Source organism: Macaca mulatta, chromosome 7, assembly GCF_049350105.2.
Source record: "Macaca mulatta isolate MMU2019108-1 chromosome 7, T2T-MMU8v2.0, whole genome shotgun sequence".
Taxonomy (NCBI): Eukaryota; Metazoa; Chordata; class Mammalia; order Primates; family Cercopithecidae; genus Macaca; species Macaca mulatta.
This window is the reverse complement of record NC_133412.1, coordinates 33926935-34071113: the sequence shown is the minus strand read 5'-3', so window position 1 is coordinate 34071113 and position 144179 is coordinate 33926935. Positions and strand designations below refer to the sequence as shown.

The window sequence follows — 144179 nt, the reverse complement described above, 5'->3', positions numbered from 1 at the left end:
GATCTTTCCGTATGTGCACGCAGGGATGAGAGGAACATCACCCACTTTATCTCATCCTGACGGAGTTAAATTTTAAGGACAATGATTAGTAATGCTTTTTTTTTTTTGGAGACGGAGTTTCGCTCTTGTTGCCCAGGCTGGAGTGCAAAGGTGTGATCTTGGCTCATTGCAACTTCCACCTCCCAGGTTCAAGTGATTCTCCTGCCTCAGACTCCCATGTAGCTGGGATTACAGGTGTGCACCACCATACCCAGCTAATTTTTGTATTTTTAGTAGAGATGGGGTTTCGCCATGTTGGTTAGGCTGGTGGCAAACTCCTGACCTCAGGTGATCCCTCCGCCTCAGCCTGCCAAAGTACTGGGATTACAGATGTGAGCCACCGCGTCCGGCCGTAACTTTTTTTTTGGTAAACAAAATGCATACATGGACATGAAAGGACAATGGCACTAAATCAAGGTGGACAACAATATGACTCAATGAACAGACCACAGTGTAGAGAACATAATCAGACCTTAAGTAATGTAATCAGAAAACCTAAGATGGCTACAGGCCAGTGAAATAGAGGGCATTTAATAAGGTTACACTATTAAACATAGCCTTCCTCAAATTAAAATTTTAAATTTATTAATTAAATTTGAGCTAGAAGTTACTCTTTTAGCCAGAAGGTAAGATGAATGGGAAAAGTGCCAGAGAAGAGGTGTGAAATGCACAGAGCAGAAACTTGCCACACAGAGGCAAAGAAACCATTCCACTTACAAAGTTCCAAGTGGCATTTGAGAGAAAGGATATTGGAGGGTATTAAGAGGGAATAACTGTGAAAATCCCCAAACGGGGACTGAAATTACTCTGGCAGCAATCATGGAAAGAGGAATACTAATGTTATAACCATTGTTTTAAAGCCTAGTAGGCCGAAGTTCACTAAGCAATATCTGCATGTTTACATGGGGCACGAATGAAGAGCATTTACAAATTCCATGTCTAAAGTTCCCTTGTTTAGAAATCTGACTTGCTTGATTTATGTCTCCTTAATCTGCTTAGGCAAAGACCTTTCCTTGTGTTTTAATATCAAATAGGCTTTAGCATAGACCAGTCTAATGGGACTTTGCCGTTGGTGGAGGCTTAATAGGGCATCAGGAGATTGTAAGTAAATTTCATTGCGAAGCTACAATCTCTACCTCAAGAAAGATTACATAGATATACGTGTGTATATATATACATGTATATGTGTGTGTATATAAATATGTAAAAAAGTCAAACATATATACTTTGTAAGGGGTCAGGATATCCCCATCTTTGCTAGAGCAATATTCTAGAAATACCCTACAGGAATTACCTGAAGGTGTCTTATATTCCATCTACTGTTCACCTCCAGTTATGAACAAGCTACATAAACTCAGGGCCCAGGATTGCTTGGACAATTGAAGTTTTCCCCTTTCAAGCAAACAGCTGAAAAGATCATGGCTAAAATATAATTATTGTTTGGACATTGAATTTGATAGAAAATAAAAGAGCATATTAATCACATTTGACTGGTAGGTAATATTAGTTGCTAGTAAGGAGGGGAATTAGGTGGCTGTATTGTAGTTGCTTTCTGTTTTTTAGAATCCTGAATTTCTGTCTAATTGTTACCAAAGAAGTAAACTATGAGTTATTGCAGAGAAGGGAAGTTTTCCTAATTTGGCAGACTCTAAAACAAATAAAAGAAATCCTCCTTAAGATTAATGCAATTAAAAAACAAATATAGTCAGAGGGTTATGAAGATTTCTGTTCATAAACTTATAGGTATTTGCATGTGAATAACCATGAGAATTATTTGAAATTTGTCTTAAAAGCCTTGCTGCTAAGAAGCACCATTCTGAGTCAGGTGATCAGGGAACTATGAATAGGGTAGGACTCCAAAGAGGGTGGGAGATAGCCCAGAAATGGGTTGATAAAAGAAGAGGCAGCCTAGGATAAGGGCGTTTCCCTTAGCCACTACTGGCTAAGGGAATTCACAAATTCCACAGAAAAGATATTACATGTAAATAACAGAATCACACATTGCTTGCTTATTTATTTACTTATGAATAGGTAATGAATTAAGATTTCAAAATTCTGATTGCTCAAGAGTATACAGCAATAAATTCTCTTTAATTCCAATACAGCCACCTACTTCTCCTCCTCACAGGCAGCTAATATTACCAAAATCTTATACATCCTTCAATGCCATATGAGCAAATATAAACATACAGTTTTGCCTTTTACACAAGTGATAACATTCTATATACTCTGAAGCTTTTTTTTTTTTTTCACTAACCTATACTTGGAACTTACTACGTATCCGTAAAACATTTACCCTTCTTTCTTCAGCAGCATCATATTCCATAGAATGGATGCCTTATAATTTATTTGATCAACTTCATCTTGATGGATATTTATTTGCAGTCTTTTGCTATTACAAAGAATGCTTCAAAGACTTTTCTAGAACATATGTCATTTTGCACATATGTAACTAATCTGCAGGATAAATTCCTAGAGGTAGAATTACTGATTCAAAGAGTGTATGTGTTTGTAATTTTGACAAATGTTGCCAAATTATCCTACATAGAGGTTGTACCAATTTATGTTTCTAACAGCAATATATGAAAATGCCTCTTTCACACTCATATTTATGCAGTGTTACCACGCTTTGTTATATTTTCCAATTTGATGGGCTAACTATAATCTTTCAGTTTATTTTATTTTAATTTTTATTTTTTGAGATGGAGTCTTACTCTGTCTCCCAGGCTGGAGTGCAATGGCATGATCTTGGCTCACTGCAACCTCCTCCTCCCAGGTTCAAGTGATTCTCCTGCCTCAGCCTCCTGAGTAGCTGGGATTACAGGTGCCCGCCATCACACCTGGCTAATTTTTGTATTTTTAGTACAGACAGGTTTTCACCATGTTGTCCATGCTGGTCTCAAACTCCTGACCTCAGGTGATCTACCCTCCTGGGCCTCCCAAAGTGCTGGGATTACAAATGTGAGACACCGCATCTGGCCAGTTTAATTTTAATTTGCATTTCTCACTATGAATGTGATTCAGCATCTTTTCATATATATTTTAGAGTCCTTTTTATTTCCTTTCATGTAAACCATTCACATTCTTTGCTCATTTGTCTTCCGGGTTATTGGTCTGTCTATAGTTTTATTTTCTTTTAATTCTTGTAGATAAAAAAGTTGGGACTTTGTGATATGAATTGCAAATGTTTTCCAACTGTTTCCATAGAGTTCATGGATATTAAAAATTTCTTTGCCTTTATCATTTGAATAATAATTTGGATGATATAAAATTTTGGGGTCATGCTTTTTTTTTAATGAAGATTTCAGGGGCATTTCCCTACTGTCTTCTAGAATTGAATATTATTGTAGAGACAGCTTATGTCAGCTTGTTTTGTTTTTACCCTGCATAGATGACTCATTGTTTTTGTCTGATTGTTCAAAGGATTCTTTTTTTATCTTCAAAGTTCAGCAGTTGTATTAGGATATGTCTCAGTGTTGGCCATTATGCGTCAATTTTTCCTGAGACCTGACATTCCCTTTCGAAATGAACATTTTCTTCCACAGTATTTCAGATACTTTTTCTAATTCATTACATAGAGATTTTGAATAACTGTATATTGCATTTCCTTTGCCTGTCTTCCCTACTTATTTACATTTTATCTATCTCTAATTGTTTTAAATTCTATTTATTTTCATTCATTTTGCTTGCTTTTCTCATTGCTAACTTCTGTGTTTCTTTTCTGTATTCTCATCAGTATCTAATCTCCACGGTGCTACTTCTGATTTTGACTCCATTTCTATTTTTAAGCTTTCCTGGTCTCTCCATTTTCCTGAGTCTTTTTTTTTGAGAGACAGAGTCTCGTTCTGTCATCCAGGCTGCAATGCAGTGGCACAATCATAGCTCGCTGTAGTCTCAAACTTCTAGGCTAAACTGATCCTCCTGCCTCAGCCTCCAGAGTAGCTGGGACCACAGGCATGTGCCACCACACCTGGCTACTTCCTGAGTCTTGCATATCTGCTGTATGTTCTTGTCTTTTTTAAAAAATTGGTAAAATATACATAGCATAAAACTTACCATTTTAACCATTTTAAAGTGTACAGTTATGTGGCATTATGCACATTCACCCTGCTGTGCAACTATCATTGCCATCCATGCTCAAAACTTTTTGGTCTCCTCCTGTTGAAACTGTACCCGTTAAATGCTAATTCTCATTCTTCCTTCCCCAAAGCCCCTGGTAACCACAAATTTACTTTCGGTCTCTATGAATTTGACCACTCTAGATATCTCATGTAAGTGGAATCATATAGTATTTGTATTTCTTGTGACTGGTTTATTTCACACAGCACAATGTTTTCAAGATTCATCCACGTTGTAGCATGCGTCAGAGTTTCCTTCCTTTTTAAAGCTGAATAATACTCCATTGTATGTACCTATGAGCTCTTATTTTATACATAGATTTCTCATTAACTGTTAAATCCATGGCAAAATATTTGGTCAAAATTATCATCTGTTCCATGGAAATACTTCTGTGACCAGATTTCACCTGCATTTGCTTTTTTCTGTTCCTTTTCTCCGTGTGTGTGTGTATGTGTGTAGTGTATTCTCATCATACTTTTATATATATATAGTATATATACACACATATAACGAATATATATAATGTGCATATATATACACACATTATGTATATAATGAATATATGTATATTCATTCATTCTGGATGGTTTATTCTTGATTTCTCATTTTGGATGAAACGGCTTTTCTTGACTAGCTACTTGTAAATGCTTCATATGATGGAGATGGTGGAGCTGTGTCCAAGGCTAGCAGCTCTCCTTAGGGTCCCCAGCTAAGTGTGAGAGTCCATTTAACCTCTCCCCAGCTGACAGAGATAGGCAGCTCTACGATATACACCAGGCTCTTTTTTTCAATCCTCTGCCTCATCAACAGATTGTTTCTTAAAATACGGCTTTATCACATGAGTCTGTTCAGTCCTACCACCTCTACTTCTCAGAATCAAATGGTCATGGATGCTTCTGTCACCACCCCGCCGTCCCTGTTAGGACACATGAGGATTAGAGCTCTGCAACATGGGAGTACTCTGCATCTTGGGGTAGTGCCAGTTGTCTCAGGGATTTGCATTCACAGGCATCTCCTTCTGCTTCCTCCCACATCCTGTTTGTTCTTCATTGCTTTTGGCAGCCCTTCTACCTATTTGTGGCTTAAAGTTTCATATGCATCCTAGCTTGTGTTTCTGTTTCTCATTCTTCTTTTGGGTGATTTCCTAGAGCAAAAGGGGGAAATGCCAATTTTACTTCATTATATTCAAACTGGAAATCTGTATTTAATTCTTCTTCCATAGCTTAGGATAAGTGATTCTCAAATAAATGTACTATTGTTTTTATAAACCTTCAAGTTAGAGAACCTTTCAGGTAAGATTATTTATATTTGAACCAAGAAGACCCAGCTGACAATTGCAATCACAAGCATGATGATGAGAGGGCAGAGAAAAAGCAGCAGCCTCACAAAAGGAGGCTGGCACTGGCTTATTTCTAGTTGTGTATGTTGCATGCGACACCTTTATGTCCTCTGAGTCTATGGTCATAACCATCGATATATTTTCTATCACTCTATCTTTCCTACAAGTTTCAGATTTGAAGGAAAACAGCTGTTACTAGCCAATACTGTGATTGTGATCTAAGAATAGCCCTTGCAGCTGGGCATGGTGGCGCATACCTGCAGTCCCAGGGAATCTAGAGGCTGAGATAGGAGGATTGCTTGAGTCCAGGAGTTTGAGACTAGCTTGAGCAACATAGCAAGAACCCCATCTCTCAAAGAAAACAAAAATGACCCTCAACTTTCTTCCAACTAAACATATTTATGTATGAAAAACTTGACTTTAGATGGGCACGGTGGCTCACACCTATATTCCAGCTCTTTGGGAGGCTGAGGCGGGTGGATCACCTGAGGTCAGGAGTTCGAGACTGGCCTGGCCAACATAAAGAAACCCTGCCTCTACCAAAAATACAAAAATTAGCCAGGTGTAGTGGCGCAAGCCTGTAATCCCAGCTACTCAGAAGGCTGAGGCAGGAGAATTGCTTAAACTTGGGAGGCAGAGGTCATAGTGAGCCAAGATCATGCCACTGCATTCCAGCCTGGGTGACAGAGTGAGACTCGGTATAAAAACAAACAACAACAACAACAAACAAACAAAAACCCCCACAAAAACCAAAACAACAACAACAACAACAAAAATTTGACTTAAGTCAAGTTTTTACGTCTATGAGTGTATAGCAGGGGCTTGCTCTACTGTGAAGATAGTGTAGTTTCAAGAAGGCCCTGAAATTGTACCTCTGATCTATGTACAATATGTGAAATCTCATCAGTAATAATTTACTGTTTTGTGTTATTAGGATCTCTTTTAAAATGCCTATATTTCTTTGAAAATAAGCAAGTTGTCATTGACATCTTTATGGAAATTACTTTTAAAACCTGTTTCTAGAGGAAGGAACATTGAGAAAGGAAACAGAGGAAATGGAAATTAAGAAACATCCAAGATAAACATTACCCTCTTAACAATTTGATCTAGCTTGCAAGTCAAGTTGCTACCTCACAGTATAATCATACCTGTGGGGAAACCACATGTAAAATTTGGTAGGTGAGTACTTCTGGGGAGAAGGCAAAAACTTTTAAAATGCCTATAAGTAATGCCTGCATTCTTTCCTTATATTATGGAATTTTTAAGCCTTTCATTCCGCACTAAGTCCAGTTGATTTTATTGTTCTTCCTAGAGCATACCTCTGCTCTATGGAAGCTTAGCTACTGTTCTGTTTATATCCTGTGAAGCAATACTGGCCAGACCAGCTAGTTTAAGGGAAATTAAAAGAAGCTCCACCCTGGGATTTTGCAATATCAACAGCTCTTATTTTATATGAAGAGTGATGTTAGGATTAGAATTAAGCTTTCCTGTACCAGGCTGGCATGGATAGTTGTTGCTCAAAGTCATAATTATCCAGTCATTTCATTTTTAGAAATGAATTTTTAAAAATAAAGTGACAGAGAAATGTAGACGTTCAATATGATCTGAATCCAGCAAGGATTCTAATGTGAAAAATAAGTTTTGTGAATTGGAAACTATCATCTGACAGAAATGCTGTTTTGATTGACAGCCTCATATGGGTATAATATAATCATCCATACATTATGTATAAATTTACCATCATTTCCAAAGCCAAGCAGAACACATTGTTACTCCTTCTCAAAAGTACTGTTAATCCTTTGGCTTATACAACTGGAGTGATACTGCCAAGACAGCTATTTGAATTTCTTGTCCCATAAACAGAAGCACTTAGGCACAAATACTTGCAATAAGAACATATTTTGCAAGGCATTTTATTAATAGTTATGGTTTTGGAAATGATTAGTTAATAAGCATTGCACCTATAATAAATATTGTGTTCTGATAACTTATTTATTCAGTGATCATTCACTTAATTGAGAATTTTTCCAGGATCTACTACTTTCTTTTTCTGCCCTTTTATTCATTTCACATTTTAGTACTAAGATCAAGAAAAAGGAAAATGATAATAGCCAAAAAGGTAGAAACAATCCAAGTGTCCATCAACTGGAGTGGATAAATAACATATGTATATCCATAAATGAAATATTATTTAGCAAGAAAGAGAAATGTAATACCAATACATGCTATGACATGAATGAACCCTGAAAACATTATGTGAAGTGAAAGAAGCCAGTCATAAAAGACTACTTACTGAACTGTATGCTTCCATTTATATAAAATATCAGAATAGGCAAATCTAGAGAGACAGAAAGTAGCTTAGTGGTTACCTAGGGCTGGGCAGAGGGGAGCACGATGGGAGTGACTGCTAAAGGATATGAGATTTCTTGTTGGAGTGATAAAAATGTTCTAAAATTGATTGTGGTGATGGCTGTACAACTCTGTGAATACACTAAAAATCATTGAATTATATACTTTAAATGGGTGACCTATATGGTTATGTGAATTATGTCTAGCTTAATCCATTAAAAAATGAAAAAAGGAAAGTGAGATTCTTATATCAGTCACATTTCTGAGATAACGAGTCATAGGGAACAAAATCTGGTGGCATTTTGATATGGAGTGTCAATGAAAACTGAACAATACAACGGGAATTCTTACAAGCTCTAAAAATGTTTTATCTAGCAAAATATTTTGGCTACTTTAATGCCCAGTTATTGGTCTCGATATCGATATAGATGTACACACCCCCACAACCCCCCCACACCTATTAAGACCAATATCAATATAGATATACAAAGACTGAGAGAGAGGGAGAGAGAGAGAGAGAGAGAGAGAAATTTATTTTAAGGAATTGGCTGACGTAGTTGTTGGGGCCAGCAAGTCTGAAATCTGCAGGGCAGGCTGCAGGCTGGAGACCCAGGGAAGGGTTGATGTTGCAGCTTGAGTCCAAAGGCAGACTGAAGGCAGAATTCCCTCTTCCTTGGGATCCTTTTCTCTCTGAAGGCCTTCGACTGACTGGATGAGGCCAACCCACATTATGAAAGGTAATGTGCTTTACTCAAAGTCTGTTGATTTAAATGCCATCTTAAAAATACATTCAAAGTGGCACCTAGACTGGTGTTTGACCCCCCCCCCCCAGTTTAGATGTCCAAATATGTGTATATCCAAATATATGGATTGCGTGGTCTAGCCAAGTTGACATATAAAATTAACAATTATACCCACTTATGTGGGGAAGTAACTACAGTAATTTTATTTTTTTATTCCAATTTGGCTATAAACTGTTGAGAGCAGAGAAAGAGCAGGCCAACTGTTGAGCAGAGAGAATTTAAAGTAATCAATACAAGCACTATGGTATTTTGGAACTTAATTTCTTTTCAGAAGAAAAATTAAAATGCCTGTTTATTATTACACATTTTTTAAATGTCAAAAAATAGAATAAATAAAACAAAACTCACTCTGTCCTCGTAATCCTGAGTTATATTTTTCAATTAGACTTTGTCTAGGATTGCTTCATAAATTGGGAGTTTAAATAAGGAGTATTTTAAAATCAAGTTTACAAAATGTATTAAGAATACTTATTATGAAGCAATTAAATACAAACTGCCTACAGTATGCAATTGGTCATTGCCACTTTTTAATACAAACAAGGAAGTGAAGAGAATCAAACAGCAGTGTTCATGGAAGAGGAGCTTTTTATGAGGCCCTGGTCCTTACATTTGCAACTGCTAATCTTGCATTTAACACAAATAATGACAATGTTTTGCCTTTCTTACCAAAACTTTTGCACCCTACTCTATTACCCACAAACATTTTCTCCACAAACTTAAATAAGCTGGCTATGAACTTCTGTAGTGAAAACATTTTATCTTAATTATGAATCAAACCACAGCCTACATTTGCTCTGGGGACCACATGTGTAGAAGATCAATAGTTATTAACTGAGAGTATACTAAGTCACAGCAAGTTATAGTTAATTTATTCTACAACGTTATCCACATGGGAGAAGAGGAAGGGAAGAACAGAAAAATGAATATGAATGTACGCTATGCACCATGTTTGCAGGCCTATCACATGATTTAATACAACAATCCTGCAAGGTAGGTCATGCTTTTCCTGTTTCTAATAGAGTAGCAAACTAAAGCCTGGATAGGTTAACCACATTGTTCTAGGTCACACAGCTAATAAACTGGGAAGCCTTTCTTCTTCCCAGAGATTATCTTTGTCTTCAGTAGTCTCAAATAAAAGAAAACAGACGTTTTCTGAGCCTCAGGCCTTGTAACTGGTAATCACTTTCCACTTTCTTAGGATCCTTCAAGCATGTTTGAGCTCCCATGTTTCAACTTACCTAAAAATGCTCTGGTTTCCCAATTGATGTAGTAAAACTTGGATTGTTGTACTTCCCCCACACCCCCTGAAGCTGTCTTGGCAATGGTCCAGTGGCCAGCCTGTCTAGCCTACATACAGAATCTGGTTTCTTTCTCAAAGCATAGTCTTTGTGAAATTCACTGGAGTTTTTGAAACTAGCAGGAGTGTCTGAATTTGGCTCTGTTTCCAGTCTGAGCTTTTTGATAAGGTATGATAAGGTGTACCTGGATTCTTATAATTCCAGACAAGTTCCCACATATCCCAAAAGTTGGGATCAAGCTTTATAATGGATTTGATGAAGAATACAATGAATAAAGTCTGAGCCTCAGATTTTCATTTTGAGGTACTAGGTAAATGATGGTGCAATCAGAGACTGGTAAGACCGAGAAGCACTTTATTGGGGAAGTTGCAAGAAAATGGGCTGTTCTGAACTTTAAGCACTTTCCTCATGCCACATATCCAATCCTTCATCAATTCTGTCTTTTCCACCTTCAAAATATGCCCTTATTCCAAGATTTCTCACTAATCCATTACCTCCTCTGTACCAGTCCAGGCTAACCCAAGAATACAGAAACCATTTAAAACAGGAGATTTAGTGCACAGAATTAGTTGCACAATGATGAAAGAAGTGAGAAGCCAGAGGGGATGGTAAGATTACCTAGAGATTAACCACAGTGGGAATAGCAGAAGCTAGAGCCCTTGGGTTCCTGCCAGAGATGCTGCTTGATTGGGACACACGAGAGAGAGAGAGAGAGAGAGAGAGAGAGAGAGAGAGAGAGAGAGAGAGAGACAGAGACAGAGACAGAGAGAGAGAAGAAGGAAGAGGAGGAGGAGGAGGAGGAGGAGAAAGAGAGAGGGAAAGAAAGAAATGAACTTTCTTCTCCTTATTCCATCTCCAAACAGTGCCTAAAACCAGCCAGAAGCCAGATGAAATGGACTCTGGAAAATGCAGAATGCAGGGACCAGCTAGCTAGGCAGAGCAAAGGAAGGGAGAAGAATGGGTCTGAGAGCAAATAGGCCCAGCTGGCACAGAACCTAATTCAAGCCACCATCATCTCTCGATGCATTTATTACAATGGTCTCTTAAGTCATCTCCCTGCCTTTACTCTAACCTCTCCTGCTGTTAGGGTAAGATTAGGCTATGGTAACAGAGACCTAATGATACGACAGCTTGTTGCTTAAATACATTGCTTTCTCTCTCACAGGTTGATAGGTTGATGGGAGCTCTGCTCTTCAAAACCCCAAGACCAGGGCTGCTTCTGAGTCCTTGCTTCTGGTCTCCTTGTGTATTGTTATCATTTGCATATCAACACTAGGTCTCTACTGTGTCTGAGTTGTGGCTTTCAGGAAGGGAAAAGACATTCAGGGCAAGGAATTTATTCTTTATCCAGTGACTCAGAAATTTCACAAATCATTTTACTCACACTTCATTCCAGTAGGGCCTATACTTAGACACATACCCACATGCAACTGCAAGGAAGGCTAAGAAATGTAGCTTTAGCTGAGCAGCTAATTGCACACAAGAAGAAGGAGAGATTGAACTTGGAGGGTACAATCATATCCCCTATAATCTATACTCTGGTTAGCAACCAGGATATTCCTTTTATAACAGGAGTCAGATAATGTTTCTCCTTTGCTCACTACTCTTCAAAGGCTTCCCATTATCCTTATACTTAAATCCACATTCCTCATTATAGAATACAAGACTTCCTTGAGAGCTTGTTTGGAGGTTCTAGCAGGGGAGCGCAGCTACTCGTATACCCTTGACCAAAGACCGGCCCTCCTCTAGCAGGGATGGTGGTCCTCTTCGAGCGAGCACGCAGCTTCAGGAGGGACATACATGGAGTGGTGAGGGAGGAAGGGGACACCCACCTAGCCAGCCAGATCAGCCGAATCAACTCTGGCGATCAATGGGGTGACAGATGTCGCAGCCAGATCGCCCACATGGCACATGTACATATGTAACAAACCTGCATGTTGTGCACATGTACCCTAGAACTTAAAGTATAATAAAATAATAATAATAATAATAATAATAATAATAATAAACAACGTTGAAGGGCCCATAAAAAAAAAAGAATACAAGACTTCCAATTCTGGCATCTCCCTACTTCTTTGACCTCATCCCTACCACCAGCAGCAGGATCCTTGATTTGTAGCATTTGTCCATTTCCAAAGTATTAGTATTCCTACCATGCCTGATATCAGCTACCAAGGTAACATCACTGATTGCAAGATTGGAAAGAGATGTAAAATTTCAGCTCTTGTGAGCTAGTATAAGCTGCCTTCAGTACACTACTGCCTACCATTGTCTCAGTTACTCAAATTTAGCCACATTAGTTTTTCTCTTGTTCCTCTAAGATAGTACTCCTCAAAGCGTGGTCCCCCAGACCATCAGGATCAGCATTACCTTGCTAGAAATGCAAATTCTTGGGCACCATCCCAGACCTACTGATTCAGATGCTCTGTGTGTGGAGCCAGCAATCTGTTTTAACAAGCCCTCCAGTTGATGCTGGTGTGAGCTCAAGTTGGAGAACCACTGCTCTAATATTTACTCAGCTTCCTCCCAACTTGGGGCCTTTATTCTTTGGTATTCTCTTCTACCTGATATTCTCTTCCTCCAGAGCTTTCATATTATCCAGGTCTCTGTGCAAATATCGCTTTCTCAAAGTGGACTTCCCTTCTGCCAGTTCCACTCTAGTCCCCTCACTAGAATATAAGCTGACATCAGGGAGTTTGTTCTAACTTCTGCATGTCCAGTACCAAAAACAGGGCATGACACATGACAGGTAGAAAGAAATATATGTCAGATAAATTATTATATAACCAGTGTTAAAGTTAGTTTTATATTCTAAAGTTAGTTTTATGATTGCCTCAAGTACCTTGAGAAATGACTAGAAAATAAATATAAGAAAGAGAAAGGAATTATATTCATACTGTTAGAGACCATTTATCCTCCTTCTCTTACTTGTTAACCTGAAATTCAACATAGTAGTTCAGGTGTAAGTGATCTAAAATACTTTAAGGGGTAAAAATCACAAAACTAATCCTTCCTTCTTTTTTTTTTATTTTTTTTTATTTTATTTTTTTTATTTGACAGAGTCTCTCTGTGTCACCCAGGCTGGAGTGTATTGGTACATTCTCAGTTCATTGCAATTTCCACCTCCTGGGTTCCAGCGATTCTTGTGCCTCAGCCTCCCGAGTAGCTGGGAATACAGGCACCTGCCACCACACCTGGCTAATTTTTGTATTTTTGGTAGGGATGGAGTTTTACCATGCTGGCCAGGCTGCTCTCAAACTCCTGGCCTCAAGTGATTTGCCCCCTTTGGCCTCCCAAAGTGCTGGGATTATAGGCTTGAGCCGCCATGCCAGGCCCACACATTACTATTTATCAACTGTTACTGGTCCCTTTTTTGGTAAAATCCTTACTGATACAGAACATACACCACACAATTCACCTGTTTATAATGTTCAATTCTGTAGTGTTTAGTATATTCACGAAGTTATGCATCTGTAACCCCATCAGGTTTAGAATATTTCATTATTCCACCAAGAAAGTCCATATCCTTTAGCAGTCAACTGCTCTTGCCCCATTTTTCTCCACTCTCCCAGCTCCTAAGTAAGCAACAGTTAATCTACTTTCTGGCTCTATGGGTTTGCCTCTTCTAGACATTTCATGTAAATGGAATCATAAAATATGTGTTATTCTGTGACTGGCTTCATTTACTTGGCATAATGTTTTCAAGGTTCATTCATGTTATAGCATCTATCAGTATAGAGGGCCTACAATATCCATGGTTCCACATGTATGAATTAAAACAATAGGAGATTGAAAATAGTTGGAAAAATAACAACAAAGATACTAAAAATAAAAAATACAGTATAATTATTTATGTAGCATTTACATTGTATTACAAGTAATCTAGAGATGATTTAAAGTATGAGAGGATGTGCGTAGCTTATGTGCAAATACTACACTATTTTATATAAAGAACTTGAGCATCCATGGATTTTGGTATCCTCAGGGGGTACTGGAACCAATCGCTTGCAGATATCGAGGGACAATGGTACTTTGTTTCTTTTTATTGCCAAATAATATTCCATTGTATGGATCTATCACATTTTATTTATCCATTCATCAGTTGATGGGCATTTGGGTCTTTCCACATTTGGCTATAATAAATAATGCTGCTATGTACATTCTATATAAGTGTTTGTGTAGACATGTGTTTACATTTATCTTGGTTATATACAGTACCCAGTGGTGGAATTGATGGTACCTATAGTAATTGTATGTTTAAACTTTGAGGAATAACCAAATTGTTTTTCAAAGAAGCTGCACCATTTTGCATTGCTACAAGCAGTGCATGAAAGTTTTAATGTACCTATACCTTTGTCAACACTTGTTATTGTCTGCATTTTTTATTATCAGCATCCTAGTAGTAATGAAGAGGTATCTCATTGTGGTTTTTTAAATTTTTATTTATTTTAATTTTTTTATCATTTAAAAAAATGTTTTATTTTTAATTTTTATAGGTACAAAGTATCTTATGGTTTTGATTTGCAATTCCCTGATGACTAATGACATCAATTTCCTTTTTATGTTCTATTAGCCATTAGTATATCTTCTTCATAGAAACGTCTATTCAAATCCGGTGCTCATTTTTAAGTTGGGTTATTTGTCTTTTTATTATTGAGTTGTAATAGTTCTTTATATATTTTAGATAGAAGTCCCTTATCAGAAATATGATTTGCAAACTTTTCCCCCATTCTATGGATTGTCTTTTCACTTTCTAGATGATATGCTTTGAAGCACAAAGTAGTAGGTCTACATTATTTTTTTCTTTTGTTGCTTGTGCTTTTGGCATCAAATCTCAGAGCTATTGCTAAATTACAGGTCATGCAGATGCCTGTGTTTTCTTCTACTTCTAAGAGTTTTATAGTTTAGCTTTGATTCATTTGAGTTGGTCTTTGATTCATTTAGATCTTTGATCCATTTTTACTTAAAGTTTGTATGTGGCATAAGGTAGGGGTCCAACTTTATTCTTTTACATGTAGATATCCAATTGTCCCAATACCATTTTTTTTTTTAAAGACTGTTCTTTCCCCATTGAATTGTCTTGTCACGCTTGTTAAAAATCAATTGACTGTAAATGTGAGGGTTTATTTCTGATTGTCAATTCTAGTTCATTAATCTGTATGTCTATTCTTCTGCCAGTGCTCTGGTCCTTTTAATCAATGTCTGTTTGGTCATATCTTAGGGCCCATTTCACCGCACAAACATATGTTTTATTCCAAAGCAATTTTATCTGCATGTTTTCTTTCACAAATGCAGTTAGTTTCCACAAATGTAGTTTGTACATTTAACAAAATGTAGTCAGTTTTACCATCTGAGGGGAGAGAAGGACGGCAAATAATAAAAGACAATGTCTCCTACTTCAAATCAGTGGAAACTCTTCTGAATACCAGAAGAAGGAATTGGATGATTCCAACCAGAAGAACAGTAATATTAAAATTATGATTGCCTCATCTGGATCCCAGATGTGGTAGCTGTCTCCTTCTTATAAAAACAGAGAGAGAGCTAGAGAGAGAAAGAGAGAGAGAGAGAGGAAATCATAGGCACAGTGTATCTAAAATATTTGGAGACACGTATTACTTGGCAATGTTAGTGAAAAGCTTTAATATGTTGATGAAAATTTAGCTGATTAGTTCTCCTGCCTTTCTGACAGAATAAATTATTCTTCCTGGGAAATTGTGGTGCTACATTTCCCCAATACTTCTCCACTCATTCCTACTCCAATACTCTAATGTCTGAGGTCCTAGGGTTACTTCCATGTGAACATTTTATGTTAATGAACACAATTGCTTTCTCTTTTGTCCAGGAAAAAAAAGATTAATTCTACCCCCTGTGAAAATGGAAATACCTAAAAAGTCTCATCAGATGGAGCCTTGGACACTATCCTAAAGCAATCTTATCTCAAAATCAAACACATAAGATATGCTGTGATCTCTCCAAGAGAACTTCAACCCATAGCACTCTAGAATTTAAATGAAGCTTGCCTCATTTTGGGGAGCACCATTTTTAAAGAGTTTTGATTTAATAATACACAGGACACATTTTTTTCCCAAGTATGTTTTCAGTTTCAAAACCATGTGTTATTTACAGAAAATAGAATTCGTGTGTTTTTGATTCATTTACACTTAACTCATTAAAAAATTCCTGTTAAACTACTTGGTATTCAAGGACTTTCAGTTTTCTAAATAAGTTTCCAAAAGCCTTCTTAAAGATATGAAATGGTGTTAAATAAATATGTACATGAGTTTCCAAACCATGTTCATAATTTTTCTTTGGAATTTTTTGCCTTTAATTAGTAAAATGTGCTTTTCTCCTAGCCAGAAAGAGATTAACGTGTGAAAATTTATCATTTGTCAATGCAAGAAAGCCTAAATCTACAAATAAGAAGTTTTAAATATCACCAATCAACAAATAATTTGATTCACATATATGCCACAAAATAAATGTCAGATAAACGTCAGAGATTTAGGAGGAAGAAAGTGGATTAACAATTATTGAACACTTCTTGGGTGCTATGTACTTAGCACTTTATGTATGTAGAATTTAATTCATAGGAGATGGGTATTTTCATCACACTTTAGCAGATGAGAAAATTGAGGCTCAGACAAGCTAAATAATCTTCTCAAAGCCACATGGTTAATAAGACAGAGCCAGGATTCAAAGGTCTGTATGAATCTTCAGTTCATGTTATTTCAATTTCAGCTACCCATTTTTGAACCCCACTGGATTTGAAATTAAGAGATCTGGTTTTTAATTACTGCACTTTTACCTAATACAAATGTGAATAAGTCTTAGCTTCCTTGACTATAGATTAGGGACAGTAATATCCACCTTATAAAGCTGTTGTTAGAGGAAATGAAATAATGCATATATAAGTGCACCTAGATTGAATTGAGTTGGTTCTCTTAACAACAGAGAACCTGTTCTCTTCAGCCTTGTCCCTTGTCATAACCTGTGTCGTATGAGACTTCTATACATTTTTTATGCAGCACAGGTTAACACTTTGAAATTGTAGATTGCATGTCTATTCCACCTTGCAAAATTGTCAGATTCTCCTAGACTGTAGAATATAATTAAAAGTTCATACTGATTTTATCCTAAATTTACATATTCATCTCCTTTTGTTTCCCCAATAAAACTTTAATCAGAATAATTTACTCCTACACCCGAAACCCACCATATACACTATACTTTTTAGAAAATTGTGGTAAAATACACATAATGAAATTTATCATTTTAACGGTTTTTAAGTTTATAATTCAGTGTAATAACTTAATAGTACATTCCCATTGTTGTAACCATCACCACTATCCCACACTATGCTTTTCCAAGTAGCATTTCATCATTCCCTACGTTGAAAGTTTCTTTCTACTTCTATTTATCAACTCTTAGTCTTCATCCAAGATCTGACTCAAGCCCCCTCATTTATGACTCTTCCTTTAGTGTGCTTGTCTGATTTGTATCAAATGTTGGAAGTCAGTTTTGCATAGTGGTTAAGTGTATAAACTCTGGGTCAGGTTGTTCAAGTTCAAGTTCTTTCTGTGTTACTCCATAATTATATGGCCTTGTGCAAGTAAATCAACCTCTAAGTGCCCTAGGTATTTATCCAAATGATTTAAAAACTTGTGTCCACACAAAAACCCACATATGAATGTTTATAGCAGCTTTCTTCATAATTGCAAAAAACTGGAAGCAACCAAGATGTCCTTCAGTAGGTGAATAAATAAATTTTGGTACATCCATGCAATGAAATATTCAGTAATAAGAAGAAATGAGCTGTCAAGCCATGAAAAGACATGGAAAAACCTCAAATGCATGTGGCTAAGTAAAACAAGCCAGTATGAAAAGGCTACATACTGTACAATTCCAACTATATGACACTCTGTAAAAAGGCAAAACCATCAATATGATAAAAAGATCAGTGGTCCAGGGGTTTGGGGCGAGTGGTGGGGGTAGGCGAGTGGAGGAGGAATGAATAGGTGGAGCTCAGGGAATTTTAGGGCAGTGAAACTATTCTTTATGATACTATAATGGTAGATACATGACATTGTGCTTTTGTCAAAACCCATATTACTGTACCCTAATGTAAACTATGGAGAATCACAACAAAGGTACTACATTAATGCAATATGTTAACAACAGGGAAAACTGGGGTGGGGAAGGCGAGGGGATGTATGGGAATTCTCTGTAATTTCTGCTCAATTTTTCTGTAAGCCTAAAACTGATCTATATATATATAAATTTAAAAAGCAAACTAAAAAATTAACAATCAATAACAAAAATGTATCTGGGAAATCGTCAAATATTGGAAAATATATATCATACTTCTAAATAATCTATATGGCAAAGAAAAAATTAAAGGATTTTGAAGTGAATGAAAGTATATAAAAACACAACAAATTAAAATGTATGAGATGCAGCTAAAGCTGTACTTAGAAATTATGGCACTCAATGTTTGTGTTAGAAAATAAGAAAGTCCTCAGGTTTTCTACCTTAAGGAACTAGAGAAAGAAGAAAAAACAAAAACTCAAAATAAGCAGAAGAAAGAAAATGCTACATACCAGAGTAGAAATCAATGAAATAGAAAACAGAAGAACTAGAGAAAATCGGTGAAAACCTAAATCTTTGAGAAGGTTGAATAAATAATTAAGTAAATAAATCTCTAGCCAGACTGATCTAGAAAAAAATGAGAATACACTAATAACAATATCTGAAATGAGAGCAATAACATAATACAGGTTATGGTTCAGATGTTAAAAGGATAAAAAGAATATTATGAACAACCTTATGCCAATAAATCTGACAACTTAGATGAAATGGACAGATTCATTGAAAGATACAATTACCAAAGCTTATCCAAGAAGAAATAGATAACATAAATATCTATATATCTATTAAAAGATTTAATTTGTATTTAAAAACTTACCCACAAAAAATCCAGGCCCAGATGCTTTCATTGGTGAATTCTACCAAACATTTGGGGAAGAAAATAATACCAATTCCACATAAACACTTCTAAAAAATTAAAGAGGAGGAAATACTTCCAACTCATTCTGTGAGGCCAGAATTACTGTGATCCCCAAAAGCAGTCAAATAGATTATAAGACAGGAAAACCACAGACAAATCCCCCTCATAAAGTTTGATGTAAACATATTTTTAAAAATTTAACAAATTGAATCCAACAGTATGTAAAAAGAACCAAAAAAGGTCTAGGAATACCAGGCTGACTTAACATTTGAAAATCAGTCAATATAATTCACTATTTTGATGGACTAAAAAAGAAAAAATGATAATCTCAATAGTTTCAATAAAAGCATTTGACAAAATCTAGCATCCACTCATGATAAAAACTCTCAGCAAATGAGAAATAGAAGGAAATCTACTCACCTTGATAAAGGACATTGACAAAAAAAACCCTATTGATAAAAAATTAAATGTTTTGTTTCTACCTTCTGAGATCAGAAGCCACAGAAAAATGTACACTGTTGCTGGGCAAGGTGGCTCACACCTGTAATCCCAGCACTTTGGGAGGCCAAGGCGGGTGAATCACGAGGTCAGGATTTCAAGACCATCCTGGCCAACGAGGTGAAATCCCGTCTGTACTAAAAAAATGCAAAAAATTAGCTGGGCATGGTGGCATGCACCTGTAATCCAAGCTACTGGGGAGGCTGAGGCAGGAGAATTGCTTGAACCCAGGAGGCAGAGGTTGCAGTGAGCCAAGATTGCACCACTACACTACAGCCTGGGCGACAGTGCGAGACTCCATGTCAAAAGAAAAAGAAAAAGAAAAATGTACACTGTCACTGCTTCTATTCAACATTAGTACAATAATGTAAGGAAATGAAAGAAGGGCATCCAGATTGGGAAGGAAAAACTAAAACTGTATTTGCAGACCATGCGATCATGTATGTAGAGTATCCCGTGGACTCTACAAAAAAGCTGGTAGAGCTAGTAAGGGACTTTAGCAAGGTTACAGGTTACAAGGTAAATTTTTAAAAAACTACAATTTTATTTCTACATATTAGCAACAAACAATTGAAACAGAAATTTAAGAAATTACTATTTACAGTGGCATCAAAAACATGAAACACATAGAAAAAAATCTGACAATGCATGGGTAAGACCTGTCCACTAAAAAGACTAAAATATTGCTACTAGAAATTAATGACCCAAATAAATGAAAAAATAAACCACATTTATGGAAATGAAAGCTCAATATTGTTAAGATGCCAATTATCTCCCAAACTGATCTATAGATTCCATGTAATCTCATTCAAAATCCCAGCAGGCTTTTATTGAATAAATTAACAGTCTGATTTTTTCATTCATATGAAAATACACAGGACCTAGAAGGGCTAAAACAACTTTGCCAAAAAGAAAAAAATTGGAAGACCAACACTCTCTGATTTCAAAACTTTTAGTAAAACTATTTTAATCAAGAGATTATGATAAATAAAGCTATTTTAATCAGGAGAGTATGATATTGGTAAAAATATAGACAAATCAACCACACAGATTAGAGAATCCACAAATAGACCTACACATATATGATCAATTGATTTTTTGACAAAGATACAAAGGCATTGCAATGGAGAAAGGTTTTCAGCAAATGATTCTGGAATAATTGGATATCCATATTCAATAAGTATATAAATAAATAAGTATCCTCAATTCATACCTTGCACCATATACAAACATATTCAAAAATTCATCCAAAATAGATCATAGACTTATGTCTAAAACCTAAAACTATAACACTTCTAGAATAAAACAGGAGAAAATATTTGTGATTTTGGCTTAGGTAAAGACACATCATCACTCAAAGCATGAGTCATTACAAAATGTGACAAATTATACCACAGAATTAAGGACTTTTGCTCTTTGGAAGACACTGTTCTGAGAAAGAAAAGACAAGCCACAGACCAGAAAAAATAATTTCAAGCCATATATTAGATAAAGGACTTGTATTCATAATATATAGAGATTTCACAAAATCTAAATATTTAAAAATATCCAATAAAAATGGGTAAAACACTTGAACACACACTTTACCAAAGAAGATATATGGATGGCAAATAAACACATGAAAAAATGCTCAGTATCATTAGTCATTAGGAACATGCAAAATTTTAAGCCATATATGCATTTATTAGAATGTCTAAAATTAAAAAAGATTGATCATACTAAGTATTGGTAAGGATGCAGCAGTTTCTTAAAAAGTTAAACATAACACCTGCCATGTGGGCCAGGACTGGAGTGAGATGACTGAGGAGACTGTCTCCTTTAAATTGCATCCTAGGTGCTTCTCTGGTTTCACCCTAGTCCTGGACTTGCATGTAACTTAGCCATTCTGCTCCTTCTCTTGAACTATTATATTTGCCAAGAGTTTCACAACTTTGTTTTCACAAGTTTGTTTAAAATGGAAAAGTTGAAGTCTGAATCTCCTAGTGCTCTCTTAGCATTTCTCCAGAGCCAATAAAAATTATACAGAACATTCATTCGATTGCTATTTTACTAAGGATGCTTCCCAATTCCCTTAGGGATGGATGTTGAATTTTATCAAATAATTTTGGCATCTACTAAGATGATCATATGACTTTCTCCTTTAAACTTTTAAGACACTGAATTAAGTTTTATTTAACATGTTTTAAATTAGGAAACATTTCAAACATACTGAAAAATACAAACAATAATGTAACAGACACATATGCACCCACTACCAGTATTTATAGACATTAGCATTTTGCCATATTTGCTCAGCTCACTCTCTCTCTCTTTCTTTTTTTTTTCCAACATGGGGTCGCACTCTGTCACCCAGGCTGGAGTGCAGTGGGATGATCACTGCTTGCTGCAGCCTCCATCTCCCAGGTTTAAGCAATCCTCCCACCTCAGCCTCCTGAGTAGCTGGGCTACAGGCACGTGCCACCATGTCCGGCTAATTTTTTGTATTTTTGGTAGAGATGGGGTTTTGCCATGTTGCCCAGGCTGGTTTCGAACTCATGAGCTCAAGTGATCCACCTGCCTCGGCCTCCCAAAATGCTGAGATTACAGGCCTGAGCCACCACACCCAGCCTCACTCTCTCTTTTTAGATAAACAAAATGCATACAATAAAGTTTTCCATTTTCTCCCTTTCATCCTTTCCTTTCTGTTGAACTAGCATTTCTACTGAAGTTGGTATGTGCATTATCATGAATATTTTAATACATTCTATGTGATTTTATTTTATGTTTTAAAAATTTTATATAAATGGTATCATACTGAATGTATCATTGTGCAACTTGGATTAATTTCTATTTTAATTTATGTTTTTTATTTTCCATGCTTTTAGTTTGTGTTTTTTTTGCCTTCTGTGATCAATTTTTCTTCATTCCCTTTTATCTCCTCTCTTCATTTTAAAGTTATGTATTTTATTTCTATTCTGAATCCTCCTGCTGAAAAAACTAAAAAGTTGGAAAAAATACTAATTTTTGTCTCAGAAGCATTGTAGAACTGTCAAAGTAGTAAGGACTTACGGGCCAAAATCTAAGAAAACACTGGAATCTGGAGAAAGAAGCTGAGCATGAGTGTACTGAAGATGCCTTTTCTCTGAGGGAACTTGTTGATCTGAACAGATTTGAACCTTGGTTTTAGCAGATGTACGCAGGGCCTATCCAAGGAGGGGATCCTACAAGATGACCCCTCCGTAACTGAGCTAGTACCCCAAAGGGTGTCACCCTCAGAGTAAAGGAAAATCTGAAATATACTGCTATGATTTCAACTCATGTTGAAACTTAATCGTCAAGGAAACACTTTTAAGAAGTTGGCCTTTAATAGGCAGAGCCCTCATGACTGGATTAGACCATTCATGGATTAATGAGTTAATAGGTTAATAGATTAATAAATTAATGAGTTATCTTGGGAATGAGTTAATTATCACCAGAGTAGATCTGTTATTTAAAAAGGCCAGTAGGGCCACCTATCATAAACCCCTTTACCATGTGATGACCTATACTGCCTGAGGACTCTGCAAAGAGTCCCAACCAGCAAAAAGGCCCTCACCAGACGCAGTCCTTCAATCCTGGACTTCCCAGCCTCCAAAACTAAGAAATACATTTCTGGCAGGGCACGGTGGCTCATGCCTGTAATCCCAGCACTTTGGGAGGCTAAGGAGGGCAGATCATGAGGTCAGGAGTTCAAGACCAGCCTGACCAACGTGGTGAAACCCTGTCTCTACTAAAAATACAAAAATTAGCTGGGCATGGTGGTGTGAGCCTGTAGCCCCAGCTACTTGGGAGGCTGAGGCAGGAGAATCACTTGAACCCAGGAGGTGGAGGTTGCAGTGAGCCGAGATCACACCACCGCACTCCAGCCTGGGTGACAGAGTGAGACTCTCTCAAAAAGAACAAAGAAAAGAAAAGAAAGACATTTATTTCCTTTATAAATTACCCAATCTCAGATATTTAGTTATACTACCCTCCCATACTCCCAGGGGTAGAAGGGAATATTGCCTTAACACTGAGAAGAACAGATGTAAAAAGAAAAGGAGAGAACTCCTCCCTGAAAAGTTGTGCCCCACCAAGAATTACAGAGCTGGGTTTGGATAGTCAGGGAACATGAAACCATGAAGTCGGATAATGTGGTTCTGACTGGTAGAGGAAAATTCTCACTGAAAGAAGGTAACCTTCATCCTAGGCCTCGAAGAATTCCTTTACATAATATTTTAGGGACAATAATCAGTGCACAGTAAAACATACATGTGCACATGCGCATACACACACAAACAGGAGAGGTCTCATGAGAAAAATATAGATATGAAATTTAGCAGATATATGAATTATCAGAGTCTATTTATAATTTAAAACATCAAAATACTCTAAAAAGTGATCATATTTGAAAAGAACCAATGGTATTGTATAGAAATAAATATAAAAAATGAAAAAATTAAAAAATCAGTGGACAGGCTGGGCTTGGTGGTATGTGCCAGTAATCTCAGCTACTTGGGAGGCTGAGGTGGGAGGATTGCCTGAGCCCTAGAGCTTGAGTCCAGTCTGGGCAACATAGTGAGACTCTGTCTCTTAAAAAAATCAGTGGATAAATATAACAGCAAATTAGAAGACATATATGTTAAGAAATTATGCAGAATGCAGCATAGATAGACAAAAAAGGACATATAGAAGAAAAGTTAGAAGACATGGAGGAGACTGGGGGAATCTAACATTTTTAAATCAGAGTTATAAAGGAAGAGGAAGGAGAGAAATAATGACTAGGGATGTTCCAGAACTAATGAAGAAATTCATTTCAGATGACTTGGCCATCTCACTATAGACCTCAAATGTTTGCAACACAGGCTATTCCATTTTAAAAACACTACTCCACTCATCATCTACAAATTAGAAGCTTCATTTATGTGTTGCTTATTTAATATGTCATTTAAAATTCCACTTTTATACCTGATAAATTGCAGCTGTAGCCATCTGGGCCAATATTAAGTTCAAAAAGCAGGCAAGTTTCAGGTGGGCCATTCTATAATAAGAAATTAACACCTTGATGCTCTATGGATATTTTAGTATACAAATTTTATTGTTAAAGGGTGGTGGTGGTATTTAACATTTTCCATACTAAAATTATTGCTGCCATCTTTTATGGTGTGGAACTCTGAAACATCGGCAACTCATTTGTCTGTAATTCAGAGGGGACACAAATTACTTTCTGAAGACAATCTCATCCTTACTCCTAGTACTTTATTTCTTTGGCACAACTCCAAGTACCAGGTGGACTGACTTTCTATCCATGCAGCTTTTTTCATGTTTTAATATTCGCCAGAAAATGTCAATGCTACCCCCCAGCTCTGCTGATTATTAAAACATAAGGCTCTGTACTTAATTAGTGACAATGAATAGATGTTTTCTAGGTATTTCTCAGGAGAGTTAATCTCAAATTCAGAGCTGTTCACTGTATTTTAAAAGCTCAGTTGAAAGAAACACTAAGGAGGGCCATTGGAAGGATTTGCAATTCATTCATTTTTCTGGATACAAGAAAATCTACCTCTGGATTAAGACATACCATACGTAGAATCTTGCCTACGATGACCCAATAGAGAAATTATTTTCTGGTTTTAATTTAAGCAGTTTTGCTTTTCCAAGAAATTGATTTGCTTTCTGCATTATAGACAACATATCTATTTATGGTCCAGTACCTTACTACTACTGCTTTAGGGCTTAAACTTAGGGAGACAGGATGTACTCATAGCTTTCAATTCTGTTTTTGACATGGTCACTTTGCTGTAGTTACAGACTCATCAAAATGGCCATGGTTATGACAAAATATAAATTCATTTTTATTGTTTATACCTCATTCCTTATACTCACTTCATTCCTAAGCCTCATCACATTTCTGATCTTCACCCCAGCTGAGGATGTCAGTAATTGCAGGAGGCTCAGGAATGGGCTGAAAACAGTCATTTTGCACAATGTGTCAAAATGAGAAAAAAAAATGTATAAGAGTTTCTATTTTAGTCTGTACCAAAATGTACCCTAGTCAAAATGATTGCATCAAAATTTTAATTACTCAGGAGACTATTAATATAACAAATGCCAAATTCATTTAACAAACTTTTATTGTGTCTCAGCTATGGGTTAGGCATTTGGTACATGAAAGTGATAATGAGATACTACAAGATAAACCCAAATTGATAGCAAAGAAATTAATCTAATATTTGAGAGTGGAACTAGCAGAATCCGTACATAATAGAAGTAACCAACTACCTATAAAGAAGTAGAAGGGTCTGTGTGTAAATCAGTAACTAAGGAATTCTGGAAAGAAAGTTAAAATGAAATTCATTGAGCATATTTATTAGGAGCTGGTCCTGTGTTTTTCCCTGAGTGAGGAGTGCCCAAAACTTCAAACAAGATAAAAAGAGAATAGTCTCAGGAAAAGATGAATGTATTGCTATGCTATAATTCAATCCAGCTCAATCTAATCAATTTTACCATACTTTGGTAGAAGAAATATTTTAATAAAGACATACTATTCTACATGGCTCCTGTAGTGGTGCAATAGACCAAAAAATGCAAAGAATGCTTGCCATTTCTTCCTTTATGTGTTTATGCATTGTCAAACATTCACAGAGGCTTGGTGTAGGTTTTGTGATAAGCACTGAAAATGTAAAGACCAATAAGACACAGTCTCCACTCACAACAAACTTACAGTCTAGTAGAGAGCAACAGACCAGAAAACCAATCATTATATTATAGGCTGACTATGACTGTAACTATTAATAATAATTACATGCTGTATTAGTCAGCTATGGACACAATACTGCATAAGAATGCAGTGATTTAAAATAGCAGTTGTATTCTCTAGGTCTGTGGGCTAGATAGGTAAGACTCCAACCCCTGGGTTTTGGGCTCTCGGATACAGGTTGGGTTTAGGTCAGCTCCATATGCTCCTCATCTTTGGACCAGAAGCTGCCTGGGGTATGTGGTCTGTTCCATGTGTCTCACTCAGGGACTAGGCTGAATAATCAGCAGCAACCTGGGAAATACTCTTCACGTAACTGGAACAGGAGGGCGAGCTCAAGCACACAGCATATGTCAAACCTCTGAATTACAGATGCTGACATCCCATTGGCCAAAACCCAAAACATATAACCAAGACTAATGTCAATAGGATAGGAAAGAAACTATAATTGGAGTCTACAGGAGCAAATATTTGCTGAACAATAATCCAAACTCACACATACACAGTGCAACTGGAAAAAATAGAGAAGGATTATATAAGTCAAAGTTCTTGATTATAACCAGTAGAAACAGACTCTGGAATATTTAAGCAGAAAAGGCATTTACTAAGGAGCCCTATTGATTAGTACATAAAGTCTCTTGAAAGGTCTGAAAACCAGTCCCAGAGACTATGCAACCAGGTACAACTTCCAAAATCATACAAAAGTAGGCTGGAGAAGACACCACTGTTATTGCCAGTAGCACAGACACTCCCACTATAACTGCCCACACTACTAATACAATACTGTTGCTAGAACTACTGGCACTATTGCCTCTAAAAATTGATTTTAGCTGCCTTTTTTGTTGCTATACATTGTCAGAGTTCTGAAAAAGATGCTCTTTTTCATGCCATTAGCTTCTAATTCAAAATCTGGAACATACGTATTTGATTGGCAGATCCTAGATCACATGCACATGCTCTGATTACAGGGGATGTGGGAAAGCAAGCATGTGGCTTTTTCCGTTTTTAAAGAGGGGGAGCCTCCATCTCATAATGGCAACATCTCAAACACAGGGAGGGGACTCAGATGCTGTGTGGCAAGAAAGAAGAATGAGGAATTTCCATTATAAGCACACAGATGGAGGCAGAGGCATCAGGAAAGTCTTCCCAGAGTAGATCAGGTTCAAGTTGAATCTTAAAGAATAAACAGGAGCTAGAGAGTTCAGAAGAAGTAGTAACAATGTAGCTAGAGAGTTCAGAAAGAAGTAGTAACAATGTAGCTAGAGAGTTCAGAAAGAAGTAGTAACAATGTAGCTAGAGAGTTCAGAAGAAGTAGTGACAATGTAGCTAGAGAGTTCAGAAGAAGTAGTAACAATGGCCTTTGAAATAGAAAGAGTCATGAGAAAATGGCACACTTGTGGATGTGCAATAGTTTAGTACAGCTTAAGTACAACGTATGGGGATGGATGTGTATGGAGCAGTCATGGAAGAGTGTCATGACATTGTTGGTGAAAGAAATAGGAGATACATCATGAAAGCCTCGATTTTTTGTTTGTTTGTTTGTTTTGTTTTTGTTTTTGTTTGAGATGGAGTTTTTGCTCTGTGGCCCAGGCTGGAATGCAACAGTGCAATCTCGGCTCACTGAAACCTCTGCCTCCTGGGTTCAAGTGATTATCCTGCATCAGCCTCCTGAGTAGCTGGGATTACAGGCGCCCACCACCATGCCCGGCTAATTTTTGTATTTTTAGTAGAGACGAGGTTTCACCATGTTGCCCAGGCTGGTCTCGAACTCTTGACCTCAGGTGATCCGCCTGCCTCAGCCTCCCAAAGTGTTAGGATTACAGACATGAGCCATGGTGCCCAGCGAAGCCTTGTGTGTTATGTAATGTTATTTGGTCAGGTTATAATGTAGGAGAAAGAGAAAATCGGTATTTCATATAGAAAGGTATTTAATTCAGGGAAATATAACATTGGCAGAAAAACTGGAAGAATAGAAATCAAGGGGCTGCTATAATTTCATAGCTGAGATCTAGGGTTCAGGAAGCTGCTGCTGCTGTTGCCATTGTGGCTGCATCAGTTGCCTCTCACATCCGTGAAACTGGTGAATAGATATCAGGACTCCAAGTTTAACTACTGCAATTGTCTCTTAACACCAGCATCTTCATAACTTTGCTTGCCAGTATCAACAACAACAGAATATCGCCTGTACCTCATTTTTGTCTTCCAAATCTGGTGGTAGTGCATCAAATTGGCAGAATCTACTACATCTAGAGCTCCGTGGCACTATTGTATGGGGAATATAGGGTTTTTTTGTTTGTTTATTTATTATTTATTTATTTATTTATTTTTAGATTTCCATCATCTCTGATTAGGAGAATGGAGAGAAATTAAAGTAGTCAATCCATAGTGTCTAACACACCATGTATGTCATTTTATGTATGAAGTTTATCTCAAGGACTATGAAAACAGTTAATATATATCTAAAGTATGGATATTACACACTTAGATTTGCTTTCTGAAAAGTTGTTTCTGCGACACTGGAAGTAATTAATTACAAGAGTATACAATAAAATATTTTTGTAATAACTCAAGTGAGATAGGGTAGAATAACTAGGAATTGAGAGTAAAGTAAGTGCTGGGGAAATACAGAGAAGGTAGAATCTTCAGAACATGGTACAGGGTCAATTAGTTATACTGGGTTGGAGAAAGAGAAGATGAGGTTTACTCTCAGTTTTCAGAGTTGGATAACTGAAGAAGTGGTGATATGATTCAACAAAATGGAATAGAGAAAGAAAAAGAGAAAGAAGCATAATTAGTTCTAGAAATGTTGAGCTTTTAAGTCCTGTAGGACAGTTAAAAGGAGCTTTCAAGTTTGTGATAAGATATATGGCTCTGATGCTTTGGAGAGGGATGTGCTTTGAAGGTATAAATTCAGAAATTATGGGCATATATATAAAAGTCAGTATCACAGGAAAATTCAATGACATTGTAGTTGGATAACTAACACTAGCTACTAAAACAAATTACCAAAAATTCTTGGTGGCTTAAGATAATAAGGTTTATTTTCTACGCACCTCATGGTTCAGAGTAATCCTATGATTTTGGTGGGGGAGATATTTCTGTTCCATCAACCATTCAGAAACCCCAGGTTACTTCTTTGCAGTAGCTCCCATGTCTTCTAGAGCTCAAAATACATTGGTTGATCCTCTGCATCTGACTGACCCAAGAACCAAAAAAGCCTGGGAGAATGTTAACAAGTTTTAGGGGCCAGGCTAGAAGTAATGTTAGAATGGAGCTTCTCCAGCTGGGTGCAGTGGCTCATGCCTGTAATCCCAGCACTTTGGGAGACCAAACCGGGTGGATCACCTGAGATCAGGAGTTTGAGACCAGCCTGGCAAACATGGTGAAACCCCCATCTCTACTAAAAATACAAAAGTTAACCAGGTGTGGTGGTACACACCTGTAATCCCAGGTACTTGGGAGGCTGAGGCAGAAGAATTGCTTGAACCTGGGAGGCAGAGGTTGCAGTGAGCCAAGATTGCACCACTGCACTCCAGCCGCGGTGACAACAGCGAAACAATATCTCAAAAAAAAAAAAAAAGAAAAAAATGGAGCTTCTCAAACTATCCGTAGGAAAGGACCAATTAAAAAAAATTCCAATCTGCTGCAGACCATTACTTTTGTAAAAGACAATAAAAATGTTGTGATGTTGTGAGCATAGAGGGAACATATCTCAAAATAATAAAAGCCACATATGAAAACTCACAGCCAACATTTTACTGAAAAGTTAAAAGCATTCCTCTTAAGAACTGGAACACATGAGGATGCCCACTTTCACCACGCCTATTCAATATAGTACTGAAAATGCTAGCTAGTCCAATCAGGCAAGAGAAAGAAATAAAAGGCATCTGAATTGGAAAAGAGAAAGTCAAATTATCTCTGTTTGCTGATAACATGACCTTATATTTAGAAACTCCTAAAGACTCCTCCAAAAGACTGCTAGATTTGATAAATGACTTCAGTAAAGTTTCAAGATACAAAATCAACATATGAAAATCAGTAGCATTTCTATACTCCAATAACAGTCAAGCTGAGAACTGGATCAAGAACTCAATTCCATTTACAATGGCTGCAAAAGGAAAAAAGAAATAAGATACCTAGGAATACATTTAACCATGGAGGTGATATATCTCCACAAGAAGAATTTGAAAACACTGATGAAGGAAATTGTGTATGACACAAATAGAAAAACAACCCATGGATTGGAAGAAACAGTATCACTAAAATGACCATACTGCCTAAAGCAATCTATGAATTCAGTGCAATTCCCATCAAATTACCAATGTCATTTTTCACAGAATTAGAAAAAACAATCTTCAAATTCTTTTTTATTTTTTTTATTTTTTTTTGAGACGGAGTCTCGCGCTGTGTCACCCAGGCTGGAGTGCAGTGGCGCGATCTCGGCTCACTGCAAGCTCCGCCTCCCAGGTTCACGCCATTCTCCTGCCTCAGCCTCCGAGTAGCTGGGACTACAGGCGCCCGCCACCACGCCCGGCTAGTTTTTTTTTTTGTATTTTTAGTAGAGACGGGGTTTCACCATGTTAGCCAGGATGGTCTCGATCTCCTGACCTCATGATCCACCCGCCTTGGCCTCCCAAAGTGCTGGGATTACAGGCTTGAGCCACCGCGCCCAATTCTTATAGAACCAATGCCGGGCATGGTGGCTCACGCCTATAATCCCAACAGTTTGGGAGGTGGAGGTGCACATTGCTTGATCCCAGGAGTTTGAGAACAGCCTGGGCAATATAGCAAGACCCCACCTCTACAAAGAATTTAAGAAAACTTAGCGGGGTGTGGTGGCATGTGTCTGTAGTTCAGCTACTTGGGAAGCTGAGGTGGGAGGATCACTTGAGTCCTGGAGGTTAGGTTGCAGTGAGCTGTGATTGTGCCACTGCACTCCACCTGAGACTGTCTCAAGAAAAAAAACATCTTATGGAATTTTAAAAAAAAAAAAAAAAAAAAAAACCTGAAGAGCCAAAGCAATCCTAAGCAAAAAGAGCAAGGCTGGAGGCACACATTATCTGATGTCAAAATATACTATGAGGTTACAGTAACCAAAACAACAAGGTACTACTATAAAAACAGACACATAGATCCATGGAACAGTATAGAGAGCCCAGCAATAAAGCCACATACCTACCACCAATTGACCTTTGACAAAGTCAACAAAAGTACACACTAAGGAAAAGACACCCTATTCAATATATGGTGCTGGGAGCCTCTGTTACAGGATTGAATTGTCACTGCTGGAGTGATGAAAAGTTGCTGGATTCATCATGACAGGAAGATAAAGAAAAAACAGGCAAACAGGAAGGAGCAAAGCCCTTCTTCCTCCTCCAGTCTTCCAGTCTTTCTTTAGTTCCCCCTTTTGGCAGAGCCTAACAGCAACTGGAAAAGCACAAAGTTGTTTTGTAGAGTCCTAGCTCCCAGCATCACAAAGCAAGAAGGGTGGCTGTGGAACTGGAATAAATAGTAGTTTAACATGCCCACAAGCCAAGGATACAGCTGTAGGTAAAACCCTAGAGAGGGTATATTCAGCTTGATCCTACAGGGAAATTCTGGAGTGTAAGTTATGTGTCTAAGTTGTTCCTACCCAAGACAGGGGGAGCTAAAGTTTCCATACTCCTGTATTTATCAGTCATTGGTTAAGAACTGCGCTTGAGGAATATAATTTCCCAGGGACTTCTAGTCCTTGTGAAAGAATGCAAAGTAGTTCCAAAAGCCTAAGGACAGTCCTGTGAAAAAGAGTTGCAGATCCCAGCTGTTGAAAATAGAAGCACAGTGAAACTTCAGGTAATGGGAACACTCAAAAAAGGTAGATAAATATCATCTACCTTTAAATACTGAAGCATCAACAGTATTTATTCTGCAGACATAGTTCTAAAAGCTGCCTTATTTTTCTGCTTTTTTGACTAAATTTTTCTCATTTTCAATTTAATGGCCGTTACTTTGAGGCTATCTGAAATAATAGGTGCTATCTGAAACACGTGTAATCTGATCTTTTCCTAAGTGCAAGTCATTTTTTTCAAATTCTACTGGTGCTTCCTTGCTCAAAGTCTTTTAAAGTCACATCTCTGTTTGGAATGTAGAAGAAGTAGTGTTTTCCAACCCTGCAAAGTCCCCCATTGGTGGACTCTCTCTATTCCCTTTCATTTCTGTTCGTAATGTCAGGGCTCAGAGAACAACACCTCAAAGTATGGTGCTTTGGGGTGTGCTGAGCACTTCTGAATTAAAGAAAATTGGAAAGGCTTAGAAGTTGCCCCAGAACAAAGGACTTTCTAACATTCTTCTGTCCCCCCAACCCCCAAACACAGGGAGAGGCTCTCCCTGGAAGTTCCCTAATCTTACAGAAGAAAAGTTTTTTCAAAAGAAATGCAATTGTTCTAAAGCCTCCTCCCTAGGAATCTCATCAAATAACCAGCCAAGATTAACCATAAGAAGAGAAAAGACTAAAAGTCATCATCATGCCCAGACAGACTGTTCCTCTATTCTTCTCAGGGCAACTGAGATTACCTGGGAGACTTTATCTGCATAAGAAGACCATCTTTGTTCATTTCTGTTGCTCAAGCTGGAATGTAGTGGCAGGATCATGGCCCACTGTAGCCTTGAACTCCTGAACTGAAGGAATCCTCCTGCCTCAGCCTCCTCAGTAGCTGGGACTACAGGTACACACCACACCTGGCTGCTGCTGTTCTTACAATAGTAACCTGGAGTAACCTGATATTAACCAATCAGTTTTCTTTCTATTATTCTGTCTCACTGCCCCACCTTACAAGGAAAGTAACTTTGAAATGACCAACTTGCTTTTTGTTGTTTCTTCTTTCTTCAGCCCTTTTTCTGTCTATAAAGCCAACCACATCTGCTCCATTCATGGGAACACCTATTGTATCCGTGTTCTATTGCCCCTCACCTTCCTTCAACTTTTTGCCACCTCCCCCAGAGCTCGGAGGAACTTTGTCCCAGACCATTGTCTGTTCTTTGAGCTCATTCATGTCTTCTGAAAATAATTTGCTACCCCTCAAAATTGCTTACGTCCTCTATTTTCTTCTCCCCTACGAAGCGAGTACTTGAGTGTCAACTGTCTGGCCCTTCTTTGAGTCTTATGTTTTGTATGACTCTTGTGCACAGTATCACGTTAATACCTTTGTATGCCTTTTCTCCTGTTATTCTCTCTATTGTTGGTAATTTCATCAGACTCAAACCTTCAGATGTGAAAAATTTCCTTTGCCCCCAACAATAAACTGGTTAATTCTGTTCTATGCTAATCTCCTTCTGATAATGTCTTGCTAAAAACATAAAAAATCACCAACATCTACCATTAATATTGCTTTCTGAACTCCTCCCTTAGCTTTACAAGTTATGTAGATACTAATCTGCCTTGTGAGATATTGTAAGCAAGAGTTTAGCCACCGCCTAATGTGAACCTTCAGCTGTCCACCCTCCTACATCTATTTCCTCAATTCCCACCTGATTACTGTGCTAAGCTAATGACACATATTTTAGTTTTTTGTTATTGTAGGCCATCGCTATTGTTAATCAGAGTTAGTGATTTTAGCTATTGCAACAAACCACCCTCAAATCTCAGGGTCATAACCCAATAAAGATTTATTTTTTGCTCCAATCAGTCCAATGAGGATAAGTGTGTTGATACAATTATTAAGAAACCCAGAGTCCTTCTATTTAATGTTTCTGCCATCCCCCAGCTTCTCAGAGTTTTCTGTATCTGGCTGACTGGTGTGTGAAAAACAAACAGGAACCATAAATTACTGGAAGTTTTAAGGTCAGGCTTACATGGGAGGGTCACTGCTTCTGTTTACATTCCACTGTCCAGAATTAGTCACACAGCCCAATATAAAGGTAAGATAGCTGGGAAACATAGGTTTCCTGGGTGCAAAGAGGAAAATAAGATGGTGAATATGTATCATTATCTCTGTCACACTTAACGATGATTTCAGTTGCAGGTAACAGAAAATTCAACTCAAATTGGCTTTGTTGGGGAGGAAAAACTTTTCCTTCTACCTTTTGAGGTTCTATAATTGGGGGCCTGTGAATTAAACTGACAAAGGACAAGAGAAGACAGATTTTAATCACATATATGTAAGGGAGATCACAAAGAAGTGTGACTCCAGAGGCTGGTTAGAATTTGGGGCTTATAGACTGATACTTCCCTGAAGGGGAGGGGGAGAAAAGCACTTATGGGAAAACAAATGACTTCTTAGAAGGGGAAGGAGTGGAAAGGGCACTTATGGAAACGACTTTCGGGAAAGATAAATGGGCCCTTTGGAGAATAGATGGGAGATATCATAGTTTTTTGACAATGTCTGTTTAGATGTGGTGACAATTCTCACAGTCTCTGACGGTGACTCAATCTTCCTTGGTTGCTCCCTGGAGGGAATTTATAACAATTGAGTTCTTTTGGGTTCTTTTGAAAGGCTCTGCTTTTAGGTAGATAAGGGATTTCAGGAACTTAAACATATTCAGCTCAAAATAATTTTTATGCCACAATGGCTTATTCTGGATCCCTTCAGCTTAAACAACAAAGGGAATTTATTGGCTCATAAACCAGAGAAGTCTAGAGGTAGTATGGGTTCCAGTGATGTTTTATTTGAAGGTTTATGATTCTCTCAGGGATTGGCTTCCTTTCCCTATGATTGATTCTCCCAACCATTCCTCCTCCACGTGTTGGCTTTATTTTCAGTTGGCTCTACTTAGTAGCAAAGGAAAAAAAAAAAAGAGAGAGAGAGAGAGAATGTAGCTCTTCCAGTATTTACATTTGAATGCTATACTATTCAGAGAAAAAAAATAATTTCTCTGTTCTTTGCTATAAAACAAAAATCCTAGGCTTCCCTCTGATTGGCCTCTGAAACAAAACTAGTTCAAAGGGTGAGGATAACTCTGATAACTTTTGGCCAGTTGGACAATTCTTGGACCTGTTATGGGGTGTATTACGTCTGTCCAAATTGCATAGATGAACACAAAGTACTTGTGGAATGAGAGCTGGGAGATCACCCATATTCATTGCAGTAATTCAGGTAGGGATATGGAGCATAATCTCACTTAAGGAGAATGAGTACTGTGAGGATATCTATAGCAAGTGTGTAACATGTAAAATAGGCTGAGAACGTAAGTCAGAGAAGCTCGTAAAAAACGATGGGAAAGTTCAGACAGTAAGTCAGGAGAACCAAAAGAATGGCGTTCTAGAGGCCAAGGGCGTATGATGTCAGAAGTTTGAAGTATGATGTCAGAATCATCCAAATAACTTCCTGTGTGCTGATTCTATACTCACGATTCATCTTTTGTAATTTGGCTTCTCATGTAAATGTTCCTTTGAATGAAAATGTTAACCAGCTTTCTGGTCTCCATGGCAGTTGTGTTTTTCATGAACAACAACAAAAAACAATTGCAATTCTCATTTACACATCAGTCTCAGTAAGTTTGGTTGGTATGAATCATCCCGCAGGATTCAAATTAGTTCTGGAAACTGGCAACATTGAGCTTTTGTCTCTACAAAGTGAGGACTAGACTCTAGAATACAGAGTGCAATCTTCTCTTTCATCCTGTTACAAATAAAAATAATAGGATGCCATCATTTTGTTTTATTTTTTATTTTTATGTTTTATTTTCATAGGTTTTTGGGGAACAGGTGGTGTCTGGTTACATGAATACGTTCTTTAATGGTGATTTCTGAGATTATGGCGCACCCATCACCCGAGCAGTATACACTCTACCCAATGTATGGTCTTTCATGCCTCACTCCCCTCCCACGCTCTCCGCGGAGTCCCCAAAGTCCACTGTATCATTACTATGCCTTTGCATCCCTACAACTTAGTTCCCACTTATGAGAACATACAATGTTTGGTTTTCCATTCCTGAGTTACTTCACTTAAAACAATGGTCTCCAATTCCATCCAGGTTGCTGCGACTGCCATTATTTCATTCCTTTTTATGAGGATGCCATTGTTTTGGACCAAACTCCTGCACTAAGCCCCAACAGACTAGACTAAAAATCAACATGGAGTTACCCATGCTTACAAAACTGAAACTGAGTTGTTATGTGGCCTTCTGAGAAATCAGGAGAGAGGTAACAGCCTAATTTCCCAAACAGGCCAGTTTAAACCTTCAATCCCCATAATAATGAAGTTCCCTGTTTTAACTCTTGTTTGTTTTTGAGACAGAGTCTTGATCTGTTGCTCAGGCTGGACTGCAGCGGCAGGATCATGGCTCACTGCAGCCTTGAACTCCTAAACTGAAGGAATCCTCCTGCCTCAGCCTCCTCAGTAGCTGGGACTACCGGTACACACCACCACACCCGGCTGCTATTGTTCTTACAATAGTAACCTGGAGCAACCTGATATTAACCAATCAGTTTTCTTTCTATTATTCTGTCTCACTGCCCCACCTTACAAGGAAAGTAACTTTGAAATGACCAACTTGTTTTTTGTTGTTTCTTCTTTCTTCAGCCCTTTTTCTGTCTATAAAGCCAACCACATCTGCTCCATTCAAGGGAACACCTATTCTGTTTTATGAAGTGGTGCCTGAATCTAGAATTGCAATAAAGCCAAGTGAGATCTTTAAATTCGTTGTAATTTTGCCTGACACTGTAGCATGCTTTGCTAACCTGTAGGGACTGTATTTGAAAAACGACGTCTTAAGAATATTTCAAGATTTTGGAATTTTTAAACTTTCCATGTTTGCTGTTTTGACTATTTTCTGTCTTTTCCTGTAAAGTTTATTTTCAGGGCCAGCAGGAAAGGGAAAGCTGGGTAGATGATCCCAGGCCCATTTGGGAGAAGGCTAGGTCATGGTTACCTCCAAGTACACAAGATCTGTAGGAGTGATCCAGGTGGCCTTTGGGGAAGATTAATTTGGGGGCAGTAATCAACATGGAGACTACAATAATGATAAACACTTGAGGAAAGCTAGGGAAAGCTGGATGAGAGAGAAGAAACTGAATTCAAATAGGAAGACGAATTAGCAAGATTCAGTGATTGAACAGGGTGTCTGTTAAGGATCCTACCAGGCAAGATTTCAAGTCTTGGTCACTCACAAGCTGCACCAGTAATGCCATTGCTCTTGAGAAGACAATCAGTTTAGGAAACTTTCCTTACAGATCAGAATACAACTTTTAGCAAGTATTTATGCAAGCAGTATCTTGGCAAGTGTTCTTCTTGTAAATTCTTATACTTCTCGTTGTCATAACTTTTGAAAATGCTATTACAGGTTAATATCCAGATGGCAGAATTAGGAATTAGAGTGTGAAAGTTAATCATTCGAATTGGGTCACTCTTGTCATAGCCAACTAAAAGAGTGGAGAAGCCAGTGGTGGGGGAAGCAGGGCACATAACATTGCTCCAAGAATAGAATTCTCTGCAAGCCTGGCTGCTGAAACCACCTGCTGTTACCTGAAGTAAGTTTCATCTTCAGGTTTTAGCTTCTGAAAGAACCTGCTGCAGCTGTAGGGCAAGTTTTACCAACCCCCTTCACTCACCAATCAGAACTAACCAGCTGCCCAAAACTTTACTGTCAATGAACTTTCTGGAAAAACAATAGATAACTTTTTTTTTTTTTAATAAAACCCTCCAACTCCTCTTTGTTCTTCTCACATACTGAAGACCACCCTGTATTTGTAATAACCTGAACTTGCAATTACTGTGTCCCAAATGAAACGCTAAATGTAGAGATTCGTCTCTTCGTATTTGACTTCGACAGGGTCGCAAGCAAAACCACACATTTAAAACAGACTTGGTAAAATCAGCCAATTATGAAAAGAAACGGACGATTCCTTTTTCTCTTCTGATTTAGTCTTCGCCCCGCAGCCTCCACGATTCTTTCGAACGGCGGTTCTACCCCGTGACCTTTTCACTTTCCAAGTCAACGGACTGGGGGTCGTTACACACGCGGAGGACCCGGAACGCACGGCTCCTCGCCTGCAAATTCCGAGCAGTCCGGATTTTGGGGCTGCCGCCCGGCCACACCAACGAGCAGCTCGCACCCACATGGTGACCGGGCCCTGGCCCTCGCCCCCGACCGGCGCGTGGGTCTTCGAGGGCCCGCGACGCGGCGCACATGTCGGTGCCCGCCTCCCGCGTCGGCGACAAGACAGGGAGCTCGGACACGGGGAGTCTGACCCGGAGCCTACCCATGAGGCAGCGCGCCGGCTGCACGAGAGCCCCCCCTTTCCACGGCTCGGCTGCCAGCTCCGCAATGGGAGCCGCCGCCGTCGCCGCAGTGTAGTTTTTCGTGCTCCTCCTTTTCCTCCTCCTCTTTCTCCTCCTCCTCAGGGCTCCAGTCAGGCCGATCCGCTCCGCTCACGGTAAGCGCCCCCCGCCCCCGCCCGCCCTGCGCTGCAGCAGGCAGAGGCCCTCCCGCGCGGCCTGCGCCGCCTCACTCCGGGGGCGCTGGACTGGGGGTCTTGAGGCCGGCGCGGGTCGTCGGGAGCGCCCAGGGCGCGGGGGAGGAGACCGGCTGCGCGGCGGCGGCCGGACCGCCATCTTGCGTCGGCCCAGGCGGGGGAGGAGGGATCCCGGCGCGACGCGGCAGCCGCCTCGGCTGCTGCAGGCCTGGGCCGCGCGGGCCGCCGCCTTCTGCTCCTCCACCACCTCCCCTCTCAGGCCTGTGCGCCTGTAATGCCCCAGCCTGGTTTTGGCTTTTCTCTCTGGAGGCAACTCCCTTTGGTACATTTTGTGCCGATGTTTGGCCAAGACCCATGCTTCTCACACCACAGCCCACCCCCGTGTCTCTTCAGTCGTAGGAAAGGAGACCAAAAGGGGGTTCGGGATTTGCAGGCACAGGGCCCCTCATTTGGCCCAGATGACCGGTCGTTCCACGTTTGCACCCTCATTTTTGTCAAAGGGACCTCCCCTGCTCTGCCATAGAATTCCCGTTATTGTCTACAGAAGAAGGGCCCTGAGGAGAAACGTGGAGTTGGAGACACAATTTTCTGAGCTTTGCAAGGTTCACTTACTGAGACGGAAAGAATGATCTCACTCTGAGGTTTTAGCCTGCTCCAGCGGTGGAAGGAGTTCCTCCCAACTTATCTCAAGTTTTAACGCTTTTAAGGAGAAATCTGCTGGAGAGGAAAAACGTCAAGGTGAACCCGCTTCTGCAAGCACGGGAGACCTTTGGCCAAGAGTCTTTGTTTGCGAAGATTCGTTAGTTTAAAAAAAAAAAACTGTCATCTTAAATATTTGGCTTTATTGTTTTCAGGTTTGGACAGAATTTGTCTTTTTTAGTGCCATGAAACATAAAATGGAACGCTGGAAGGAGAGTTTTAAAGCACAAAAGCTGCCTCTTAGCATCTGTAAGGTGTCCTGCTTTGGGGGACTACTGTGCCAACTCCAGCTGTCTCCACGCAGAAACTTAACCAGGGAAGGCACTGGTTTGCTTATACCATTGTTAGGGCTGTGCGCCTCTGATGTTTTAACATCATTACAAATACCGTTGTAATTGTGTCTTGCTTTTGTTTCTTTCTTTGATAACCCCTGATTTGTATCTCTTAGCAAACCCTTTTGAAGTGGTCTAGGTTGCGGGAATCATTTTGCAGGCAAGGAAACAGCCTCAGGGAGAGGACTTGAATGAGGTCACTAACTAGGAAGAGCCAAGGCCAATTATATTAATAGAACCGTAGGTCTTCTGACTCCTTCTCCAGTGCTCAATGCTAGTATATACCATTTTTGTGGGAACGAAGTAGATGAGAATAGGCAAGGAGGCTCACCTAAAGATTTTAAGAAATACTACTCAATTGCCCTTTCGTTGATATTTTTATGTTTTACTTCTGAAATGCGGGTGTTATGTTGCCCAGGCTGGTCTCAGACTCCGTAGCTGGGATTACAGGTGTGCATCATCTAGCCTGGCTTTTATATTTTTATTTTCGAATGAATTTATTAACTTTGCAACTTGTTATTTTTTCCGAAAATATTGAAAAGTTAAATAGCCCATTTGAACACCATACCTACCACCTAGTTTTAACGCTACCTTTTTGCCATATTTGCGTTTTCCACTTCCCTCACATTCTGTTTTCCGAACATTTTCAAAGTGCGTTACGGATATGACAGTTCAGCCCTAAATGCTGTATGTGTGTCAGTATGTATTTTGTAAGAGATCAAGGCCATTTTTCTGTGTAACAGTACCACAATCACACTTAAGAAAGTGAAGAATATTCCTTACACTCTAACATGTGGTGTAGTATGTATTCACATTTCCCCCCATTTCTTCGAAATTCCTTTTCAATCGTTTGTTGTTGTTGTTGTTGTTGTTGTTGTTGAGATAGGTACTTGCTCTGTGTCCCAGGATGGAGTGCTGTGGAGCAGTCTTGGCTCGCTGCATCCTTGACCTTCTTCCTGGGCTCAAGCCATCCTTCCACCTCAGCCTCCTGAGTGGCTGGGAACCCAGGAGCACACCACCACACCCAGCTAATTTTTGTATTTTTTGTAGAGATGGGGTTTTGCAGTGTTGCCTAGGCTGGTCTCAAACTCCTGGGTTCAAGTGATCCACCTGCCCCGGCCTCCCAAAGTGCTGGGATTGCAGATGTGAGCCACAGCACTGGGTGACATTGATCTTTTGGAGAGACCAGGTCTGTAGTCTTATAGAATAACCCATATTCCATGTTTTAGTGATAGTTCCTCCTCATAGTGTTTAAATTTGTTCCCTCTATCCTGTTTTCTGTAAACTTGGAATTGGGTCTAAAGGCTTGAATATATTCAGGTTTAATATTTTTTTTGATAGGAATACTTTGTAAGTCATGCAGTATACTTCATTGCATACAACATCCAAAGGCACATAAAGTAGGCTTGTCTTACTAATAATCCTAAATTTGACAGGCTATCTTTCCATTGTAAGCATTTCCTTCTGCAATTAGCAAGTAATTTGTGGTGTGATATTTTGGCATTAGGGTAAGAATTTACCTGCAGTAATCTGATAAACACAGTTGGGAGCAGTCCTTTAGGTATGGGTTTGGAAGTTAGGAAGAAGGAGGAGTGGAGACAATTCTGGAGGAAATGCTAACCTATCTACTTAGGGAACTTGGAATGCTACTGTGTGTTGGCATCAGAGCCTAGGGAGACTAGGAGAGAGGAGGCAGAAAGTAGATGTCAGAAAGACTTTGCCTTCTTTGAAAGTTTGCTTAGGACCATTTTAGCAGTAGTAAGCTATGGTAAATAGAAAAGTTCTGAAGTAGTTTGATGTTGAAGGATTGCAAGTGCTTCAACTGGAACATCTGTCCAGTTAGGCTACTAATCCAGTCTTTTTTCATTCCAGTGTTTTATTAATCAGCATTGGCTCACTGAAATAGCAATTTTCACAAATGAAAAGTCAACTGTAGTTTTAGGTGACAGGAAATTGGAAATTTCTATTGACAACATATTTTGTTATTCCAAAAGCAAGTTTTGGAAGATGAGGAATGTTTTTGATATATTCACTAATTAAATATATAAATCCTGAATAGTTTTTTTCTTGCTTTAGAGAAGAATTAAAAAACTGTTTGAATTTTCAGTCAGATTTCTTTAAATAGTGATTTAAATAATGACTTGATTTACTTAGTGCCTTGTATCAAAAATTGTATGTTTAGAATTTTAATTCATTTCTCCAAAGCAATTTTAAGGATTCTCTTAACCCTCAGTATAGGAGGAAAAGTATACAATTATCATTATCATCTGGGTCAAAAGGGACTGTTACTTTTTTGCATTTTAAGTTATGTATAATTTATAGGAGTAAAAATATATCATAATTGGAGCTTTTAATAAGAATTTAAATATAGCAATTCTCTTTTTATATACTTAGAAAAATAAAAAACAAAATATCTATTTCATGCATTTAATTACATGACACCCCTACAACAAATATACATCACATTTGAACGCTTTATGTAAACATTCTTATTATTTAATAACACCCATTTTTTTCCTTTTTGAGTTTTTGTATCTATACAAAGAACATCTTCCTTTCTTCCCATTTTCAGATATGTGCAAAAATCATTCTGGTTAGAGGATAAGACAGCATTCCCTTCCTAGTTTCTGCAAGTTATTTTCCTAGTTGCATGAGGAATTTCTTCTTGGTAACTTACAGTTTTGTAACTGAAGCTTTTCCCATACAATGAAAGTATACTCTGAACTAATACCAGTCATAAGCCATCTTCAAGTCATTCTCTTCCAAGTATTGTTTCTGACCCACTTTTTGAATGTATCACTCCTGTAGTCTTTTTGTAATACAGATCACTTCAGGTTAATTTATGTAAGGATTTAAAATTCATTGATGGTTGAGATGAATTGAGCTGAGAATTCTGGGTAGGTATAGTTTTCCTTAGGACAATAAGAATCATGAAGTATATTCGAAATCCAGATTTTGTGCGATTGACTTCTTTTGCTTTTCCATTTGTGAAAATTCATAGAAGTTCAATGCTATTCTTCATAAGAGTGCCAACAAGGAGAGTTTGATGCTGTATGATATTCAGCCAAGTCTAAATTTGTAAAAAATTTGTCACAAGTTATATGTCTGACAGAGTTTTGAAATTTTTCTGGCATTTCCTTTTTTTTTTTTTTTTTTTTTTTTTTTTTTGAGACGGAGTCTCGCTCTGTCGCCCGGGCTGGAGTGCAGTGGCCGGATCTCAGCTCACTGCAAGCTCCGCCTCCCGGGTTTACGCCATTCTCCTGCCTCAGCCTCCCAAGTAACTGGGACTACAGGCGCCCGCCATCTCGCCCGGCTAGTTTTTGTATTTTTTAGTAGAGACGGGGTTTCACCGTGTTCGCCAGGATGGTCTTGATCTTCTGACCTCGTGATCCACCCGTCTCGGCCTCCCAAAGTGCTGGGATTACAGGCTTGAGCCACCGCGCCCGGCCACCTGGCATTTCTTATATATCAATCTTGATTCTGCTCTCATACCTTTTCCAAATCTCTGTGTAGATCTACATTGTCCAAGCTTATCATATTTCATTGTCACCTGTTGCTCAGATTTTCATTTCCTGTTTTTTACCTTTGAAGGTATTTCTACCTGAAATGGGCAACATCATCTGAATGGAATTAATTATAGATGCTCCTTGAATTACGATAGGTTACATCCTTGATAAACCCATCATTAGTTGAAAGTATCATGAGTTGAAAATGCATTTAATGCACCTAACATACTGAACATCATACCTTGGTTTAGCCTACCTCAAATATGCACAGAACATTCACAGTAGTCTACAGTTGGGCGACATCATCTAACTTAAAACTTATAATAATAAAGTGTTGAATATCTCATGTAATTTATTGAGTACTGTACTGAAAGTGAAAAACAGAATGGTTGTATGAGTACTTGAAGTAATGAATGCACTTTGACACCATGATAGAGTTGAAAAATTGTTTTAAGTTGAACTATCTTAAGTTGGAGACTGTCTGTACTTAGCACCTTTCATACATGACCCTGGAACTATTTGTCTTATGAATACTGATTCTAAATTTCAAATGCTTCCCTAATAGGTTCTTGCTTGTCATTCCTTCTGGGTTGCCTTTTTGCGTGTACATCATCAAAATGCGATACTGGAAGAGTTTTTGAAACCTTTGATAGTTCACAATTTTGTTGAAGACAGTACATCTATCTTCTTTGCTCCACAATTGCAAGATATTTTCAATTTCAGATTTGTAAATAATTAGAATGATCAATCCGATGAATTTTTAAAAATGTCTTCATTTTCTGTTTCCTTCCAGTCACCTTTGCATACACCTGCATTCAATACTTGTGCACTTAAGCGTTGTATCAAGGCTGGGTGTGGTGACTTATGCCTATAATCCCAGCACTTTGGGAGGCCAAGGCGGGATTACTTGAGCCTAGGAGTTTAAGACCAGCCAGGGCAACATAAGGAGACCTTGTCTCTACAAAAAATAAAAACTTAGCTGGGTGTAGTGGCGTATGCCTGTTGGCCCAGATACTTGGGAGGCTAAGGTGGGAGGATCACTTGAGCCTGGAAGGTCTGGGCCGCAGTGAGCTGCGATTGTGCCACTGCATTGCAGCCTGGGTGACAGAGTGAGACCCTGTCTCTTAAAAACAAAATTGTCTTAAGTAAAATTTTAGCACACACTTGTAAGGGATCAAAGACTGTCACATTTTCTTTGAGCAGAACAGCATGGTCCATATTCTTAATGTAAAAATACTGTGTGATGAAGTTCTTCCCGCTGAATGAGAATGCCATATTTCCTTTTCGTTTTTAGAAATACGATGTTCTCTTATCGATTAAGTTTGAGAGAATTTGTCTAGAATAACTCATCTGAGGGCTCAGTCTGAGATTTCCCTTACAAACTCATTTTCACTACCATCATTAAGAGTCTAAAGTGTGCTATCCATCTTTGTGTTAATCTTCTGGTTCATCTAATAGTTGTGAAGTGCCTTCCTCTGTTAATTTTCTTCTCCCATTTTGGTCAGAAAATGAAGTCTGAGTTCTTAACTGTATTCAGTGAAAACTAAAAACAGATGAAGGGGATCAGAATATGCCACTCAAGCATAAGGATTATTTTGAGTTGAAGGGAAGTGAGAATCAATAGATGCAGGAAGAGTTCTGTGCCCTCCCCTTATTTGCCTAGTAGTAGCAGAGCATTAATTTCTATCTTTTTTCTTTCCTTTTTTTTTTTTTGAGACGGTGTCTTGCTCTTGGTGTCCAGGCTGGAGTGCAGTGGCATGATCTTGGCTCTCTGCAACCTCCATCTCCCGGGTTCAAGTGATTCTCCTGCCTCAGCCTCCCGAGTAGCTGGAACTACAGGCGTGCATCACCATGCCTGGCTAATTTTGTATTTTTAGTAGAGGAGATTTTGCCATGTTGGCCAGGCTGGTCCCAAGCTCCTGACCTCAGGTGATCTGCCCACCTCGGCCTCCCAAAGTGCTGGGATTACAGGCATGAGCCACCACGCCCAGCCAATTTCCTTCTTGCAACAGGGAGGAAAGAGCAATTCTTTTCCCTTGAGATGGAGAGTCAAGGCAGAGATGAGTTTGTATAAACAAACTTTACTGAAATAACTGTTATCTTCCATTAGTTCTCCCATCTTTTTCTAGCCACTTTCCCATGGTTTATTGTCCCTGATATTCCAAGTTCCCTTTTTTGGGGGAATTAAAACAGTATAAAAGCCCCTACGTCTAACTACTTGTTTGAGTTTCACTTCTTTTTTGTGAACTCCTGTGCATGTAAATACTAATAAAAATTGTATGTTTCTTCTCTTGTGAATCTGTCTTTTCATAGTTTAATTCACAGGCCATGAGGTACTGAACCAAAGATGATAGAGGAATTGTTTTCCCTCCCTGACATAGACTACAAAAATGTCTTCAGTTTTCCATATGTCTTTGAAAGTTGATGCAGTATTTTTGCAAAACTGTAAGAAAACTGGAAAATAAATGAGAAAAATGAAGGCTAATGCATTAGTGATGATTTATTTCACTATTATTCTTTTAGGCAGTCCCATTTTCTTATTTTTTTAGCGTAGTTGGGATTAATTGATGAACAATGGTGAAATAATACCTAGAATGATGGAGTTAACAAAATATTTCAAGATGTAGGAAGAATAAAGTCACTAACATCCCATAACGTATTTTAGATTGATAAAAGGATTCTGTTATAGACCCACATAATAATTATAAGATATAAAGAGTTTTAATCTATTTAAAAGTAGTAAGTAAATTTTCCCCTCTTTGTTTAAAGATCTCTAGGAAACAATGTGAATAATAAAATGTCAGTCTTTCTAAGTAGTAACTGCTGAAGAAAGAAAGTAAAAAGCTAAAATAGCTTCCTTTGGACTCTGATAGTACACTGAACTTCAATGGTTAATTTGGACAGTTAGAGTTCCACCCCTCTCCAAGACACACATTAAACCTACCTGCCTCTTCTACTTCCATAATAGATTTTTTTAGCCTGTTGTACTTTAATACATCTCTAATGAATATAGGCAGTACCTAGAAAGTTATTCCTTGAGGTTTCTTTCTAAAGTTTTTTTGTTGTTACCAGCTTGTTGTTGTTTTTTTTAAACCTTTCTTCCAAGCTTTACCTTCAGAGACCTTTCATAATAAAAAATTATTAATTGGAACCCTGGCACATCAGGTGTTGTATTTAGACTTTTTGGTTAAATGGATTACACCAAAAGTGTATTTCATTTCAGTCATTTTCTTTGCAAACATTCCTGTTTTTCTGGTTTTGTATAACAGGATGAAGACAAAGTGATTTTTGGGATGATGTATGCTTTGCTTCTTTGTATTTGTAAATACAATGCCTTACATGTAATTAATGTTCAATAAATACTTTTTCTTAGTGTTTTTTTTTTTTTAAATCACCTGAATATTCCCCAACAGTTTAAAATTACTGCTTTACTTTTTGGGTTGTTATGTAACTTACACATTTTTGACCAGCCAATATAGTAATTTAGCTTTCTTTTTTAAAAGGGCTTTGACTTGTGTTTCTCTAGTACAGTAGTTCTTTAAATGTGGTCTTGGGCTTGAGACACTTTGAAGGATTCTACCGGGTCCTCCCTTTACCACATACTTTTCTTGTGAAGCTGTATTTTCTTCACTTCAATGGAAGAGTGTAGTGCAACAGGTTGAATGCAGAAGGTTGTAAGAGAATCCAGCTGTCTTTATTAAGACATATTAATGAGGTATGCAAAAATGTAGCAAAAATGTAAAACAATACCACTCTTCTCCAAATTTTTTGTTTTGAGAAATACACTTTTTTTTTGTAAAAATATGTAATGCTTTCATTATTATCATCTTTAAGTAAATGAATGCATATTGAAAAAAATTTCTTAGGTTTGGGGTTTGTGGACTCCCAGGCAAAGATTCCATCCGTAAAGGTTAGTCAACCACACATCTTTTTTTGCTCAGATTTGGGATTTTTTTTTTTTTAACGTTATTAACTGAATGCTGTTCAGTTGATATGCATTTTGACTAGGGCTAGTCACCAAAGCAAAGATGATTAGTCTATGAACTAATTTGCCTCTTGCTTCTAGGCTTCACTCCTGTGCATTCCTTATTTTGTGGGTTACCTTTGGCAAGTCTAAGCTAAGCCTGGAGGGGCTTGGGAGAGGTCTGGGGGTTTTAGGTATAATCCTAATCTCTGTTGTATCTCTTGCTTTGTTTTTTTACTTGCTCTGCTTTTCCTATTCAAGGTTTAAGATTATCTGACTCTCAGCTATACAGGATTGCTGACTGCTGCTAGAAAGGCCCTCATAACCAAAATGCAACACGGAAATAGCTTTCTTACATTCCATGAGAAAAAAAATAGACCTGACAACTTTATTGAATAGAAAAAGGTCAATAAGAAAACTGGCACTACTTTGGTGACACTACATTGTAGTGTCTGTTCATTTGAGAAGTTATACGCGAGAGATGTCTTTCTGTTCTTTGATTTCTTTTTTTTAGTGTTTAAGAGATTATAAAGTATGCTCACAGTTACCATATTCCATCATCAGAACAAATACTTCTTTGGAAAAGGTGGCGTTATCATCATCCATCCTTTACAGATGAAGAAATCAAGTCTTAGAAAAAGTTCATTTTATTCATTGGAATAATACTGGGTGCCAGATACCGTGTATTCATTTTATAAGATATGGTGCCTTGGTTTTCCCTCACTTCACCCTCAGCCTTTTTATCTCAGAATTACATGTTCTCTTCTATTTGGGCTAGACAGTGCAGGCTAGCCTTCCAGGCTGGCAGTGACAACAACTGTTAGAAGTGCTGGCTCCTAAAGCATTTGACCTATTCTGCACCTCACTGCACCTAGAAGCTTTTAGCAGTAGGATAACCTAACCCAGCTCTGTATAGGTTGATGGGAAGTTATTAAAGAATTTGGAATTGGTAAATGACAGAATGAAAGCATTATTTTAGTAAATTGTTAATTTGGGGGCTCTTTATTGAAGAGATGAAAGCAAAAATCTGGATGCGGAGAGACCAAGTACAGATAGTCCCCACCTTAAGATGGTTCAACTTAAGGTTTTTTGACTTTATGATGGTGTGACAGTGGTATACGTTTAGTAGAAACTGTACTTCAAGTTTTGAATTTTTATCTTTTTCTGGGCCAGTGATATGTGGTATGATAGCATATTGTGATACTAGGCAGCAACAGCAAGCTGCAGCTACCAGTCACTCACATGATCATGAGGGTAAACAACTGATAACATACGGTATACTATGTTGTCAGATGATTTTGCCCAACCGCAGGCTAATGTAAAGGTTCTGAGCACGTTTAAGGTAAGTTAGACTAAGCTGTGATGTTCGGTATTTTAGGTGTATTGAATGCATTTTCAACTTACGATATTTTCAACTTACGATGGGTTTAATCAGGACATTACCCCATCATAAGCTAAGGAGCAACTGCATAAAGTGAATCTTATAAAGTAAATCTGTTTCACTTTAGGTGTGAGGTTCTATGGGCATGGCCAAGTATTGAGTGGATGGAGAGGCAAGGGTGGTGTGGGAAATATTTTGAAGGAAGTCTATAGGACTGGGGAATTGACTAGATATAATTAAAAGAGGGAGACATTGAAAGAAAACCTCCAGGGATTCAAGATCGGAAGGATGCCGGGCGCGGTGGCTCAAGCCTGTAATCCCAGCACTTTGGGAGGCCGAGGCGGGCGGATCACAAGGTCAGGAGATCGAGACCACAGTGAAACCCCGTCTCTACTAAAAATACAAAAAATTAGCCGGGCGCGGTGGCGGGCGCCTGTAGTCCCAGCTACTCAGGAGGCTGAGGCAGGAGAATGGCGGGAACCCGGGAGGCGGAGCTTGCAGTGAGCCGAGATCGCGCCACTGCACTCCAGCCTGGGCAACAGCGTGAGACTCCGTCTCAAAAAAAAAAAAAAAAAAAAAAGATCGGAAGGATGGCAGTTTCATTAGTAGAAAAAGGGAAATGCAAAAGTAAAACTAACTTTTATAATTTAAGGTAAGACTCATATAACATAATTTCACCATTTAAAAATGTACAATTCAGTGGCATTTAGTACATTGATAGTGTTGTACAACTGTCAACACTATCTAATTCCATAATATTTTCAGCTCCTCAAAAGGAAACCTATTACCCATTATTCTGGATATTAGATATAAATAGAATCAAACAATGTGTGACTGACTTCTTTTACTTTCAAGGCTTCATGTTGTAGCATGTATCAGTGCTTCATTTTAAAAAATTGCTAAATAATGCTACATTGTATTAATATACCACATTTTATTTACTAGTTGAACATTTGGGTTGTTTCTGCTTTTTTTGGCTTTTATGAATAATGCTGTAGAAATAATTTCTATTTTAAGATATTGCCACAGCTACCCCAACCTTCAGCCAAGCAATACCCTGATTAGTCAGCAGCCATCAACATGGAGGCAGGACCTTCCTCCAGCAGAAAGATTATGACTCACTGAAGGCTCAAATGAGCTTTATCTTTTTTTTAGTAATAAAGTAGTTTTTATTAAGGTATATATGTTGTTTTTTAGAGACAATGCTATTGCACATTTAGACTATACTATAGTTGTAAACCTAACTTTTATATTCACTGAGAAACCAAACAATGCGTGTGACTTGCTTTATTGCAATATTCACTTTATTGTGGTGGTGGTGGTCTGGGACAGAGCCCTCAATATCTCCAAGGTGTGCATGTACTGAATTTGAGGTGTTTTTATTATTTTTAAATATCTAGATAGCAGTTTTCGGTAGTAAAAGAGGAAGGACTGTGACTTAGATGAGATGTCAGGTTGTCTTTCTCCGTCTGTGTTCTTATAAATAAATAAATCCCTGAGGTTGGGCATTTTATAAAGAAAAAAGGCTTATTTGGCTCATGGTTCTGCAAGCTGTACAAGTAGCGTGGTACCAGCATCTGCTTGGCTTCTGGTGAGGGCCTCAGGCTGCATCCATTCGTGGAAAAACAAAGGGGAAGCTGTGTGGGTAGCAATTTATAAGGTGAGAGAGAAGCGAGAGAAAGAGGAGGGAGGTCTCTCAGGCTTTTTTTTTTTTTTTTTTTTTTTTTTTTAAACAACCATTTCTTGTGGGAACTAATAGACTGAGAACTCACTCATTACCGTGAGGACAGCACCAAGCCATTCATGAGGGATTTGTCTCTTCCATCCAAACACGTCTCATTACCCTACCTGCAACATTGGAGATCAAATTTCAACATGAGATTTGAGAGACAAACATTGAAACTATAGCAGAGGTGATTATTTTCTGATCATATAGGCTGCTGTTGAGAATTGATAGGTGAGACTATGGAATTTATTAGATCTGCTGTGGGGAACAGTTTATGTAGGACTGAGGTCTAAACTTTGTGGAAAACCTGTTTTTACATTATTTAAGGAGGAAGTAATCTGGAGAATCTGTAAAGAGTTAAAAAGGAGTAGGTGAGTACACAGGACTGTTGGTGTATAGAAAATTACTGAGCATGATATTTCAAGAAATGGGGTTAAAATAGCTGCGAGATAAACAAGGAAAATGCAAATGAAGAAAAGGTAATTTGATTTGGCTATTGGGAGGGTTTTTGGGATCTTCAGGTGGATACTTGCTTTTAGTAAAGTACTGTAGAGTAGATAATGCTATAGCTGCCCTGCTGTGCTCAGCTCAGTTTTGACTGACAAAGTGGGTAGCAGTAACTAGAGCAGGTGGTTTGCAACCTGGATCAGGTTTGCAGAAGGTTATAGTTGGGTGAAGAGGAAGTGATGAAGAGATTCCCTGTACCCTGTGTGAAAAAGTTTTCGTTCATAGCAAAGCTTTTAATAACTGTACTGATTTAGATTCGTTTGTAGATTTAAGTAGTCTGTTGAAGCATAGCCTTTCTATGTATTAATATTGTATTAAAAGAACTTTGTGTTTACAAAAATGTTAAAATTCTAAAAGGTTGAGTTATCATGATGCTATAATATTTGAGATGTTTGATCTGAATCGGTGTCTGTGAAGCAGGTGATTTCATTGAGAGTTTTGATTTAAGCCATCAAACATCTTTATTAAAATGAAATTAATTTAAGATTATTGGATGTTACTTTTTTAAAAGAATTTACTTGTTTTGAATAAACTCAAGACTTTTATTCTCAGTGTTGAGCTTCAACCTAACTGCTTCATTCATTATATTGTACTTGCAAGGTCCTAGAAAATATTTGGATGTAGCAGGTTGATTACCAAATATTTTATTGCCAATTCAAAAATGAAGTTTTATAATTCAACATGTCTAATTAGAATAATTTTTTTTAGTGAAATAATTAAAAATCTTCCATATCTTTCAGTCTAGGCAGAAATTTACATACCTCTACTAGATGGAAATATTTTCGGTGTTAGGGTTGGAAGGGTTCTTGAAGGGATCTTGAAAGTGAACATTTTCAATCACATAATGCTTAAATTTTTCATATTTTTCTTTGGTGAGCTTTCTCACCTAGAGTTCGTCTTAGTTTTTGATATTTTAACTGCTAATTGTTTTGTTCTTGTATTGAGATGAAGTTTGCCTCCCTGTAATTTGGTATTCCAAATATTCCAGTATTCCTGGTGGAGGCAAATAGTGTCATATCTGAAATATTCAGCCTTAGAAGTGCCTGGGTTTGAATCCTTGCTCCTTTACTAAGTTTTGTTACTTTGGACAAGGTACTTACCCTGTGTAACTAAATTTCCACAGCTGTAAACAGGGGATGATGATAGTGTCTACCTCATAGGAGTTTTTGAGGATTAGATGAAATAATATATGCATTTAATGTTAGCTAATGTTAATAATTGTGTACTAATTACAATTATTTTATAATTATATATTTATCATTATATTGTATAATTTATAGTGATATTTTATATATATAAAATATAGTATATAATATTCTATTATAACATAGTAGAATGTAAGGAATGAAGTAATGTTAAAGCTCAATACTAGCAATTCTCTAGTTTGCTCAAAACAAGTAGATATTACTATTGTTGTTATTGTTACTTGAGCCACACAAAGATCAAGTCACCTTCTTTCCTTCTTTCTCATGACAAACTTTAAAATTTCCGTAAATAGCTTTTACTTCTCCCACCCTATAGTCTCATGTTTTTTAGGACTTTAGTCCTTTCAACTTGACCTAGACAAAGCTCTAGTTCTGAATTCCTTGTAGTGGACATCTGTTATTTTTGCCACCCAGCATCTATTTACCCTTACTTGGTTTTCCTTTGGAAAACCATTCTTTCCTCCAATCTTTATTCTTGTGCTTTTTGATTAAGACTCTCCCTCTGGTACCAGGGAGAGCATGTGATGTAAGCCCAAACCTATCACAATGCCTTAGCATTCCCTTAGTGATTGGCTTAGTGAAGGGCATGTAATTTTAGCCAAGCAAACCAACTCCAATAATAGCTGGGTCTCTTATTGTCCTGGATTTCAGTTTTGAAGAGTGTTAGACTGGAGCTGTTACAGTCATCCTCAATGGATATTATGAGGATAGAATCAATACAGAGGAAGCGAAGCCCAGGAATGGAGAAAGAAACCAGATTCACATGATATTGTTTGAATTATGTCTAGTTATTTTTACAAATGAGCCAATAAATATCCTTTTGCATAAACCAGTTTGAGTTGGGTTTTTGTTACTTATAGTTGAAAGAATCATGACCAATATGTAGTATTTCAAGTGGGGGTGTTGATTAGTATAGAATAGGGTAAAGTGACCTTCTCTCTGATTTAATACTCAAATTCTGTTATTTTGACACTGTGTCACAAATCTGGTATCAGTCCCCACTTAAAATCCCTCAATGGTTTTTCATTGTTCTTAGGATAAGGACAGAATTTCTTAACACAGTCCATAGGTGCTTCATTGTTTAACTCTTAACTCTTGTCTATCTCTGTTGTCTTATCTCTTCCCATGTAACTCCTTGCTTTTTTTTTTTTTTGTCACAGTGGTTTCTTTGCAGCTTTTCATATTTGCTGGCCTGCCTTTTGCCATAGGTCTTTTGCACATGCAGTTCTTTCTTCATGGAATCCTCCCTTCCTTCTCCTGTTTGCCTAGTTAACTCCAACCCTTTCTTCAAATAACAGCTTAATCATCACTTTTTTTTTTTTTTTTTTTTAGCAAAACCAATTTTGATTATACTGGCTATAATTCCAGATTCATAACCTTCATAGCACTTACCATTGTCATTTTACATCCCTTTGTATGAGTGTTTGTCCCTATCTCTAGACTACAGGTTTCATGAATGCAATAACTATGTATTAATTTTTGTTCATTGTTGTATTCCTACCCGACACACAGTACATGTTCAATCAGTACAGCTGTCCCTTAGTATTCATGAGAGATTGGTTCCAGGACCCCAGTGGATAGCAGAATCTGAGGATGCTCAAGTCCCTTATATAACATGGTGTAGTACTTGGATATAACCTATACACACGCTCTCATATACTTTAAATCATCTCTAGATTACTTATGATACCTAATACAAAGTAAATGCTATGTAAATTGTTGTTACATGTTTTTAAATTTGCATTTTTTATTCTGTTGTTACTGTTTATTGGTTTTGTTTCTGAATATTTCAGTCCGTGGTTGGTTGAATCTGTGGATGTGGAACCACGGATAGGGAGGGCCAATTGTATACTTTTGGAATAAATGACCTTCCGTCTTATAGATCTTCTGGTACATCTTCAACAGTACATCTTCAATTTGTATTTTTGTTAATTTTTTTGGAGGGGGGCAAATACAAAACTGTTACTACCATTCGTTCTCTTATTGAGATCTTTTAAAACTTCATTCCATTTATTTATTTATTTAACATATTCCTTCATTTGTTTTTCGATCCAGGGACAGACTGGGTAAAGCCTCATTCTGCTTGTTTACATGTATTACACTCTCTACTCATGTATAAATTTAATCTGCACACAGGATAGGCTTTTTTCAAATTATTGCTGTAAATACTGCCCTTAGTTAAGTCATTCAAGGCATTAGAATACCCTTTTTACCCCTTAACCACAACTCTGTCTTCAATCACTATTATCTGTTGCATCACACACACAGCAAACTACTGAGTGGGATTGGGAATAGGGCAGGAGAGGGAATAGATTCTTACTTTGTACTCTATATACTTCTGTATGTTTGAACCATTTTCAGTAAACATGTTTTATTTTTTTAAAAACAGTGCTAATGAAAATATTTTTACTTTAAGGATTAATGTATATGTTTCTTCCATGATAGGGTATTTCCTAACCCCTGGCTAGTGTGATTGCTTTTATTCAAACTCCTAACCTAGAAACTCTTAACTTTTTGGTTCATAGGCTGCTATGAGAATTTGATGCACTGTCTTATCTTTCCAGAAATTGAGTATTCACAAAATTTTGCTAACTTTTATATTTCTGTGGTGCCCCAAACCTTATCAAGAACCTCTGCTGTACCACTTTTAGTTTTTGTAATTATAGCAACCATATCCTCTTTTATAAGATATTTATGTATTCATCATAATCCCCCTAATAGGTAGCTTTTTGAGATAGGGTCCTTTTCATATCCTATGAAAAAAGTGTTGCGATTTGCACCTTGCATTAGAAAGAAAACAATTAAGGATATTATTTTTCAAATTCTTAATCATTAATATTATTAAGTATTTTATTGTCCTTTCAAAGTCTGATTGAGCTCACTAACTTGGAGAATTGTTTTGGCTTTAAGGAATCCATCTGGATTTATCTTAATTTCAGAGAATTAAAATGCTAATTATTTGATAAGTTACCTTCAGAGAACGAAGTTTTTTGTGTAAGTGAGGAGATGGGCAGGGAAAGCTGGCCTCATTGAGGACCTGGATTTTCCCTGTTCTAGTCCTGATCACCTTGAAGGCCACTTCTTTCAAGACTGAATTCCAACCTTTTCCCTTCTCTTTGCCTGTTCATTGTTAAGATTCTCAAATATGTAATCTTTTAAAAATAACATTTGATATTTTTGGTTTGTTTTAAAAATAAAAACTATGGTGTATCCATATATTCCCTTTTTAAAGATCTTTTCTTTCTTAGAGTGCTTATTATCAGGAGACAACATTCTTCATAAAAATTAGAATCTTTCAGAAACTGAGTGAGATTTATCTTCTGAAGTCTCTTAAGATTCTATAATCATCTAGTGTTTTGTCTCTAGTGTTTTAACTGCTGATCAGGTGTTTTTAATAATGAAGTTTGTGTGGTCCGAATGTGCCCTTTTCAAGAATAAGACTGGTTTTTAACAGTAACAACTAGACTGATTCTGAAAAAGATACTTAGTTTTCTAACACTAAAACATTTGTAAGAAATGCTTGAGGCACAAAAGAAAGTATTGATTTAAATTTCATCTGCTTAAAGATTGTAAATAAAAAATATAAAAGTTAATTTCTTTATAAAATTTCATAGCTAAATCCCTAAATTTTTAAAAATCATTTTAATCATAGGTCTCTCTTTTAATTATTTTATTATTGCTTATGATTTACATTTTCTATCACACAGATAGTGCCAAAGTAGATATCATCATTCACTGCTTTTCTAATCCTGTTACAGTAATTTCCAATTTTCCATAATGGAATCAACAGGCAATGGATAGTAAGGGGATATACAACAGTAGTTTTAACAATTGCTGTTTTTACTCAAAAGATTTCATATGATTGTAAGGTGATGAACATTAAATAAAAATTAATTTTCAAATACTTTCTTGATAGTTGGAAGTGCTTGAGGGATCACAAAATCAGGGTTTGAAATTTAGATTGGTATTCATAGTTAAGAATTCACTTTGTATCCTTTAAGTTCTATTCATTTGAGATTAGAATTCAAAAATGATAGTCCTCCATTTCAGTATGCCATTGGTGACAGAAAGACTAAAGAATTGCTTATAAAATGAAATAGAATATAAACAAAAGCTGATTTAAGTAGAATTACTTAAATGCCTGATTTCTTGGAAAATTTCTGAGAGTAAAAAATGAAAGATCAAACTTTACTGAACCAATAAGCCAGTGTCATCTAAATGATTCCACCGAAACACTCATTTTAAGTATATAAGTAAATTGTTAGTTTTTTATAGATAGAACATTATCTTGAGCTAACTTTATGAGTTAGTTGAAGTTCATTTTTATGTGCAATACTTATTTTGCATATAAATTTTTGCTATTTGAAATGGTTTTCTTTTTTGTACCTGTTTTTTTGTTAAGTTGATCATATCTTGTTTTTTTTGGCGTTGCCAACTTCTTGGTTAGTAATACAATCCCCAATTAAAATATTTTTACGATGGGGAGACAAAAAGAAAGATTAACTTTATAATGTGATTTTTTTGATTATTTCATTGATTATATATCTTGAATTTATGGGATTGGGGAAGATGTAGAAGTTAACTGTTCTGCCGGGCATGGTGGCTCACACCTGTAATGCCAGCACTTTGGGAGGCCAAGGCGGGCAGATCACTTGAGTTCAGGAGTTTGAGACCAGCCTGGCCAACATGGCGAAACCCTGAATGTACCAAAAATACAAAATTATTCGGGCGTGGTGGTGCGCGCCTACAGTCCCAGCTACTCGGGAGGCTGAGGCAGGAGAATCACTTGAACCTGGGAGGCTGAGGTTGCAGTGAGCTGAGATGGTGCCACTGCACTCCAGCCTGATCAACAGAGCAAGACTCCATCTCAGAAAAAAAAGCTAACCATTCACCATGTTCCTCATAATCTCTTTTGTGTTTTAATTACTAGCTATTTATTTATTTATTTATTTATTTATTTATTAGAAAATAAAATACTAAGATACATGTAGAATGAGTGCTTTTTCTTACCTTTGCTTTCTTTTTTTTTGGAGTGAGGGTCTCACTCTGTCACCCAGGCTGGAGTGCAGTGGCCCAGTCTCGGCCTATTGCTGCCTTGACCTCTTGCAGCTGGGACCATGGGCATGTGCCACCACTCCCGGTAATTTTCGTGTATTTTTTGTGGAGATGGGGTTTTGCCACGTTGCCCAGGCTGGTCTTGAACTCCTGAACTCAAGCCATCCTCCCACCTTGGCCTCCCAAAGTGCTGGGATTATAGGCATGAGCCACTATGCCCAGCCTGAATGTTTTTTCTTAATAGAAATGTCATAAAGATACCTTATCTAAATGTTAATTTTTATATGTTGGTACTTTTGAATGGGATACTTATTCTATTAGATTAGTAGTATATAATTTAACAGTGTGTTATGTTTATATGAGGGTAAAATTTTTTTTGGTGTATATTTTAATTAGTTTAGAAATGCTTTTTTTGTATATTTTAATTAGTTTAAGAAATGCTTAGCTGATAGCACATAAATTCCAGTATAATAGAATTGGAATTAGTTCTTTTTTTTTTTTTTTTTTTTGAGACTGAGTCTTGCTCTGTCGCCCAGACTGGAGTGCAGTGGCGCAGTCTCAGCTCACTGCTGCAACCTCTGCCTCCTGGTTAAAGCCATTCTTCTGCTTCAGCCTCCCGAGTAGCTTGGATTGCAGGCACGCTCCAACATGCCCGGCTAATGTTTTAATTTTTAATAGAGACCGGGTTTCAGCATGTTGGCCAGGCTGTTCTTGAACTCCTGACCTCAAGTGATCCTCCTGCCTCGGCCTCCCAAAGTGCTGGAATTATAGGCGTGAGCCACCGTGCCCGGCCTAGAGTTTTTTAAAATGGGATTTATCCCAGAGTTAAAAATAGTTAAACATTATTAAGTGGTTTCTATGTGCCAGGCACTGAGATGTGTTTTATATATATTATCTCATTTAATCTTCATTATAATCCAATGACATAAGTCTATTTTTATTTTATATGTATATGTAAATGGTAAATGTATATATAAAAAGCAGTAAACAAGGCACTAGGTTAACTAACTTGTCCAACATCATATGGGTAGTAAGTGATTGAGTCAGAATTTGAATTTGGCATTCATTCTTCACCATGTTTTACTCTTCATGGTTACTGAATGTTTAAGGTATACAATAGATTTTGAGCTGAATTAAGCCAGAATCTTTTCAGTTGAAATATAGTATAGCCTGAGAGCTAGAATTGAAGATGACTTGGCAGAAAGTTGTGGCCATGCTGGTACTATGACTTGGTTCTCCTGATTTCTAGTGTGGTATTCTTTTTTCAAATGTGCATACACTGTAGTTGTAGTTTGTGAAATTACTTAATTTTTTTCTTATCAGAGAGTAAAGAGGACTATGTCTAGTATATAGCACACCTGTGTTCGTAGTATGTGCTCAGTACTAGATCACATACAGTATTAATATTATTTAATACAGCAACATTACATCAGGTGATATCTATCAATGGATGAAAGTGAAAATTTCAGTTAGTGAAAATACTTAGACCCACATTTCCATTGATTTCTAATCTTTTATAGAAAAAGATATCGTTTAATTTTAGATAAAAACTGAAATCAAACATTTATAAAATAGGAATTATAATTATTTATGTGGGCAGTATCCATAAATGAACGGATTTTATTTTAAGTCAGTTACTTGGAATTCATTTTTCCCCCATACAAACAGTATATTAAATATGGGCATGTAATCTGTACCTGAGTTAGTAGTTGAACTTGAGAGTCTCCTTTTTTTTTTTTTTTTCCTGGCTATTTTATTTTATTTTATTTTTTTGAGAGTCATAGTCTTGCTCTCTCTCTCAGGCTGGAGTACAGTGGTGCAGTCTCAGCTCACTGTAACCTCTGCCTCCTGGATTCAAGCGATTCTCCTGCCTCAGCTTCCCAAGTAGCTGGGACTACAGGCATGTGCCACCACGCCCAGCTAATTTTTATATTTTTTCATAGAGACGGGGTTTGACTCTGTGTTGGCCAGGCTGGTCTCGAACTCCTGCCTCAGGTGATACGCCTGCCTTGTCCTCCCAAAGTGTTGGGATTACAGGCGTGAGCTGCCACGCCCGACCTTTTCTGGCTATCTTAAAGAGCCAACTCTGAGCTGATGCCTTTGACGTCCCCGTTGCATATCTTTGTTGGATATACCACTTCTCTGGCAGCAGATTTAATGTTTCATAGAATTCTGTGCTTTACCAACAAAATTCTGAAGCCAGTAGATACTTATGTGGTCACTTAAAAACATTATATATGAGTCCATCGGATATGTAATTGTGAATCTTAAAAATATTCTGTGTTCCTGGTATTGGTAAGTCCTTAATGTGAAGCAAGAATTATCATGTATTTATCTGAAATAAGCATTATACTGTTGCTAGTGGGACAAGCTACAGCTATTCAAAAACTGAGTTAAAGAGATTTTTAATAGTACAACTTTAGAACTAGGGGATATTAAGTTAAACACAAGATTCACTAGAGTCTCTTGTGATAGTAACTCTGAATAACTGAATTAATAACAATAACTTCTGGAATTAAAGTAATAATTTTTTCCTTTGTGCTATTTCAGTTTACATAATTTGGAAATTGAAAAGTAGGAAAGCTTGCTTTTGTCAGCCTAAGGATAAAGAGGAAAGTGAAGGTTGAATTAGTTGTGTATTCCAGTGTTTTAGATTTCCATTGTTTAATTTTTGACATTTTTTTGCTTTATAACTCAGTTTTATAAAAGCTTGTTTATTTTGTAAAATTTATGCTATTGCGTGTGCATGGAAATTCAAAAAGCAGATTCTCAGTTTGAATAAAGCAATTCAAATAGTTTTTTATTTTCCAAAAAAAATGTGTATTCTAACAGCATTTTTAAAGCCAAATAAATTATTGACATACTAGATTGTAAACTTCCGAAGTCTAGGAATGTGACTTACTCATTTTTGTTTTCCCCTGACCTTAGCACATTACCTTGCATACAGAAGGCCATGAGTAGTTATTTTTTGAATGAATTAATCTATGATGAAATATTTCCAGTGAATTTTCTGTTCCCATTTAGTTGATAAAAAACCAGAAAGATAAAACTAAAATTTATTTAAAATTGTGTTTTCTTACAGAAATAATTACATGTATTTCTGAAATACAAAGAAAAGATAAACAGTTAAAGATTAATGTCACTCAGCATTTGAAAAGTTCGATTTCCAGTAACAATACATTGTAAGGTGATTACTCATTTTTACTAAATAATACTTTAAAAAATTATTTGTAATTTATGAATCATGACATTTCTTCAAGTATTAAGTGCTGAGTATAATAATCATGTTTTTATTAAATTTGGGTTTATTCAGGAATGAACCAGTTATGTAAAATGAACTATATGTGTATATCAAATATATCAAACATAATTGATCTCTGTATAGGAGAAAAGATTAAATATGTATACGTCTAATTTAATGAAGTCCACGCTAATAGTTGGTATCTTTATTTTATAGGAAGGAAAACAGAAATAACTTGCTGCCTTGTCTGGAGTCACATGGTGAGTTTAGAGATTAAAGTTACATCCAATAATTTGTGAATCCCAAGTTTCATGTTTCAATATTTGGTGTTACTTAAAGTGACTCATAAAATTGACTGATGTCATGTGTCAGTACTTAGGTGACAATTTACAGAAAGTCATCTCTGCAGCTTGATGGGCGACAACCCTTTTCAACCAAAAAGTAAGTGTTGCTGCCACGACTAATACTAGTATATGTGACTTTCGTATCACTTTACTTCAGGAGAAAGGATGAAAGTTGGGAGACATTTAAAAAAAAATGCTTAAAATTGTTAAAGCAACAAATGTTCACATAAAAACAAGTAATATAAATAAAAAAGTGAGTAAAATAGAGGTGTTTTCCCCCATTATCAGAAGAAACTACTTTTACCAATTTGATACATATAATCTTACATGTTTCTTCTGTACACAGAGAAAAAGTAAATTGTTTCTTAAAAAGTTGTAAAGCTATTATGCCTTAAAATATTTTTTTCTCAAAAATATATCCTGGGTATATTAACAATGGCAGTGCCCTGTTAAAAAGAACAAGGAAGACCTTTGTATACTATATGAGTTTGCTAGGACTGCCATAACAAAGTACCGCAGACTGGGTGGCTTACACAGTGGAAATTTTTCTCATAATTCTTGAGTCTAGAAGTCCAAGATTAAGGTGTTGGTAGGATTGATTTCTTCTGAGGGCCATATGGGAGGGGTTTGAGGCCTCTCTTCTTGACTTGTAGATGACCGTCTTCTCCTTTTTTTTTTTTTTTTTAAGACGGATTCTCACTCTGTCACCCAGGCTGGAGTACAGTGGCGCGATCTCGACTTATTGCAATCTCCTCCTCCTGGGCTCAAGTGATTCTCCTGCCTTAGCCTCCTGAGTAGCTGGGACTACAGGTGCTCACCACCAATCCTGGCTAAGTTTTTTTGTATTTTTAGTAGAGACTGGGTTTCACCGTGTTGGCCATGCTGGTATTGAACTCCTGACCTCAGGTGATCCGCCTGCCTCGGCCTCCCAAAGTGTTGTGATTATAGGTGTGAGCCACTGTGTGCATCCTCCATCTTCTTCTTATACCTTCTTGTGATCTCCTTTCCTGCTTGTGTCTGTGTCCTAATCTCCTCTTCTATTAAGGACACCAGTCATACTAGATTAGGGCCCACCCTACTAACCTTATTTTAGTTTAATTACTTCTGCAGACCCAGTCTCCAAATATAGTCACATTCTATGGTGGTGAGGGTTAGCACTTAAACATATGAATTTTGAGAAAATGCAGTTCAGCCTATACATGTAACAACTGGATGTAAATGATACTTTTGTTATTACTATACAACGAGTGTCCCTAATTATTTAAAATTATGCATTTTCTGACTTCGCCTAGTCCATATATTATTATATGCTATGTGCCTACTGCCCCTCTAATGTGTGGGGGGAATGTATTCCTATATGACCTTGAACATATAAAATTAACACACATGAAAAAACAGTTTGAGATCATATATGTTAAATCTTGAACTGCATGATATTGATTATCAGTGTAGTTCAGATTTTGAAGGAAAGTAAAATCTAATGGTTTATTAGGGGAATTATAATTGAACCAAGAGTCAGGAGGGCCAGGGAATTAATATTTTGTTGAATATTCACTTGATGTTAGGTGCTTTATGTGGCATTTTCTTGAATCTATGTGATACTTCTATTAGGTAGATATCATACTTCTATTACAGATGAGGAAAATAGGTTCAAGTAACTTCTCTAGAGTCATATGATTATAAACAGTGGAATACAGGTTTGAATTACTCAATTTGATATCAAGTCTCTGCTGTCTTTGCTGCAGACTGGAGTGATATAGGCTAGAGCTGAGAAGGAAGGATATTCTGGGTAGAAGAAGTGGTGTAAATAATAGCTCTGAAACACACAATAAGGCTGGTGTTTCAAGTATTTAAAAAACACAAATGCTAAGTTATGACTTGCCAATGAAAATTAGTATTTTTAATTATTAGATTTGAAGAACTCTGTATAATTAGTCAAATAGTACAGTTTAGAGAAAAAAAGGTTGCTGATATTGATGGCATTTAGGAAAATGGGAAGGCCTTTTTTTTTTGGTAGGTGGACTACACTACAACATTAGACTAGAAAATGATTTGTGACTTTCTTCCTGTGAGAAATATCTACTTTGCCCTTAATTGAATAAGCCTAATTCGTTTTCCATATTCTATTCTAGCGTCTCTTCCCTGCTGTGTTCTGTGCCTGCCATTATTATTATTATTATTATTATTGTTATTATTTATTTTTTTAAAGACATACTCTCACTCTGTCACCCTGGCTGGAATGCAGTGGCATGATCTCAGCTCACTGCAACCTCCACCTCCTAGGTTCAAGCGATTCTCCTGACTCAGCCTCCCAAGTAGCTGGGATTACAGACTCGGGCCACCACGCCCGGCTAATTTTTCTGTCTTTAGTAGAGATGGAGGTTTCACCATGTTGGCCAGGCTGGTCTCGAACTCCTGACCTCAAGCAATCTGTCTGCCTTGGCTTCCCAAAGTGCCGGGATTACAGGTGTGAGCCGCCTCTCCCATCCCGCCTGGCATTCTTGAATCTGCTTTAGTTTATCCCGTTTATCTCCCACCTGTTGCCTCTTATTCTTAGTTTATCTGCCTTTTGTGAATACATTTTTAAAAAGACAGTGGGTATAATCCTTTTTGTAGAGATAATCATATTCTATGTATATGACTAAAACTCACTTTCACTGAATTTGACTATTCCAGATTTTCTGTCTACTGTAAATAACTACTGTCATCAATGATCTGTTTATCTAAATTTTATTATTTAATATTTTAGAGAGTAAGCTCTGCACTTCTCACTGTTGTTACCACATACTGACTACAAATATCAATTCAGAAATTCCTATTAGGGTTATTAAAGTACATCTTATATTTAATGCTATGTATTACAAAAATGTTTTTATCTTTATTTTCAAAAATGAGGTTTACTTCTCTCCTTTTGAAAATCAGGTAATTCAAAAATGGCAGAACTGTTTATGGAATGTGAAGAAGAGGAGCTGGAACCATGGCAGAAGAAAGTAAAAGAAGTTGAGGATGACGATGATGATGAGCCAATCTTTGTTGGAGAGATATCAAGTTCAAAACCAGCAATTTCAAGTAAGCATTTACTTTTAGTGAAACCAAACTTTATAAGGTATTACTTCTAATAGAAAAACTTGTGAACTGTTTAATAGGTACTTGGTGTTCATGTTCCACTGTAAAGAGTTAGGTGTGAGAGATTGGGTGGGAGGCCAGTAAGAGCTTGAGAATCAGGATGGCGATGTGTTTGGGGACTTGAGGAAGGAGGTAAGAGGTTAAATATCAGATGTCAGAAAAGAGAAATGGACTGAGATTAGCTAGTGACCCTGGAGGTCTTCTGAGATTAGAAATCGTAATTTTTAATGGAGTTAATTAATTAATTTATTTATTTATTTGAGACAGGGTCTAACTCTATTGCGAGACTGGAGTGCAGTGGTGCAATCACGGCTCACTGTAGCCTCAACCTCCTTGGCTCAAGCGATCCTCCCACTTCAGCTTCCCGAGTAGCTGGGACTACAGGCGTGTGTTACCATGCCTGCCTAATTTTTGTATTTTTTGTAGAGACAGGATCTCACCATGCTGCCCAGGCTGCTCTCGAACTCCTGAGCTCAAGTGGTCCACCTGCCTCATCCTTCCAGAGTGCTAAGATTGTAGGTGTGAGTCACTGCACCTGGCCTTAAGTAACGTATTTATCTGTTTATTCTTTTTTATTTTTTTCAAACCCAGGAGAAAAGAAAATAAAATATTTGGAATGCTTTGCTTAAAATTTCAGAATATACTAAGTGAGTTTTTGTTGGTCTCAAATGGGACTTCTCACATCCAGTCCTCACTGTAGTGTCATCTATACATGGCCACAAAATGTATAGGTGATGAATGATTGCACAGTCTCTGGCCTGTGTACCAATAGAAGCTGCAGCTTCTGACCATATCCATCTTCCAGTAACTCCTTTTTATATTCATGAAAGATAACGGCGCTGTCTACAGCCACTCTACTTGGATGATGTAGCGTTTAGTACATTTAAATCCTTAAGGCTTTTGGGCAGAACAACTTGGTACCTTTGTGGCTTATTAGCTTTGAATTAGAGAATTGGTCTTGACATTGTTATAATATTAATGTGCAGATACTGTGACATTTGTTAAAATGTCCACTCAAAAATGTATGACAGTGCAGAGAAATAATGTACAAATTTCAGGGAGAAAGAGAAAATAGATCCTTTTGCATTTCATTTACTTGTTTGAAGCCAGGAGAATTTACCAAAGAATGTTATGTACCCAGTTTACTAGTGTGTGTGTGTTTACTTACCATGGTAGTGCTTCAAAGTGTGATTAAGAGACTAAAATTTTCTGAAAGCCTAGTTCTTGCTTCGCTTACCTCTAAACTCGGATTGGCACCTTTATTCAGTTTTATTAGAGAGACAGTAATTACACCAATCGGATTTTCAGTACCATTTCCTGTGGCACGTTGGTCATCTCTCATGGAATGCTAAGCGGAGTGCCACTTGGATTATAAAATGTATTACGCATGATGGCATTGTTGGTAATAGTGGAACATAATATTCTCTTAATTATTGTTTTATATTGAAATGTTATATTGCAAAATTATTCAAACTCTTACCGAAAACATGACAGTTAAGATTCAAGTTGAATTTATACTGATTGTAGATGACTCTTCATGGTATTCAAGTAGAACGTTGTACATTAGTTTTAAAATAATTCCATCAAGAAGGGGATTGACCCCAATAGAATTTCTTTTCTACAGTGTTAAGGTGAATAATTTAAATGGTTTTATTGTTATTTTATGTGTAAGCCAGAAAATATGTTAACGTATGGAACATGAGTTAAATGTTTGTATAAAACTGCAAGAAAGGAGGTCAAAAACTTGTGATCCGTAGACTACACCCAGTAAAAAGTACGACAGCAATAGTTCTTTCATGGTCTGAGTAAATATTTAATCCTGAATTTCTGAGTGAAAACAGTTTCAAGTTCTTTGAGTAGAACTTTCTGTAATAAGATTTCTGTAGTGTTTAATTACAGAGCACTGCATTGACCTTATCAGAAAACAACCATATTTCTGTTTGAACCATTATTTTATAGAATTACTTAATGGGATCTGGTTCCTTTCTACTGTGAGGAAGATACAAGAAATTTTTATGAGATTTGGTGGGTTCTTTTTTTTTTTTTTTTTTTTGGTGCTTTTTACCTTTTTCTAACCAGCAATTTTAGGCAAATCCTCATGCTTCCAAACCACAATTTGATAAGCTAGAAGTTACAGAGTTTACATGCATGCAAGAATGAGGAACTTTAAATTGATCCTCAAAGTCATGGCAGGCTCAGATTGACTTCTGGTGTAGTGGTAGTTTTGAAACTTCTTAACTAATAAAATGCTATGATAAACTGTTGGTTCACTTTAGTCTGCAATCTCTGATAGTTTTCCTTTTTTAACTCAAAACTAATAGTAGATGATCCAATGAGATTTTCCGTAATGAAACTTCAAGGCTTCTAGAGGAGTGAATGCAGTGTAGAGGTTGGGCAAGGATTTGATTTTGAATCATAGGAACTTGACTGTATGTACAGCCCTGTCATCATGCAAAGAAAGATATACATTTAAATTACAGGTTGTATATAAATATATTTTTGGAAAATTTTTATTAACTATGTGATGTTTCTTCGCAAGCACAATGTTTTGAGTCACATGTAGTCAGATTTGTCATTCCCTTACTTCTGGCTTTTGGATTTTGAGTTACAATGAGAAAGATTGTTCTTAGTCTATAAAACAAAACCTAGTTATCTTGTTTCTTTTGTTTCTTTAGTAGATAAAGATGTATGTATTTAAAATGAACTATATTCTTAAATCAGTGATTAGTTATATACTCTTTCCATAAATCTGTTTAAATGTTTTCAATTGATGATTTCTATTATCTTAATATGTATTTCATTCAAACAATGAATTTTAAAATAAATAAATATAATCTTTTATAGATATTTTGAACAGAGTTAACCCCAGCTCATATTCAAGGGGACTAAAGAATGGTGCACTCAGTCGAGGTACAGTATTATTGTACTATTTTATTTTTAAAGTGAAGTATTTTGACAAAATTGATTATGTACAAATAATTTCAATATATTGTGTTACTTTAAAATACAGGTATTACTGCTGCATTCAAGCCTACAAGTCAACACTACACGAATCCAACATCAAATCCAGTGCCTGCCTCACCAATAAATTTTCATCCTGAGTCTAGATCTTCAGATAGTTCTGTTATTGTTCAGCCTTTTTCTAAACCTGTAAGTGTTTCTAAAACTATACAGCCAGCTCAGGGATCCATTGGATGTTATTTATCAATATCAACAATACCCAGTTAAAATTCTGGACTGTCATAAGTAGTCATCCAGTAGAAGCATAGTTAGCATCAGAAAATGTCACCATATTTTTGGTAACTCTAGCAGTACCCCAAGTAATAACTGAAGGAGCTAACTACCCAATCTGTTAATAACAGGCAGTATGCCTAAATAGGTACAGTAATGAAAACTATACTATCAAAATGTGAATAAAGTTATAATCAGTAATAAATATTGCATAATGACAAATATTTAAGATTGCAAACTGGGCCAGGTATTCTTAATTGGGAAAACAGTCAAGACACCATCATAGCTTTTTATTCTGAAAACATTCCTTTATAGTTCAGTTAGTTAAAAAAAAAAAGGTTTTTTTCCTATTACGAAATACTCCCACTTTTTTTGTTACAAAAAGTAATAGAAAATGGTAATAGTTAACATTCATTGAGCTGTTAGTATGTATAAGGCTTTGTGCTGAATGCCATAGGTAACTTCATTTCATTTAGTTCTTAAACATCCCCGTGAAGTAGACACTATAATTATCCTCATTTTTTAGTTGAGGAAACTGAGGCTTATAGAGGTTGAAAGATTTATTCAAAATCCCAAAGTTGGCAGTTGATGGATCTGGGATTTCAATCCAGCCTAACCCATAGTTTATATGTATATGCACACATACATACATATATGTTGTATATAAATGTACACTTTTTTAGTCATGAAAGAATTGCCTTAGTTGAACAGTTCTTAGACTGTATTTTGCAATCCTCTGGGGTTCCCCAAGACCCTTTCAGAGATTTGAGAGTCAACAGTGTTGTCATTATAATCACAGACTGTTTTCCTTTTCCACTGTGTTGTTATTTGCACTGGTGATGCTGAAGTAATGGTGGGTAAGCTGCTGGTACCTTAGTGTGAATCAAGGTAGTGCCACCAAAGTGTACTTACAGTTTCTGTATTAGTCACCTGCCATGCACTCACAGTAAACTATATTACTCAACTGAGTATTACTCAGTTATCCCCAATTTCCCTGATGAAGTATTAAAATGTTATTAGTTTTGTTAACTCTCTACACTTGAATATGTGTTTTTAAAAATATTCTGTGTGATGACATGGGTAGTATGCATAAAGTACCTCTGTGTCTGAAGTATGATGGTTGTCTTGAGGAAAAGCACTTGTGTGATTGAATTGTGAGGTAAACTACCTGATTTTGTTGTTGTTGTTAATAGAGCACCATTTTTACATGAAAGAATGACTGACATACCATGGTGTATTAGATATTTATTTCTGTGTATCAATATTACCACAAACTTACACAGCTTAAAACAACATATACTCTTTATCTCATGGTCTCACAGTTTCTGTGGGTCAGGAATCAAGCCATGGCTTAGGTGGGTTTTCTGCTTAAGGATCTCACAAGGCTGCATTCAAGATATGGTCCCTGAAGTTGCAGTTTCATCTGAAATTCTATTGGGGAAGTATTTGCTTCCAAGTTCACATGGTTGTTGGTAGCATTCAGTTCCTTAAGGGTTGTTGGAATGAGAATCTCAGTATCTTGTTGGCTTTTGGCTGGCTCCTTGGCAGGTAGGTTTTCCCAATAAGACTGCTTGCTTCCTCAAAGCTAGCAGGTGAGAGTGAGTCCTTAGCAAGATGCCCTTACGGTCTTAGGTAACATAATCATGTACACAAAAATCATATATATCCTGTCACCTTTGTTGTATTCTATTGGTTAAAAGCAAGTCAGAGGTCCTGCACACACTCAAAGGGAGGGAATTATACAGAACATGAATACCAGGACCCGGGGTTTATGGGTAATGACATTTACATGGAGGCCAATTTAGAGTCTGTCTGCCACACACTTACTCAATCTTGATTGTTTGGCAAACATTTCCTCAAACCTCTCACTTCAACAAAAACAATTGATAGTAATATTTCTTGCCAATGGTAAAATTTGAACTTTCAAGCAAAAATTAGAATTTTGGAAAACTCATTTGCCACCGTGATCTTGGCAGCTTTTGAATACCAAGAGTTTTCTGATGAGTGGTGGCGTTCATAAATAATGATTTAAAAAATATTGTGTAATGAACTATGTCACCATTTGGAAGACCTGTATAATTCAGTGAAACCAGTATTTTCCACATAACTGGTATATATATTACAAAAGTATGTATGGGTAAAACATCCATTTAAAAGCTAAGATAGATCAATGATTTTAATGGAACAGGGATACGGTTTCAGATTTCACACTGCAACAAACCTTTAAGAAAGTACCAACTGTTCAGTTTTGGTATAGTATCAAAATAGTATATCCACAGTTAATTAAAACCCTGTTAAAACACTCCCTTTTCCAGTTACATATTCCTATGAGGCAGATTTTAATAATATTCTTCAACCAAAACAACATGTCCTAGTAGATTGAAGGCAGAAGCAGATAAGAGGCTAAAACAATTTTTGATTAAGCTAGATAGTTAAGAGCTTTGCAAAGATGTGAAACAATGCCACTTTTCACTAGCTTTTTTTTGTGTTTGCAAGTCAATTTTCATTAAAATGTTATTTATGTTAATCTGTAATGAGTTTGTTATTTTAAAATGAATAAATAAATGTTATAAAATATTCTCTGTTTTAATTTCTAATATGGAAAATACTGATAGACATAACCAATGTAAACAAAATCTTTTTGGGTTCAACAATTTTAAAGTGCATAAAATGGTTCTGAAGCCAAAGAGTTAGGGCACCACTGTCTCAGAAAAATAGTAGTGAATTTTCCTAAAAATGTATATTCTTTAAATAATAAGAACAAGGGAGACTGCTGAGTCTCTGTCTTGAATCATCCAAGGTTCCACAGGCTATTTCTAATGTTTTAAAAAATGTAATAGGTGGCTGGGCGCAGTGGCTCATGCCTGTAGTCCCAGCACTTTGGGAGGCCAAGATGGGCGGATCACCTGAGGTCAGGTGTTCAAGACCAGCCTGGACAACAGGGCAAAACTCTTATGTGTCTACTAAAAATACAGAAGTTAGCTGGGCGTGGTGGTGGGTGCCTGTAATCCCAGCTACTTGGGAGACTGACGCAGGAGAATCACTTGAACCTGGGAGGCAGAGGTTGCAGTGAGCTGTGATCATGCCACTGCACTCCAGCCTGGGTGACAGAGTGAGACTCCATCTCAAAAAAAAAAAAAAAAGAAAAGAAAAGGAAAGGAAAAAAAAGGTGTTCCTGAAGGTAGCTGGAAGGCTACCCAGAATGTAAAAATTCTTTGCTATTAGTTGGAATCAAATTAACTCAGTGGTTTCTTTCATGCTTCTTATAAGCTATTTGGCATTTGAGGGAAAAAAAATAGAAAAAGAAAACATTGTTTAATAGTTTGTTAGGTAAAAATCTTTCCAACATTTGACCGAGGGAGGGGAAAAAAAAATAAAAGCAAGAGTTTGTACATTTGGTAAAGGAATTAGGAATTAGATTCTTTTCTGACTCAGAATGTTTTGGGCATAGTTTTTAAATGAAAGCACCTCAGTTGATGGTTCCTATACGTGGGTTCTTTTTAAAAATGAGAGGTTTTGCCAGTTGGTCTGGGTGGAACCCAGAAATGATAGCTTCTTAAAAACTCTTCAAGTGTGATTCTACTGTGCAGTTAAAGTTAAGAATGACAGTGGAGTATTCTGGAATGAATTGAGAATCCTGTTTAAGGGACTTTTCTCTGAATTTTGGAAGTTATTTTAATAAATTATAATTAGTAATTTTTTATGTCATATTTTGTGTGTGTGTTTTTACTTTTTCATGGAATGTCGTATCTGAACATCGCTTTCAGGTTGGCAGGGATGGGATATATTATTATTACCTAGAAAGTCAATGTGATATAGCTTAAGTGCTTGGGCTTTGTAATCAGTCAGACCTGGATTCTATTTCCAGCTCCATCAGCAACAAGTGGGGCTGTACTGGGAGCCTTATTAGACCACACCTAACCTTAGTTTACCTATTTATAAAATGGGGAATAATATTAGGTCTTTATTAGTATTGTTGTGATAGCTGCTTAATATGATACATGTACCATGAAGAGCAAGTACATTTAAAACAATTGTGATTATTTCAGTTTGAAAGGTGAATAACTTGAAACTCAGAAGTAACTTTCCCATTTTTTCACAAATATTTGGAGAAAATGTTTACTTTGAAGTGTATGTTTTATTACTGTTAAATCATAGGGCATAATTGATTTAAAAAAAAATACCACATGTTGAGGCCCAAATGCCTACATCTGCCTATTAGGCCTCAAATTCTAGGATTAGTTTGAGTTACATCAATAGCTTGTTTCCATAACTTCTTAACAAACCCGTGTCAATAGAAAAGTTAGTAACAAAGCAAAATTCTTCAAACTTAAATATTCCTTAATTTATAATAAAACATTTATGTTTCTCTTATGAAATAATATGTATTTGGGGACAGAGTTTAGAACAGTGAAAAGAGTATATCAGGACCCTATAGTATATGCAAATACATATTTCTGTTTTTTCACTGAACATTCTACTTGGAACATTTCCTAAAAAAATGTTAATTTGGCCGGATGCGGTGCCTCACACCTGTAATCCCAGCACTTTGGGAGGCTGAGGTGGGCAGATCACAAGGTCAAGAGATGAAGACCATCTTGGCCAACATGGTGAAACCCTGTCTCTACTAAAAATACAAAAATTAGCTGGGCATGGTGGTGTGTGCCTGTAGTCCCAGCTACTTGGGAGACTGAGGCAGGAGAATTGCTTGAACCCAGGAGGTGGAGGTTGCAGTGAGCCGAGATCACGCCACTGCACTCCAGCCTGGCGACAGAGTGAGACTCCGTCACACACACAAAAAAGTTAATTTTTGCACAATAGTTTATCAGTTTAATCATTTCTCCATTGTTAGACATACAGGTTATAATTGCTTTGCTGTTATAACTAATTTTCCCTTAAACATTTTTATTTCATTACCATAAATTCTTAAAAATGGAATAATTAGATAAAAGAGGGTAAACTGGCTGGGCACAGTGGCTCACACCTGTAATCCCAGCACTTTGGGAGGCCAAGGCAGGTGGATCACTGAGGTCAGAAGTTCAAGACCAGCCTGACCAATATGATGAAACCCCGTCTCTACTAAAAATACGAAAATTAGCCAGGTGTGGTGGCGCATGCGCCTGTAGTCCCAGCTACTCAGGAGGCTGAGACAGGAGCATCACTTGAACTCAGGAGGCAGAGGTTGCAGCGAGTGGAGATCAGTCCATTGTACTCCAGCCGGGGCAACAAAAGTGAAACTCTGTTTCACACACACACAAAGGAAGTGAACATTTTAAAGCCTTCAATAGCTACTGCGAAAGCTTTTATGCAGAAAAATTATGCTAAAATATAAGCTCTACTTTGCCAATAATGAATGTTACTACTTTTTAATTCAAACTAATATTAGACAGAGAAAAAATAGTACAAACAGTTCCCATATACCTCTTACCCAGTTTCCCTTTATGTTAACATCACAACTGGGTAATTAACATTAACCCAACTATAGACCTTCCTGGAATTTCATCAGTTTTCCCATTAATGTTTTTTTTCTTGCCCAGTATCCTGTTCAGGATCCCACCTTGCAGTTATTTCTTTTTAATCTCCTTATATTTTCTAGTTATTCATTCTTTCTTTGTCTTCCATAGCCTTGACACTTTTAAGAGTAGTGGCTAATTAATTTATTTTGTAGTAGATATTATGGTAACATGCCAATGCATTAGTTAAATATTGCTATTGTTTTTATTTGCATTTCTTTGGCTAGCAATTTGGAAAAAAGGTATTTCGTATGTGTTGTTCATTAGTATTTGATATCTGAATTCTCTCAGTTTGTGGCCTTTGCCCATATTTCTCCTAAAGTGATAGTCTTTTTGCTTTAATTTTTAATCATTGTTAATCTTGAAACTTTTGCTTGTTATATATTATGACATGTAGAATGGTCCAAAAGTCACTCTGAGAGCTTACTGTCCACAATGAGTATCTTTTAAATGTATTAATAGTACTGGAGTAAATTTGTGTGTGTGTGTGTGTGTGTGTGTGTGTGTGTATGTATCATTATATTTAATGTATAATAATATTGGAGTGTATGTCCCTAAATTATATTGACCATATTTTTCATAATTATGTACACTATATATGTATGCTCATATATGTTATAACTTTATACTGCTTTATACTTGACCACATTATCATGCATCTCATACTTTTCACTCCTCTCTTCTTAAGATCTTCCTTTTAGTTTGGACCACCCTTTCTCCTGATGGAAGGGCTAAAACTTCCTTTGAGTCCCAAGGCCTCCAGGGGCAGGACAGCTGGCCCCAATTATTCCTATAAACAACTTCTGTTCTAAACCGTGTCTGCCTGGCATTCTTATTTGTTCACTCTACTGACCGGTTTGCTTTCATATTTGCCTGATGAGACGGAAGATTCCTGGCCTAGCATGGCTTTCTATGGGATGATGGAAAGGGTGTGGGGCCCATTTTTTCTCCTTCTGATGTGTAGCTTATACATTTCTCCAATAAAGATGATTTCAAAATTCATATTATGTGATATATCCATCCTTAACACTGATGCATAATACTGCAGATTGATTCTGTTTGTTTGCCCTGATATCTCAGTTGTGAGGTTTTTAGAGGCATAGAAGCTTTTAATTTCTTCGGTCATGTAAATATGGTTTTTAGTTTTCTCCTTGCTTATGCCCAAAGATTTTGCTAAGTTCTATTATTTGCCCTTTAATGAGGATACTGCATCTTTAGAAGTCATCTAAAGTGTATCAATCTTATTGATATATAAGTTGATTTATGTTTCTTTTACCTTGAAGAAGTTGAACTAAGAATACGCCCCCCATTTTAGTTTTCTAGTCAGCAGTAAACCAGCTCTAAGTAATAGCTTGCTTTCAGTTTCAGTAGATGATAATTTTGGCAAAGTAGCAATTATCTTTGTGTTTTTAACTTGTTAATAATTGAGTCATCAAAGGATTTCCTTAGAATATTGGGCATACAATTAAGTTTACTTTTGTAAATGTCTATGAAATAAAATTCTTACATAATTATGTAAAATTACATAATATATAATTATATTGAAATAATTATAACTGTTGAATAAACGTATTATTTTTCCTTTGAACTATTTAACAGGGTTATATAACAAACTCATCACGAATTGTGTCTAATAAGTCATCAGAGTTACTCTTTGACTTGACCCAGGATACAGGATTATCACATTACCAAGGGGGACCAACACTTTCTATGGCAGGTTGGTTTTAGTATTTTTTTCATAAAGATTATAAAAAGAAACTTGATAAATATACATATGAGATTGACTTTCTGTTTTGAAGCCCCTACCCTTGTGTGAAGTTTTTCATATATTGTAAGGTGGAACATCACTAGTAGTTCTTGAATACCTTTCTTGGGTAATTTTCTGTAAAATCCTATTTAATAACAGAATATTTTATTTCTTCCTATTAAGTAAGTAACCAACTTTGAACTCATTCTCACTTGGAGCTAACCATAGCTGAGATACACTAAAATAATCTGTGAGTTAGAGAACTTCTCAGGTAGCCTAAATACTCCGTTTAAAAAAGTATTAATTAGTTTCTATGGACACTAGTGTGAAAAATATATGGTTATAGTTGATTTCCTAATTAGTGTCTTTCTGTTCTAATTATTTCAGAGTGATAGTTCAATATGATTATAAAGTGCTATTATAAACTGCCAACAGTAAATAAATAGTGATTTGCACATAGTAAGTACTCATTAATGTACGTTGAAGGATTAATGAACTTTCCCTGTTGAGGAACATTGAAAGTTATTTGATTGTATACTATAACAAAGTTCTTCATTAATCTAAAATAAATTAGTGTACTATAAAAGAATTTTATCTAATTGAAAATTCCCTATAATCAAGGCGGTTATTCTTTGTATATTCGCGATTTGTATCTATTCAAATATGTGACTAAACAGACGTATACATGATTTTTTGGAATTTTTAGATTTACTAACAAATCAGTGCAGAGAATTTACCAAACCCTCTCCTAGTTTCTTTTTAATGGTAATACTAAATGTATTATAAACTTAAACTCCTTTTCCATTTTGATAATCCTTGATTTGATATTCACCTCTCTGGGTGTCACTTACATATTTAGTAACAATCTGGTTTGTGAAATAGCTAAGAACCAAAAGAAACAGGGAGAAAAAAAGTTGTCTTAAAGTCTGGTTTCATAAAGCATATAGACTTTATTCATAGAAAAAGTCTAAATTCTTGAAACTTCTTGGGAATAAAGAGAAATAATGACTCCTATTCTTCCTGTAAGTGTTCTACTTCAGCGAGTGGGACTTTAGCCTGAGCAGTAAGTAGGATGATTTGATCCTCTATTCTTAAGATTTTTGTAGTCTCTGTTAAGTTACCTAACCACTTTGGTTTTCACAAATTGTTAAAAGGGAGATTTTAATTTTTCTTGCAGAATGCATTCATTCTTCACATCTGGAACCATTCATTTGGACATGTAATTTTAATTCTTGCTCTACTTAGGGATTTTTTTAATGCCCAAATCCAAGTGAAATGTGAGAATACATTATAAGCTTTAAAAGACTTGACAACACAGTTATTCTGAATGATAATTATGAATGGTATGTGCCACATGTTCAGTAACATGATTAACAGACTACCATCTAGGGAGATTATGGGGGTTTGGAGAAGACTGGATTTGAGCTAAATCTTGACTGAGAATACGATTTTTACCAGCAGAGAGAGAGCTGTTGCGGGTAGGGAGCAGCATAAGCCAAACACAACAGAGAAATAAGTTAAAGCATCAAAATTTAAAACAAATACAGAGTGATTTTATTTAATCTTGAGATTTCTTGTTTTAAAAATTCTCAAAGCAGTCTATTTCTACTGTCTAGCCTGCTGTATAATCAGATGCTTAATTCAGAATTCCAGCATTCGTTGGTTTTTCAGGTAACTTAAACATCTCACAAGAATGTGAATGTGATTATACAGAATCTTTCCCATGTACCTACAGTATATCTATCAGTAATCGAGTATTTTGAAGATGGAAAAAAATCATTTTTATGTTATCTGAAAAGGATGAAACAGAGAAGCCAAGTAGTGTAGTACTCTTAATTTGCTGTAATGTTTGCCCTTATTAAAAAGCTGACAAGTGAATCTATTATATTTTTCCCCTTTAAGGTAAGTTAAATATAAAATATTTTGTTAGTAATGATAATAGCTGTAATTTATTACTGAGTGCTTTCTGTGTACCAAATGTTTTGTTGGGTGCTTTAAGTACATTATCTTATTTGGTCCTTAAAGCAGCTCTGTAAAATAGGGTATTATAACTTATTTTATAAAAAAGGAAACTGAAGCTTAGAGAAATTAAGCTAAGAATACGTAACTAGAGAGTGACAAGGTGTGGATTTGAACTTATCTTGTCTGACTTAAAAACCTGGAATATTTCAAATATAGTTACCTTACCATTTCTACTTTTAATGTATAGTTGGGAGGACTAAAATATGATGTACAGTTTTAGAATCTCTTTTACAAAGTACAGTTGTGTGTTATTTTCAGAATAAGACTTTTCTGAGCCTTACTATAGCCTGGATATCCTCATTTCTCTTGCGAATGCATTAAATAAAACTAAAATTGTTTAGTCTTAACAAATTGGTTTTCAAATGGGAAAGTGTTTTTAGGAAAGAAATCCTTATATAAACAAAATTTAAATAAATAAAACAAAAAAGAGTTTCTCTGTTAGACATGCTCAATATATTCTCTAAAACAAACCCATTAATTTCTGGGGAACATAGTGTGAAAATCATTATACTTACTACTTCCATGATGTGTCCTTTCCTATAAATGAATGAAGTATTATCATTCAAGATTAGTTGTTTCCACTTTGTACATAGCGATAAATGAGTAATACCACTCAAAGCCATGAGTAGACCACTCTTACCACTCTTCAGTTTGTTAGGTAGGAAAGAACTAAGTTTCCATTAGACATTTTAAGTTGTTAAATAAAAAAAGGCATCTTAAGAGCATCTCTAAATTTTTGAAACAGGTAATTGTTGTTTTTTTTTTTTTTTTACAAACTCTAATGTACTCAATGCACTTAAGCGTCTAAAGATAATTCATTTGTCAGAACTTATTCATAGTATACTTTTTTTTTGGCTTGGAGTATTGGTCTGGCTTCCTTTATGATACCTCTTTATATATTTTTTTATTTGAAGTCATATTTAGAATTTTCTTTCATAGAGGGATTCTTTTTTAAATTATTTAAATGTATGTAGTCCATGAAAATATATGTGCAATTTCTTTACACCCTTGAGTTTGGATCATATCAAGTTTTATCATTATTGTCATGATATGATAATTCAATTATATTACCTTTAATTTAGCTCCAAAGTATTTTTACTCATATGTAAGTAATATTCTAATTTTTAAAAATATATTTCTCACTGTTTAAATTATTGTAGGTATGAATGAAAGTTCATTTTTATCAAAACGTCCTTCTACTTCTGAAGTAAATAATGCTAATCCAAAGAAGCCTAAGCCCAGTGAAAGTGTTTCTGGAGCAAATTCCTCAACTGTATTACCTTCAGTTAAATCCCCTTCAGTGACATCTTCCCAGGCTATGCTAGCAAAAGGTAAATATGAAATCTGGTATGTAAAAAGAAGTTATAGTATTTATACATACATTTTAGAAGTGGCTATAAATTTAAAAAGTATTATTAGTGGTTATTTAAGGTTAAAAAATGATGAATTTTGAGTCATAAAAGTTCTGAATTTATTTTAGGTGCAAATACCTCATCAAATCAATCTAAAAATGGAACACCTTTTCCAAGAGCCTGTCCAAAGTGCAACATTCATTTCAATCTTTTGGATCCTTTGAAAAATCACATGAAGGTGAAACTCTTTCAAAATTTAATCTGTAAAAAGTTTGCACGTTTCTAAAAATACTGATGATTATAGTAATTAATGGTTTGTCCAGAAATAATCTTACTGGTATATCCATTTAAGTAACAATTTACATTCGTAATGATTATATAGATTCCCAAATTCCTTCTAAATCCTCAAATTTTAAAACTTAAATTTGTATATATTATAATGTATGCTTATTGTATTTTAATTTTAAATAAAAATAACGTATTAATCAGATTATTTTATTTATCTGGTCATATTCTTCAAACTTCTTATAAAACAGGCATTTTATTACATGTTTACTTTTGCATATAACTTAAAAATTCTGTTACCTTATTTTTGTGTCCATGTTAACATGTACATGTCAGAATGAAAATCTGAGTTTTATATTTTAATTTTTAATATTCAGGTATAAACTCCAAATGTTGGAGCATTTCATATGAAATAATTGTTTTAAGTCAGTCCAGAATATAGTTCATATAATTGTGTAAATTAATTTGAGCTTTTTATTGGTACAGGAAGCCCTTGAATTTAGGTTTTAAGAAATGTCCAAAGTACTAATGAAGTATGAGATTTAGGTAACACTTAAAGTATTTTAGTAGATACTATAGTATCCTGTGTTTGTGTAGAGATGGTCTGTACTCCCCTTGAGTGCCCAGTATAAATGACAAGAAGGGAGAAAAGAGATCAGAAAAAAGGCAGTGTAGATTATATAAGGAAAAGAAAGAAGGAGAGGGGTGCAACGGCAGAGAAGTAACTTAGGAAAAGTTTCTGCTGTTTCAGAGATTGACACATTTTTATTGAAATTGAGCATTTTACAAAAAAAGTAGAAAAAAGGGAACTTAAAAAATTATAAATACAGTCGTCTTATTCATGTACACAATCATATTTGGTCTGTCCTTACTCTCAGAGTATAGCCCTGGATAACTGCACATTATGCTTTGGTCTTATAGGAGAATTATCCTGTAGAAGTACTTTCAATTTTCCTCTTCTGTGTAATGTTTTGGTGAGATTTCTGATGTTTTTTATGTTTTGCATTATAAATGAAGAAAAAAAAGACTATGCTCTTTATCTCTTTAATTTTTTAAGTAGGTAGCAATACAGTCACATGATTCAAAACTAAAAAGCCTACAGAGATACACATGTGAAGAATCTTACCTCTGTGTCTTTTTTACCTGGTTCCTAGTATGACTCAAAAAAAATAATTTTTTATTAGTTTCTTTTGAATCCTCTATGGTTTTCTTTCTAGACATACAAGTAAACCTGAATGTTCTTATTTTCTATTTTGTACAGAAATTGTAGCATGTTATATATACCTCTGCACCTGGAGAGAATGGCAACATTCTCCAAAATGTGGCTTTTATGTGTTACTTCATGGTTGTAATTACGTATAGTAGAAACAACCAGAACTTCATAGAATTTTCATATTAATATAATAGAACAATATTACATTTTAAATAAGGAAAGTATCTCTATCATTCTAAGAAATTGTATTTTTTACAACTGAACTAAGTTGAAGATAATATGAACAGTGTATGTGTTTGTATCATAAGGAAATCTTGAAAGAATGGTCTCCAAATCTGGGAAGGGAAAGTTTGAATCTGTGGGAACTTTTTACTTTCTAGTTTATATATTTTTATGTATCAACTAAAGTTTTAATGTTATAATAACTTTCATTTTGAAAAGAATGATTTTTAGATTATTTGTGAATGATTTTTTGCACACTAGCATGTAAATAATGTTTTCTTTCAATGGAAAAATATTTAAAATATCAAATATTCTACAATAATAAAAATGTATTTATCTGAGAGCATGTGTCAGACACAGTACTGAGCTTTAAATACATTATTTCATTAATCCTTAGAAAATTCTTTGAGTTTTTTTTTCATTGTCGTATAACCAATTAACTGGCAAAACTCAGTTTCTTTAATGGTAAAGCCCAAGCTTTCACAAATACTTTTTTTTGTAAAGTATAGGGGGTATTCAATATTACATGGAAGCTTGAAAATAGGTATATTATTTTTCCTTTGGGGTATGGAATTTGATATTTATCAGCCAAATATAGCTTATTAATTATATTTATATTTCTGTGTCTTCGCTTCCATTTAGTCCACTTGGTCTGTCCTGGATTGACAAACACCACGTTTCAATCCGCATCTTTCACTACCAGTATTTTCTTTCATACATTGCAATTTTGTTTCAAAGTTGTTGCTGTTGTTTATGATATAGAAGAATCTAGCTTTTATAACTGTATTGTGAGGCCAGGAGTCATGGCTCACACCTGTAATCCCAGCACTTTAGGAGGCCCCGAGGCTGGCAGATCACCTGAGGTCAGGAGTTTGAGACCAGCCTGGCCAACATGGTGAAACCCCATCTCTATTAAAATTACAAAAAATTAGCCAGCCATGTTGACACGCGCCTGTAGTCCCAGCTACTTGGGAGACTGAGGTGGGAGAATCGCTTGAACCTGGGAGGCAGAGGTTGCAGTGAGCTGAGATGGCACCACTGCGCTCCAGCCTGGGCGACAGAGTAAGACTCTGTCTCAAAAATAAAATTAGAATAGAATAGAATAGAATAGAATAGAATAGAATAGAATAGACTAAAAAACTGTGTTGTGAATGTATCCTTTAGCATTTTAAAAAAGTATCCTTTTCTTGGTTTTAATGGTTAGTGCCTTTTAGCCCAAATTCTACTTTGATGTTAGAGTCACAACCCCTGTATGGTTTCCATTTGCCTGCGATATTCTTTGTTTATTCTTTTATTTTCAACTTGTCTGAATTACTTTGTTTTAGGTGTGCCTTTTGCTTTGAGCAAAGTTGACTTTTCTTTTGTGATCCTATATGAAAATCTCTTCTTTTAATAGTGGGTTTAGATTTACCAAAGTGATAGTTTTTTTGGTCTTAGTTCTGTTAATATTTTTCATTAATCCTTTCTTTCTCTTTTTTTAAAAAGACTTTCACAATGTGGTTGCTTTATGTGTGGTTAGCTTGGGTTTCTAAGAGAGTTGTAGTTGTGTTCTCCTGGTTATTTTTCTAATTTTAATGTATAACTCCACTAGTCTTCTATTCCTTTAGCAGTTCTCTACTGTTCTTTTCTATGAGGAAGGATTAAAGTAGCATGAAACTTCCTGTTTTCAACCCACCTGTCTTTCTCTTCTTTTTTGCTACTTGATTTTAGTCAGTATTGTCTGAGCATTTGTTTGCCTTTGCTGTTAAAATGCCTATACCTATATTAGTTTTATTTGGTGGCTCTAACTGATATTCCTTTATGAACTACTACTATATGTGAGGCAATCTATGAACTTTTGAGATTATACTCTTTGTCCTTTTATCCTCTTCCAATTTTTATTCATTGTATTATTTTTCCATTGTCAGGGCACATGACATTACATTTGTGGTTTTTTTTGACCTTGTGTCATACTTGTTTTGATCTTTTTCTACAGTAAATATATCCAGTGTTCATCATCAGTGTTTTTGTCATGGTTTATTTGGTTTTCTGTTTAGCTAAAGTTCATTCTGTAGTAATTTCATTTAGGAGGAGTCTGAAAATGTCTTTCTTTGAGGTCGTTCATGTTCAAAGCAATTTCACTATAGTCCATTCTGGAAAGATAGTTTGATCTAATATAAAGTTAATCGAATCCCACTATCAGGATTTTGTTGGTGTAGCTCCCGTTTTCTAGTATTCAATATTGCTGTTGAGGAATCTGGGACAAGCTGAATTATTTTGCCTTTTATAAGTGGTTTGATCTTTTTGTTTGGCTGTCTATAGCCTTTTGGTTGTCTACATTGTTTTTGTTTTGAAGATGGATAATTTTATAATGATATAACTTGGTGTTGAGAATTTTGGCTGAGTCCTCTCTGGCATACTTCTTGTTCTTTCAACCTGTATATTTGGATTTAGCACAGTTTATTTGCATTGTATTTTTAAATATTTATTCCATACAAATTCATCTCCAATATGAATTTATTTTATCTTCTTTCCCTGGCATATGTCTGAATTTTTTTTTAAATGGACTTTTCTCTTACTAATATGTTTCCTTTATTTTATTTGAAATGTCTGCTCACCACTGTATTCCTTCCTAATTTGTCTTCATGTCTCTGATTTTATTTTTTTTCCTATACTTTCACCCTTGATTTTGCCACTCTTTTTTTTCCTTCTAAATGTCTTGTCTTGGCATCTTTTCTTGCTTTGTGGTCTTCCAAATAGAGACAATTGCTTCATTATGTTTTTAAAATTTGTGGCTACTGTTTTCATCTGCATCTGCTCCATGGCAGCATATTTCTGATGTTTTTGTTAGAATTTTATATTTTTCTGTTATTTGCCTTCTTTTATTATATGGTATTGTTGTTTAGATGTGAGTGCTTATCATGTTTACAACTTGGATTTTCTTGGGCCAGCTGTTGTTATACAAGCTTCTTTTAGGAGAAAGCATAGGTTGCCAGGATAGTCTCACAGCTTGCTAGCTGGTTTAAACAGCTTTTTGCTGGGCAGAAGGCTTCCTGCCATTGTGACTTGTGTGTCTGATTCTTTATGTAGCACTGCCTTTCTGCTTCTCTGTACTGAATCAGGTCTGGGGTACTTCTCCTGCCATCCTTCTCGCCTCAGCTTCTGCACCTGTTTTTGCAAACAAAGGATATACCCTTGTGATTCAGAATATGTGTTTCGCCTTTAAGATGTATATTTTTACTGACTCTTTAAGATCTGTTACCACCGGGTCGCCTTTACTTCTCTGGTTTACTTCTAGCTAAATGCCATCTGCCTGATGTTGGCTGCTTTGATTAGTGCTTTCATATATTATGGAGTCTGTGGATTTTATCTGACCCTTAGTTTCAGTGATAAACCAATGTGTGGAATTTGCTTGTGTGGTTTTTAGATGACTCTCAGGAGGAAAAGGGGAAAATGTTGACTGATGTCAGATGTTCTCATGAGAAGGCCTATTTAACTATAAAAATAGGATCCTTTGCTCAAAAAAATGCACCTAAATTTTTAGGGCACTAACAAAGCAACAGAACATGGTCTGTGTACTGGGAGGAGTAAAGATAAGAATGATACATAGATGATGTCTGGTATTTGTCAAACTATAGTATACGGCATTAAAGTACATATTTAATATTTGCAGAATGTTTAACCCACAAAAATAAGGGATAAATGAGGAATTGCAGTGAAGATCTATTAATAAAACTAAAAGGTACTAGAGCTGAATAAAACATGACCAGTTGATATTGTACCATAGCTCAGCTATGCCCCCCATAGCTTACTCTATCCTCCTATAAAACCTAAAATCTAACTTTGGTTCTCATCTCTTAAGGTGCTTATTTGTTTTTTGGATAAGCAAAGGGTACTTTGCTGTTCTCAATGACTAAATCCTTCACCCTAATTCACTACACGTTGTTGTCCATTTTTGGTTATCAATGGTTTATTATTCAGCTCTTCTACAGAGATAAGAAATGTTTAAAAGGTACTCTGTGAACAAAGTTTATACGTTTATTTTAAAAATCTGATCCTATCCTACTTTTCTGTTAAAAAAAAAATAGAAAAACAGCAAGTAATTTATCATCTATTATGGGTATCATAATTTATAGGTATTTTAGGGTAATCTTTAATGTTCATAGACGTTACATTTTACAAATGTAAATTACATTACAATGTTCATAGACATTACATTTTACAAATGTAATTATAAATTACAATGTAATTTGATAATTTTACATTTGGGACAGAAGATTATCCACATTTCTAATTAGTGAGACTATTCTATATTATGTAATTTTTGTATAATTTTTCCCCAACCAGGCTTTATGAAATTTCTAATTAGGGAGACTATTCTATATTATATAATTTTTGTATATTATAATTTTTCCCCAATCAGGCTTTATGAAATTTTGTATATCACTTGATAATTAAATATATACATCAAGGCATATAAACATTTCCTTTCTATACATCTTGACATGGACATGAGATGAATGATTTTTGGTTAAGGAACAAATTATTATTAAATATTTACATCTAAAAAAGCAAATTGCAAGGGTAAAACTGTTAGAGCTACAGCCGTGTCTTGGTTTTAGGGTTTCTCAAATCTTTTTGAATTCTTATATTAAGATAATAGGTGTTTATTATTTGAATTTTTAGACTGTATATATGCACCACAAATTTTTGGTGACTATTTTTCTAGATATGTTACAAGCATAGTTTTAATGGTCTGGCCTTAGGTGTAAACACACAATCACCTTTTGGTGTATTTTTTTTTAAAGAATAAGTAAGGTTTATATATTTTTTTTCTCTTTCAGTATTGTTGTCCAGACATGATAAATAACTTTTTGGGACTGGCTAAAACAGAATTTTCAAGTACAGTAAATAAAAACACAACTATTGATTCAGAGAAAGGAAAATTGATCATGTTAGTTAATGACTTTTATTATGGAAAACATGAAGGAGATGTCCAGGAAGAACAGAAGACTCATACAACCTTTAAATGCTTCAGTTGCTTGAAAATTCTAAAAAATAATATTAGGTATGTAAATACTTGTTTTTATTTCTATTGAAAATTGAAATGCTGCAAATAAAAATGTTACACTTTTATCTTGTGTTTTCTATGCCATTCTAGGTAAGCGATTTTAACACTTTCTACTGAGAATAGAGGCAGATTCTCTTGTTGAAAAGCTTCTGTTCTTTCTTGTGTTGTGGAGTTTGACTCTTGGGTCCAGTTAGTTGTATTTCTTTCACATAGCTTAAGAAAGGACAGTTTATTTTAACTTAAGACAAAATGAACTTCTTTTTTCTGTTTTAGTAGTGCTCTTTGAATTTTTATTAGACATTTTTTATTTTCTAGTTGCCTTTGAATTTTATATTTCTTCACATTACAAGAAGAACCACTTTATGTTTGTTCAGGTTGAGCTCCTCCATACTAATCTGTGTAATGCTCAAATTTTTCAATTTATATTTACAGTTTTTAGAACATTCATCTTGCAGGAAAAGTTACCTGTTTTGGAGATGTATCAGTTATAGGAAACATGTCTGTTTTGATTTTAAAATTTAACACCTTTAGAAATTAGAGATTTAATTCCCAGTGGAATATATAAATGCTTTAAATACTGGAAATTTGCACTTCTTAATCGTTCAGTTGTAATCTTTGAAACTATTCTATATAAATTAGTAAGAAGAGAAAAGTAATAAGAAATTGAATGATATTATTTGTTGATTATGTAGCCTGATATTCAAAGTGAATAATTGTTAACAGTTAACATTAAATATCTGATATTTATATTAGATAAGGGTTTTTCTGTCACTTTACTATAAAAATTTTCAAATACTAAGCAAAGTTTTGAAAATTTCACATTGGACCCTTGTACACTTAACTACCTTGATTCTACCAGTAACATTTTACTATATTTGCTTTATTATGTATCTCTTCATCCTTCTTAGAGCTATCTGATTTTTTTGGTGCATTTCAAAGTGATCTGCAATATGTTTGTGCATGTGTGTACAAGCATATACATATACGTATGCCTTTTGTGTTCTTGTTAACTGTCATCTGTAATTAGCATTTCAAAGCACCTGTAGTTACTTCTGAGTTCAGCATTTCTTTGTTTTCCTGTGAGTTCTTGGGTCCAAAAAGAAGCATATATTAAAATCCTGAAATACACTGTGATATACACCTATAACAGTTATTAGTGGTTTCTTTATGATAGTGCTTTATAATTTTCAAAGTTTTTTAACTTATTTTATATGAGTTTTCTTATTTACCTCTTATCAAGTTTTAAGGGCCATCAATAGCTAATGGTTGCAGTAGTTTCACAAAAGGGAAAGTGTATTTTGAGATAAAACACTGAAACAGTGTTGCAGTAGAACTCTACCACCTATTTCTGATGTCATGCCAACATCAGGAAATCATGTTAGCAAATAGGGTAAAATGCAAAGCAATGTGGTTCACTGACTTAATTTCTTGTACTGAAATATGAGGTTATAAGTTATTTCAGCAGTATTTTTTTGACCTTTCCTTTAAGATTAGCCCATTTAATATCAAACATGAAAATGAGGCTGGGCATGGTGGTTCATGCCTGTAATCCCAGCACTTTGGGAGGCTGAGGCAGGACGATCGCTTTAGCAAAGGAGTTCGAGACCAGCCTGGGGAACATGGTGAAACCTCATCTCTACAAAAAATACAAAAGTTTGCTCTGCGTGGTCACACGTACCTGTAGTCCCAGCTACTTGGGGAGAACTGAGGTGGGAGGATTGCTTGAGTCTGGGAGATTGAGGCTGCGGTGAGCTGTAATCGTGCCTCTGCACTCCAGCCTGGGCAACAGCCCAGGACAGTCTCAAAAAGAAAATGAAAAATTCATTTTTTTGGTAATTTTTTATGAAGACTAGCTACATATGCCTAGATTTTCATAATATTTACAGATTTTAAGAAAATTGTATCTGATAATATCCAGGAATTGAGTATTTTAAAAAATACCGATCTTTTATTAAATGTAACCTTAATGGTAAACACCTCATGAACAAAGAAGTTAAATGTGTTATATAATATTTTACTTTAACAGTAAAAACTGGGAAGGCAACTTGATATTTATAGAGAATGATGAGAAATTGATAGGTCAACATTTCATTTCTATTCTCTGCCATGTCAACATATTGTGGTATGGTGTTTCTTTCCTATATTGAGTGTCACTAAAAATATTTAGATTTATCTTGTTCTGTGAACGTCCTTGCAAGAGGTTTTGCTATTTCCCTCATTTCTGTTGGTTTGAGAAGTACGAGCTCCTGATGGGAACTCATATAACTGGGAAAAAGCGAATTGGAACCAGGGAACATTTTATGTTACTAGACTTTAAGCGCCGAAAGCTGTGAGCTGAAAGTTTAATGGCTCATTATCTTTACTCTATATGTAAATATTTAACCAATACCAGGATTTTCTGTAAGCATTTATAGAGCTGTTTTTAAAACCAAAGGAGCAAAAGATATTTCAAGGTGTACCATAGCCCATTCTAAAGAGGAGTAGTGCTGTAAATTTGTGAAAAGAGGTGTATATTATAACCTTCATGATGATTGCTATCCAGATTGATGACATTTTCACTTAGTTTCAAGATAATTTCTTTTAGGGATTCAAAGTGAATAATTGTTAACAGTTAACCTAGTCTAAAAATTATTGTTTTTATTGAATAACTTTACTCTCAAATTCAGCAAAAAGCTTTAGTAAGCTCTTTTAAATATATTGCCATTTGTATTGCACCTTCTGCCATTGAAGGTCATAGTTCTTGCTCATAAGAAGCCTTTTAAGGAAGCTGAAGTAGCGGTATGTAAAACTGAAAAATGTATGTTGCCTACAAAGGGCACTGTCTGCAAGTTAAGATGAACAGTCTGTGCTAACAGTAAACCAGTATCATTAAATAAAACAAAAGGTTCTTGTAATTGTAGGCATTAAAACTGCTATTACATGTATTTAGAAACCAAGATACAAGTAAAAATACCAGTAATTTGTCATTTAAGCAGCTGGAATCTACTGCATATTTTCAAGGCCTTAAAAGATTTCCTCCTGACTCTGTAGCTGCCTTTGGTGATAGGGTTTCCTTTCTTTTAGTATTTCATTTTAAAATGTAAATAGGATTTCAAGTATGGATCAGGAACCTGCTCTTTTATCTAAAAAAATTTTAAAAATAATCTGAAATGATTAAGAGTTATATCAAATTGGTGATCTTTCAGATTAATTACATGAATGAATTATTTTAAAGTAAAGATTAAAAAGATGTTTACTTAGCCACTTAAAGAAAGTGATTATTTAAAAGTGTATACTTTCCTAGACAACTTTAAGACTTTTGAGAGTTTGAGTAATAACATCTATATTTTTAAGATTTAGGTTCAGATTATTGTTTGTGAGATATCCTTTTTGTTTTTAAATCTCAAGTTTTGCACCTGTTGACAACCATTTATAGGTTTATGAACCACATGAAACACCATTTGGAACTTGAGAAGCAGAGCAGTGAGAGCTGGGAAAACCATACCACCTGCCAGCACTGCTACCGTCAGTTTCCCACACCATTTCAGTTGCAGTGCCACATTGAAAGTACACATACCCCCCATGAATTTTCTAGTAAGTTACCAAAACATTTAAATATTCCATATTATTGATTTCAACAATATAAATTGTGAGAAAACCTTAAGTCTGTTAGAAAAATGAGAATAAGAAATAGACTTTGGAATTTGAGGGCACAATTGAAAGGCCAAGTTTTAACTGTGATAAACTTTTAAATAGAATTGGTTATTAATATTAAAGTGCCTCTTACAAATGATTCAGTATGGTAATTTCCTTGACATAACCTATGCATTATATGCTGGGGACTAAATTAGAAGCCTAGTATCATAGTTTTAAAATATGAAATAAGTGCTCTTCATTTAAACTTTAATAGGAAAGGGAACTACAGTTGTAGTTAAAAATCACAGGCCGGGTGCAGTGGCTCATGCCTGTAATCCCAGCACTCTGGGAGGCCAATGTGGGCAGATCACTTGAGGCCAGGAGTTCGAGACCAGCCTAGCCAACATGGCAAAACCCCGTCTCTACTAAAAATACAAAAATTAGCCAGGCATGGTGGTGCTGCATGCCTGTAATCCCAGCTACTTGGGAAGCTGAGGCAGGAGAATCACTTGAACCTGGGAAACGGAGGTTGCAGTGAGCCGAGATTGCGCCATTACACTCCAACCTGAGTGACAGAGCAAGACACTGTCTCCAAAAAAAAAAAAAAAGAAAAGAAAATTACAGATGTTGGAGCAAGATAGCTTGGTTTTAAATCCTAGATCTGCCTCTTAATATAGCTACAAGATTTTAGCCAAGTTACTTAATACTTGACTAATGCAGATAATAGAAATACCTTCTTTATAGGGTTGTTAATAGAAGTTGAGTTAATGTAGGTGAGGTGATGTGAGTGCTTAGAACTATTCTTTGCACATAGTTAACAAGCTATTTAACTGTTCACAACTGTCCCTACTGCTACTGTTATTGTTGTTGGTATATATGTATAAAATGAATTTTTATATTAATATCTTAAATATTGTAATACTGTTTTTCTCCCACATTTAGCTATTTGTAAAATCTGTGAATTGTCATTTGAAACAGAACATGTTCTTTTACAACACATGAAGGACAATCATAAACCTGGTGAAATGCCATATGTCTGCCAGGTACACATACATTTTATTGTTTTCTTACATGTTTGGTTTGTTTGTTGTTTCGGTTATAAAATTTAAGCCTATTAGACCAGCGGTCAGCAAACTTATGCATAACTTGGCATAACTTATACATTATATGAGGGGTAGGCAGCAAGCTGGGTTTGGTCCACAGGCTTTTGTTTGCTTACCTCTGTACTGGACAAGGATGAGCCCTGTTGTATGTAGAAAAACAAACATATGGGCTTACTGTGCTATATAGGGAAGAATGTAGGCATACAAGGGAAATACAAAGTGCTGTTAGATACAAAGAACCCTACCAAATGCTTTGGCAGAAGTATTTTTCCAAAGAAGAAGAATTTGAAGGAAGAAGAAAGCAAGGAAAAGATAAATTGCCATTGCCATAAACCTGGAGGTTAACAATCCAAAGGAGAATGCTGTTTCATGTAGCAGAAAAACATTTTATAGGGCAAGAGGTGCCAAAGCTTGAAACTTCAAGTCAAGACAGAAGGTGACAGACAAAAAGATTTGATAAAGAGAAGGAGATCTAGTTGTCTTTTGAGATGTATCCCTTAACTTTGAAAGCTACATTTAATGTCTCAAAGATGGTCTTTTGGTGTTGCCTGAGTGAGATTCTTGGTTGCAAAGGCATCAGAGCTAGATTAGTAGCATATAATGTTCTCCTGACAAATTATCCATCGTTGTTACTTTGTAATTGCATATCAGTTACAAATTTTCAAGTTAAACTAAGCCTTCTTTCTGTTTTTAGGTTTGTAATTATAGATCATCATCATTTTGTGATGTAGAAACTCATTTTAGAACATCCCATGAAAATACGAAGAACTTGCTATGCCCGTTTTGCCTCAAAGTTATTAAAATTGCAACACCATATATGCATCATTATATGAAGCATCAGGTGAGATTTACCAGTTCTTATTTGTTTATGTTGTCTTAGTGAAAAAACTGATTATGACTTGGAGAATCTTTAGATTTGTTCTTCAAGAAAAGCAGAGTTGTTCCAAATGACACTATTAATTTACACTTCATGTTGAATTGCTTGTGAAACTTCCACTTCTTTTCCTTACTTCCTTTCTGGTGATGGTGTGGGTCATAAATTATGAAAATTCTGAAAGATAGCTAGGAATAGGAAGCCTAGGATTGAGAGAAAATAGAAAAAGTGAGTGGAATATCCAAAAGATTGAATATTTCAGGGTCTAAAGGTAGATATGAGAATGATTTTGAAGGGAGTTATCAGGACAAGGGGAAAAATGAGTTTGAACTGAGGAAGAAAAGATTGAGGATTTATAATCTTATTTTTCCTTTTGCTCTTCAAACTTTATTTCCACTTTCTAACCTCTTATCATTATGAGAAGACATGTTGTCATTGACCTGGAGTTGTCTTTTATAGTTGTGTGACCATGGGAATAGTAATGACACTTACTGATCAATGTATGAACTCTGGCAGAGAACCGTATTTAGATCATCACTTGTTCCCTGGATGGCTTCCACCAGTTTTGCTATATAATTTTGGAACTCAATATTAGTGCTTGTACCCCTCCCTTGAATTCTGATATTATGCTTATTGGCTCCTTTCCTGAAGCAATTAAACCATCTTTTATTTGGGCTAAAAATTTTGATGCAGCACTAGTCTTGTTCTTGAGTGCTTGAAAGAACAACAGTGCCTTTGCCAAAATTAGTAGCCAATGGATTTACTGAATCTGATCATGTAATCAAATTTTGCCAACTCACTACAAAGCTCAATGCATTCTCTTATTATTGATAAAATTGACATGCCAATTTATTCAGCATTGGTGCTCACTTTGCTGTCATTTTCAGTTGTTAGTTAATCATGAGATTGACTTGCTGTTTTTAGTTGGAGAAGATCATGAAAGTAGAATTTCCAGATCAATTTGGGATCGTCTGTGTTGTGACTGGGATGCCACACATCCTTGAGAGTTTCTGGCAAGATCTTTTCTAGGGTTTCTCCAACAGTATTCCATCAGGTGTTAATAGATATTTTCCCCCAAATCGTCACTGGTCAATAAATTTATTAAATGCCTGGATTTCTAAAATCAAGCAGTTTCGTTTTTTTTTAAAACAGGACTTCTCAGAGCTTTTAATATGCCAGTGGACATTGTAAATCTCCAAGAAAGGATATAGTATGTGTCATTCCCCAAACTTATTTGACCGTTGACTTCTTTTTTAGCGTAGTATCTATTAATATTTTTTGATGAACAGAGTTTGGGAAACACTATTCTTGATACCCTGTATTTCATCTTTGGACTTTAATTTTGAAAGGGAGAATGAGGTATAAAGCAGTAGCTCTAGTTCATGATGGGGCTTTTAAACATGATATTTCCCAGGTGCTTTGCCAAACTATAGAGTGAAATAGAGATGTGGGAAGAATAATAACTATGGTAGAGATTTGGGGACCTGCTATGTGGGCTGTGGGATTTATAAGCAAGTTGTTACGCCCTGAGTTGTATGTTTTAACTTGCCATGGCTGCCAATTTTCTTTTTTGTTTGGAGTGCCTGGGAGGTAGATAGCCAGCAGTAAAGAGGGGGCAGTCTATTAATAAGAACAGTCATCGGGCATCCTTGAAGGTATTTACAATTTGTGTAATTATTTACAAGGCTGGAAAACCATAGCTGAGTGGGATTATAAACTTGTAGTTGAGATGACATTATTACGAAAGTATTAGACAATCAGAGTAGTTGACTCCATGCCTCATTTTATTGTCTTTGAAGAACTCAGTTGTAAGTTTTTTTTAAAGATTATCTTACTACGTCTTTAGTGATTTTAGAGTTAATAACCCAGTTTGTGTGACTTTTAAGAAATATTGATAGCAATTCCAGATGTGTTAAATACTCTCATTACAGCTTTAATAAAACAAGCAGTTAACATACACTAATTACTTACCTTATGGGAGCAGCTGGTACTTTACATGCATTTTCTTATTTAATCCTCTCAACCACTAGATGTATATTATTATTTCAGTTTTATAGATGAGGAGACAGAGGTTTAGAGAAAGTCACTTGCCTAATGTCACATTGTCTAATAAAGCCAGAGTCAAAATTTGACTTCAGCATCCAAGCTTTTACTGCTCTACCAGAGTTGGATTTCACATTGGCATTAGGTCTAAAGGTAGGAATTACATATAGTAAGAATTACCTATAAATCTCTCAAGTATCCCAAACAATATAGTGTACTTATAAAAGAATTTAATACAGATATTTATTTCTTAATGCTTGGAATAGATCACTGTTTCTTTTGTTGAACATAGTGTTATAAAAAAAGTACTCTATCTTCATCACCCTTAGTGCATTGAAATGCATGCATGCATAAAAGAGTTGTAAAGGCGTGAGTCCAACTGAGGGACTAGTAGATTAATATATTCTACCTCAGGACTCTGGACAAACATTCGTTGAATGAAAAGGCAGATATTTTGAACTAAATTGTACATGCTACTCATGCATTTTCTCTGTTAGTCTCTTTCTTTCTGCCTCACTATTCATTTAAGAAATATTTACTGAGTGCCTTCGTATGTGCCAGGGGTTGCTTTAGGTATCATATAGCAGTGAACAAAAGCAAGTTTGTGCCCTCTGGAATTTACATTATAGTAGAGAAAGATAATGCATTTGTGTATGTGTGTGTTAGAATGTATATGCTGGCAGTAAGTACTGTGGGAGGAAAATGTGGAAGATGAGGAGTGCTAAAGATTGGGGAGGTGGTAGGAGTAGAGTAGAGGTCAAAAAAGGGTGTTGTATAAACGCTGTTCAAACATGGCCCTCTCTGAAAGATATAAAGGAGTAAGCCCTGTGAATTACCTGGGAAAGGTAACGTTATATAGGGTTGAAGTGAGTATATACCTAGGATGCTCAAAGAATAGCAAGGAGGCCAGTGTGGCTGGAGTAGAGTAAATTAATAGGAGGAAGAATAATAGGAGATGAGGTTATAGCAATAGAATGCAGACCAATTCATGTGGAGCTTTGTAAGCCACAGCCAAGACTTTGGAAAGCCACTAGACATTTTTAAGCATGTAAAAGATGTGCCATGTTTTTATTACTGGCAGCTATGGAAAGAAAAGTCCATAAGGAATAAAGGATATTAGGGGGAGAAGATAGAAAGTTTTTACAGCAGTCCAGGTAAGTGGCTTGGGCCAGTATGGTAGCAATGGTTGAATGAGGTAATGAGAAGTGGAAAGATTATGAATGGTTTTGAAGGTAGAGCTGACAGGTTTTACTAATGTGTTTGACAATGGATGTAAGAGAAAGAGATTAAATTTTTTGTCTTGAGCAGTTGCAAGAATGGAATTTTAATATACTGAGATATGAGGAAGACTGAATAAGGAACAGATTTTTTTGGAGGAAGGGGACAGGGATAAAGGAAGGAAATATTGAGTTCAATTTGGTTCAGGTTGATTTGGGAAGCATATTAGACATCAAGCAGTAATGTTAAGTAGGCAGTTGCATAGATGGTATTTAAAAACCATGACACTGGATGATTAACCTACTGAGTGGTTATAGATAGAGAAAAGATTTCTGGGAACGCAACTATAGTGAACTTTTTACCTGCTCTATTGTTTTGCTATGTATTTCTTGGTCTTTCTCTTCTTCCTTGAGCACATATAAGCGAATTTGTTTAAATTGCCTGTACCTATAATGTAATCCGGTGTATCACACTTGTCAAATAGTCTTAAGAGCCCAGGAGGTTGAGGCTGTAGTGAGCCAAGACTGCACCACTGCATTCCAGCCTGGCTGAGAGAGTGAGACCTTGTGTTTAAAAAAAAAAAAAAGTCTTAAGATGCAGCTATTAATAGAATTGTAACACATATTTATATATTGCTTTGAATTTTATAAAGAACTTTCATTTATGAAGTGCTTGCTGTATGCCAGTAACTGTGCTAGGTACTTCCCTATATATTACTTCATTTGATTTTTAGAAATAATTGGTTGTGCAAAAAAACAAAAAACAAACAAAAAAACCACACACACAAAACTTCAGGCCAATATCCTTGATGAACCTCGACGCAAAAATCTTCACCAAAATACTGGCAAACTGAATCCAGCAGCACATCAAAAAGTTTATCCACCATGATCAAGTAGGCTTTATCCCTAGGATGGAAGGTTGGTTCAACATATGCAAATCAATAAATGTGACTCATCACAAACAAAACTAAAGACAAAAACCGCATGGCTATCTCAATAGATGCAGAAAAGGCTTTCGATAAAATTCAGTATCCTTCATGTTAAAAACTCTCAATAAACTAGGTATTGAAGGAACATACCTCAAAACAATAAAAGCCATATATAACAAACTCACAGCCAATAGCATACTGAATGGGCAAAAGCTAGAAGCATTCCCCTTGAAAACCAGCACAAGACAAGGATGCCCTCTCTCACCACTCCTATTCAACATAGTATTGGAAGTTCTGACCAGGGCAGTCAGGCAAGAGAAAGAAATAATGCGTATTCAAATAGGAAGAGAGGAAGTCAAACTATCTTTGTTTGCTAATGACATGATCCTATATCTGGAAAACCCCATCATCTCAGCCCAAAAGCTTCTTAAGCTGATAAGCAACTTCAGCAAAGTCCCAAGATACAAAATCAATGTGCAAAAATCACTAGCTTTTCTATATACCAATAACAGGCAAGCCAAGAGCCAAATCATGAATGAACTCCCATTCACAATTGCCAGAAAAAGAATGAAATACCTAGGAATACAGTTAACAAGGGAAGGGAGTGATCCCTGCCATGACAATTATTATACAAATCACTGTTCAAAGAAATCAGAGATGACACAAACAAATGGAAAAACATTCCATGCTCATGCATAGGAAGAATCAATATCATGAAAATGGCCATACTGCCCAAAGTAATTTATAGATTCAATGCTATTCCCATTAAACTACCATGGACATGCTTCACAGAACTAGGAAAAACCATTTCAAAATTCATACGGAACCAAAAATAGCCGAAATAGCCAAGGCAATCCTAAGCAAAAAGAACAAAGCTGGAGGCATCACACTGCCTGATTTCAAGCTATACTACAGGGCTGTAGTAACCAAAACAGCTTGGTACTGGTATAAGAACAGACCCATAGAACAGTGGAATAGAATAGTGAACCCAGAAATAAAACCACACACCTACAACCATCTGATCTTCAACAAACCTGACAAACACAAGCAATGATTCCCTATTCAATAAATGGTCCTTGGAAAACTGGCTGGCCATAGGCAGAAAATTAAAACTGGACCCTTTCCTTACATCGTATACCAAAATTAACCCAAGATGGATTAAAGACTTAAATGTAAAACCTAAAACTCTAAAAACCCTAGAAGAAACCTAGGCAATACCATTCAGGACATAGGCATGGGCAAAGATTTCATGATGAAGATGCCAAAAGCAATTGCAACAAAAGCAAAAATTGACAAATGGGATCTAATTAAAGAGCTTGTGCACAGCAAAAGTAAGCAGACAGCTTACAGAATGGGAGAACATTTTTGCAAACTATGCATCTGACAAAGGTCTAATATCTAGCATCTATAAGGAACTTAAACAGATTTACAAGAAAGAAACCAACCCCATTAGAAAGTGGGCAAAGGATATGAACAGACACTCTCAAAAGAAGACATACATGTGGCCAACAATGATATGAAAAAAAACTCAACATCACTGATCATTAGAGGAATGCAAATCAAAACCACGGTGAGATACCATCTCACACCCGTCAGAATGGCTATCGTTAAAAGATCAAAACGTAATAGATGCTGGCAAGGTTGTGGAGAAAAGGAGTGCTTTTATACTGTTGCTGGGAGTGTAAATTAACCATTGTGGAAGATAGTGTGGTGATTCCTTGAAGACCTAGAGACAGAAATACCATTCCACACAGCAATCCCATTGCTGCATATATACCCAAAAGAATATAAATCGTTCTGTTAAGACACATGCACACATATGTTCTTTTTAGCACTATTCACAATAGCAAAGACATGCAATCAATCTATATGCCCATCAGTGGTGGACTGGATGAAAAAATGTGGTACATATACACCATGAACTACTGTGCAGCCATAAAAAGGAATGAGATCATGTCCTTTGCAGGGACATGGATGGAGCTGGAGGCCATTATCCTTAGCAAACTAATGCAGGAACAGAAAAACAAATACCACGTTTCTCATTTATAAGTGGGAGCTAAATGATGAGAACACAAGACACATAGAGGGGAACAACACATACTTTGGCCTACCAGAGGGCAGAGGGTGGGAGGAGAGAGAGAATCAGGAAAAATAACTAATGAATACCTGGATGATGAAATAATCTATACAAAAAGCCTCCAGGTTACACGTTTACCTGTGTATCAAACCTGTGTAACAAACCTGTACATCCTGCACATGTTCCCTGAGCTTAAAAGTTAAATAAATAAATAAACAAACAAACAGTTAGTTGTATTTAATGGACATGGTGATGTATCTGGCAGAGATACAGCTTTAGAGAAGGCATTCCTTTATATGTTGTATAATTATGTGTGTGTGTATATGTGTGTGTATATATGTAAAACTACATATAACTACAAAGGAGTGATTTCTCTAAATCCATTACACACATATATATATAAAATATATAAAATATATTAATGAGGGTAAAAGTTGCAGTTGATAATCTATAATAGAAGGAATACTGGATCAGGGGTCTGGTAATGTCACTAACTAGCTATGGGGAAATGCCTTAGAATTTTTTCGGGTCCCATTTCCCATCTGTAGAATAATGACAGGACTGGGTTTGAGGAGGGAGTCAGTCAAGGGGTTCTCAATCAGTAAGTTCAGTTGTTCTGTTTTATGCCTCTTCATCCACATTGTCTAATGTAGTAGCTACTAGCCACATATGGCTTTTTAGATTTAAATTAATTAAAATTAAACAGTATTAAAAATGTACTTCCTTAGTCACAGTAGCTACATTTCAGGTGCTCAATAACCACATGTGGCTAGTGGCTACTGTGTTTGACAGTACAGCTCTAGAATATTTCTTTATCATAGGAGATATTATTGGACAGCATTGGTTTATATAACCATTTCTATAAACTTCTTTGAAATGTCTGGTTAGATTTATTTGGTTTTAGAGAGTTTAACTTATTTTACCAACTTTTCAACCAACTAGAAATAGCAAAAATTAGAAATAATTTACTTTTTCTAGGATGAAAACGTAGTACATCTCATTTTCACAGTATCATGTGTTTACTTCAAGTTTATAATTGAGATTCCTCACCACACTTAATAGAAGTTTTATTAGAACCTATTGATAGAACTTTCATGTACAGTTCCTACATAGTAGCAAACACTTTTGAAACCCAAATACTAATGTAATGACTTTTTAAAAATGAGGCATTTTGGTATTATTTATGATAGGAGATGTTAAACTGCAAGTTTTTACATTATTTAGGTATCATTAAAATTAAGCCAGAGCAGTTTCAGGACACAGGATTTGTAGTTGTTGAAATTATTTTCCCCCCTTTTTCTGTTTTCTTTTCTAAACAGAAAAAAGGAATACATCGTTGTACAAAATGCAGGCTGCAGTTTTTGACATGCAAGGAGAAAATGGATCATAAGACTCAACACCATCGAACATTTATAAAACCTAAACAACTAGAAGGGTTGCCTCCTGGAACAAAAGTGAGTTAAAATATATTGTATTTTAACATTTTGTATGATAATAGAAATTAACTCCTGCCCAGCTTTATCTATTGAATATATTTTTAAATGACTTCAGATTTTTGCTCAGACTTTAATTTTAGGGTTTAATTTTATGCGTAGAAAGAAAAACTTCTAACCATTGTTTTGAGTTCAGTGATAGCTGTTGGGTTAGAGTAGTAGTCCTTTCTAAAAAGTACAACTCAATTAACTTTTCCTGGGTCAGTGGGTTGTTTCAATATTCTATAGGCTTTTTTTGAGCTTTCAGTTGAAAGTATATGTTGACTTTCGTTGCTAAACTATAAGATGCTTGAGATCAGGAATCATGTTTTATTTATCTTTGTGTCCCCAGCATCAGGTATAGTGCCTAGAGTGCCATAGGTTCTCAGATGTTTGTTGCAGTTGTTATTACTGAGTTTACTCTGAGAAGCAAGTTCTGCTGGATAGCGTTGTGTTTTAAGTGAGCAAACACATGTCTGACTGCATACTGATGATTGTAATTTACTTTTCCCTTTTTGCCTTATATACATCTGTTTTCTCTGACTTCTTTATATACAGTCAGCTCTTGAATATTTGCTCCAGTGGAGGGAAACAGAGGCATGGATAATCCAAAGTGAATAATCCCCAAAACATTTATTTTTGGCTTTGGGTACTTACCTTTGAATGTGGGTATGTCTGTTATTTGAATTAACTAAAACAATATAAAGCCATGCTCTGAAGACATGATAGCAAGAGAAGCTATCCAGCATCCTTCCCTGCAATCCATTCATTCCATGTTGGGACTAGACATGCAGAACACTAATGTAAGCAGTGCAGTCCTCTCTCATTTTTTCCCTTAATAATAATAATAATATTAATGATAATGATACTAAATGTTTTTATAGCACCTTAGAATTAGACTTTCAGTGTACTTTTTCATACATTTTATTGTCTAATTCATACCACAATCCACGGAGGTTAATAAGGCAGGTATTACCCCATGTCATAGATGTGAAGAAGCATAGAGAGGATAAGTTCCTTGTTCAAGGTCACGTGGCTAGGAAGGCCTTTTGATTCCTGGTCCAGTGCTATTATATGTTACCCAAGCACATGTATGTCATAGGACTTCCTTATTGACTGTTCCTCAAATACAGGAGGGTATAGTCAAATGATTAATCAGAATGTTGGTAGGCACTGTGTTTTTCATTGTCAACCAACAGATAAAATTAAACGTTTTCTCATTCTGAATACTAAATGATGAACTTTGTATTAGTTTACTTTAAGAAAATTCTAAATCTTATTTAGCCCTCTATGCAGTATAATAACTTGATGTAACTCCTCCTATAACATTTGTAAGCATAAATCTTGGGCACTGAGCCCCTGGAAAGAGGAGATCACATTTACTGTAGATCTGTTTCTTTTATAGTTGTTAAAGGGTAATTTAGGCCTTTCTAGAATTATTTTTCAGGCTTGAGATTTAAATTTTGAGCTCTATGTTTGTGAATTTCTTAAAGTTAAGTCAGGGCATAAAACTAGCTATGGAATGTGCTCTTTGTATATTCATATAATTTGTATTAACTCCTAATTATTCACTGATAACTGTGTTAACATATAACTGATAGCAATACAAGATGTAATATTATAACTTAATATCATTTAATGGTTTGAACATCTAGAATAAATGGGAGACTTACCTGATTATAGTTTATATGTGCTTTTTTCAAAAATCTTGATTTTTAACTATTTTTGGTACCATGATATTTTAATATTAATGTAATGATTAATCTTTTAAAGCAAATCTTCTCTTTATTTTTGTAGGTTACTATTCGAGCTTCAGTTGGACCTCTGCAATCAGGAGCTTCACCTGCACCTTCCATTAGTGCAAGTGCTTCTACCCTTCAGCTTTCACCTCCAAGGACTAAAAATATAACTGCTAAAAATCCTGCAAAATTTAATACAAGTAAACCTAATACAATCAAATCCAACGCAAGTAAACCTAACACAAGTAAGCCTAATGGAAGTAAATCTAAATACAAACCAAAAATCTCTAATATGCAAAAGAAACAAAGCACATTGGCTAGTAGCAATAAAAAAAGTAAAGTCAATACAGCATTGAGGAATTTAAGGTAATCTTTTATTCCTGATATACAATATAATTTAAACTTAAGTATAAAAACTTGTACTTTAGTTAACAGAACATTAATAAGGCTCTTCCTTATTATTTTTGTTTTAAAATATATTTTTATCATTTTTTTATTTCTCCCTAAGGTATCGTCGGGGCATTCACAAGTGCATTGAGTGTTGTTCCGAAATAAAAGATTTTGCAAACCACTTTCCTACGTACGTCCACTGTAGTTTTTGCAGATACAACACTAGCTGTAGCAAAGCCTATGTAAATCATATGATGAGGTAAGATGAATTAAATGTGTAAATTACCAATGAAAATTATAGTTCAGCAAGTTTCTGTTTTGAAAACAAAGTTATCTATTAGAAGCCAAGGAGCCTATTAGAAGCTCCTCTTCAAGGAGTTGAAAGGATCTAACAGTAAGGAACTTTTAGGGTATTGCCTGGTCCTATTTCTCAGCATAGTAACTAGAAATTATGGGACTAAAATTGTAAGAAAAATTAAGCTAATGAAATTGGAATAGGTTTGTTAGAGAAATAGTTTTTCTTTTTCACTTTTTTGAGATGGAGTCTCGCTGTGTTGCCCAGGCTGGAATGCAGTGGCATCATCTCAGCTCACTGACACCTCCGCCTCCCGGGTTCAAGCAGTTCTCCTGCCTCAGCCTCCTGAGTAGCTGGGACAACAGGTGTGTACCACCATGCCTGGCTAATTTTTGGATTTTTAGTAGAGACAGGGTTTCACCATGCTGGCTAGGCTGGTCTCAAGCTCCTGACCTCAAGTGATCTGCCCGCCGTGGCCTCCCAAAGTGCTGGGATTACAGGCATGAGCCATTGCACCCGGCTGGGAAATAGTTTTTCCATGAACGTTTTTATTGCCCTATTGGTGTTTATTTTCCAACAGAATTTTAAATTTTTAAATATATTAACTGGATAAATATTTGTAAAATCATAAGTGTCATCCTCTTTAAAGCAGTCACTTTGAGAGACTTTAAGATTTTCAGTGGAGTCTGTTTCTCTTTCTGTATTCCAACTGTCTTTTTATCCATCTGTCAGGCCATCTATACTTGCATCCATTCAGTGAAAATGAGGCACCGTTCTGGTCATGATGCCACTTTTGGAATTCTTTTTCATTATTTCATTCAACTTAGATTATTTGAGTACTTACCATTTACACTATGTTAGGAAAAGCCTTCAGAGTCTGCATTACTTTCATTTAGATCTCACTGGGGGAATACTTTATTCCTTCAGAATGGGTCTGTATTTTTTTTTAAGTAGGCAAAAATTGTTTAGATATAAATCTGAGAGTTTGCTTATTCAAAGTAAGTTTGTTCAATTTTTTAAAAATTAGGATTAATGTATTATAAGTGACTTTCTTGCGGATTACACATGACTTCTCTGTTACTTGCTGGTCATTATCAACTACTGCTTTCGAGGATTCTCCTACCGTTCTTGGTGGCTTCAGCACTTCTCTCAGTTTTTCCACATCTTGATGATTGGCCTGACCTCATGGTATCTTGCTTCTTTAGTGCCAAAAGTTCACATCAACTTTTAAGGTCATATATTGTCTTTTTTTTTTTTTCTTGAAACTACAGTACCATTTAAATCTCTTCCTATAAACTGTGCATTCCTTTTGGATTTCCATTACCCCATGATGTTCAGGGCTTTGACTCCTTTTTGCAGCCTAGTAGCACCCATCTAATTTTGTGTCAACCTCACTCTCAGGATCATCTGTTCTGATTGCGGCTTTTTGTCCTAGAATCCTTTACATTTTTAGTCATGCTCACTTGGCATAAAGGCCAAGGTAAGATTTGAACCTCTTCCCTTTTGAACTTTTTCTGTGCTCACTTCTAAACTATCAAACGGTCCTTGATTTAATCAACTCTGATTTCAAAAACTTTAATTCTGATTAGGTCTTATTTTTTCTTTTAAAAGACCTCTTTATTTTTACCTTCAACATTTGTTTAATCCTTCTTCAGTACCCTAAAGATTTTATTTTAGTTTCTCAGTTGTTAACCTGGCCTATTAGTCAATTGTAGGTCATCCTTTTTATTTTTCCTAAAATTAACTCTTTCAACCCCACATATTTGTCCTGTTACCTTCAATCAGATATTAATCTTAAAAATCTAACATGTCCCACTTCCCCATTAACTGTCCTTTCTCCCCCAGTTCACCGACCATATTCAGTTAACTTGGATCTTCATCTCTTTTTCTCTATATGGTTCCTTCTGCTTACAAACATTTTCAGGTATTTAAAAAATTTTTTGAAAGAGGACAATTTGTCCCAACTACTTATTTTCCTTATTTCTTGTCTTCCTTTTTACTATTAACATTTGTAAAAGGTGTTTGCTACCAGCTTTATTGTGATTCATTTACCCTTTGAGTATTTCCCCCACCTACCAACTAACATTCCCCTTTTAAAGATTATCTATTATGAACATATCACCATATTTACTCACTGTTTTTCATTCTTACTCCTCTGTGACTTCTTTAGAGTATTTGACATTGGTGTCACTCACTTTTTAAAACTTAATTTGTTTAATTTTCCTGACAGCCATGTGAAATTAATTAATTTAAAAAATTTTATAGAGACTAGCTCATACTTGTGGAGTACATGTGATATTTTGTTACAAGCATACAATATGTAATAAACCCAGAATAATCATCACTTCCAATGTTTATCATTTCTTCATTTCTTCTTTTTATTTTTTTGAGATGGGGTCTCACTCTGTCACCCCAGAGTGCTAGGTGGTGCAGTCAAAGCTCACTGCACCCTCAAACTCCTGGGCTCAAGTGATCCTCTTGCGTTACCCTCCTGAGTAGCTATATAGGTGTGTGCCACCATGCCCATCATTTCTTTGTGATGGGAACATTCAAAATATACTCTTCTAATTATTTTGCAGTATACAGGAAATTTTTGTTCATTGTCATCACACACAGCTCTTAGTGTCATATGGAACTAAAAGCTTCCATTGCCACTCTTAGGGTTTGGTAGGTCTTTTTGTCTTTTTCTCAACTTCACTGGTACCCTTGCTTCCCTCATTGCATTAGGTGCATCCCACTGAATGGCAAACTCTTCTCTGCAGTGTTGATTCTTGTTAGAAGCTTGAGGTTTATATATATAGAAGCCTAATTTTCTCCAAAGCACAAGAACCTTTAATTCCTATCCCATACTAACTCTGTAGCCTCTCAATTGGTCTTTTTCCCTCTGGTCTCATACCTGCCCCAATCCATCCCTGTAAGTTGGTTAATCTTCCATAGAGTATAGTTTCTTCCATATTAATTTTCTTTCTTTTTTCCTTTTTTTTTTTTTTTTTGAGAAAGGATCTCACTCCAACCCAGGCTGGAGTGCAGTGACTCCATCACAGTTCACTGCAGCCTCAACCTTCTGGGCTCAGGTGATCCTCCCACCTCAGCATCTCGAGTAGCTGGGACTTACAGGCATGCACTACCATGCCCAGATCATTTTTCTGTGGAGATGGGATTCCCCCCTGCCGCCCCCGCTGCTGCGCCAGGCCACATGTTTGTTTTCTACAGTGACTTCTGTATTCCTTGTTAGTTCCCAGAATGCCCTGTTCTTTCCTCTCAGTTTACCTTCTTTTTTCAAGTGTCTGATCACCACAACCATTACTTTCTTTGAATAATTGTGTACTATTCATCTATTTTGCCTTTTTTTTTTTTTTTTTTTTTAGAGACAGAGTCTTGCTCTGTCATCTCTCACCCAGGTGATCCACCTGCCTCAGCCTCCCAAAGTTTTGGATTACAGGCGTGAGCCACCGCACCTGGCCCTATTTTGCCTTTTATTGTATTTACTTGTGTTTGCATTATCTTCTTGAAAAGAAGGGGGTCTTTGTATTTATCATACCACCTAGCACATTACAAACTGCAGATGATAGTCATCATTTGTTTTAATTATAAAAGGTCCTAAATAAAATCTCAAAAGAAGGTGTTCAAAAATCTTGAAGCAGTTGAAGTATTGTTGGAGTAAGATCCTTTCAAAGAAAAGCATCATTAAATGTGTAATTTTTAATATTTTTAAGCAGCATTTTTTAGGTTCAGTTGTTTAAATTATTGTGCCTTATTTGCTTATAGCTTTTAGGTAGTAATAGAAATTATCTGAAAAAATGCACATAAATTACTCTATAATACTGCTATTATTCCTCAAAATGATGTATAAGAAGCATTTTTTTTTTTACATAAAAGAGCATTAAGTTAACATACATAAGTAGTATCTCTTTTTTGTAGCAGAGTTTTATTTCAACCAGGTTCATGTATTTCATTATGTACCTACTAGGAAGGTATTTAATAAAATTTGCTAAGAAGTATGGCAAGCTGGGGGTGAAGAATCAAACAAGTCTGGATTTGAATCCAACCTTCACTGTGTATGTGTGGAACTTTGAACAAGTTACTTAATCTGACTCTCAGATTGTGTTTCTTGAAAAGAAAGTTACTGTGATTATTAGAAAAACTGTATTAAAGTGCTTAATAACAATTTGCACTTAGGAGATATTCAAATAATGATAGCTATTAATTTCTAAGTTATCATTATTAGGATTGGGGGAGTCCTTGATTGTAATTTTCACAATTTAGAAGGGGAAATAAATTTACCTAGCTTAATGTGATAACCAAATGACTATGAAAGTACAAAGGAGGTAAAGATGAAATCTTTAAACAAGAAGTAAGGGAAGATTTTCTTAAATTTCACTTAGGCTTTGAGGGATGATATTTAAAATTTCCAAGGAAAAAGAAAGCTGGTATAAAAATTTGTTTCTTATGCAGTAGGTAAGACAGAGTACTGAATTTTAAAAAGATCTACTTGACTTCATTATAAATTTTACATAAATTTATTGACACTAAATGATAATCATAGGACTAGTTAGACTATTATGATAACATCATAACTGGTCTTCTGCCTACAGTTTTCCCTCTTTTTTCCAGTTCCTCCTTTCTTTTACCATAGGCAAATCTGGGCAGGTCATTCTTTGGCCTAAAATCCTTTCCTAACATTGATAGAATGAAGTTCAGATTTTCTGGACAATATAATACCTTTCCATATCAAATTCCTAACTACTTTTCAACTCCTTCAACTCCTTTTATTCTCTTGAAAATCCTTCTGTATCTCCAGTTACTCTTTGCTTTGCCCAGAAGTGAAGCAGTAAGAACCTTCTAACTGCAGTGAACTCCTAATTGTTAGCTGGCTTCTACCTCATTTGTCTGCAGCTTTCCTTCATGCAACCACAAACTCTCTATGTGTCACTATTGATTTTTATCTTGTGTTAATTATTTATGAATATGTATTCATTGATTTAGCAAATATTTATTGGGCATTCATTCTGTGCTGGCCCCTCTCTCCCTCAAACACTCCCCTCAACCAACCATAAGCTCCAGGGCAGGCAGCTTGCCTTTGTTATTGTATCATCAGTTTCTAGTCTAGTGTCTTAAAATTGTTAAGGAAATTGTTCCTTTTATGTTTCTTAGAAAGTAAAGTTGTTATTTATATGGAATCAAGATTATGAAGAAAATACGGTTAAAGGAGGTTTTTGACCTTAGTTTTCTTGAGGTATAATTTATACACAATACAATTCAACTATTTTTAGAGAATTGCTTAATGAGTTTTGATAATTATATACTGTCAGCTAACCAGGTAAGGGATTTTTAAAAATTAGGTTTTAACATTATATTTTTACTATATTGTAATAAAAAACATTTCTTAGATTTATTTCTGTATTGCTGTTACCTTTATGGAGAGCTAATAGGAAGAAGGGTAGTATTTTTTTTTCTTTTTATTTGTGAGCTATGAATTCACTTTTCCCTTCCTATGATACACAAAACTGTAAGTATGGAATTAAATAGAGGTAAATCAAATAGATGGTAGAAATCCCTTTTTATAGATGAGAAACTCTAAAACAGAATTCAGGCAACTAAAAATTTTTAATTATCAACCTTATGATCTGGTATAAGTTGTAGACAGATGTAGAGGCTATCAAAAGACTCTATACTGTAATATTTTCTCTCCTCTTATATTTAATATATAAATAAACCAAAAATAGTCTGCTTGTTGGAAGAGAAAGAATAAAGAGCTTTTAAATCTCATTTAAAAATAACTTATTTTGGTTCAATGTTTCAGTAATCAAACAAAATCTTAGACTTATTTCTCTGAGGAAATATAGTTGTGTATACAAGTTTTTGCATATAATTTCAGGGCTTCCCAACTTCCCAATGTACTCTTCTAACAAAACTGTTTTTGTGATACCATCTTAAATTTGTAAACTCTAATAGTAATTACTCCTAGGTTAAAGAAATGACTATTAGAAATCTGAGGATATTTTCTGGGGATTACAGCTAGTGACACATACAGAGTCTGTGATTGCATGAAGGAAAGCTGCAGATAGATGGGTAGGACAAAAATATATATATATATATATTTTTTTTTCAGCTACATCCATGTCCCTACAAAGAACACGAACTCATTCTTTTTTATGGCTGCATAGCATTCCATGGTGTATATGTGCCACATTTTCTTAATCCAGTCTGTCATGGATGGACATTTGGGTTGGTTCCAAGTCTTTGTTATTGTGAATAGTGCCGCAGTAAACATACGTGTGCATGTGTCTTTATAGCAGCATGATTTATAGTCCTTTGGGTATATACTCAGTAATAGGATGGCTGGCTCAAATAGTATTTCTAGTTCTAGATCCTTGAGGAATCGCCACACTGGGAAGACTACATTTTGAAATACAGTAGTCCCCCTTATCCGCTGGGGTATATATTACAAGACCCCCAGTGAATGCCTGAAACTGTGGATAGTATTAAGCTCTATGTACTTAATACATAGAGATACACTGCCTCTGTAGCCTGCCTCTGTAGTTTTGGCTACGGAGGAGACTGATGCAGAAGGATCACTTGAGCCCAGGAGTTTGATTCCAGCTGGGCAACATAGTGAGATCCATCTCTCAAAAGAAGAAGAAAAAAAGTCTACTAGTAATTACAAGGAACACTGTAAATGTTTGAATTTACAGATGGTAAACAGTGGCATTTAGCTCAAGTTCTGTTTACTTCCCAGATCATTTGGATCCTACTTCCCTCCCCCTACACAAACATGTTAAGATTGGAGAGTAATAAAAAAGAATTATTATTGATAACTGTTCATATTATAGCACACGTGTTATTAACAAAAATTTAGAATTGTTTTCAACTCTTAGTAAATCAAAATATTTAATTTGATGCTCTTTACATATTTAGTTTGATGCTCTTCACATTTTTTTAATTCTCAGTATTTCCTTTTTTAATATGATGGTAAGGTACAGTGCTAACCATCTAAGAATATGCCTAGGAAAATAGTGTCATTAGAATATAATAGGTAAGATGGAATATAAGGTAAAATATTGAATTAAATGGAAGTAACGGGCTTCCATTTTATTACTTACATTATAATCTTTTATTAAAAACTAGAAACTTAAGTATGGACTTGAAATATAAATTAAGACTTACTGTATAATAAAATTCTTACAATCTCTTTTGTTTCTCCAGCTTTCATAGTAACCGTCCAAGCAAAAGATTTTGTATTTTTAAGAAGCATTCAGAAAATCTCAGGTAACTAGTTGATCTTTTTTTACTCTATTGAAAAATTGTAATGACTTAAATTTTTTTAACACAACAGCTTTTTTGAGGTAGAATTAGCATACCATACAATTTACATGTTTATAGGTTTTAGTATATTCACAGAGTTCTGCAGCAATCACCCGTTAGTTTTAGTACTAAAACCCAGTACCTATTAGTGGTCATTCCCATTACTCTCTGGCTCTCCCCATCCCTAAACAACAACTAGTCTACTTTCTGTCTGTGTAATATTTGCCCATTCTGGGCATTTCATATAAAAAATGATACATGATATGGTCCTCTGTGACTGGCTTCTTTCATTTAGCATAATGTTTTCAAGATTCATCTGTGTTGTAGCATGTATCAGTATTTCGTTGTTAAAAATTGCTGCATAATATTCCATTGTAAAGATATATCATAGTTTATTGATTTAGATTGCCTTCATTTTGAGGCCTTATGAATAATACTACTGTGAACATTTGTGTGCATGTTTTTGTATGGACATGTATTTTTATTTCTCTTTAGTATATACTTACAATTGGAATTGCTGGATTATTGATAACTCCATGCTGAGCCTTTGAGGAACTACCAGACTGTTTTCCAAAGTAGCTCCACTGTTTTACATTCCCACCAGCAGTGTTTGAGGGTTCCAGTTTCTCCACATCTTTGCCAACACTTTTTATTATCTCCTTTTGATTATAGTTACCCTAATGGGTATAAAGTGGTATCTCATTGTGGTTTGCTATAACTTTTTTTTAAACCTGATGTTAGGTGCCTAATTTGAAAATATAATTGATTGCTACTGGACATTAGAGAGTGGTGTTCATTGTATTCTTAGACCAGAAGTGTGATGAGCCATTGTTCTCTTGCTGAATTTATTTCAGTGGAAAGGTGGTGTCCAGAGGAAACCTTGATGCTTTTACATTGTAAAATGAGAACAAAAATAAGACTTTGCAACAATATTTGAATATTTAAAAGATAGCTAAGCTATCTAGTAAAGGAATGAACACTTTTTTAGTTTTGAAGTAAATTTCCTTTAACCACTGGAATTCTTGAAATCAGTATATGATTTTTATAATTCTTATATTTTCTTTTGAAAATAAAGAGAATTATACAATTTTATTACTATACAGAAAGAACTGTTGATAAAATTTTCTAAAGGCATTAATAGTTATCTTTGGTTATACTACACACTTAGAATCCACTGAGCACTATTGTTTCATATTCTTGTGATTTCTTGGACTTTGTTTGTTCATTTTATGTTGCCATTGCTCCTTGAAATGTCAGTGTCTTTGTTCCACCAAGCTGATCTGTAGAGATAAGTTTAGCCAATACTTATTTTGATGCTTTGGATTAGTGGAAAATGTAGAAGAGGGGATGGTATGTCTCAGGACCTTTGCATTTATTATTTCCTATGCCTAGTTTGCTTTTCTCCAGATATTGTATGGTTAGCTCTTTTGTCTCCTTTAGGCCTCTACATTGATTGAGTGAGTCTTTCCTTGACTACAAAATTTAAAACTGTATCCTCTTCCCTTTGCTTTATCTCAGCATTCCCTATCTCCTTTTTATGTTTTACTTTTCTCTAGATCATCTAACATACTTTTATTTTACTTACTTATTGCCTCTGTTCTCTCACTACATTGTGTGTGGTTTGGTTTTTTTGTCTATGCCTGGCACATAGTAGGCACTTAGTAAATATTTCTTGAATAAATTAATGTATATATGAAAAATGATGTATGTGGAAAATAGGTCCCATCTGTGATGTTAGACTAGTAGCTCACAGGGAGAGAACATTTCATTCAATTTTTAAAATATATTAGTACTACTTTTAAAATATTTACTGAATCTGGGGAAATAATTAAGGTACATTAGATGTTACCTTTACTAAAAACAGTTACAAGAGTGAATATGGTATTATTGCATGCTAAGAATGAGAGTTTAATTAAATTTTTACCTCATTGTTGTCAAGCTCAGTTGTGTGTTTAGTTTCTCAATGGGGACTATGTGATTTTAAAGATCTGGGATGTTTTTTCACTTAATTTGGGTAGTCTCAAATTGAAAACTGTTCAATTTCTGTGAATGGAGCTTAGCATATTTATAATTCTATATGATACTAATTAATGTAATTACTCTTATTGAAATGGACTATTCATACTGTAACTATTTTTTATGTATCTATCTTGCACATAAAGTAGCAGGTCCTGTAAAGGTAACAGTGATAAAGCAGTGCTGGAATCAACCTTCAGGGAATGTGCAGTAGAGTTTATTGGGTGGGAGTTAAGGTCTGAACATAAATAACTATGAATTTTAATAAGTGCAATGAGAGTTATTTCAGAGAGGAAAAAGATTACAGTTCTTGTAGTGATCTGGATAGGTATTAGGCCTACTTGGCTTTAAAGGATGGGTATTGTTTCTACTGGTAGAAGAGGCACGGGGGCATTCTAGTTCAATAGACTAAATTTTTTTCAAGAGTTCTGTTTTATAATTTAAATTACTTAGGCAACTTAACATCATTTATACATTTAACATAATTGATTTTCTTTTAAATAGCACTTCAAATGCTTGGTGTAACAAACTCCCAAGTGCTTAACTCTTATAAGAAATTAAATATATAGTGGCTAAGTTCTCTGAAGTATTTTACAGGCTTAATATTTTAAAACACCTTTCAGCTAAAAATCACACAAGTCTAAATGCATTTTAAATTAGAATCTTAATGTACTTTATGTCAAGTATATTCAAATACTTCAAATAGCAAATGCTAAACAGTTAGATCCAGTGAGGACAAAAGCTATTCCTGTACCCAAAAATAAAGTATTGATAACTAGGGACTTGTTTCCTAACTTCTTTAAAAATTTATAATAATTACACATTTCATTTAAGAACTACAGCACTCAGGCCAGGCGTGGTGGCTCATGCCTGTAATCCCAGCACTTTGGGAGGCCGAGGAGGGCTGATTACAAGGTCAGAAGTTCGAGACCAGCCTGACCAACATGGTGAAACCCTGTCTCTACTAAAAATACTAAAATTAGCCGGGTGTGGTAGCATGCACCTATGGTCCCAGCTACTCAGGGGGCTGAGGCAGGTGAATCGCTTGAACCCAGGAGGTGGAGGTTGCAGTGAGCTGAGATCACACCACTGCACTCCAGCCTGGGTGACAGAGCGAGACTCCCTAGTTCACAGTGCTGAGATGATGAGGAACTCAAGTTTGCAGACTTTAGTATTTTATTAACTACTTTAGCTAGTTCAGTGTTAAATAAGAATAATACCAACCTTGATGGTTATAGCGAGAATCAGATGAAATAATACATGGGAAAACTCTTGACACATAATGTACAGTTAATGGTGGCTATAACATGATCTGTTTTTAAAGCCTTCCCGTTTTTCTTCTGATTTTATCTCCAACTAAATAAAACACCAGCTTCTAAGTAAGCTCCATTTGAGCATAGACATTACTATTTTTTTGTTCACCATTATATTCACAATACCTAGTAGTACAGTATGTATAAAAATAGCTCCAGTAAATATCAAGTGAATGAATATGCTATCTTCACTTTGCAGATGATGGGAGAACAAATAGAGTGTGACTTGCCTAAGTTACACAAGTTGGTTGTGGAGCCAAGACTGACTCTAGGTCTTCTGACTCCTAACTTTTAACAATTGGTATGACAGGTAAAAGTATAAAATAAATACTTCCTGTAAATAAATGGTAGCATAATTTGGACATGGCTGTGTCATTTTCCAGAGAATAATTTCAGTTTATATCAAATTTATATAATAAAAATGAGAAGTTATAATTATGTATGACACAAAAAGCAAATTATGGAAAAATAATCATCGAAAATATATGGATTTTCGTAAAAAATAAAAATATTTTTTTAATGCTGTTTTCTTTTTTTTTAGGGGCATTACTCTAGTGTGCCTTAATTGTGATTTCCTAAGTGATGTTTCTGGCTTAGATAATATGGCTACACACTTAAGTCAACATAAAACTCATACTTGCCAAGTTGTAATGCAGAAAGGTATGTCATATGTAACCGTGCTACTTTAGATTTTTGATTTTTATTCCAGTATTTTTGGTCATCCACAATATGGTCTCTTTACTAGATCGTTATTCTCACTCATCATATTTCATATGCTGTTGTAAATGTAAAACTTTTCTTCTAATTTCAGTTTCTGTTTGTATCCCAACTTCTGAGCACCTTTCTGAGTAAGTTTATTTTTTATTCAGTGCATTTTACTTTGATGGATTTTAGCACTACTGCATTTTTTAAATGTATCATTAATACGAATGAAAAGTATTAAAGTATTTTGTTTTTGTTTTTTTTTTTAAAGCTGCTTGTTGAAATAGGTTCCTGCTCTATGGAGCTCGTGACCTGGTGCAAGACAAGTTGGAATTTCCTAAGTTCAAAGTTCTGAGATGTTTTCTTACACAAAGGCAGTTGAGCAGCCAAGTTCATGACACTAGCTCTCATTATTCAGCTCTTTTCAGCTTTCAAAGGGGATTAGATTCTTATTCCACCTTATCTTTGTGTCAGGTTGACATATCTTAACATATTTTTTTCTCCAGTTTGCGCTGTCTAAAAATAACATTTGTTGCTATGGTCTTTTCTTTGCTTACAATAATTTTTGTTTTTCTCTGCTGTACTTGCCTTCAGAATAATAGATTCCAAATTATATGGCTGTTTGTCTTTTTGTCTATTTGTCTGCTTTCTTAATTTCTTATACGTCTTAAGTTTTAGGCCAGATAATTGTCTTTTTCCTCATTCGTTGTCTGTCATTGTGCTGTTTTTCTTATTTTTCAGATGCAGAAGCAGCCCAGAGATTTCAAAAAATGTCCAGGGTATACCTGGACAGTGTCCCCCTTCGATGGACACAACTGATGCCTGTTCTCTCTTTCCAAGGAATGTGAATAATTTGACTGTGGGACCTGCTCTTAGGTTGTGGCCTCAAGAAATCAGATCTTGGGGTGACTCCCTTTCTACATGGCTGGCCTCCCATAAGGCTGATGCTGTTTGGCCAGAGATGGCTTTAAGGCCCACCAAATTGAGCATACTTCCCACTGGGGGCTTTGGCTTATGATCTTAAGCTTATGAGTCGATTATGACCAAGAAAAGCCCATCATATCACTGCTTCAGCATCCAAGTTGAAGTTTAGTCATTTTGGCTGCTGCCTTTAAATCTTTCTGTAGCATGAATGCAGTCCAAGGAATATAAAAACTCTAGTTGTTAGGAAACCATGGCTACTTTCATATCCTTGGAACAACAGGTCTCCACAATTATGTTCCAAAATTGCAGTTATTTTTACTGACATATAAAATCTATTAACCAGTATTTATTCTGTAATTTGTTTAACAATACCAATTCTTGCATTTTGATTTTTTAAAAATTAATTTAATTTTAATAGCTTGGTTTTATGTTCTCAAAATTTATCAATGTCTATTTTATGATGTCTATTTTTATATTACATTATTTAAAATTTGTTTAGTGTTTGTTTTAAGAACTCCAAGAGATTTCTTAGAATTCTCTACAGATTTTGTATAGCTGCCTATTTGTAGATTTTAAATTTGGCTGTTACTCAGCCCATTAGACATTATTAGATACTCTGTCCTATTGGGATTATTATTAATATTACCTTAATTGTGAGTTCTTAGGTGTAAAGAATTGGCAGTACTACTTGCAGACGTTAAGAGCCAGTTTTAAAGTTACATATTTGTGGGTCTAGGATGTAATATCTACTTAGCCATTAATGTAGCTCCTTTGGGTAAAGGTAACATGTTAAAAAACATACTTATGGTAACCAGTAATGCATGTATTTCTTTCCTTTATATATTTTAAATTTGTCATGTGTTTATTTTAGTTACATTGAATATAGATCTGAACACTTTTGATACTATTATTCTTTTAATAAAAATTATATTGTTTAAGTGCCTCAGGAATTATTTGCTGATCAATAAAGGGTGTAGATTTTATCTTATAAATAGGAACATTGCTCTAATTGTTATATGGAAGCCTTGTTACTTGGCTGCAGACAGTGCTATATCTCCTTAGTATACCTTGCATTTTTTTTCTTGCAGCACAATGGAAAGGTTACTATACTAATTTCTTAAATTTTAAAGACTAGTAAAGTGCCTTTTGTGATCTTAATAGCCATAAGGATAGGCAGGCCAGTTTAGATGACCAGTTAAAGCCAGTTTAGATGACCACTTATTATATGATGTGTTTCTTGCAATTATCAAAAGAGTTTAATAGTTCTGAATTTCCAAACTAATTTATATTTTAAGTGAAAGGTTTTCCAAAATCTCCACAAGTGGTTTGTTTCTTAGTAGTGGACTTAGTGATATACTAGTTTTTTCTTTTTCCTTATTTGTCTCTAGGAATTTTGGTTATCTACTCTCTCTACCCAGTTTTTAAAAGTTTATCCAGAGACAATAACTTTTTCCATTTTTAACATTAGTTCATTTACAGATACTCACCTTACCTTGGTCATAGGTCGAAAATAGGATAAGCCACATTCTTAATATAGTAATTTAGGAGTACAGTCAATCCTTCATATCCTTGGGTTTTATGTTTACATATGTAGCCAACTATGGATTGAAAGTATTTTGGGGGAAAAACCATAACAAATAACAGTACAACAATAAAAAAATACAAATAAAAACAATACAGTTTAACAGCTGTTTACATAGCATTTACATTGTATAAGTGACCTGAGCATCTGAGGATTTTGTTATTCCTGGTGGAGGTTTGGGGAGGTACGGGGACCTATGGGGTGAGGGCAGTTTCTGTAACCAGTCCCCTACCAACACCAGGGAATGACTGTACTGCTTTGTGGTCTTATATAAAATTTTATTTTTTATAGTATATATCAAGCTCATTTTCTTAAAGTATGAACTCTTAAAGTTCTCTCACCAGTAAATTCATTTTTTAAAAAAATTGGTTCAAATAGATCACTTGGCAGTCAGTACAGAGTTTGCTTATTGTAAGCAACTAGTTGAATTTTCAGTTTGGTGCTAATGAGTTTTAGCTTGAGTCTAATCCCTCCTTATCATCATGTTATTCTGGTTTATTCATCTGGTCAGATAGCCATTTCATGCATATGTGCTTTTTGGTTACTGTTGAATAAAATATGTGATTGGTTCAGTTTGAGTCCATCACCATTCTTAGAAAAATAATTATTAAACTACAGAGGCTCAGATTCTTGCCCTATTTTTGTCACATTGTGGCAAAACACTTTGCTTCTTTGGGTGTCATATATTCAGCAAATATTTATTGAGCATCTACTTTGTGCCCGGCAGTGTCCTAGGTGCTAGAAATATAGACTGTAATCTCTGCTCTTATGGAACTTACACTATAGTTGTGAAAGACAATAAAAAGTAAATAAAACATATAATATGTTAGATGGTGATCAATACTATGGACAAATATGAATCAGAGAAGGGGGATAAAGGAGTATGGGGTAGGAGTTGGAAGACTACCATTTTTATTTTAGTGAGGCCTCACTGAGAGATGACATTTGAGTGAAGACATGAAACAGGCAAAGTCAAACTCAGTCATGAAATTGTTCTTTTCTGTTTCTCCCTTACTTCCATTTTTCCCCTTCTCTGTTTTCTCCCATATCTACCTGGATGGATGAATTATAACAAAATAGAAGTAAAGGTTTGAGTTTTGTAAGTTTATTTTTCTTGACAAAAAGTTGAGAATAGAATGATAATTTCCTCTAACAGATCTGGAGAGTGTAAGAATCTGTGGTAAATACATAATAACTCAAGCTTGCTAAACTAGGCTACTTAACTGGTTACCTATTTTATTGTTGAATCAAATATCCGAAAAGCCACAATTTGAAGAGATTTTAAAAGCTGATTTAGTTCTCTGAGTGACATCCATGTTTGTTCTAAGCAAGTACAATGGGAAAGACATTGATCGCCAAAATATTAGAGTTAAAGGACCCAGCTGCCTCACTAGCTTTATTTAAGGTAAAGTTACTTCAGTTTCTTTTTCTGTGAAATGGGGTTGAAAATATCTTTGTTTTGAAGATCTTAGAAATATGTAAAATGTGTTTTACAGATGTTAATATGTGTATTTTACTTTACTAAATCCCCCTAATTTAATGAACTTTATACTTAGCACCAGTAGCAACTACATGGCTCATTTACAGTATGATATAGATAACTCTCCCATATATTCGTTGTCACTGAACATTGATATCCTACTTTTTATGTGTGCAAGATTCTGTGTCAGGTGTTGGAAATGGAAACATGAATAAAACATGGTTTATAGCACCAAAGCAATTACAGAATAAGGGAATTAGAAATGTAGACACTGAATCCACATTTTTTACAGGGCCTACAGTCAACTGATTTTGTAATCAGTTAAACCATTAATATCATGAATATATTGCATTATGGGATTTTTTGTGAAATGCTATATCAGGAGAGAATCTGGACCTATTCTCAAGGTGAAATATCACTTTATTCTGCCACTCTCAAACCAATAAGTCATTAATTATCTTTCATAAATGTAAGCAGTAAGTAAACTCTTAGGAACAGAATGACAGCCTTTTTCTATAAGTGTTATGTTTTAAAATATTATTTCTGTTAAGAGATACTTACTGTCATTGAATCTGTGACCACTGAAGATATATAAGGATTCATTCCATTATTTTCCTGTGAAATTTTGAACTTACATGGAGGAATTATTGGCTCTGGTCATAATCCTAAATTATAACTCTGTAGTTCTTATGTGTTCAAAATTGTCAGGAGTCTTCATTTCATTTATTTAGCAAGATTTTTTTTTAAAAGCAAACTGATCTATTGAGTTCATTTTGGGCTTGTTTCCTTTAAACTTTTGAAATGGGACTGGGATTGTAGCCCCTAGATTCTCTTATCCTACCATGGACATTAATACCTCAAACCAGATGTTTAGGAACTGTGAAATCGTTCTTCCTTTTCAAAGTAGACTTCCTGGTATGTAATTGCAAATCAGTAGGTAGGACCTGTGCATCAAGATGTGGTGGTTTCTGGCAGTTTGGACTTCTGCCTTTGATATCTGATAAGCAGGGAGAATTTGAGACCCTATGAGATGGAAAAATAAATGAAACTTTAGTGTAGTCTTTCATTTAGGACAAACTGTGCCAATCTGTACCAGTGATTCTGAGGTTACTACCATTTTTTTCAGTCTCTGGTTCCTGAGGGTTGGTGCTTATAGATTATAAATTAAATATCCAGGGTATAATTCAATATTACCAACAAACCAAAATAATAAAACAGAGTCCTAGACTGTCATTAAAATCTTCTGCCTACATTGATGGTCTTATTTTTTTCTTCACATTTTTACACGTGATTATTTTGGTCTTTTTTATTTCTTGTCTCTCTGTCTTTACCTAGTTCTTTCTTCCATCTATCTAAAATGATTTTTCTGCTCTATCTTTGTTATAATAGCTTTAGATGGCCAAATCATACCCTGGTGTTCTAAGATTAGTAGATCATTTCATACGAGAAAAGATAGAATTAGTCCTAAGGAGAGTAGACCAGCAATCAAAATTATGTCTGTTGGGTTGAGGATGAGGTGGAAACATGGGAGTAGAGATATTTAGATGGTATACTAAATTTGTTGTATACTCTCAAGCAGATTCTGAGCAAGAAGATTGATTCGATACTCTACCCATGCCCATGACAATAATAGCTAACATTTCCTGAGCACATACAGTGTGGCAGACACTCTTCTAAGTTTTTTGCATTTATTTACTCATTTAATTCTCACATATTTGTGAGATATGAGCTGTTACTGTCTGATTTTATGGATGAGACATCTGAGATACAGATATGTTAATTAATTTGCCCAGGGTCACACATACCTGTTAAGTGGAGTGCCTCAATTTAAATTCTGTCAGGCTGTCTTCAGAGACTAAACTACTCAGTAGTATCCTCTATTACTTCTCTGCTTCTGCTTGTAGTTTCAGGTGTAAATCCTGCCTTGTTTGTGACTGGCCAAGAAACTGCATAGGACTAAGATTCAGTGTTAAGGTCCTCTTTCTGCAGAAGGGTAGGCAGCAACTGACACAATCATAGGATTGGGACAGTAATCTAGCATACCAGTTTACTGTCCCAATCCTATGTTCTGTTGCTCAAACTTCATCGAAATACTGCCCTAATGATGTTTGGGCAATATAACATTTGAGCAAATAATGGTATAAATTGGTCTTTTAGTAGGATTAATTTGGCAGTGATACTCAGCACGTTTGAGAGTGGAAAACATACAGAGGCAGAGAGATCAGTTAAGGTTTTCGGTTTTCTTGGCATGATCATAAGAAAGCCTGATTCACAGGAGAGGAATGGGCTTGAGGCAGTGCAATGGAAATTTGAAGTAGAACCCACAAATTTAATCTTCATTCTATTGCTTAATGGCTTTATAACTTTAGCTTTTTTAGGCCTCAGATTTTCTCATCTGCAAGATAGGGGCAGTTGAATTATATAATCTCTTAGGACTCAAGTCTAACTCTAATACACTGTAATGTTTCTGAACTGAATTGTCAACTGTTTGAAAAATAATAAATTGTATTAAAAATGGAGGAGTCATTCTCTGGATGTTGATTTTGAAGTTGTAAGAGAAGTGATGGTTGGTGGCCAGGTGTGGTAGCTCACACCTGTAATCCCAGCACTTTGGGAGGCCAAGACAGGTGGATCACTTGTGCTCAAGAGTTTGAGACCAGCCTGGGCAACATGGTGAAACCCCATCTCTACAAGAAAGTATAAAAATTAGCCAAGTGTTGTGGTGTGACTGTAATCCCAGTTACTCAGGAGATGGAGATGAGAGGATCACTGGAGCCTGGGATGTGGAGGTTACAGTGAGCCATGATCGTACCACTGCACTCCAGCTTGGGCAACAGAGTGAGACCTTGTCTCAAAAAATAAACAAATAAATAGAAGTTGTGGTTGGAATTGTGTATAAGGATGAGATACACAAGAGGCAGGTCTGAGTGGTAAATATTTCCATATGAATGTTCTATAAGCACCAAAATTCCAGTATGTCCAAAATTGAATTTATTTTTCTCTCAAAGAATGCTTTCTGCCTCCTCTGAATTCCGTGTCATGAATAATCTCTTACCATCCAGGGCAGGCATTTGAGGGGGTCATATTTGTTCTCCACATTTACCTTTATCTAGTATATACTTACATTCTTTTGGTTTTAACTTGTTCTCATCTCCTTAAACCAACCTTTTCTCCATTGACACTGTTACTGTTTTAACTGAGAAAGTCATTAACTGTCCCTTAACTGGACTCTCAGTTTGTCTTCTACCAATACAGACCTTTGTCCTTCTGATGCACAAATTTGGTCATACTTTCCTATTAGCATTAAAGTTCTTAGCATGAACACTTTAGCATGGCAATCAAGACCTTCCCTGAAGAGGCTTCATCTTTGACTACTTTGCTTTGTGCCTGACATTTCAGTGATATGAGACCACCAATTCTCATATTGTCATCTTGTTTCATACTTCTTTGCTTTTTCATACTTTCTTTGCTTGTTTTATACTTCTTTGCTTTTTCTCTGCCTTGGATCTCCTTACTCTGCTTTGCGAACTCCTGCTCTTTTTGCAAATCCAAGTTCACTGTAGTATCTTCACTGCTTCCTGGCCTCTTTCCCTTTCATAGTGGCTTAATTCTCTGAACAAAGATGTCTCTTCCAAAACTTCATAATGTAAACATTTGCTTCGTTTTGTTTTCTTGACAGTGAACTCCTTGAGAGGAGAGACAGTCTTTTTTAACTTTGCACTGGAACACTTAGTACAATACCGAAATATGTACAGCCTGATAGATGTTTTGCTCAGGCATCCTTTCCAAATATAAATGTATTGATAATTCTCAGAACAAATGATCAGAAATGGTAGAGTAGATGTTTTCCTGTTATGTCTTAGTCTGATGATTACTATATTAAATTTAGTCCCTGAATGTCTCAGTGAATAATCTTTTTATTTTATTCTGCTGTTTTTTGTTTGTTTGTTTTTTGTTTTTTGTTTTTGGGACAGGGTCTTGCTGTTTTGCTCAAGCCAGGGGGTTGGTGTGCAGTGTGCAGTCATGGCTCACTGCAGCCTCAAAGTCCTGGGCTCAAGCAATTCTCCTGCCTCAGCCTCCTGAGACTGAGATGGGACTCAGGTATGTACAACCACGCCTGGCTAATTTTTATTTTTATTTTATTTTATTTTTTTGGTAGAGATGAGGTCTCTCACTATGTTGCCCAGGCTGGTCTCAAACTCCTGGTCTCAAGTGGTCCTCCCATTTTGGCCTCCCAAAGCATTGGGATTACAGGCATGTACCACCATGCCTGGGCTAAGTGGAAGGTCATGATTACTAGCTGACTTTACTACTAGTTGCTTTACAGCCTCTTTTCAACTTTTTTAGTATGCTTACAAATATTCTTAAAGATTACATTTCTAACATTAGCATTGAAATTTTTGGCTTTTAAATGTCATCAGAAAGAAAGAATGTGGCCTAGCTGAAATGAATCTGAATATTTTTCCCCTTACAGTTCTTCCCCTCACCCCATGGTATGTTTATGGTGTGAATGAAACTTCAAAGGAACATACTACTATAAGTGAGCCAGAATGTTAAATTTTGTATGGATTGGCTGGGCGCAGTGGCTCATGCCTGTAATCCCAGCACTTTGGACGGCTGAGGCAGGCGGAACACCTGAGGTCAGGAGTTTGAGACCAGCCTGACCAATATGATGAAACCCTCTGTCTACTAAAAATACAAAAATTAGCCAGGCGTGGTGACATGCTCCTGTAATCCCAGCTTCTTGGGAGGCTGAGATGGGAGAATCGCTTGAACCTGGGAGGTGGAGGTTGCAGTGAGCCAAGATCATGCCATTGCATTCCAACCTGGGCAACAAGAACAAAACTCCGTCTCCATAACAAAACAAAACAAAAATTTTGTATGGATTGCTCCTAAGACGTGCAGAAAAATGCAAATAGGGCTATTTTAGTCTTTAGAGGAAAAAGCTTATCCTGTAGAAATACATCAGAAAGATCTATTTCAGCAGGTTTTCATAGAGGGGAAAAATTATTTACTTGCAATCTTGATCACTAATGATGTTGAAATTGATCACCAGTCAGTCCTTCTGTTCTCTTTGCATTTAAATTTTAAATAGTGTTTGCTATAAATACTACACTATATTTTTCTATTAAAAATTACTGTAACATTCACAGGTGAAAAGTATAATTACCTAATGGTGGGTCATTAGCTCAGAACTTTGAGCTTAGCAAATTTCACTGTCTTCTACCAAAGTAATTGAATGTCTAAAATAATGACTATTTCAGCAGGTATCTTTAGTAAATAAGAATTATAGGTAAGACAATTTTTCTTTTCTAAAAGTATTAATGATGTGTTAGTAATTGTATTAGAATTTATTAATCTTAAAGTATACTTTTATAGTTCAAAATTTTAGTGTGCATTTTAGTGATGCATTTTATAATTTAAAATTTACTGTGTGTTTTTCTAAATATTTTTAAGATTTATTTTTCTGAAGGTGTTCACTAGTTATTACGATTCTGTTCCTTAAAGAGAGTACTAATAAGGTAAAAGGCACAAAACAAGATTGAAATCATAGGCCTCTTAATGCAAGTTATTTCAATAACTTACTGTGTTCTCACCTACCAGTTTCTTGTCAGTACGATAAAGAGTAATAAAAACCTCTGTCACCAACCCCCATCGCAGGGATAGCAAGAGGACTGCGTTTCCTCTGTTGAAATGCCAGCAATAATGAACATACTTAATGGGGCTCGTTTTAATAGCTGCATACAATTAATGTATTATAATAGGCGTATGCTAAAATGATTAGCATGGTAATATTTCTTTTATAAGAATATAAAAGGTCTTACTTTGATAACATTTACAATGATAAGCTGAGGGAGAAAAATCTTTTATGAAATATTTAAACTGTTCTATGACCAATTTGTTTTTCAAACTGAATTTAAAATGACTAAATGCTTAGAAATAAAAATGAGTTAGTTGTAATATACACATTTATTTCAAAACTTCATTAATTTGCTTTTTCATGCTTTTTGCTTTTTTAGACTAATGTTTCACGTTTTCTTACTACTTTATAACTAATTTTATTCTTAAAACTTATTTTCCTTTATACTTCCTTAAACCAGTGAAGTTATACTGTATACTTGATGTGATCTCATCTTTATAAGTATGGTGCGCAATTAAATACTCGAGACAATTACAAAATCTTTAGCCCCCAAAATGATTGACATTTGTGTCTTTTGTCAATTTTTTGTGCAAGTTTTACTCATTTCAGTTGGCTTAACAAGTTGGTTGTAAATTATTGTAGTGCACTGCCAATATAGTGGTTTTACAAAGGACATAATCTATTTTAAGTAGCAGTTTTGCCTAATAACTAAAATATAGATAAGTAATTTCATATAGTTAATTATTAATATTTAGCAAAGTATTAACATTTATAGCCCTAATTTTAAAAACTGTGCCCTCAAAGGATGGATAAAGAAGGAGGGTTTTGCCAAGTCTGTGTCATTCATTAGCCATAAGGGTAGCTTTTAGGATGGCTGACATTTCTATCCTATTAGATATCTTTTTTTGGTCAATGAAATTTAAGATAATATAGTTGTTGCTTATGTTAAATATATTATTCCTTAGGTATAGCTATTAAGCCTTCATAAAATTATGTATCACTTAACTCCTGATTAATGACATTTCACATCAGATAGGTACCCTACTTACACAGATTAAAACTGAGTTTAATATATAATATCACAAATAATATTTAGTCATTTCTGCAGGTTCTAAAACAAAGATCCTTTGGATAAGCTAGCTCCTAGATTAACTTGATTATTTTACAAGATTTTCTGGATGGCATATACCTTTGTTAATGTTTTAATAAGTTATAATTAATATTTTTTGAAATCAATAAGTGTTAATATTTGAGCAGTGCTTATGGAAGTTTTAAAGAGAATATATTCCTCAAAATTCTAATTATTTCTGTGATTTAACTGCCTCCGGAGTAAGTTAATTATAATATATATTTAAGTGGCATTATCATGTTGAATTTCACAATAGATAAAATATTTATCTTTTTTCACTTTTTAAGTCCTGTAATCATAAATACTGATGCATATTACTTATAAAGCATATAACCTGCTTTTAATTTTTAAAGAGTAATTCTTTTTTTGAAGCTGTTTTACTAATATGTATGTCTTTTATTTTAAATTGTACTTAGCAAAGAGAACATTTCTTAAGTGCCCTTGTTTTTAGAGAACAAGGAAATATATGTCTTTATTGATTTAGCACATTTATCGAATCTACTATTTAGTCTCATACGTTTAACTTTTACCTTAAGACATTTACAGAGGTCAATTTACTATTAAAGTATAAAATGTACATTAGTTTCGATCTACATTTTAATTATTTTAGGCTGGCAGAGAAAGAACTGTTTCATATTTTACCATCGTACGTATAAAATAAAATATTCAATACTTATCTTGTTTTCAAGATTAAAAAAAGAAGCTCCCACAAAGGAACAAGAACCTGTGTCTAAGGTAAAGTTTGTTTTACTTTATACCTTAAAGGTTTATACATTGAAAGTATTATTGGTATGATATAAAACTGTTTCAATTTCAGCAAGCATACATCAACAATATTTGGGATGTTGTAAGGAAGAAAAAAATTGAGATTTAAAATTTTTCATTACATATAAAAATGTCTAGCCCTAAGTAAAATTTTAAGGTATTCTTGTTTTGACAAAGACATCTTTTATTTCACTTGCCTGTTATTTAGTTCAACTAGTGAGTAATGGAGATAAATTTATGAATTAAAAATCCCCAAATCAATAAAACGTCAGTCATTTGGCACACTGGAAAAATTAATCTTTCCAGGTTTAAGTTTCTGGGATAATTTTTAACTGTCAAAAGGTTAAACTAATTTTTAAAATAGAAATATTTTGAATGTATGTTAAATATATTTTAGCTATCTTGAACAAGTACTCTGAATGCAAAACTCAGAATTATCATATAAATGTTATTTACCGAACAGTCTAATAGATGAGTGTAGAAATAGTTTTGCTCAACTACTTGCTTTCTTGATGTCAATTTATGTTGTTATTACTTAATGACTGCCTCTTTTTGAGTGTAATGAAGTGAGGTAGATTTGGCATTTATCTTTTGAAGACTTTGTCTTGAATGGTGCATAATATAAGTGAAATCCAGACAGAAGTATCAGCCTTCTTCCAAGCAGCTTTCTTTTGTACCATAGGAAGTTTTTTGTTTAAAAATTTTTTAACTACAAATTTCTTTAACAGATGCAGGGTTTTTTTAAAATCTATTTCTTCTTGAGGGAGTTTTGTTAGTTTTTTTTTTTTGAGGAATTGTTTCGTTTTACCTAATATGTTGAACTCTATAATCTTATGTATTTGTATAATGAGAAAGTTTCTTATAGTATCCCTTATTGTCTTTGTAATCTTTGGAACCTGCAGTGATATCCCCTCATTCCTGATATTGACAATTTGTGTGTTTTTTCTATTCTTACTGTTTATTTTACTTTTAAACATGTTGTAAATACACAGAATGCAGTGTTACAGTTTTTACTTTAGACAGGTTTTTTTAGGGCAATTAAAAACTTTAAAATTAGCTTTATATTTACCTTTATTTTTACCATTTCCTGTGCTCTTCATTTCTTTATGTAGTCTTCATTTCTATTTATCACATTTACATTAAAAATTCTGGCCAGGGATATAATGGAGCAAATGTTTCAGGTGTATACAGGGGTATACAAGCCAATGTTTGCCCCCAAAATAATTATACCAAATTTGTTCCTTGTTTAACTCATCATAATTTAACAGGAAAAAATGCTGTATTCTGTGAATTTAAATATGATCAACTTTTTTAGTATTGTACAAAGGATATATATTTTAGGGGCAGGGGGATTTGGTGAGCAAACGGGATATTCTTGTCTGGTCTAAAAACGACATTAAAATCACATATACTTACCTTATGGACATCAAGATAAATGCAGTTGAGACACTTTGCACACAAAGATGATTATCAAATATTAAGAGATATAATATCAAATGACAAAATACATTATGCTGAAATTGAAAGCATATTGATACAAATAGATTACAGATTGTTATGCAGATTGTCTGTATGTATATTTTGAGCCAAGTGGAAGAAGCCAAGGCTTTACAGTCAGTAAACATGACTATATATAAAGCTACACACTTAATAAAACTCCTATCCCTTTGCTTACAATTGAAGGTAATTTTGAAAGCGTATTTGATGAACATAAAACTTGAGCAAGAGATAATGCATATTCTTCTCAAATTTGAAAATAAATGAAAAAAGTAAACAAATGAGAAGTGCATGAATCACTGGGTGAAGCGTATTGATAATTATGAGGGCAGTGCTTATTAAATAGAAATGAAGATTATAAATGCCCTAATTTCATATTTTATATAGAGAAAAAAAAATTCAGTGAAATGTTTTCAGATTTTGAATTTCTAAACTGGAGAAAAGTTGTTTTGTATAAATACATCTGATTTACAAAAACGAGCCACTAAGTTTGCACTTAAATATTCTGACAATTTAAATTCTGTAGAAATTCTATGTGAAATAGTTTAAAGCAGCATTTGATATCAGTAACATGCAATCAAGTTTGTGTTTGGGTCTTCTAAATCTTCTTAACATATTTTGCTTAGTGCAATCTTAAAGAGATTTGGAAATGGTATTCAAAAATTTTAAACAATTCCAGCCAAAGTGGAATCCTGCAAATGAAGCTTACTGTAAACTGAGGTTAATATAACATTTTTTAATGATTGTCACTTGTTCAAGAGAAATTGTTGTACATGACAGTTTGCTCATTTGAAAACAAAATAAGAAAAGAGTTAGATTTGAAAATGTACTATTGATGCATTTGCTTCCATTAGCCAGGAGAATAAAATAATACTGTTGTTGGCATAAATAAAATTTTTAAATTTAAGCTAATATGAGTTTAATTCTCCGACTTTTAAATTTTTCAATATTTTTCTGACTAACATTCTAGAAAACAATTTTTTTAAGTACACAAAAACAGGCTGGGCACAATGGCACACACCTGTAATCCCATCACTTTGGAGACAGAGGTGGGAGGATTGCTTAAGTCTAGGAGTTAGAGACCAGCCTGGGAAACAAAGTGAGACCCTGTTGCTAAAAACAAAAAACAAAACAAAAACACACTGCACACAAAGCAAAACTTACAGGGGCATTCATTTTTTCTTTTGCCTCAGGCTCCAATATGGCTTGGTATAGCACTGATTGCAAAATAGTTACATCAAAATTTTTGAGACTGTTATGCTGAGCCAGAAAATACCCCATGATTTCTTTTCCTTTTCTATACCTTATTTTATTTTTCTGGAGTTAAAAATATATATCTCTTTTACTTGTTTGTTTAGTTTTCTGTGTACCTAATGCTGTATTTTTTTCTAATGTTGCAATTTCTCTCTCTAATATTTGGAAATAGTTTTTCCAGTATTCACACACATAAAAAAAATTGTTGGGGGGTGAAGGGGTCTGAAGATCTCCTCCCAGACTCCCCACCTCAACTTAAACTAGTTGCTCTCTAAGCCTGTGCTTAGTTTTGTTACGTCAAGATTATCCTTTGCCACTCTATTGTGTTGGATGTCCTGTTTGCTGAACCGTGAATTATTCCTCATTTCTTGCTTACTCATCATTTTGATGAATTGTGTCCTCTACTAGCTTCCTCAGAAGGTGTGCATCTTTTTTTCAGTCCAAAAATATCTAAAAATATATTTATCCGAATGATAATTTGGCTGAAGTACATAAAAACAATTCTCACGCAGTTTTTAAAATGTTGTTTTTACTATCTTCTTATGTCCAGTATTTTTATTAAGTCTAATGCATGTCTTGCTCCAGTTTCTTGGTATTTAGGTTACTTTTTTTCTTTTTGGAAACTTTAGTGATTATCTCTGTCACTGGTGTTTTGAAATTACATGCTATGTTCACCCATCCTTTTTTCATTCATTACATTAGGCATCTGACAAACCTTTGGAGTTTGGAGATTTCTGTTTGGGAGAAGTTTTCTTGTTTTATTTATTTGGTAAATGCTCACTTTTTTTTTCTATGCTCTCTCTTTTTTTTAAGAAACTCCTATTATTCTGATATTGAGCCTCCTGCATCAACTCCTTTTTTTTTTTTTTTTTTTAACTCCTTTAATTATATGTTATTTTCTTTATGGCCTTTCATCTTTTTGTTTTTTTGTTTGAATCTTTTTAAATAATTTTCTAAACTTAATTACTTATTTTAGTTGCCATATTTGTAATTTTGAAGAGCTCTGCAATTTTTTATTTGTTCTTTAGTTCTCTTTTTTACAGTTTTGTTATTATTATTGTTTTTTTTTTTTATTTTTTTTATTTTTTGAGACGGAGTCTCGCTCTATCACCCAGGCTGGAGTGCAGTGGTGCGATCTCAGCTCACTGCAAGCTTCGCCTCCTGGGTTTACGCCATTCTCCTGCCTCAGCCTCCCGAGTAGCTGGGACTACAGGCGCCCGCCACCTCGCCCGGCTAGTTTTTCGTATTTTTTAGTAGAGACGGGGTTTCACCGTGTTAGCCAGGATGGTCTCGATCTTCTGACCTCGTGATCCGCCCATCTCGGCCTCCCAAAGTGCTGGGATTACAGGCTTGAGCCACCGCACCTGGCCAGTTTTGTTATTATTTAATAGATATAATAACATATACCTCTTTGGGGATATTAAATATTTTATATACACTGTTTTCTTTTGTTCCCAGCAATGTATCTGATGTCTCCAAGCCCCTTTCTTTATTCCTTTTTATTTTGGTATTTTTCATGTTAAGGTGTATCTTTTGTTATGTGGTGATCCTTGCCCGCCCCTACGTAATTAAAGAATGAGGCTAAAATAATCATTGAAAACCATAAGTGTTTGAATGGGGACAGGGCTCTCTTGCATAGCCATTCAGGTTGAAGACTGCAGAACTCCTGCAGATATTATTTACGTATATCCTTTGTAGTCTCAAAAATTACTAATGTTTACCATATTAGAAATTGAAATAATAGTATTTTAAAACTATTGTCAAAAATAAAAATAATAAATATATGTCAACATACATAACATTTTTTCTGAAAAATAACTATTTTCCAAAACAACAGAAATTTAGTGAGAAAGAATGGCTTTATTTTACACTTTTGCATGTTTCTTTAATGTCAGGCTTTGTAGAAAAAAATTGTATTCTCATGTTTCTGAATCCAATCTGTTGTGATACATTCTTTTGGTTGAAATGTATGAGGAATACCCGGCCTCACCCAGTACTTTAATAATATTTTCCAATAATTGAGATTATTTTCCTTTGATACTACACCAAAAGTAGACAAGTGGAAGTTTTCTTGCTTGTTACACTGTGGAATCTAACTCCGTATCACTGACCTTTTTTGCTTTGTTACATCAAAATCTGTTTGTCTGTTTTACAATTTGAATGGATCTTTTATCCATGCCTAATTTTGTAATATCATGCATTGGTCATTTGGAACATATTGGCTCACTAAGTGCCCTAGATCTTCCAAATGTTGAAATATTTCATTATATAATATCAAGTACTCACAGTAAATATCAGCATTAATCTAATCAGTGATAGATAGGAGTTTTTGCTTGATTTTGTTACTGGAAACGAATGCTGTCAGTTGTTTTCCTTGATACGACAGGCTCACTTCGTTGATTTTTCAAAAAGAAAAAGTCCACTGAAACTCAAGTCTAAATATTCATAATTTGACAGTCATTCTTTAAAATAAAAATGGTGTTCTATGAAAAAAATGTAGGTAAGTACAACTCACGACTCAATCACAGACCCAAATATTTTCAGTAGGCAACAGTTGTATCTTATGTGTACTTTGCATTTTGTCACACAAAATATTAAAAAGATATGAGCTCAAAGATTGAGATTTAGTAAAATTATTACTTTTTAAAATTTGTGTCGGTGTGGTGTGAAGAACACTATGTGTATGGTGGTGAAGGATGCAATGACTACTGGTACAGGTTGGGTTTGGTGCTCCTGCCTTGAGTTATATTAATTTGCCACCATTTTTACACACTACTGTTTTTATGCCAAAGTTGTGACTTCACATGCCTCCTGAAAGTGGCTTGGAATCCCCAGGTGTCCATATATCTTACTTTGGGAACGGATGATATGAATTACAGTTTGTTGCCTTCTGGATTTGTGCACTGTACAGTATGCACAATCTGCATGAGAATTACGTAGACTTCAGTGTGGGAAAATTAGGTGCTGAGCTAACTGATTCTTTGTTGAGGAGGATGGTCTCAAAATCATTATGGAGAGGCCAGGTGTGGTGGCTCATGCCTGTAATCCCAACACTTTGGGAAGCTGATGCAGGAGGATCCCTTGGGGCTAGGAGTTTGAGAGTAGCCTGGGCAACACTGGAGACTTCGTCTCTATTTAAAAAAAACTTTTTAACTAACCAGTCATAGTGAGCACATAATGTGTAGTCCTAGCTACTCAGGAGACTGAGGTGGGAGGATTGCTTGAACTCAGGAGTTCGAGGTTGCAGTTGAGCTATGATCATGCCACTACATTCCAGCCTTGGTGATAGAGTGAGACCCTGTCTCTTAAAAAAAAAAAAAAAAAATCATTCTGGAAAATTTTTTCTTTGGGGTTGATCATTTTCTTCAGAGAGAAATCTAGCTTCTAGCTGAGGGTGCTAGGTTGGGGAGTGAGTTCTCTGGCTGTTGGCATTCTGGAAGCCAGGCATGGAGAAGAATTGTTAAGTATGTGGACTTCTACGAAATCTTTGCGTTTTCTCAGTATCTCCTGCGTGCCTTTTGCTGTTCCTGGTGTTCATAAGTCTAGACTATCTCCAGTTCAGAAAGTTAACTTTTAGGCCTGGCACGGTGGCTGACCCCTGTAATCCCAGCACTTTGGGAGGCCAAGGCAGGCGGATCATTTGAGGTCAGGAGTTCACAACCAGCCTGACCAACGTGGTGAAACCCTATCTCTACTAAAAATAAAAAAATTAGCTGGGCATGGTGGAATATGCCTGTAATCCCAGCACTTTGGGAGGCCGAGGTGGGTGGATCACCTGAGGTCAGGAGTTGGGGACCAGTCTGGCCAACATGGTGAAACTCCATGCCTACTAAAAATACAAAAATTAGCCAGGCATGGTGGTGGGTGCCTGTAATCCCAGCTACTGGAGGGGCTGAGACAGGAGAATCGCTTGAACTTTGAAGGTGGAGGTTGCAGTGAGCTAAGATCGCACCATTGCACTCCAGCCTGGGTGACAAGCAAGACTCTGTCAAAAAAAAAAAAAAGGAAGGAAGTAAGTTAAGAAGGATGCTAACTTTTAGCCTCTTTGGTAAGGGAAGGTATAGGTACCTGTTGTGTAAGCTTCGGGGAAGGAGCATTTAGATTTCCCAGCAATGCTTTGTTTTTACTTTTTGTGTGCTAAATAGTATACTGACCACCTGCAAATACCAGATATTTTTGGTTCTCTGGGCAAATTGATTCTCTTCTCCTTGCACTCCTCCACTGCAGACATTCATTGTAACTTCCTCCATACTGCTAAGTCAGTACCAACTCTTCCAGTGACTTTCCTATTTCTAAAAAGTTGGTGAAATCTGTTTAGCAATTAGTATACTTTGATGTTTTCTTCATCTTTATGAGTAAAAATATTTTATTTCTTTGCCCTCATTTTAGCAGGGTTTTGAGAGGGTGAGTAGATGAATGTGTGTGATAAATACACCATTATCAATTTTATAGGCTTGAGTTGATCTACCATAGTGGTTAAGAGGTAGATGTAGATTTGAATCTTTACTACTAATTGTGGTATTGCCTTGGTTCTTTGCCAGTTATTGTGGTATTGCCTTGGGTTCCCACTCAGTCTTATTTCTCATGTATAAAAATAGTGTTTATAAAATCTAATATGTAAATTAAATGAGATAGTGAATGTAAAGTTCTTAATACACTGCTTCATGCATCATATGTACTGCATAGCTGGTAATTGTTACAAGCTGTTAGGTTGGCCTATGGCTTACTGAGGTTTTACTCTTTTCTTTCTTCCCTGTAAAACATTTGAAATAAGTAGAATATTTCTTCCTTAGTGGACTGTTTCATATTTTTGGTTTGACAATGGAAGGGTTACCGTGACTCACTATGAAATCATAAATTCAAAAATGTTTTATCTAAATATCTGTGCTTAATATATTTATATAAAATACTATGGAGGCATCTTGTTATTCAAATTCAAGTTGTGTTTTACTAGTTTTCTGTTTAAGTAATTGTAATTATGACCCACATTTGAAATAGCAGTTAAGAAAAGCAGATATTGACATGGGTGGGTAACTGCTTTTTTACCTTGAATCAGAAACTTTTGGTACACTGAAACTTTTATAAGTTTAAAAACATTTTTAAAACCGCATATAATTATGATAATTATTCTAATTATATTTTATATTTAATAAATTATTTTTCTATTTCTGTGTTATATTAAGTTGCACACTTAAGTTTCTTTTATCCAGAAAGTTTAGCATAATAAAAATAGTTTTCTTTAAGATTAACTGTGAATGTAAAAGAAAAGTATTATTAATTATTTCAGGAAATTGGAAGACCTAACATGGCTGAAAGAGAAACAGAAACATCGAATTCTGAAAGGTAAATATAAGGAAAAAATGAGTTTCTTAAAATTCAAGTATACGAAATAACACTTGAGCTGCATTATTTCACAGTTAACTGGCAAAGGACTATTTAAATTTTTGTATATAGTGCTATTTTCTATAATGGCTCTTAATTAAAATAAAACTTAAAAACTTTAATCCAACAAAAATATTCTCTATATCCTTTGTTTTTAAATATTTTAAACATATAGAGTATATTTTGTGTTGTTAAATTTTTGAAAAACTACTTACTAGCAAGTAAAATGTTGGCAGATTTTCTTTGCCCCTATTAAATGAATACATTTACAAGATGCTACGTGTTACTGGACAGGAACAGTTATTGCAAATAGATAATCTTAAGATTTTTTAAAGTATTTTCCAAAAGCTATAAGACTGCTTATGTGGTAGGATTTCAATAGTTTCAAAATTCAGGGATTGGCTTTTAAAATTTTCATACTTTGGTAGAATGTTAAAGAACACACGATGTTTCACAGTCTTTTAGCAGAAGAGAATCTGAACATTCCAATTAGAACTTTATTCCAAAGAAGGGTAATTTTATTTTGTCTTTTAAGTAATTTCACCCATTTATATCTGTATGCTATATATTTTACAGTAGGTTGCCTGTTAGTCTGTTGAGATTAATCTTTTGTCCCTAAAAGCAAATTATTAATTAAGTTCCTATGGAGGTGTTTCTTATACTTCATTAGTAAAGTGATCTCGCCCTTTCTTCACCTGGCATTTTTTGTAAGTTCTCAGGGGACTGTTAACAAAAAATCAACTAAAGAGTTAGAAAATGCGGACTAGTCATCTCTGTATTATGGAACGTTTTCTGTAAATTGTAGTTAGTCCATTATGATCTGAACAAAAATAAGAATTATACAAATTTGAAATGAGGAAAAAAAATAATAGTTTTTCTATATGTAATTAGCCAGTTAAGATCCAAAAAATGAGTTAAGAATGATTGAAATTAATGAGAATACTGATTAAAGTAGCCTGGTGTAAAAATCAGAATCTTTCTAATCTACCACTAACATATGATTACAAAATATAGTGGACAAACTTGCCCAATCATAATGTAACAAAAATGATACAACTGATTGATCACAGCCAGTTGCAGAGTTCTTTGTTCTTTTTCCACTCCCACCGCTTCGCTTGACTAGCCTTAAAAATATCTATATCTATATATAGAGAGAGAAATGGGGAGGATCCAAATCAAGAAAAGCAAAATTTTACCATGATAAAAAATAATATATTAACTGCATGATAGACTATTTTACAAATTAAATTATGAATTGAATAAACATTTATGGGATTTGTTTTGGAAACTGACAAACTTAAAAAAAGATTTATATTTTTCTACTTAGCAATACCATAATGTATTTAATCATTCCTTTCTTGTTGGATAAGATATTAGGTTTTTGGCTGGGCACCGTGGCTCATGCCTGTAATCCCAGCACTTTGGGAGGCCGAGGCGGGTGGATCACAAGGTCAGGCGTTCGAGACCAGCCTGACCAATGTGGTGAAACCCCATCTCTACTAAAAATACAAAAATTAGCCGGGCTTGGTGGCATGCGCCTGTAATCCCAGCTACTCGGGAGACTGAGGCAGAAGAATCACTTGAACCCAGGAGGCAGAGGTTGCAGTGAGCCGAGATCATGCCACTGCACTCCACCCTGGGCGACACAGTGAGACTCTGTCTCAAAAAAAAAAATTAGATTTTTAATATTCACTATTTTAAACATTGTTTTAATGAGCTTCCTTGATAAATATCTTTTACATTTTTAAAGTATGAAATTTATGGGGAAGAGTTGTAGAATATAGGTGATTTGTTTAGTTCTAAAGTATATTGTTAATCAGTAATTGTTAAAACTGGGTGCTATTGGTTTAGGAATAGTCTAAAGACAAATCAGTAGAACAAAACAAATAGCAGAGAAATAGCCTTATATAAATAACAATTTAGTAAATAATAAATTGCCTTTTGGAAATGTTGCTAGGATATTTGTGCAATTCATTGGGAATACGTCTAAATGTCAGATTGATTAAATGTAAGAAATAAGGTATATGTAATCATTAAATTTATTTTTGTAAAATAAGCATCCTTAGATCTAGATAATGCATTGGTGATCTTCTTAGAAATCTTGTTTCTCGTATTTTATGGTTCACTAGATAGTTTCTGTTAACACATCAGGGCCAGAATAAACACACAGAAGCACACACATATAAATATATATGTGTACAAACATGTCCACACACTTAGATGTGTATGTATGTTATATATTTACATACAGTTTTTCAGGCATGTGTTTATGTTTTTAAAATTAGGCTATTAAAAATTAGAGAATATGTTTGAATGATTATCTGATTTTATGTATGGAAAAACATCCTAAACATAAGAGGCTATTTAAATCATAAAGGAGGCTGGACATGGTGACTCACACCTGTAATCCCAACACTTTGGGAGCCAAGGCAAGAGGATTGCTTGAGCCTAGGAAACCAGCCTGGGCAACATGGAAAGACCTTGTCTCTGTGAAAAATAAAAACATTAGCTGGGCTTGGTGGTGTGTGCCTATATTCCTAGCTACTTGGGAGCCTGAGGTAGGAGGATCACTTGAGTCCAGGAGGTCAAAGCTGCAGTGAGACATTTGCACCACTGTGTTCCAGTCTGGGTGACAGAACAAGACCCCGTCTCAAAAAAGAAAAAAATCATACAAAAATATAGATTTTTTCCAAATATATTTTTTTATTTTAGGTACTTTTGCAAGTTAATAAAAATTCTTAAATTTAAACTAGAAACAGGCAAGAGATATGGACAGATGAACATAATGACAGCCAGGACTAAGACTAGTTGATAGACATCTTTTAGTATGTGACTCCAGAGTTTCTCAGAATCTTGCCTAAGAAAATGGCCTCCTGCTAAATTATACTGGCACAGCAAGGATGGGGAACTTGGACTTGTTTTCCTTTTTGATGTGCAAATGTACCTTGACTTTTTATTTTTTAGAGCATGTCTTTATTTTGATAGTGTTCAAAAACATTGCTTTATGAAGAAATACATAATAAATTACTTTATTTTTCAGTAAACAGGATAAAGCTGCTTCTTCAGAAGAAAAAAATGGATGTAATGCAAATTCATTTGAAGGCTCATCAGCAACAAAAAGTGAAGAAAGCCTAACAGTTTCAGATAAGGAAAATGAAACCTGTCTTGCAGACCAGGAAACTGGCTGCAAAAACATCTTCAGTTGTGATTCAAATATTGGTGCAGATAAAGTGGAAAAGAAAACACAAATACAACATGTTTGTCAGGAAATGGAGTTGAAGATGCGCCAAAGTTCAGAAAACATAATCTTATCTGCTCAGATTAAGGATCACAACTCCAGTGAAGCCAGATTTTCTTCAAAGAATATTAAGGATTTGCGGTTAACATCAGATAATGTTAGCATTGATCAGTTTTTGAGAAAAAGAGATGAACCTGAATCTGTTAGTTCTGATGTTAGTGAGCAAGGCAGTATTCATTTGGAACCTCTGACTCCATCAGAGGTACTTGAGTATGAAGCCACAGAGATTCTTCAGAAAGGTAGTGGTGATCCTTCAGCCAAGACTGATGAAGTAGTGTCTGATCAAACAGATGACATTCCTGGAGGAAATAACCCCAGCACAACAGAGGCAACAGTAGACCTGGCAGATGAAAAAGAAAGAAGTTGAAGTCATTTTAAGTTTCAGTGTACCAACGATAAGGGCATTTGGAACAGTGCTATCAGGTGAGCTCAGTGGTGCTTTTGTAGGTTCAGAAATGGAAATATGTAAGGGAGGTCACACATACACTTTACCTGTATGTTCAACCTATGTTATCAAATCAATTTGCCAATAATAGCATGATTAGTAGGGATTCCCAAGAAGTTATTAAAAACATGAACAAGATTTTAATGATAGTTACAGTTGCAGTGGAAAGGTCTCGTTTAATGGTTTTCAAGGAAATGGGATTTGGTTGCTGACATGAATTGATGATATTAGTTATATTTATAAAGCCTTTCAAACTTCCATCAGTCCTAAGCTAAAAATCCTTATTACTTATACATCCTTTTCAGTGAACTGAGAGGAAAAAATTTGGAAACCATGTACTTTTTGGGAGTAACTGATTTAAAATAATGGCTGATTGGCATTGTTAATGAAGGCTTAATTTTTTAGGATGATGCTGGTAAATGGAGCATGCTTAGAGTACGAAATTGACCTAATGAGAATTTGGATGAACATAAACTTAATTTTGGATTTAATATAACATTCCAGTCTGTCAGACGCATGTAAACAGAATATTTGAATCTTTGTACCTCCATACAAGTGTTAGCCTGCTAGGCTGTAAGCTTACCTTAATTAAACTTTCAGTGAAAGTGGAATTATTAAGATATAAATTTATATTTGTGCTTTTTGTCAGTGTGTAAGCTGTGTAGAAATTCTTCGATGTATTAGTTGTATTAATGTAAAGTAGACACCCATTGTTGAAACTCCTGTAGCTATTATGCTTTTAATATTGTTTTAATGATCTGCTTTAGAAATAGGCCCATAAAAATGGTCTGGAAGCCAAACCAAAGTATGGTATAATGTAGATATTGTAAAACAGTAAACTGAAAACATATCCTGGCATGTATTCAGCCATGTTTAAGTGACTTTTCTGTAATTGTAAAATAAAAACTTCAAATGGGACCTAAAACAGTGATGTAAAAAACTGGCTTTGGAGATTTAGCCTAATTTATCTATAAGATGGCTGCTACATTGATTTCTCAGTTTTTTTATCATCTAGAATATAATAGATATAGAAATGAATAATATGAAGAACAGTAGTTTGCTTTGAAGTACTAATAAACTTTTATTTAAAATGCTTCATTTTTACTTCTTAAAATGTGCTTCGGATTCTTAAATTTTGTTTCACTGAATGTTCAATGTTTTAAATGGCGATTAAAACTCTGCTGTATATAGTAGTTTTTGAGTAAATATTTGCAATAAAAATCTATCCCCGAATAATTCTATTTTTCCAATCACTGCTTGATTCAGATTACCTTTGGTTCCTTTAGAAATTATCTACTTGTTTAAGAAATTTAATATCAGTGTTAGTGGTGAGGATTCCATTCTACGTTCTTTAACTGCTGATGCATTATTTTAAATTAGGACTTAAAGTACAGGGGACAATATTGCTAATATTTATTTATTTTATTTTATTTTATTTTTGAGACGGAGTCTTGCTCTGTGCAGTGGCCGGATCTCAGCTCACTGCAAGCTCCGCCTCCCGGGTTTATGCCATTCTCCTGCCTCAGCCTCCGGAGTAGCTGGGTCTATAGGCGCCCGCCACCTCGCCCGGCTAGTTTTTTGTATATTTTAGTAGAGATGGGGTTTCACCGTGTTAGCCAGGATGGTCTTGATCTCCTGACCTCGTGATCCGCCCGTCTCAGCCTCCCAAAGTGCTAGGATTACAGGCTTGAGCCACCGAGCCCGGCCAATATTGCTAATATTTATGAGAATAGATTTGCTTTATAAATTCTTTTACTTGCAGATAAATAGAATTTAATATCTGCTTTTTTATCTGCTCAACAATTTAAAGAGGCTAAATAGGCAAAATATATTATGAATTATTTTGAGTATTTTGAGGAGGAGAGCTAATATTTTTATCTTTCCTGCTCCCAAGGAAAGATAGAGAGGGAGCCATTGGCTGTCATCCTTCACCTTGTTAAAATGTAATTCTGTATCATGGAAGATTTTTGGAAAATATGAATCTTAGAAGAGCAGAGTGTAGGGAAAAGGCCTGTCTCTATAAGGACCACTTTGTGAGTCTCATTCAGTGTGTTGCCACATTATCACATTTACCACAAAACTCTAGAGCACTATGCCAAAATAAGCCTCTAAGTGCTCAAAATAAGTCTATAATCCCTTTGGAGCTTTGCTACTCCGGCCCCCATATACCTTTCGAGTTGTGGTATTCAAAGTAGCAGGTCAATGAACTGTTTGTACCTATATACTATGAGAAAAGGAACCTATACTAGACTGTAACTGCTTCATTGAGAAAGCCTGGCAATGGAAAAAAAAAATAGTTGAATTAAGAATTGTACTTGGAACCATAGCTGGTTTACATTCTCTCTCAATCTCCTTATCTCCAGTCAGGAACAACCAATCCAGGTATGCAAACCAAACCTTTGGTAGCAGTGCTTTAGAACAGTGGTTAGGAAACTTCCTCTACAGGGCCAGACAGTAAATAATTGTGGGCCATGTAGTACAGTTACCCAACTCTGCCTTGTATCATGAAAGCCAGTGTAGATGATATGTAAATTTGAAACTGTGTTCCAGTAAAACTTTATTTACAAAAATAGGATGTTGACTGGATTTGGCCCATGGACTATAGTTTGCCTACCCCTGCTTTGTAGTGCTTAAACTCCTTTGATAGAAATATGAAAGCCAGTGATGCACTCTAGTGACTGTTTGCCTAAGAACCATCAAGACGCCTTAGTATGTTATAGTTCGCTGTTAAAACAATAGGATTATGCTGGATTATAAGTGCAGTTTAATAATATCAAGAAGCTTTACTTTATAGGACGCACTGTTAATTTATATTGAAAATCTGAATACCATATTCACATATGCACTTCTTGTTACTACAAGACTACTCTTTGTATTAACTTTAATGAAATAGGAAGTTTGTATGCACTATAAGAGGATTGCAAGTGTTTTATTTTTACTAGAGTATTATAACACTAAGACTTGTTTACTCAGCTAAGAAGCAAAACACTTGATTTACCTATTTCTAAACATAAGAGGAAAAACAATTATCTTTTAAGTACAGTTATGTGCCACATAATGACGTACCCCATGTATGATGGTGGTCCAATAAGATTATAATGAAGCTGAAAAAATACTCTTGCCTGGTGACATCTTGATGATGCTGACCCCACATAGGCCTAGGCTAATGCGTGTGTGTCTTAGTTTTTAGCAAAAAAGTTTAAAAAGTAAAAACAAACTGTTTAATAGTAAAAAAAAGTTATAGAATAGGATATAAAGAAAGAAAGTATTTTTGTAGAGCTGTCAAATGTTTGTGTTGTTAGCAAAACATTAATAGAAAAGAGTCAAGTAAAAGGCCAGGCACAGTGGCTCATGCCTGTGGTCCTAGCACTTTGGGAGGCCAAGAGGGGCAGATCGCTTAAGCCCAGGAGTTTGAGACTAGCCAGGAAAACGTGGTGAAATTGCACCTCTGCAAAAAATAATAATAATAATAAAAGAAATTAGTCTTTGGGAGGCTGAGACGGGTGGATCACGAGGTCAGGAGATCGAGACCAACCTGGCTAACACGGTGAAACCCCGTCTCTACTAAAAATACAAAAAATTAGCCGGGTATGGTGGTGGATGCCTGTAGTTGCAGCTACGTGGGAGGCTGAGGCAGGAGAATGGCATGAACCCGGGAGGCGGAGCTTGCAGTGAGCCGAGATCGCGCCACTGCACTCCAGCCTGGGCGACAGAGCAAGACTCCGTCTCAAAAAAAAAAAAAAAACAAAATTAGGCATGGTAGCAGTTGCCTGTAGTCCCAGCTACCCAGGAGGCTGAGGTGGGAGGATCACTTGAGCCTAGGAGTTCAAGGCTACAGTGAGCTGTAATCGAGCCACTATACTCCAGCCTGAAGGACAGAGCAAGACCCTGTGTCAGGAGTCAAGTAAAAAAAATTTTAAATATATAAAGTAAAAAAGTTATTGTATGTTAGGGTTTGTTATTGAAGAAACATTTTTAAATTTAGACCAAGTGTACAGTATTGATAAAGTCTACAGTAGTGTACAGTAATGTCCTAGGACTTCACAGTCAACATTCACTGACTCATCCGGAGCAACTTCCAGACCTGCAAGCTCCGTTGATAGTAAGTACTCACAGGCGTACAATTTTTTATCTTTATACTATATTTTTACTGCACATTTTCTATGTTTAGATACACAAACACCATCGTGTTACACTTGCTTACAGTATTTAGTACAGTAACATGCTGCCCAGGTTTGCAAGCTAGGAGCAATAGACTATGCCATATAGCCTAGGTGTATAGTAGGCAGTACCATCTAGGTTTGTGTAAGACCACTCCATGATGTTCACACAACGCTGAAACTGCCTAACAATGCACTTCTCAGAATAGATCCCTCTCATTAAGCGATGCATAACTATTTTTTTGACTGAGGCACATCTGCAGATCAATGTAGACAAAATGAATAAACAGATTTTTGAAAGCCATGACAATATTTAATTTTCAACTTAAAAGCTTCAAATTAAAAGATACACTCAGATCATTTGTGAGGAACGAAACACATCTGTAGCAACAACTATAACATCTTTAAGAAATGAGATATGTTGGGTGAAATTGCTTTTTATAGTTAGCTCTAGCGAACTTTTAATTGCTTGTTAAAAGTCTTGTAAAATTGCCTTCATTTTTAACAAATATTTTCCACATAATTTGGACTTCATTGATGGCACAGTGTGCCATTATTATGAAGATTATTGGGCCACACTTTAAGGGAAGCTGTAGCTGCAGAAGTTAATGACTTGAAAGACAGTTGATCACAGAAGTTACCTTGGGTTTTGGTTTCTGGAAAATGCCCCAGGTACATCTAGGATCATTAGACTTAACCAAAAACAGAATAGAAAAATTGACTGTATTGCTGATCCACTCCAACACCTTTTTTAAAATGACTTTTCTCCCCTGAATATTAAAGTAAGGCATGCTGTTTGTGGAGATTTGGAGAAGTATAAAGTATGATTTTAAACTTTTTTTTTCAGATGGAGTTTTTGCTCTTGTTGTCCAGGCTGGAGTGCAGTGGCGCGATCTCGGCTCACCGCAACCTCCGCCTCCCGGATTCAAGCAATTCTCCTGCCTCAGCCTCCTGAGTAGCTGGGATTACAGGCATGTGCCACCACGCCCGGCTAATTTTGTAGTTTTAGTAGAGACGGGGTTTCTCTATGTTGGTCAGGCTGGTCTCGAAGTCCTGACCTCTGGTGATCCACCTGCGTCAGCTTCCAAAGTGCTGGGATTACAGGCGTGAGCCACCGCGCCAGACCGGTTTTAAACTTTTAATGTATTTCATCTTTATCCGGTACCTTAAAGACATTTTTTTTTTCTTGAGATGGAGTCTCGCTCTGTTGCCCAGGCTGGGGTGCAGTGATGCAATCTCAGCTCACTGCAACCTCTGTCCCTCAGGTTCAAGCAATTCTCGTGTCTCAGCCTCCCAAGTAGCTGGGATTACAAGTGCCTGCCACCACACCCAGCTAATTTTTCTGTTTTTGGTAGAGATGGGGGTTTCGCCACGTTGGCCAGACTAGTTTTGAACTCCTGATCTCAAGTGATCCACCTGCCTTGGCCTCCCAAAGTGCTGGGATTACAGGCGTGAGCCACCATGCCTGGCCTCCACTTCCTTGAAAACATTTTAATTCTCTGTGTTAGGGGTTAGCAGACTATGACCCACAGTTGACTACCTATTTTTATAATCAAAATATTAGAACAGCCATACTATTTAATTACATATTGTCTGTTGTTACTTTTGCACTACAACAGTACAGTTATATGAGACAGAGACCATAGGGCTCACAAGCCTAAGTTATGTACAATCTGGCACTTTAAGGAAAAGTTTGGCCCTTACTTTATATTTTCATATAGTCCATATCATACTTTTATAACCATTCTTTAATTTTCATTATTGTAAACATTACAGTGGAACTTAGTTTATAAATTTGGTCCACATTTCTTACTATTACCTGTTCTAGAATTACAAGTTTGCAATTTTTTGAAGATTATTCAGTTTTTAAATTAAGAGACTTTCTCTGTCGCCCAGGCTGGAATTCAGTGGCATGATCTCAGCTCACTGCAACTTCCACCTCCCGGGTTCTAGCAATTCTTCTGCCTCAGCCTCCTGAGTAGCTGGGACTACAGGCGCACGCTGCCAGGACTCGCTAATTTTTTGTATCTTAGTAGAGATGGGGTTTCACTGTGTTGCCCAGGCTGGTCTTGAACTCCTGAGCTCTGGCAGTCCACCCGCCTTGGCCTCCCAAAGTGCTAGGATTACAGGCATGAGCCACCATGCCCGCCCTTTTTTTTTTTTTTTTTTTTTTTTTGAGACAGAGTTTCGCTCTTGTCGCCCAGGCTGGAGTGCAATGGCACGATCTCGGCTCACTGCAACCTCCACCTCCCGGATTCAAGCAATTCTCCTGCCTCAGCCTCCTGAGTAGCTGGGATTACAGGCGCCTGCCACCATGCCTGGCTAATTTTTGTATGAGATGGTGTTTCACCATGTTGACCAGGCTGGTCCTGAACTCCTGACCTCAGGTAATCCACCTGCCTTGGACTTCCAAAGTGCTAGGATTACAGGCGTGAGCCACCACGCCCGGCCAAAATATCCATCATTATATTAACATAATCTTTATAGAAAAATAGTAAAATAATACTTAAGTTTGTAAGGTAGAAATGGAAAATTCTCTTACCACAATATTAGCGGAAAGCTTCTTGTCCTGGCATAAACTTCAAAGACTTGATGTTTTCATCTAGATTTTTTTTCTTCAACTCTTCAGTTTTATTTATTAATTTTTAAAAACCTAATGTGATTTTCATTCCTACAATTCACCAAATATTTCTAGTGTGTGTGGCCGTGTAACTAGTTCCTGGCCAGTGCATTGTGAGTGAAAGTGGCTTCTGGTTTGGAGCATATAATTGTTGATGTGAAACTCTTCAGAATTTTTTTTCCTTTGTCGTGGTGCCTTGTCATATTTGAGATGGTGACTGCTCCATCAGGCTGGGTTACTGAGGGACTACTATGAACAGAGCCTCCCTGTTTATTCAGATGGGCGTGTGAGAGAGAATGAGTATTTTTGTTTTAAGCCTCTATAGTTAGGGAATTTTTGTTTCTGCAACATAACCTGGCCTATCTTGATCAATACAGTCGTGAATCCTGGAAGTGTAGTGCTACCGTGAAAAAAATAAAATCCAACTTAACTATTACAGTGGCTTAGGTGACAGATGGTGTGGCTACATGAGGTGATCCAAATTCTGATGTGAAAGATTTGGTAAACTATTTCCTGTAATACTTGGAAGACAAATAATATTCTTAATAAACTTGTATGTCTATCAGAAGACTACTTCGGATAACAGAATGTTAACAGCATGTTTTGATTTCTGTATTAGCTGCATTTGACAAGATTATTATTTTTTTTTTGGATGAAGTCTCGCTCTGTCGCTCAGGCTGGAGTGCAGTGGTGTGATCTCGGCTCACTGCAACCTCTGCCTCCTGGGTTCAAGTGATTCTCCTGCCCCAGTCTCCTGAGTAGCTGGGATTACAGGTATCCATCACCACACCCAGCTAACTTTTGTTTTTTGGCTTTTTTTGTATTTTTAGTAGAGATGGGGTTTCACCATGTTGGCCAGGCTGGTCTCAAACTCCTGACCTCAGGTGATCCATCCACCTGGGCCTCCCAAAGTGCTGGGATTGCAGGTGTGCGCCACCACGCCCGGCCTGACAATGTATTTTAAGAAAGAAATTAACTCAGAAAAGGTAGGATTGCAAATGAGAACAAAAGAGAACACAGGAACTCTAGAAATTCAGATATATGCAAGGCTGGAGAGGCAACAACTTCTTACCTCCAACCATTAAAAGAAGGCCTTTAAGCAACAAAACTTAATTAAATAAAGAATATGGCCATTACAGTAATTGTTAAAACTTTTAACTAAATTAAAGAGAGGTCCCACAGTGTTTCTATATGGGAACTCCTAACAGCATATTTTGGGAAATTTATATATTTTCTGAATTTCAAGACAAATCAGTCAAGAAATTGTTGAGACAGAGAAAAGTATTGTAACTCTCCTCTTAGAATTAAAGCTTAATAATCAACTTAGAGCCATTATCCTTTGAAGGAATTCATTGAAGTCACGCCCAAAAGCAAGAGCAGGGAATGCTGACATGTGGAGTTCAAGGGTAAGGTCAACATTTCCCAGAACCAGAACAGAAGCACTTAGAAGGAAAGTGGTCACAATTGAATCACTCAGTGATTGCCATTGCCATATTGTAAGTCTGTGTTCTTGCCTCATCTGCTGCTGAGGGTTAGTCATTCTTGTAAATGTAATAAATATCCATGGGTTTATGTAGATAGTATACTTTATACAAATCCTATCAATGGTGTTCCAAGAAATAGCACAACATAGGAGCAAAATAAGCCCTTCAATTGGCAATTTTGACTGTGCTTCTGTGTAATGCATTAACCTTGCCAAGAGATCCAAATGTTACGTATTTCAAATACTACCAGATCAATTTTTTGGCACTTTCAGTGTTTAAGTATTTGCCAAAGTCTACTGTTCTTTGCAAATACTTTAACAAGAAATGCAAAGAAAAGAAGACATGAATGTTATGGAACATTTTAAAAAGAAATCAGAAATGGATCTAAACTATAAATCAGCAAAAGCAGTATCAATTTCAACAGCAAGACCAAAATCAGGGCAGACAAAATACTTTCATCATTAAAAAAAGTAAGAGGTTTTTGAACTGGACTAATATCAATGCCAAATAAAAGAAATTTTTATATCTGAAACATTTGTAACCAAATAAAGATAAAGACGATTGGGTAGGGCAATTAATGCCTTATGCGCTTTAAATTTTTCTTTTTTGAATAACTTTTAAACAAATATTTGTAGTCTTCCAGTTTTTAAAATGATTTTTTATTTCACATTTATGTTACTGTTTCCTTCATTTCTGTTGTCAATGTATCAGGTAGAAATAATGATATTAAAATATATCATCTTGTCACAGTATATTGGCTCATAGTAATAAACCACATTTTAATTTTTTAGCAAAAAATTTCTGAAACAGTATAACTACTACAGAAAAATGATTCCATATTTATTAAGGTCACTCACAATTATTAAAAACTACATTAAGTATAATGTTATAAAAACTGCAGAATGATGATTCTGTATAATTTAGGAATTCCTGAGAATTTTCAGAAATTTTGATTCCGCATTCTCACATCCCAAATATTAGTATGTCAGAAATTGGGAAATACTAATGACCAATATGTCTTTTCAATGAGACAAAATGGCTTAAGAAGCAGGTACTAAAGGGTCAGACTTCCACCAATACCTGATGGTCTCAAGGTACTCCAGTTAAGTGTGG

The 144179-nt window shown here is 35.7% G+C and overlaps 1 protein-coding gene across 28 annotated transcripts; it reads left to right on the top strand.

Annotated features, from left to right (window-relative positions):
* Positions 1–38383: 38383 nt before the first annotated feature.
* Positions 38384–136038, top strand: ZNF280D (zinc finger protein 280D). 28 transcript variants are annotated; one of them, XM_077939455.1, is made up of 23 exons: positions 38384–38555; positions 60052–60156; positions 60427–60470; positions 60590–60651; positions 63477–63623; positions 66525–66590; positions 66691–66830; positions 74024–74141; positions 77354–77524; positions 77674–77783; positions 84089–84312; positions 87731–87888; positions 88873–88973; positions 89728–89874; positions 97493–97627; positions 99443–99750; positions 99893–100033; positions 107276–107338; positions 111245–111363; positions 111515–111551; positions 122851–122896; positions 130965–131020; positions 134100–136038. In XM_077939455.1, the coding sequence occupies exons 4-23, from the start codon at positions 60624–60626 to the stop codon at positions 134722–134724; spliced, it is 2940 nt and encodes a 979-aa protein (XP_077795581.1). In that variant the 5' UTR covers positions 38384–38555; positions 60052–60156; positions 60427–60470; positions 60590–60623; the 3' UTR covers positions 134725–136038. The 28 variants fall into 28 exon arrangements, 23 of the variants coding, with proteins under 23 accessions (XP_077795581.1, XP_077795580.1, XP_014997794.1 ...); XM_077939454.1 differs by having other exon boundaries at positions 60583–60651; XR_013395603.1 differs by lacking the exon at positions 111515–111551 and having other exon boundaries at positions 60583–60651.
* Positions 136039–144179: the final 8141 nt, after the last annotated feature.

What these genes read in the sequence shown, in the direction of transcription:
- ZNF280D (XM_028850963.2), top strand. Translation starts at nt 60,624, where the DNA reads ATGGGCGACAACCCTTTTCAACCAAAAA. An exon ending in ACCAACACTTTCTATGGCAG is followed by an intron (nt 74,142 to 77,353) that starts GTTGGTTTTAGT and finishes AAATTATTGTAG; the next exon opens with GTATGAATGAAAGTTCATTT. An exon ending in TACCCCCCATGAATTTTCTA is followed by an intron (nt 87,889 to 88,872) that starts GTAAGTTACCAA and finishes TCCCACATTTAG; the next exon opens with CTATTTGTAAAATCTGTGAA.